The sequence below is a fragment of the Macaca fascicularis genome, chromosome 19 (assembly GCF_037993035.2).
Source record: "Macaca fascicularis isolate 582-1 chromosome 19, T2T-MFA8v1.1".
Lineage (NCBI taxonomy): Eukaryota > Metazoa > Chordata > Mammalia > Primates > Cercopithecidae > Macaca > Macaca fascicularis.
Genome location: NC_088393.1, coordinates 50864162 through 51008340, shown reverse-complemented (window position 1 = coordinate 51008340; position 144179 = coordinate 50864162). Strand labels below are relative to the sequence as shown.

General features: G+C 42.0%; 3 protein-coding genes and 2 long non-coding RNA genes across 7 annotated transcripts; 4 read left to right on the top strand and 1 right to left on the bottom strand.

The window, feature by feature from the left end:
- Positions 1–6217: 6217 nt before the first annotated feature.
- LOC102131216 (pregnancy-specific beta-1-glycoprotein 2) lies at positions 6218–19619 on the top strand. Its single transcript, XM_074023774.1, is given in 4 exon segments — positions 6218–6383; positions 7613–7972; positions 13600–13878; positions 18442–19619. Coding segments are annotated over 4 exon segments (1203 nt in total). The 5' UTR covers positions 6218–6319; the 3' UTR covers positions 18942–19619.
- A 38660-nt stretch (positions 19620–58279) lies between these two features.
- Positions 58280–76820, top strand: LOC135968349 (pregnancy-specific beta-1-glycoprotein 2-like). 2 transcript variants are annotated; one of them, XM_065534462.1, is made up of 5 exons: positions 58280–58475; positions 59698–60057; positions 66596–66874; positions 70122–70376; positions 75659–76820. In XM_065534462.1, exons 1-5 carry the CDS (start codon positions 58412–58414, stop codon positions 75691–75693), a joined length of 993 nt encoding a protein of 330 aa, XP_065390534.1. In that variant the 5' UTR covers positions 58280–58411; the 3' UTR covers positions 75694–76820. The 2 variants fall into 2 exon arrangements, with proteins under 2 accessions (XP_065390534.1, XP_065390533.1); XM_065534461.2 differs by lacking the exon at positions 75659–76820 and having other exon boundaries at positions 70122–72041.
- Positions 72710–112250, bottom strand: LOC135968350 (uncharacterized). 2 transcript variants are annotated; one of them, XR_010583011.2, is made up of 2 exons: positions 111704–112250; positions 72710–75792 (listed from the first exon to the last, which is right to left on the bottom strand). It is a non-coding gene; the product is annotated as an uncharacterized lncRNA (long non-coding RNA). The 2 variants fall into 2 exon arrangements; XR_012427643.1 differs by lacking the exon at positions 72710–75792 and adding an exon at positions 100517–100766.
- Positions 112251–116549: 4299 nt separating this feature from the next.
- On the top strand, positions 116550–118481 carry LOC135968348 (pregnancy-specific beta-1-glycoprotein 2-like). Its single transcript, XM_074023773.1, has 2 exons — positions 116550–116745; positions 118005–118481. Exons 1-2 carry the CDS (start codon positions 116682–116684, stop codon positions 118370–118372), a joined length of 432 nt encoding a protein of 143 aa, XP_073879874.1. The 5' UTR covers positions 116550–116681; the 3' UTR covers positions 118373–118481.
- Positions 118482–127572: 9091 nt separating this feature from the next.
- On the top strand, positions 127573–134756 carry LOC141406914 (uncharacterized). Its single transcript, XR_012427642.1, has 2 exons — positions 127573–127909; positions 132913–134756. It is a non-coding gene; the product is annotated as an uncharacterized lncRNA (long non-coding RNA).
- The last annotated feature ends 9423 nt before the right edge of the window (positions 134757–144179 follow it).

Here is a 144179-nt window from a genome sequence, read left to right as displayed (position 1 = left end):
ACCACATAAAACATTAATTATGTAGATGATTCTCACCATTCCTTTAAGAGATACATTGTAAAAGATGACGTTAATAATTATTCTAGAAGAATAAAGCATGCATACTGTTTACTTAAATTAATTTTAATAAGGTGGTTTCTCCCATGTGCCCAGGCTGGGCCTCTGAACAAAATTCTCCATCTTCAGGGGCAATGCCTGAGAGGATGACATGGACTTAGGCCTGATATGCAGCCATTTCTGTCCACCCTGCCCCTGCTGCAGGACAGTACCATCCCAGGTCCCAAATCTCCTGCTGAAGAGCTGAGAGAAAATGGAATATCCAAAGCCCCTTACCTTCCTCCAGTCCACTGGAAGGGGTACCAGTGCAGTCCATTTGCCCCTGAGGACACCCACCTGCTGTTCTTTTGCTTCTAAGAGTCAGCCCTCACTGGCTTCTCTGGGTCCCAGCTGCTTTCACTCTGCTGAGCCCTGCTCTTTCCCATGGGGGTCACTCCCCTTCCAGGCATGTCCTCCAGCTCCAGCTGACAGATCAGCCAACCCAGAACCAAGAGAATGAACAAAGATTTCAATATCTAGTATGTCCAGCAGAGATCTAAACTGTACAAGAAAATAAAGAAGTAGAGATGCACACAGCTCCCCTGACAACATTGTGTCCCAAAGCAATGTCTTCTGTGCCCCTCATTAAGGAGCTCACTGTCCCTCACCACATGGGCAAGTGATTCCAGGGTCTCTCAATTCCTCAACTGGAGGCAACACACATTTTAACACAGTACCTCAGCAAAGGATGTGGTGATAATTTACCTACTTGTGATAAAGTTCCTGAAAAGATCCCTAGACTGCAAAATTCCCCTCTGAAAGATGACAGAAAGGGCTTTCCAATTGCAAAACATTGGTCTCCTTGCTTTTAAAAAAGTACCCTTGAAAGAGTCAAAACAATTTTGTGAAAATAAATTGCAGAACCTGAACTTTCTTATTTGAAATTTCACAAAACATTACAAGTACTAAAAACAGAAGCTGCTGGCATAAAAATACAAATAGTGACCAAAGGGATGGAATTGAGAGTCCAGAAATAAACCCTCACCCTTATAGTTCATTGCTCTTGCATAAGGGTGTCAAGATAATTTAATGGAAGAATAATCATCCTCTCAAATAACGGTGCAGAAACAACTAGATAACCACATGCAAAACAATAAACTTAGAGAACTATACTTCCAACCATATCAAACAATTATCTAAAAATGGATGAGTGAGTTAATTATAAGATCTATAACCATAAAAACATCTTAGAAAAAGACATAGGGGTGAAACTTAATGACCTCAAATGTGCAATGGATTCTCAGTTACGACCCAAATGCATGAGAAACAAAAACAAAAAATAGATAAATTGGGCTAAAGATGCAAGCCTTTTGTGCATCAAAGATATTATCAGGAAAATAAAAAGACCAAACACAGAATGAGACATAATAGTTGCAAATCACAAATACAATGGTTTCACGCCCAGAATATATAAAGAACTGCTACAACTCGATAATGAAAAGGCAAACCACCAATTTATGTAAATGGGCAAAGGACGCAAATAGATATTTCTTCAAAGAAGATATGCAAATCATCAAGAGGGACATGAAAAGAAACTCAACATCATTAGTCATTAGGAAAATACAAAGTTAACGCCACAATGGGATCCCACACTAAACCTACAAATATGGCTACCATTCTTTTAAAAGGTTAAATAACAAGTGAAAGCCTTTTGTAGAATTTGGAATCCTCATACATTGCTGGTGAGATTATAAAAATGTGCAGCCACTAGGAGAAATAGTTGTGCTGTTCCTCAAGAAGCTAATCATAAAATTCTCATATGAAACAGCATCCAGTCCTAGGTTTATACCCAAAGTATTGAATCCAGGGACTGAAACAGGTACTCGCATGGGAATGTTGATTGTAGCATTACTCACAAAAGATAAAATATGAAAACAATCCAAGTGTTCATCAGCACATGAATAAACAAATGTGGTCACACACACAAGAGAATGTGAATCTGCCATAAAGAGGAATGAAGCTCTGACATCCGCTGGAAGATGCATGGACTTTGGAAACATTATGCTAAGTGAAATATGTCAGAAACTAAAGAACATATATATATAATTCCATTTATATGAAACATCAAGAATAGGCAAATTCACAGAGATAGAGTAGAGATGATCAAGATCTAAGGTGGAAAATACAGGGAGTTATTATAGTTTCAAAGATACAAAGTTTCAGTTTAAAATGATAAAAATTTTCTAGGAAAAATAGTGGTGATGGTAACTTAACACTGTGTATGTGGTTAATTGCATTTGATTGCACATTTTAAAGTGGTTAAAATAGCACATTATTCACAGAACTGTGCAAAATCGATTTCTATTATTTAATTGACCCAGGCTAAGGTGTTTGTTATGGCAGCTGAAATCCATGAATACATCATCTGACCCAGTGTTTTCCATGAAACATATCACTTTTTCAATCAAGTTAGCTGGAAGCTCCAGTCCCCAGAAGAACTGCAGGTGTCAAAACAAGAGCTCCAGGAGGAAAATACAAAGTCAAAGCCACAATGAGATACCACACTACACGTACAAATATGGCTACCATTCTTTTAAAATGTTAAATAACAAGTGAAAGCATTATGTAGAATTTGGAATCCTCATACATTGCTGGTGAGATTATAATAATGTATAGCCACTAGGAGAAATAGTTGTGCTGTTCCTCATGAAGCCAATCACAGAATTCTCATATGAAACAGCATCCAGTCCTAGGTATGTACCGAAAGAATTGAATCCAGGGACTCAAACAGGTACTCACATGGGAATGTTGATTGCAGCATTACTCACAAAAGATAAAATATGAAAACAATCCAAGTGTTCATCAACACATGAATAAACAAATGTGGTGACACATGCAACAGAATGTTAATCTGCCATAAAGAGGAATGAAGCTCTGACATATGCTGGAACATGCATCAACTTTGGAAACATTATGCTAAATGTAATATGTCAGAAACTACATAACATATATATATATATAAATAAAATTCCATTTATATGAAACATCAAGAATAGGCAGAGTCATAGAGACAGAGTAGAGATGATCAAAATGTAGGGTGCAAAATGCAGGGAGTTATTATTGTATCAAAGATACAAAGTTTCAGTTCAAAAAGATAAAAGTTTTCTAGGAAAAATAGTGGTGATGGTAACTTAACACTGTGTATGTGGTTAATTCCACTTGAGTGCACATTTTAAAGTGGTTAAAATAGCACATTATTCACAGAACTGGGAAAAATCAATTTCTATTATTTAATTCACCCAGGCTAAAGTCTTTGTTATGGCAGTTGAAGCCCATGAATACATCATCTGACCCAGTGATTTCCATGAAACGTATCACTTTTTCAATCGAGTTAGCTGGAAGCTCCTGTCCTCAGACCAGAGGCCCCAAAACAAGAGCTCCAGCAGGGGCTCAACGAGCAAAGGTCCCATAGGGCAGCCTTGATGTCAGGCCCTGGATGGCATGTGAGGCTATAGTGATACAACTACAACGTGAAAGTGTAAGTGATTTTACTACTTACAGACACTGGGGAGCACTCGGCACACTTGGAGACCACAGATACAGAGATCAGCAAGCCCAGGCAGGGAGGAGAGAAGAGACTGGTAAGCCAATGACTTTAGTAAGTCCGGGTGTTATCTGACAGGTTTCCAGCAGGGAGTATTAATGGATGTTTTTAAAACAAGCAGCAAACACTGGGACCAGGAGATCCTGTTGTGACTGACAAGCGGTCACTTTAAATTTTAGGTCAAATGTTAGAATTATCAGTTTAAAGAAAGCAGATGGAGAGAGGGGAGCCCAGGACACCAAGCAGGAGAGATGCCTCTAAGATTTTATCTCTGGCCACCAACTGAAGAAACTTGAACGAGATACAGTACTGAAAACTGCCATGGTGAGCAAGGCCTGCCTCTGATGTGAGGTAAATAAATTTACACCTTAAAAAAGGAATGCCAAGGCAACATGACACTATGAGCACTCATGACATCCAGGGACACCAGCAAGGTGTGGTACTTCGCCCTGGAGTCAGAATCCTGGGTTCTGGTCCCTGGGAGTGAGAAAATGAAAATGACTTGTCCCTGCTCCCCTGGCATTGATCCTCCCGCCCTGCTGCTCCCTCTTGTGCTCCCAAGCCCAGTGCAGTGCTCAGCCCCAGACATCACTGCCCCCAGAGAATACACAGTGCCGCCTACTGCACACAATACAAACTCACAGAGGGTGATAAAAATCTGTATTCGGGACACCCGATTGTGAAAGGGGGAGAACAGTGAACGTAGAGCCACAGAGAATGGGACTCACGGGGCTGGAAGGTGATGGAGCTGTAACATAACATATGTGTGACCTCGAGTGAAATGTGCAGATCCTTGTGGAATAAAACATGCAGCCTGGCCTGGGACTTCGGCCACCCACACTTCCCTTCCAGTCCACCCGAGGGCGCCAGAGTCCCTCCAGCCTGAAGCCTTCCCAGGGGATGCAGACCTCCCTCAGCAGAACCCGTAGCCAAGCAGGGTCCACCCTCACCAGGGTCACCTCGGCCCAAGTCCTCAACATCCTCCATGCTCCCCACACGGACGGTGTCAGCTCCTTCCTGACCTGGCGGCCGCCAACCTAACACCACTCCCTCTGCAGGCAGCTCCTGCCCCACACACCTGCTCCTTCCCTGGGCTCAGGTAAAAAGACATTTCCCAGGGCAGCGCTGGTGCAGGTGACGACACACTGTGCGCTTTCACCTGGTGACCTCCCTCTATCCTTATCAACTCTTTCTGTCACTGCTCCCTAAATGTCTGCCCCTGCTCCATCTGTCCTGTTCTCCGGGGCATCCCAGGCCAAGCCTAGCGCTGACACAGAACAGCGGCTGCCTGAGGGCCCACAGCCTCCCCGGGAATCAGTCAGGCATCCTGTGACCTGCCTGCCCGCTGCACCCCGTGGGGCTCAGAGCGCGTGTGATGGTCACACACAGGCACCACCTAGGATGGGGCCGCCTACCCCCGTCTGTCCCTTGGGAAGACAGACCTCTCCTGTGTCCCTGCCGGGAGAAGGGGGTATAATTGCTCTTTGTTCCAGAACACAACTCACCCCATCCACCCTCTCCTCGGTGAGAAACGTCCCTCCAAACAGAATCTCTGGCGACTGCCTGCTCCTCCTCTACAGTGAGCATCTTGGCCGGGTGAAAACCCTCAGGACAGACCCCTGGGTATGTCAGCACATGGAGGGCTGAGCCCATCACGACCATGGAGTAAGTCGGGATGAAATCTCTCCAGCTCTGGACCCCTGCTCTGTCCCAGGCTCTCTTTCCTGTGTCTCAAGGAGCCATGTTCCACGGGGTTATTGGGTAACTCCCCACTTCCTCCTGCACCACTACGGGGAAGGTATGGTGACCACAGTACAATCAGCTGGGCAGAGAAGACAGGACACCAAAGATGGTCAGGAAGAAATGAGAAACCTTGAGCCCCAGCTCAGCCACCAGACCCCAGAGAGCAACAGAGTGACTGAGAACTGTCCATTTGACCATGGGACTCACAGCCCCCACTGAGCAACCAGCACAGGCCTCTCCTCCCAAGAGGCATGAGAGATTCACCCTGCACACCTCCAGGAAGGACAGTCTCCTCTGGGACACCCAGGTCCTGAATGTCCATCCTTGGAAGCTGCAGCCAAGCTAGACACAACTAGAGAAAGGAAGGGTCCCTGTCACCAGGCAACACACAACTCACCCACAGCACAATGGGGTGTCCCTGTGACAGGGACCTGGTGCAGCTCCAGCCTCCTGCACTGAAGGGGAGAGCCAGATGGGGATGAAAGAGGGCAAAGGACGCCAATGTGCACCCTGACCCAGAGCCATGGGAACATCAGGAGACTGGGGCCCAGGACTGTGCTTGCCCAACCTACAGGGTATGTGTGTGACTGTGTGTGTCTCTTTTGTGTTTGTGTGTTTGTGTTTCTGCACATATGTCTGCCGAGGTTTGGTGACAGAATCACTGCTGAAAAAGGCAGAGGCCTCCACAATTCCCAGGGACCTGACACACAGACAAAAGGAAAAAGAGAAGGAGGGACAAGGAGGCAGGACTGAGAGGGGAGGGGACAGAGAGGTGTCCTGGGCACAGACCCCGCCCATCAGCCTGAGAAGTGCTCCTGCCCCGGGAAGAGGCTCAGCACAGAAAGAGGAAGGACAGCACAGCTGACAGCCGTGCTCAGAAAGTTTCTGGATCCCAGGATCATCTCCACAGAGGAGAATACGCAGGCAGCACAGGCCATGGGGCCCCTCTCAGCCCCTCCCTGCACACTGCACATCACCTGGAAGGAGCTCCTGCTCACAGGTGAGGAGAGAACTTCCTGGGAGAGGACAGGAGGAGGAAGCAGAATGATTGGATGGGATTTCCTGGAGAGGATGGGGTTCTAAAATATAAAAGTCAGCACTTTGGGAGTCTGAGGTGGGTGGATCATGAGTTCAGGAGTTCAACACCAGTCTGGTCAACACAGTGAATCCCCATCTCTACTAAAAATACAAAAAACTAACCAGGTGTGGTGGTGTGCTCCTGTAATCCCAGATACTTGGGAGGCTGAGGCAGGAGAATTGCATGAACCTGGGAGGCAGAAGTTGCAGTGAGCAGAGATTGCACCACGGCATGCCAGCCTGGGTGACAGTATGAGACTCCGTCTCAAAAAAAAAAAAAAAAAAAAAACAAAATAGAGGAAAGAAGGCTCTGTTGGAGCCTGAATAGGGGAAAATATAACACAGAGGGACAGGGGTCAAAACAGGAAAATCACATTGAACAGGAATTGGTAAGAGGTAGGAAAATCTCAAGTGTTCCCTTTTCCTGGTTAATCATCACTGGCCATCACATTTTGGAAAATGATAATAATAACTATTATGAGATGACACTTCAAATGAAAATATAAGCAGGGCATGAAACAGTATCCTCAGCAAAAAACCTCAACCATTGGGTAAAGAAAAAAAAAAACACCCTGGGCATGGAGGGCCCTGGGAACTCTCACATCCACAGGAGTATCCAGCCTGTCCCAGGCACTGGGGTGCAACCCAGATCACAAACGTCCCTGTCCTCACAGAACTCATGCTGTCATGGGCAGGAAGACAGACATGCAAAGACATACATCTGGAATGTGAGGTCAGGTGTTGACAAGAGGTCTGGAGGGAGCAGAGCAGGGAAAAGTCAGAAAGGGAAGACCCAGGGTCTCTGAAGGAGGTGTCAGGAAAGAAGTCCAACAATGCCCTGATGTGAGCAGGACCTGAGGGCAGTGTGGAGGGAGCCATGCAGACCCCTGGGGAAGAGGATTCCAAAGAGAAAAATGCCAAGGTCAGAAGGGTTGAAGGAATGGGGTTCGTGCCGCTGACCTTGACCTAGTACGACAGTAGGACACAAACACACAATCACATACACACAAAAAAAGGGGTGTGTGTGTGTGTTTGTGTCTGTGTGTATCTTCAAGGCTGATGATTGAAGAGATCATCTCAGGACCCAGGGCCCCATCTTTTCACCCCAATACATAGGTCTCAATATTGACTGATGCTCTCTCCACCTCCTAGCATCACTTTTAATCTTCTGGAACCCGCCCACCACTGCGCAAGTCACGATTGAAGCTCAGCCAACCAAAGTTTCTGAGGGGAAGGATATTCTTCTACTTGTCCACAATGTGCCCCAGAATGTTGCTGGCTACATCTGGTACAAAGGGCAAATAATGGACCTCCAGCATTACATTACAGCATATGCAATAGACACTGAAACAATTATATTTGGGCCTGTATACAGTGGACGAGAAACAATATATTCCAATGCATCCCTGCTGATCCAGAGTGTCAACCAGAAGGATGCAGGATCCTACACCGTAGAAATCGTAAAGCGAGGTGAAGGGACTGAAGGAGTAACTGGACATTTCACCTTATACCGTGAGTGATTCCACATGATCCCTGGGTGTTGGGGGGGGGTCACTTCTACTTTGCACACACAGGAAGGTCAGGCCTGGACTGTGCCTGTGTCCCTCTCTGCATTATGTCCCATGTTGGGGCTTCAGCATTTAGTGCAGGACACACACAGAGGAGACAAACCACAACAGATCAGAATTCCTTTCCTGCCTCCAGACCCTGCAGACACTTGCTGCACAGGAAGGACAGTCTGATTGGGGGGGGGGGGGTGCTCAGCAGGAGGAGATCAGCCTCAGCCAAGCACCTCATGTCCTCTTCATAAACTTGACCCTGAGAAACACCCTGGAGAACTGAGCAGGGCTTTGCCTAAGAGGCCCCCAGAGATACTCTCAGAGAAGCTCAGTCCAAGAAGCCTCAACCCCAGACCTCTGTCCCTAAAACCCTACTCCAGATAAAGCTGAGGAGCCTGTGCCAGGGCTGGGTTGTGGCAGGGCTTACTGGGACCGGGGATTCACCAGCGATCTGAGGACTGTGTCTCCTGGAGCTGCTCACCAGCCAGGGCTCAGCCCTTAGAGCCTCATCTGGGCAAGGACAGAGCTTTCTTCACCTGACACTCAGAGTTGGGAGGACAGAAAGACAAGCTTTGTAGGTCATCAGCCAACTGCCTTGCAAGGCTTACGACACTCCATAGAAAGTCTAATGTCCCCGAAGCAGAAGCAGAAGAGAGAAAATGTACCTGGCAGCAGCTTGTCCACAGGGATCTGACCTAAAGGTGCTCTCTCATGGAGGTGAATAATAATAAATGCTGTTTGTGTGAACACCTCCACTGTGCCAAGCATTAGGTCAGGGGACTGTGAAAAATCTATAATTTATTCACAGGTAGCATGAAAAGCCACAGTCCATTTGCCATTTAGCTTATTTGACTGAGAGAAAACTGAGGCACAGGAAGGCACAGTCACTGAACCAGAGTCACACAAACACAAAAGGCAGATCAGGGTCACATGAGGTCTGTCTGCAGCCACAGGCCCATCCTCTCCTCCACCAGAAGTGAGGGCTTACTGGGATCCAAGGGCCCCATAGTCATTTATTGGCTCAAATCCTCTCTTCTTAGGCATCCAAACCTCAGATGAGTGAGAGCAAATGGTCAGCTGATTAGTCAGTTCTCCAAACTAAATCACCTGCCTTAACTGTCAGAGTCAGTGCAAAAAATGTCCAGGCCTCCCCCTGAGATCTTAACCCCTATCACTGAACCTGAAATCCTGTGTTGCTCAAAGTGTCCATGTCACTGGCATAACAGGATAAAAGAGTGGACCTTGTTTTCATTCCCCACTCACACCCCGCACCAGTACAGGCCCAGTGACAGACACACCCTCAGGTGCTCTCACATAACAAATGAAGGAATTGAATGAAGAAGTGAATGATCCATAACCTCTTTAGAGACTGGATCTTGGGTGAGAATCCTAGGAAGTTCTAGCCACACCTGTCCCTTGTCCTTCAGAGGCTGACACCCATGTTTCATCCCTCCACTACCTCTTGTCCCTAAAGCCATCCCACCTGATGTGTTACTCTGAAGCTCTTTGGCCACAGGACGGTTTTCAGGGCTACCTGGTCCTGGACTGTGGAAATGGGGGCACCTGGTCCCTGGGGTCTCTGAAGTCACTGTAGGCCCCACTGTTCACTGTCATGCTGTCTCTGCCTCTCTCTGCTTCTCTGTGTCCCTCATCTTCCTCCCACTTCATTCTACCTGGCAAGCCCTGTCCTGCACAGCTTCTTCCTCCACCCCTAGGCCTTCCCCAGACACTCCCTCTAGCTAGGCTGACTGTTCTGTTCCCTTCCTGCTAACACTGTGACCTGGCCCACCTCCCAGGAAATGGGAAAGGCACAGAAGTCACCTGGAGTTTCCACTACTGCCAGGCTTCATCTCGAGCCAATGTCCCCAGGTCACTAAGAGAATGAGCTTCCACTGTATCCCCACCCACGGCTCTGTCCCTTTGTGAGGCTGTTCTGTGGACAAGACCGTGGGACAGGGATAGGCAGTTCCTCCATCCACTCTTATAATTCCCAGACAAGTTCCTCTGGCCTCCTGCACAAACAAAACCAATTTATCCCGATGGTGATTTGCAGTAAAGAAAGATTTTAATGACTCCAAGTCTGCCAAACAGGAGGATGGAGGTTTATTATTACTCAAATCAGCCTCCCTAGTGGATCGGGATTAGAGATTTTCAAGGATAGTTGCAGGGGCACAGGACTAAAAAATGGGTACTGCTGATTGTTTGAGGATGGAATCATGCTGGCAGAGGGAAATGATCTGTTTGTGCTTGAATCCATCTCTAGGTGCGGACCACGTGACTGGCTGAGTCATTAGTCAAGGGTATGGATGAGGTCATCTGGTTGCCAGAATGCAAAGAATGAGAAACATCTCAAAAGACCAATCTCAGGTTCTACAATAGTGATGTTATCTATAGCAGCAATTAGTTACAAATTTTGTAAACTCTGGCCAAATGACATTTGAGCAGTAAGGGATTATAGATACCGTGCCTACATTTTAGCAGAATTCAGCCCCTCCTATAATCTTACTCTCATGGTCTTTCTCCAGTTTTACAAAGGCAATCCCTGGGCAAAATAAGGATATTAGTGTTATGGAGGAACTACTATCATTGTTTCTTCAAAGTTAAACCATAAACTAAATTCCTCCCATGGTTAGCCTGGCCTATGTCCAGGAATGAGTGAGGACAGCCAGCCTGAGACTAGATGCCAGATGGAGTCAGCCATGCTAGTTTGCTGTCACTGTTGTAATCTTTGCACTGACTCACCAGGGTGTCAGAGGCTGGACAGGTCTGCAGTCTCCAAAGCCCATGGGCTGATTTCACCAATTTCACTCGTGACTCCATCCTCAACCTACTGTGGAGCTCACATTCTCCAGTCACTTCCTAGAGACTTCTGGTTTCCTGTCAGGCGTATAACAAGCTTGAAATTTGTCACTCGGTTCTAACAGAAAGTAAACAGCTGAACAAACTCAAAAGTCAACAACTCGTTAAAATTCCTCAGAGATGGCCGGGCACAGTGACTCACACCTGTAATCCTGGCACTTTGGGAGTCTGAGGTGGGCGGATCACGAGGTCAGGAGATCGAGACCATCCTGGCAAACACGGTGAAACCCCGTCTCTAGTAAAAATACAACAAATTAGCCGGGCGTGGTGGCGGGCGCCTGTAGTCCCAGCTACACGGGAGGCTGAGGCGGGATAATGGCATGAACCCAGGAGGTGTAGCTTGCAGTGAGCCAAGATAGTGCCACTGCACTCCAGCCTGGGCAACATAGTGAGACTCTGTCTCAGAAAGAAAGAAAAAAAAAATAGCTGTTAGAGAAATGAAGAATGCTTTTGATGCTTACTGGTAGACTCCACACAGCTGAGGAAGGAATCCCTAGCTTGAGGATGTGTCAATAGAAACTTCCAAAACTGAAACAGGAAAGTTCAAAAAAAGTAGGGGGAAGAAAAGTGGAACAACATATTCTACTTCATATTTAATATTTTGTATTGACAATAGCAATTTTTTAAATTTTGTAGTTGTGGGATGATTACCAAGGCTGTAACATACACGTAATGGGAATACTAGCGGTTTTGGGGACCTGTTCGAGGTGGCCAGGGGGTGCTGTCTGGTGGTTTTACTGCTTGTGCCACATACAGTTGTTTTCTTCGTGTGGGGGACACATGAGCCACTGGCGTATCACTTAGACTCTTCCTAATTCCCACAAACTTAAACTCGAGTTGTATTTCCTGAGGTTAAGAGAAAATGAAGAAAGCATTTCACATACCTGTTTTGGGCTCTTCCCCATTTTTCCTAACTCTGCAGAGAGATTAGAAACGGAGTTCTTTCTATATTTACTTTCATAACACACAACATTTCTTTTAATTCGGCATCATTCCTCCCTTTATGTAATTGACACACTGACCAGTTCTGTCCTTTTAACAGGACTCTCTCTACTTAAGGACTTGCTAATTTCAAGTCACCTTTGGCATCTTTCTTTGAGCATAATGTGATCCTGCTGGAATTCACCCCGCACCTAAACCTTAATTGGGTATCAAGAGAAATACTACTACCAGCAATTGATCTTAGATGTTTGGACCATCAGTAAACATTTCCACTTATGACAACATTTTAATGTCTCCTCCAAATTTTGTTTTGTTTTGTTACTAGAGTCAGAACATAACATGACGTCTAAACTTCTGACAACTTTTTATGGGAAAATTACAGTATTACAAATTGAGCATCCCAAATCCAGAAATCCAAAATCTGAAATGCTCCCAAATCCAACACTTCTGACCACTGATGTGATGCTAAAAAGAAGTGCTCTCTGGAGCATTTTGGATTTTAAATTTTTCAGATTTGGGATGCTAACCCAGTATATCTACTGCAAATATTCCAAAATAAAAAAAAAAGTTAGAAATCTAAAACACCTGGTTTTAAGCTTTCTGCATAAGGAACACTTTGTCTGCATGAACTATAGGCATGAAGCTGTACAGGAGATTTCTAGATCCTCCTTATCCTGCATAACTGAAAGCGCACACCCCTGGAACAATGCCCTATTCTCCCAAACCCAGCTCCTGGAAACCGCTATTCTACTCTGGATTCTACTCTGATTCACTCTGGAATCCACTGAGATGAGATGCATAGAGTAGTCAAATTCATAGAATAAGAGGGTATAATGTCTAATGAGAGAAAGTATCTGCAAGACTTCTTCCCAAATATTGGTCTAATAGCCATCAAACACAAGTGGTCCGTGAGGGCTTGACTTCCATCATCAGTTCATGTTTGCCCTTTCCATCAGTCAGTTCTGCATTTGCAAACATCCACATGTATTTCTAGAAAGATCCACATGGTCCTCACCCATCCTCTACAGGGGGAAGGGAACATCATGGACACAGAACAGGGAACATAGTCTTGATCCAAAGCTATCAGCCCTTGCTTGTCCCTTTCACTATTTGTAGGTAATTCCTTGGACTCTGCTCTATCTTTAGAGGTTACTGGCTCAAGTCAGTCACTATGAGACAGCTGGGAAAATTGCCCCACCTTGTGGCTCCACTGCCTGATGACCGAACTGACCTCCAGGTTTGACTGTGGTCTCCTCTGTGTTATTTCTGCTGATGTGCCCAGTCCCAGGCCAGGCTTCCCAGTACCCAAAGGGTTTAAGGACAATGGGAAGTTCCATCATCCATCTCTAGGATGTCCTTGAAAGGGAAGCTACAGAGAAAACATACCTTGGGGGGCAAAGTAAGACTGAAACTAAGAAGATTCCAGCACTGCATGCTCCAGGTGAGGACCACAGGGTGGGCCAGGCAGGCAGTTAGAGAGGGAAGGACTCAGAGAGGCACCAGGGGCTGTGACTGCTGGTCCCGTGTCTTTCCATGACCCAATGCTGCTGCTCAATTCACACTTGAGAAAGTCTGTGCTTCTCCCACATAAAGCAGGCAGCCTCACAATCTCTGAGCCCTCAGATTGCCATGCATCTGTCTTGTAACACACACACCTGCCATGGGATTTTAAGGACTTGGGTGGGCTGAGAAGTGGGAAATGCCATCTTTGATTGAAAAATGTCTTTGGAGGAATCAAAGGTGCCACACAAGGCAATCTTCTCTCTGTTATCTGCACAGTGGAGACTCCCAAGCCCTACATCTCCAGCAGCAACTTAAACCCCAGGGAGGGCACGGAGACTGTGATCTTATCCTGTGATCCTGACACTCAGGACGTAAGCTACTTGTGGTGGATAAATGGACAGAGTCTCCCTATCAGTCGCAAGTTGCAGCTGTCTGAAAACAACAGGACCCTCGTTCTATCTGTTGTCAGAAAGGATACTGCAGGACCCTATGAATGTGAAATGAAGAACCCAGTGAGTTCCAGCCGCAGTGACCCAGTCACCTTGAATCTCCTCTGTGAGTATCTTCTGTTCCTCTGTGAGCCAGGCTGCCATCCCAAATACACATAGCCAGTGGCCAGGACTCTCAGTCCCTCTCAGGTGCAAGTACAGAGACCTTTACCCCTGGACATCAAAGCTGGCCATGACTAGTAAGAATGGGCTTAGCTTTGATCAACAATGGGGGAGAAGAGGCTGCTCCTGTTATGGGAGACTCAGGGTCCACAGCTTATGATGGGAGAAACAGGTGAATATCTCAAGCTCCAAATCAGTGAACACAGCAGGGATTTGACTGGGACTTCAGTGTTGTGACTTAGCTCAGAGGGTCACTGTGGCCCTTCCACAGACCAGGATTTTCCCTTCCCTCTGACAACATCACCTGTGACTTTATTCTCTTTGCTCCAGATGACCTGGATGCCCCCATCATTTCTTCTTCATACACCTATTAGCACACAGGGGAAGTCCCCAAGCTCTCCTGCCTCACAGACTCTCACCCACTGGCAGAGCATTCTTGGCTGATCGATGAGAAGTTCCAGCAATCAGCATAAGTTTTCTTTATCCCCCAAATCACTAAAACATATATAGGGGTCTATGTCTGTTTCATCCATAACTCAGCCACTTGTGGAACAAATCTCATAATCAAGAAGATCATAGTCCCTGGTAAGTGGATCCCTGGAGCTTTGGCAACATGTTTTCCAGTGAAGTCTAGCTGGCTATCAGGGAAGAGCCACTTGCCCTCTGCAAAGAGAGAAGGAAAATAAAAAACCCAGGACAGGGAATATGTTTCTGCTTCAAAACCACCAGCTTTTTCCTGTCCCCTTCACTCTTTCTAGTTCATTCTTTAGACTATACAGTAACAGTGAACAATCTGAAAGGAAATTAAGAAAAGAATTTCCATTCACACTAACATCAAAAGGAACAAAATATTTTAGAATAAGTTTAACCAAAAAGGTTATAGGGTTATACCCTGAAAACTCCAAAACATTACTGAAAGAAACTAAAGACATCAATATATGGAAAGACATTTCATTCTCACGGATTGGAAGAATCAATATTGTTAGGAAGACAGTGCTACCCAAAGTGGGCTGCAGATTCAATGCAACCCCTACCAGAACATGCAACCCCTACCAGTAACATTTTTTTTGCAGAATTACAAAAATCTGTCTTAACTCTGACCTGACAGGCTCTTATTAATGACTGCCACAACAGAGACACTGAGAGAAAGATGCAACCATGAAAAGGTGGAAAATTTTGATGACATAAAAAATAGCAATCAGCCTCTCTCACATCCCAAAACCTTCAAAAATATACAAGCGCAGCATGGCCAGTATGGAATTGACCAAAAACTAATCATCAAGCTAGAAACGTGGTGAGAGAGAGAGAAAAAAGGGCAAGAATGTATTTGGCCTATCACCTCTCACTTTGGCGTACTAATCTGATGCTGAAAAGAAATGCTCACTGGAGCATTTTAGATTTTGAATCTTTCAGATTTGGGATGCTAAACCAGTAAGTATATGACAAATAGTTCAAAATAAAAAAATGTCAGAAATCCAAAACACTTTTTGTCGTAAGTCTCATGCATAAGAAAGACTCAGACTGTGTGAACTATAGGCACTGAGCTGTACAGCAGATCTCTAGAACCTCCCTGTCTTGCATAACTGAAACTGCACACACATGAACAACTTCTGATTCTCCCCACTCCCAGCTCCTGGCAACCAGCAGTCTCTTCTCAAATTCACTCTGGAATCCACTTACATGAGGTCCCTAGAGTAGTCAAATCCATGGAATCGGAGAGTAGAGTGTCCAATGAAAGAAAATATTTGCAAGAATTCTCCCCAAATTTGTCTCATATCCATCAAACACACATGGTCCATGAGGACAAGATTTCCAGCAGTTCATTCCCACCCTTTCCACCAGTCAGTTCTGCATTTGCAAATATCCACATGTATTTCTGGAAAGATCCACATAGTCCTCACCTGCCCTCTGCAGAAGGAGAGGAAACTTAAAGAACCCAGAACAGGGAACATGGTTCTGTTCCAAAGTCACCAACTCTTGCCTGTCCCCCTCACTCTTTCTAGATCATTCCTTGCATTCTGCTCTATCTTTGGAGGTCACTGGTCAAGCAAGTCATCATGAAACACCTGCAAAAAACTACCCCACCTTGTGCCTCCACTGCCTGATGACTGAACTGACCTCCAGGCTTGACTCTGGTCTCCCCTGTCTTATTTCTGCTGAAACATCCAGTCCCAGGCCAGGCTATTCAGTATCTTCAGGGTTTCAAGACAATGGGAAGTCACATTATTACTCATCTCTAAAATGTCCTTGGAAATGGAAGCTGCAGAGAAATCACATCTAGGGGGGCAAAGTAGGATGGAATTTGGAAGGGGCCCAGTAGTTGCACATTCCAGGTAAGGAACCCAAGGTGAACCAGCCAGTCAGTTGATTAGAGAGAGACTGGGAGGGGTACCAGGGGCTGTGACTCCCACTCACGTGTCTGTCCATGACCCAACACTGCTGCTCAATTCACACTTGAGAAAGTCTGTGCTTCCCTAAGACAGAGGGAGCGGCCTCACAGTCTTTGAGCCCTTAGATCATCATGCATCTGTCTTGTGACACACGCACCAGCTATTGACTTTCAAGGACTCGGGTGGGCTGACAGGTGGGAGATGCCAACTCTGATTGAAGGGTGCCTGTGGAGGAATCAAAGGTGCCACACAGGACAAACTTCTCTCTGTTATCCACACAGCAGAGCTGCCTAAGCCTTACATCACCAGCAACAACTTCAACCCCATGGAGAAGAAGAATTTTATTGCTGGGTCATATGGTACATCTAGTTCTAGATCCTTGAGGAATCGCCATACTGTTTTCCAGAATGGTTGAACTAGTTTACAATCCCACCAACAGTGTAAAAGTGTTCCTATTTCTCCACATCCTCTCTAGCACCTGTTGTTTCCTGACTTTTTAATGATCGCCATTCTAACTGGTGTGAGATGGTATCTCATTGTGGTTTTGATTTGCATTTCTCTGATGGCCAGTGATGATGAGCATTTTTTCATGTGTCTGTTGGCTGTATGAATGTCTTCTTTTGAGAAATGTCTGTTCATATCGTTTGCCCACTTTTTGATGGGGTTGTTTGTTTTTTTCTTGTAAATTTGTTTGAGTTCTTTGTAGGTTCTGGATATTAGCCCTTTGTCAGATGAGTAGATTGCAAAAATTTTCTCCCATTCTGTAGGTTGCCTGTTCACTCTGATGGTAGTTTCTTTTGCTGTGCAGAAGCTCTTTAGTTTAATTAGATCCCATTTGTCAATTTTGGTTTTTGCTGCCATTGCTTTTGGTGTTTTAGACATGAAGTCTTTGCCCATGCCTATGTCCTGAATGGTACTACCTAGGTTTTCCTCTAGGGTTTTTATGGTATTAGGTCTAACATTTGTCTCGGTATATACCCAAAGGATTATAAATTATGCTGCTATAAAGACACATGCACACGTATGTTTATTGCAGCACTATTCACAATAGCAAAGACTTGGAATCAACCCAAATGTCCATCAGTGACAGATTGGATTAAGAAAATGTGGCACATATACACCACGGAATACTATGCAGCCATCAAAAAGGATGAGTTTGCGTCCTTTGTAGGGACATGGATGCAGCTGGAAACCATCATTCTTAGCAAACTATCACAAGAACAGAAAACCAAACACTGCATGTTCTCACTCATAGGTGGGAACTGAACAATGAGATCACTTGGACTCAGGAAGGGGAACATCACACACAGGGGCCTATCATGGGGAGGGGGGAGGGGGGAGGGATTGCACTGGGAGTTATACCTGATGTAAATGATGAGTTGATGGGTGCAGCACACCAACATGGCACAAGTATACATATGTAACAAACCTGCACGTTATGCACAGGTACCCTACAACTTAAAGTATAATAATAATAAATAAATTAAAAAAAAAAAAGAATGTTATAGCCTTGACTTGTGAACCTAAGACTCAGGGCTACACCTACTTGTGGAGGGTAAATGGTCACAGCCTCCCGGTCAGTCCCAGGCTAAAGCAACCCGGTAAAACCAGGATCCACATTCTAGCCAATGTCACAAGAAATGACACAGGACCCTATGAATGTGAAATATGGGACCGAGTTGGTAGCATGTGCAGTGACCCAGTCACCCTGAATGTCCTTTGTATCTTTGGTTCCTCTGTGGGCCAGGCCATCAGCTAAAATTCAAATGACCAGAGGCCAGGCATCCTAGTCTGTCTCAGGCCCAAGTACAGACACTTTTATTTCTGGACACCCGAGTTGGCCATGACTCCCTGTCTTGAGAAAACCTGCGTAGGCACAGCCTTAACCAAGAATAGAAGGGGAGAGGCTGCTCTTGTCATGGGAGACTTGGGGTCTACATCCTGCAATGGGAGGAACAGGTGAATACCTCAGGTCTTGGCTCAGTGAACACAGAAGGGGTTTGGCTGGGTCTTGAGTGTGTGTCTTGACTCAGGGGGACACTGTGTCCCTTTAAGAGACCAGGAGCATCCCCTTCCCTCGGATGACATCACCTGTGGCTTTATTCTCTTTACTCCAGATGGTCCACAAGTCCCCAGGATTTTCTCTCCATTAACCTATTACCGTTCAGGAAAAACCCTCCAGTTGTCCTGCTTCGCGGACTCTAACCCACCGGCAGAGTATTCTTGGACGATTGATGGGAAGTTTCTGCAATCAGGACAAGAGCTCTCTATCCCCCAAATTACTACAGAGCATAGCGGGCTCTATGGTTGCTCTGCTCGTAACTCAGCCACTGGCAGGGAACGTTCCACATTCAAGAGGATCAAAGTCTTTGGTAAGTGGATCCCTGCATCATTGTCAACAGGGTTTTAGGTGGACTCTATCTGGCTTTCAGAGAAGAGTCAGGAAAACATTTTTATTCCCAGCCTGTGTCCCATGGGCAGAAGCAAATCCTAAATTCTCCTCCTGAACCCTCCCAATTTGTCTCTACAGACTCTCTTCTCCTTGTTTTTCTGTTTTCTCATGGTTGACCTTGTGTCCAGCCTGAGAAAGGTTGGGAGGGGGCTTTGTCAGCCCTGAGCCCTATGTGGTGGAAGAGGCTTCACAGAGGGACAAGAAGGAGAGTCCTCAAGATCAAGTTGCTTCTCGCTGTCAGCAACACATCCCTGTCCACCACGTCTTTGTTTTCTTTTACCTACTCCATGAGCTACAGGGAACATCTGAGGTTTTGAAACAAGCTCACATTTTCCCTCCAAGTGAGAGGAGGAAGCCCCTTGGATGAGGGAGGAGCAGCTCAGACTGCTCCCTTCTTTGCTCCGGGCTTCTCTGGTGACTGGCTCTGCCTGACTCCACCAGGGGTGAGACCAGCATGTGTGGAGAAAGAGCCCTGGTGGCCTGTTCTGAATTCCGCTAAATCGAGCTGCCAGTTGAAGTGAAGCCTAGGCTGCAGGGAAATAAGAAGAGAGGAAGCCTCGGGGCAGACTCTTGAGCTGTGTCCTGGCTCTGAAGTCACCGGCTGTATGAGGCTGTGGGCACTGCATGTGGGACACAGCACAGAGGACAGTGAGTGATGCACACTTGAATAAATAGGGAGATTCACCTCTGGGGCTCTGCATGGCAGGAAAGGGGCAATGAAAAAAGTGTGTATTTATAGAGTGTAAGACTACCAGGACACTTTATATGTATCTAATATTAAGACTTATCATTAACTATTTCTACGTGTGTAATTTAGTGTTGTGTAACCATCACACTATCCAGAAGTAATCATCACACTATCCATTTCCAGAACTTTTTCCTTTTGCCATATTAAACCTCTGTACCCTATAAACAGTAACTCTCACTTCTTCTCCCCCTGTCTCTTAGCACATACCATTCTACTTTCTGTCTCTATGTAACTGGCTATTCTATCTTTTATAAATGGAATTATAGAATAATTATCCTTCAATGTCCAGCTTATTTCAGTTAGCATAATGTCTTCAAGGTTCATCCACTTTGCACGATGTATTGGAATTGTATTCCTTGTTAAGGTTGAATAACATTTCGATGTAGAGATATACCTCATTTGCCTACCCACTTATCTTTCAGAGGACTTTTCCGTTGTTTCCATTTTTTGGCTATTGTGAGTAATGCTTCTCTGAACATCAGTGTGCAAATATTTGTTCAAATTTCCTTCCATTCTATAGGCAGTATGTCCAGAAGTGGAATTGCTGGATCGAATGGTAATTTATTGTTTAATTTTTTGAGAAACAGCCACACCACTTTTTACAGTGGCTATAACATTTCCCATTCCCATCAGTAATGCACGAGAGCTCCAATTTTTCCGTCTATTTGAAAACACTTGTTTTGTGTTGCTGTCATTGTTGTTTATCAAAGCCATCCTAAAGTGTGAGAGGTGGTGTCACATTGTGGTTTTGATTTGCATAATTCTACGTATTCATGACGCTGAGGAACTCTGCATGGGCTTATTGGATATTTGCATATCTTCCTTGGAGAAAACTCTATTTTAATCCTTTGTTCGTTTTATTTATTTATTTATTTATTTAAATTTATTTATTATTATTATTATACTTTAAGTTGTAGGGTACATGTGCATAACGTGCAGGTTTGTTACATATGTATACTTGTGCCATGTTGGTGTGCTGCACCCATCAACTCATCATTTACATCAGGTATAACTCCCAATGCAATCCCTCCCCCCTCCCCCCTCCCCCCTCCCCAGGATAGGCCCCTGTGTGTGATGTTCCCCTTCCTGAGTCCAAGTGATCTCATTGTTCAGTTCTCACCTATGAGTGAGAACATGCGGTGTTTGGTTTTCTGTTCTTGTGATAGTTTGCTAAGAATGATGGTTTCCAGCTGCATCCATGTCCCTACAAAGGACACAAACTCATCCTTTTTGATGGCTGCATAGTATTCCATGGTGTATATGTGCCACATTTTCTTAATCCAATCTGTCACTGATGGACATTTGGGTTGATTCCAAGTCTTTGCTATTGTGAATAGTGCTGCAATAAACATACGTGTGCATGTGTCTTTATAGCAGCATAATTTATAATCCTTTGGGCATATACCCAGTAATGCGATGGCTGGGTCATATGGTACATCTAGTTCTAGATCCTTGAGGAATCGCCATACTGTTTTCCAGAATGGTTGAACTAGTTTACAATCCCACCAACAGTGTAAAAGTGTTCCTATTTCTCCACACCCTCTCCAGCACCTGTTGTTTCCTGACTTTTTAATGATCACCATTCTAACTGGTGTGAGATGGTATCTCATTTGGTTTTGATTTGCCTTTCTCTGATGGCCAGTGATGATGAGCATTTTTTCATGTGTCTGTTGGCTGTATGAATGTCTTCTTTTGAGAAATGTCTGTTCATATCCTTTGCCCACTTTTTGATGGGGTTGTTTGTTTTTTTCTTGTAAATTTGTTTGAGTTCTTTGTAGGTTCTGGATATTAGCCCTTTGTCAGATGAGTAGATTGCAAAAATTTTCTCCCATTCTGTAGGTTGCCTGTTCACTCTGATGGTAGTTTCTTTTGCTGTGCAGAAGCTCTTTAGTTTAATTAGATCCCATTTGTCAATTTTGGCTTTTGCTGCTGTTGCTTTTGGTGTTTTAGACATGAAGTCTTTGCCCATGCCTATGTCCTGAATGGTACTACCTAGGTTTTCCTCTAGGATTTTTATGGTATTAGGTCTAACATTTAAGTCTCTAATCCATCTTGAATTAATTTTCGTATAAGGAGTAAGGAAAGGATCCAGTTTCAGCTTTCTACTTATGACTATCCAATTTTCCCAGCACCATTTATTAAATAGGGAATCCTTTCCCCATTTCTTGTTTCTCTCAGGTTTGTCAAAGATCAGATGGCTGTAGATGTGTGGTATTATTTCTGAGGACTCTGTTCTGTTCCATTGGTCTATATCTCTGTTTTGGTACCCGTACCATGCTGTTTTGGTTACTGTAGCCTTGTAGTATAGTTTGAAGTCAGGTAGCGTGATGCCTCCAGCTTTGTTCTTTTGACTTAGGATTGTCTTGGAGATGCGGGCTCTTTTTTGGTTCCATATGAACTTTAAAGCAGTTTTTTCCAATTCTGTGAAGAAACTCATTGGTAGCTTGATGGGGATGGCATTGAATCTATAAATTACCTTGGGCAGTATGGCCATTTTCACGATATTGATTCTTCCTATCCATGAGCATGGTATGTTCTTCCATTTGTTTGTGTCCTCTTTTATTTCACTGAGCAGTAGTTTGTAGTTCTCCTTGAAGAGGTCCTTTACATCCCTTGTAAGTTGGATTCCTAGGTATTTTATTCTCTTTGAAGCAATTGTGAATGGAAGTTCATTCCTGATTTGGCTCTCTGTTTGTCTGTTACTGGTGTATACGAATGCTTGTGATTTTTGCACATTAATTTTGTATCCTGAGACTTTGCTGAAGTTGCTTATCAGCTTAAGGAGAATTTGGGCTGAGACAATGGGGTTTTCTAAATATACAATCATGTCATCTGCAAACAGGGACAATTTGATTTCTTCTTTTCCTAACTGAATACCCTTGATTTCTTTCTCTTGCCTAATTGCCCTAGCCAGAACTTCCAACACTATGTTGAATAGGAGTGGGGAGAGAGGGCATCCCTGTCTTGTGCCAGTTTTCAAAGGGAATTTTTTCAGTTTTTGCCCATTCAGTATGATATTGGCTGTGGGTTTGTCATAAATAGCTCTTATAATTTTGAGGTACGTTCCATCAATACCGAATTTATTGAGCGTTTTTAGCATGAAGGGCTGTTGAATTTTGTCAAAAGCCTTTTCTGCATCTATTGAGATAATCATGTGGTTCTTATCTTTGGTTCTGTTTATATGCTGGATTATGTTTATTGATTTGCGAATGTTGAACCAGCCTTGCATCCCAGGGATGAAGCCCACTTGATCATGGTGGATAACCTTTTTGATGTGTTGCTGAATCCGGTTTGCCAGTATTTTATTGAGGATTTTTGTATCGATGTTCATCAGGGATATTGGTCTAAAATTCTCTTTCTTTGTTGTGTCTCTGCCAGGCTTTGGTATCAGGATGATGTTGGCCTCATAAAATGAGTTAGGGAGGATTCCCTCTTTTTCTATTGATTGGAATAGTTTTAGAAGGAATGGTACCAACTCCTCCTTGTACCTCTGGTAGAATTCAGCTGTGAATCCATCTGGTCCTGGACTTTTTTTGGTTGTTAGGCTATTAATTATTGCCTCAATTTCAGAGCCTGCTATTGGTCTATTCAGGGATTCAACTTCTTCCTGGTTTAGTCTTGGAAGAGTGTAAGTGTCCAGGAAATTATCCATTTCTTCTAGATTTTCTAGTTTATTTGCGTAGTGGTGTTTATAGTATTCTCTGATGGTAGTTTGTATTTCTGTGGGGTCGGTGGTGATATCCCCTTTATCATTTTTAATTGCGTCAATTTGATTCTTCTGTCTTTTCTTCTTTATTAGTCTTGCTAGCGGTCTATCAATTTTGTTGATCTTTTCAAAAAACCAACTCCTGGATTCATTGATTTTTTGGAGGGTTTTTTGTGTCTCTATGTCCTTCAGTTCTGCTCTGATCTTAGTTATTTCTTGCCTTCTGCTAGCTTTCGAATGTGTTTGCTCTTGCTTCTCTAGTTCTTTTAATTGCGATGTTAGAGTGTCAATTTTAGATCTTTCCTGCTTTCTCTTGTGGGCATTTAGTGCTATAAATTTCCCTCTACACACTGCTTTAAATGTGTCCCAGAGATTCTGGTATGTTGTATCTTTGTTCTCATTGGTTTCAAAGAACATCTTTACTTCTGCCTTCATTTCGTTATGTACCCAGTAGTCATTCAGGAGCAGGTTGTTCAGTTTCCATGTAGTTGAGCAGTTTTGATTGAGTTTCTTAGTCCTGAGTTCTAGTTTGATTGCACTGTGGTCTGAGAGACAGTTTGTTATAATTTCTGTTCTTGTACATTTGCTAAGGAGTGCTTTACTTCCAACTATGTGGTCAATATTCGAATGAGTATGATGTGGTGCTGAGAAGAATGTATATTCCATTGATTTGTGGTGGAGAGTTCTGTAGATGTGTATTAGGTTCGCTTGGTGCAGAGTTTTATCTTGTCTTTGATGATGGTGATGTACTGATGGGGTTTTGGTGTAGGTGTCCTTCCTGTTTGATAGTTTTCCTTCTAACAGTCAGGACCCTCAGCTGTAGGTCTGTTGGAGATTGCTTGAGGTCCACTCCAGACCCCGTTTGCCTGGGTATCAGCAGCAGAGGCTGCAGAAGATAGAATGTTTCAGAACAGCGAGTGTACCTGTCTGATTCTTGCTTTGGAAGCCTCCTCTCAGGGGTGTACTCCACCCTGTGAGGTGTGGGGTGTCAGACTGCCCCTAGTGGGAGATGTCTCCCAGTTAGGCTACTCAGGGGTCAGGGACCCACTTGAGCAGGCAGTCTGTCCCTTCTCAGATCTCAACCTCCGTGTTGGGAGATCCACTGCTCTCTTCTAAGCTGTCAGACAGAGTCGTTTGCATCTGCAGAGGTTTCTGCTGCGTTTGTTATTGTTTACTGTGCCCTGTCCCCAGAGGTGGAGTCTACAGAGACAGGCAGGTTTCCTTGAGCTGCTGTGAGCTCCACCCAGTTCGAGCTTCCCAGCAGCTTTGTTTACCTACTTAAGCCTCAGCAATGGTGGGCGCCCCTCCCCCAGCCTCGCTGCTGCCTTGCCGGTAGATCACACATTGCTGTGCTAGCAATGAGGGAGGCTCCGTGGGTGTGGGACCCTCCCGGCCAGGTGTGGGATATACTCTCCTGGTGTGCCTGTTTGCTTAAAGCGCAGTATTGGGGTGGGAGTTACCCGATTTTCCAGGTGTTGTGTGTCTCATTTCGCCTGGCTGGGAAAAGGAATTCCCTTCCCCCTTGTGCTTCCCAGGTGAGGCAATGCCTCGCCCTGGTTTAGCTCTTGCTGGTCGGGCTGCAGCAGCTGACCAGCACCCATTGTCTGGCACTCCCCAGTGAGATGAACCCAGTACCTCAGTTGAAAATGCAGAAATCACCAGTGTTCTGTGTCACTCGCGCTGGGAGTTGGAGACTGGAGCTGTTCCTATTTGGCCATCTTGTTCCCTGTTCGTTTTATAAATGGGTTTTTGTATGTTTGCTGTTGTTGACTTGTAGTTTTTCATGTATTCTGCAAATTAATTTCTTATCACACTTATAATTTGCAATTATTTTTCTCATTTCATGGGTTGCCTTTTTACTTTCTTGATAGTGTTCTTCAATGTATAAAATGTTTTGATTTTTATGAAGTCCAATTTATCCATTTTATTTGTTGCCTATGCTTTTGTTGTTACAACCAAGAAATCGTTGTGAAATGCAATATCATGAAGTTTTTCTCCTGTTTTCTTCTAAGAGTTGTGTAGATTTTGCTCTTACATTTAGATCTTTGATTTATTGTGCATTAATTTTTGTATATGATGTTAGGTAAAGGTTCCACTCATTCTTGCCCTGGGATATCCAGCTTTTCCAATATCATTTGGTGAGAACACTGTCCTTTCCCCATTGAACGATCTTGGTACACTGGATGAAAATCATTTGGCCATATATGCAAGTATTTCTTTCTTGGGCTCTCTGTTCTATCTCATTAAATTCTATTTCCTCCTTTATGTTAGTACCACACTGTATTCGTTACTGGGGCTTTGTAGGAAATGCTGACATCAGGAAGTGTGAGTCCTCCAGCCTCATTCTTCCTCTTCAATGTTATTTGTCTCTTAGAGTCATAAGATTCAATATATATTTTAGGATGGATTTTTCTTTAACTGCAAAAATGTCACTGAGATTCTGATAGGAATTGTATTGAATCTGCAGCTCATTTTGGGTGGCATTGTCCTCCTGACAATAGTGAGTCTTCTAATTCATGAAAACAAAATATCTTTCATTTTATTGATGTCAACATTAAGCAATATTTTATGGATTTCAGATATAATCATTTCACCTCTTTGGTTATACTTATTCCTAAATATTTTAATCTTTTTGATGTTAATACAAATTGAATTTTTTTTCCTAATTTCCCTTCAGATTGTTCATGGTTAATGTGTTGAAATACAACTGATGTTTGAATGTTGATTTTGTATTGTGCAACATTACTGAATTCATTTATTAATTCTAATAGATTTGTTCCATCTTTAGGATTTTCTACATATAAGTTCAAGTTATCTGTGAACAGAAATAATTTTACTCCTTTCTTCCAATTTGAATGTCTTTTTAAAAATTCTTGCCTAATTTTCCTGACTAGACAATTCAATACTACATTGAATAGAAGTGTCAAAAGCAGCATCCTTGTCTTGTTCCTGCTCATACAGGGAAAGCTTTCAGTCTTTCTCCATTGAGTATGATGTTAGCATTGGGTTTTTCACATATTACCTTTATGTTGAGGTGGTTTCCTTCCATTCTTAGTTAGAATGCTTTTATTATGAAAAAATACTGAATTTCATCAAATGGTTTTATTGATTCAATCTTATTACTGATTATAGTTCTATTCATATTTTTGTGTTTTTCTAGGTATTAATCTATTTCATCTAGGTTATCCAATATATTGGAATACAATTATTAACAGTACTTTCATGATCATTGTTTCATTAGAATTGGTAGTAATCACTTCATTTTCTTTTTTGTTTTTGTTTTTCTTTACCTTACTTTTTTTTTTTTTTTTTTTTTTTTTTAAGAGAGAGAGACAGGCTCTCACTTTGTAGGCCAGCCCAGGCTGAAATACAGTGGCGTGATTGTGGCTTACTGCAGCCTCAACCGCCTGGTTTCAAGCAATTCTCCTTCTGCAGCCTCCCAAAATACTAGGGCTACAGATGTATGTCACCATGCCCAGCTAATTGGTTTTTAAATTTTTTTTTAGAGGGAGGGTCTCCCCAGGTTACCTACGCTGGTCCAAACACCTGGCCTCAAGAAATCCTCCCATTGTGACCTTCCAAAGTGCTAGGATTAAAAGATGACCCAATTGCTCTCAAATTAATCAGTCTAGTTAATGGTCATCAATTTTGTTGATTTTACTTTGAAGAATCATCTTTGGTTTCATTAATTTCCTCTATTCTTCTTCCATTCTCCATTTTCTTTTTATCCACTCTAATCCGTATTGTGTCCTTCAATCACTGTGCTTGGGTTTAGTTTGTTCTTCTTTCATATCCTGAAGTATGAGAGAGCTTGCTTCATACCATTCTTTTAAAGATTTCATGCAGTTAATGAAACAAGATGCCACACACAGACGAACCAATGTCAGCTGCTATATTACTACCATCATCATTAGCCTTGAGGTCAAATAGTCCTAGAATCAAATCTCAGATCCACCTATTACTAGACATATGACACCAGGAGAGATTTTACACTACTCTAAGCTTGTGTCTTTTCACTGGCAAAATGGCAATAATGTCTACCTGACAGGATTACTGTGTGAATTAAATGAGGTACAGGTAAAGTATTTAGCACAGGACCTGGCATATAGGACGTGCCCCTCAACAGTACCTATTTCCATATATATATAGAAAAAGAGGTACCACATAAAAAACACTAGGACATGGCTACTGACTACTTGTGGGAGAAAAAGGAAAAAAGCTAAGTGCAAAGAATCAAGCCTGGTATGTTACTTTTTACCAACTGAGATGCATCCAGGTTGGGATTGGACATATGAGATAATTTATCATGGAAGACACCTGTGAGGGAATGTGGGACAGGCATGAAGGTAGTATGGGAGAACCCACAGACCACTATGCAGAGCTGACTCCTGTGTAAAAGAAAGAGAAAGAAGTTTTAAGTATCAATGCAGTTCTAAGAGAGTTTTGCAAGGCTGATGGGGAGTCCTCCAACTAGTCACCCATTAAAGTTAAAGAGAGCCTCAGAGAACTAGGCTTGCTTTCACGCCCTTGTTGGGAGCCTGTGGGAAGGAAGATTTCTGTGCAAAGGAGGTGGTGAATTTGAAATGCACTGACCTGGGCCTTCTGTCAATCAGGTCCCTGCCATGGAGACCTGGCAGGGTCTCCTTGATGGCTGCCACAGTAGACACACTCAGAAAAAGATGCAACCATGAAAAGGTGGAAAGGTCTAAAGTTCTAATGACATAGAAAATAGTAATCAGCCTTTCTCACATCTGAAAGTTTTCTGAAATATCTGAGTGCAGTAGAAAATTGACAGAGGACTGATCACCAACCTAGAAATATTGCGAGAGGGGGAAAAAACTGCAAGAATATAATCATCTCCCATCAACTTTCCAACAGAAGCAATGTATTCCTTGAAGAAACAATTATAGAATACCTCATGTTATATCCTTGTTCCTGAGGCTCCCCCCGTAAAATAACATCAACTCCCTTCCTTTTTTTTTTTTCTTCTTTTCTTTCCATTACAGCTCGTTCAGGAATAGGACGTCCATCCTGGCATTAATCCGATATAGCAGCCGTGATGTCATTTCTGTATTTTGGGAAGACTGGCAGGTATGATGGTCTTTTCTCTTGTCCCATTTCCTGAAGGATTGACTGCCATGTTTGGGAGAGGGAGAAGACTTATTTGCCTGTATCTGGGACTGGATCTTCTCCTTCCTCCACCAAACTCCTGCTTCTCAACACTAATTCCTGCAGTTCCCTTTCTCCCTGGCCTTTGTGTTCCCTGTACCCCACTGTCTTTTAGACATAATTATCTCCAGCCTCCGCTTGTTCAAATGAGAAACACAATTTCACATTGTGAAGCCCTCTTCATTATTTTTCACATCTCTCAATAGTGTAATTCTCTCCATTCCCATAAAGACCAACCACTTCTCAAAGTGCTGCTTGACTTTTTGCCTCCGGACTTTGAAACCTTCCTTGCGCAGGACTGCCTCATTACCTTTCTAAAATCTAGTTAATTCACTTAATCAGGAATCTCCAGGCATGTACTCTAGCCTATTTGGTAAGTTCACATTTCTTCTGTTTACTAATCCTTCTCACTTCCTTTACCTCTACTTCCTAGTATAATTCCTCCATCCTAATTAGAACTGTCTTCCTACACATCTCTGCCCCTTCACCCACATAGACATAAAATTCTTAGTTCCAATGCTATGCCTAAAAACAGGATGGACTCGCCTCCACCATCTGCACTACAGACTTAACCACTTCCTTCATCACAAGTAATCTCTGACCTCGTGGAGAACAAAGACTTTAGGATTAGCCTGTGAACCTGAGACTCAGAACAAAACCTATGTGTGCTTGAGACCTTTTCCTGATGACCAATTCACGTGTTCCAAAAAGATACAGAAATGAATTAGGCAAGGTCTCTACCCCAGGAGACATAAGGCCTAAGACAGGAAATGAGACCTGAAAATAATCATGATACCAAATAGAAAAAAAGTGAAGGCCATAAGAAACCAGGGAAATCTGATGGGAAATATAGGTACACATTGGAATCACTGGAAAACATTTTTAAAAGTGGATGCTCAAGCCCCGTGTATTAGTTCCAGTTTAAAGGTCTGGCGAGGGACCCAGGCACTGGTAATTTTTAAGTCTTCCCTGACACTAGAAACATGTGAAGAGGATGGAGAACTCTTGTTGTAATAGGTAGAACTTAAAACTAAATCAATGATTTTCAGGTAGAAGTACCGGCATTACCTAAAGACCTTTTTGAATGTACATAAGACTATACTTTTTGGCCCTAATTATTAATGGGCTACATGAAGAACTCAGTAATCCAGTTGGGAAACAGAAGCTGAATGGAAAAGTCACCTTATGTGATATGTTAAAATATATATAAAGCATTTTCAAATGAGTAATCAGTGATGCTAAACGTTCTCTAATTAATATTTATGGGAATGTTAATAATATGAGTATTCCAGTCTGGGCGCGGTGGCTCACGCCTGTAGTCCCAGCACTTTGGGAGGCTGAGACGGCAGATCATGAGGTCAGGAGATCGAGACCATCCTGGCTAACATGGTGAAACCCCGTCTCTACTAAAAATACAAAAACAAAATTAGCCGTGCGTTGTGGCAGGCGCTTGTAGTTCCAACTACTCCGGAGGCTGAGGCTGGAAATGGCGTGAACCTGGGAGTCGGAGCTTGTAGTGAGCAGACATCGTGCCTATGCACTCCAGCCTGGGCGACAGGGCGAGACTCCATCTCAAAAAAATAAAAATAAAAATGAAAAAATTAAAAAAAATTAGTATTCTAAAAACCATATGAAATTTCTGGAAATCGAATATGTTATCAGTCATAGTGTTATATGCCACAGAGGTAAGTAGATTTCTATGTGAGCTGTGTCTTTACCATAATCAACCTAATAAAAACCTCCTTAGATTTTTAACCATAGTCATTTTAAATCTTTGTCATTCCCAGACAGTTGCTTTGATTCTTCCTTGAAGTATTTATAATCAGCTACAGTCCAAAATTGCTTTTTCTTTGAGGAGATATATGGAAAAGACTCTGACAACAACTCTTGAATATAAGTTTCTGATAACTTCAAGATCATATCCCTGGACTCTCTGAGAACTTTCAAACTTTTAATGAACAGTCTGATACCTTCATGAAATTCAAGACAAAGAAGAAAAAAACCGTAACTTTTATTGGACTAAATAATCAAAATAATAACGTTTTCATAACTTTTTATTTGAGAATGTGCTGATTCTTTGAATGTTTTATTCTCCAGATTCGTGAACTTTCTCTTTTAAGCTATTTATACTTTACAGCAACTTGGTAAAATATACTTTTGTAAACAAAAATGGAAACATTTGCTTCTGCTCCGAATCTGAGTGCCCCAGAATTGGGAAACTATTCATGAGTATTCACATGCTTATGGTAATAAAGTTATTTGCACAAGTTCGGTAAGAATCTACTCTCTTTATAACAGGACACATTTGAAAACATTGGTTATATTACTAAGGCTTTGACTGGGATGTTCTATTTGAGAATACACATAGGATAAACCCATAGGGAATGCAGGGAAAGTCTGAAGCTGGCCTTGGTTTGTCTTCCTAGTCTCAAGAGGTTTTTGAAAGTTTAATCTGAGAGTCTTATAAAACTTCTAGCAAAGCAAAGTTTAAAAAGAGCCTCTTGGTCCCTTGCTACTCTTGCTGCATTTAGGTAAAAAAATCTAGGCAAGTTCGGTGAGATTCAACCTATTTTGAAAACAAATTCATCCTACTGGGATTATCCTTGGTTAAAATAGAGACCCCTATATAGAGACAAATTATTTTGAAAAGAAAAACTGTAGTACACCTGTTACCATATTGAGCCACTGTTCATTATCTTTGAGTATTTATAATCCATTGGTACACTGGACTGGACCCTGAATTCTTTTAGTTCTTTCAATTCTTTTTTCTCCAATGAAATCATTAAGAACAGGAACAGCTCTGTTCCTGAAGCCATATAAGCTAGAGGTGGGCAACCAATGTAAATTTCATGGGAAAACCCTCGTGTTTGAGGCGTGGGCCCTTCAGAGCTCACCAAATGTTCAACACCATAACTTAGAGATACTTAAACTGTAAACCACGACAGCAAGTTGATGACTTTACACTGTGGACAGCTTTTTTCTCTGTGGCAATACAGAGAATGCCACAAAGATACTCATCGAGAAGAGCAACTCCAAGACACATAATTGTAGATTCACCAAAGTTGAAATGAAAAGTAGAAGCGTAAAAAAAAAACTCCATACATCTGAGGAAAAAGTTGAGTTGAAGATGCAGCTAAGGGCTGTCTTCTGGTGGACTAAAGGGTCTCTTGTTATGTAAAAATGTGTGGACCAGGTGTGGTGGCTCACGCCTGTAATCCCAGCACTTTGGGAAGCCAAGGCATGTGGATCACCCGAGGTCGGGAGTTCGAGACCAGCCTTACCAACATGTAGAAACCTCCTCTCTACTAAAAATACACAATTAGCCTGGTGTCATGGCGCATGCCTATAATCCCAGCTACTAGGGAGGCTGAAGCAGGAGAATCACTTGAACCCAGGAGGCGCAAGTTATGGTGAGCCAAGATTGTGCCATTGCACTCCAGCGTGGGCAACAAGAGAGGAACTCCATCTTAAAAAAAAGTGTTTTTGACTTGATATATCTGATACTGTTAACTTACTCTCAGAAGCTACTTCTTGTGAAATCCTAAGTACAGCATTATTCTGGAAAGCAAAGGAGACAGGCATAAGCAAGGACAAATTAAGAGAGGTAAGAGTCTCATCATGATTGATAGTCTTGTATTTCTGCATACCGATGTTATGTTAAAAAATTACTTCATCCCCATGTGACCATCTCAACTCATAATCAAACAACCCTGAATCCCTCACTAACCTACCCCTGCCCTCACTAAAGTTAATAATAAATGTTGGTATATCCATTGTATTGGTAGCATCACAGGACCAGAAGGTAATGACCCCCCTGGATCCAGCTTTCACTATCATGTGTGTGTGTTTTATTTCTTGACCTGCCAATCCGCCTGGGAACAAAGAAAGAGGTCTGTTGCATTGTGGGCTGCTGGCCAGATCCCGCAATATAATCCCAGCTACTTTGGATGCTGAGGTGGGAGAATCACTTGAACCCAGAAGACAGAGGCTGTAGTGAGCCGAGACTGTGCCACTGCAATGCAGCCTTTGCCACAGCGCAAGACTCCATTTAAGAAAAAGAAAAGGGGGTATAGCGCCTACATGGCCAAATAGGAACAGCACCAGCCTCCAGATCCCAGCGTGAGCAACACAGAAGACGGGTGATTTCTGCATTTCCAGCACAGGTACCAGGTTCGTCTCACTGGGGCATCTTGGACAGTGGGTGCAGGACAGTAGGTGCAGCCCAACAAATGAGAGTGGAAGCAGGGTGAGGCATCGCCTCACTTGGGAAGTGCCATGGAGAAGAGAATTCCCTTTCCTAGCCAAGGGAAACCGTGACACATAACACCCGGAAAATCAGGTCACTCCCATCCTAGTACTGTACTTTAACAAGGGTCTTAGCAAACGACACACCAGCAGATCATATCCTGCACCTGGCTTGGAGAGTCCCATGCCCATGGAGGCTCCCTCATTGCTAGCACAGCAGTCTGAGATCTAACTGTAAGGCAGCAGGAAGGCTGGGGGAGGGGCACCTGCCATTGCTGAGGTTCAAGTAGGTAAACAAAGTGGCCAGGAGGCTTGAACTGGGTGGAGCCCACTGCAGCTCAAGGAGGCCTGTCTGCCTCTGTAGACTCCATCTCTGGGGACAGGGCATAGCCAAACAAAAGGCTGCAGAAACCTCTGCAGATGTAAATGTCCCTGTCTGACAGCTTTCAAGAGAGTAGTGATTCTCCCAGCATGGAGTTTGGGATCTGAGAACGGACAGAATGCCTGCTCAAGTGGGTCCCTGACTCCTGAGTAGCCTAATTGAGAGACATCCCCACTAGGGGCACAGTGATACTCCACATCTCCATGGCTGGTACACCTCTGAGATGAAGCTTCCAGAGGAATGATGAGACAGCAACATTGGCTGTTCAGCAATATACACTCTTCTGTAGCTTCCGCTGCTGATACCCAGGGAAAAAGGGTCTGGAGTGGACCTCATGCAAATTCCAACGGACCTGTAGCTGAGGATCCTGACTGTTAGAAGGGAAACTAACAAAAATAGAAAGGACATCCACAGCAAAACCCTATCTGTACATCACCATCATCAAAGACCAATGGTAGATAAAACCACAAAGATGGGGAAAAAGCAGTGCAGAAATGCTGAAAATTCTGAAACTCGGAGTGCCTCTCCCCCTTGAAAGGAACGCAGCTGCTTGACAGCAATGGAACAAAGCTGGACAGAGAATGACTTTGACGAGTTGAGAGAAGAAGGCTTCAGACAATCAAACTTCTCCGAGCTAAAGGAGGAAGTACAAACCCAGCGCAAAGAAACTAAAAACCTTGAAAAAAGATTTGACGAATGGCTAACTAGAATAACCAATGTAGAGAAGTCCTTAAACAACCTGATACAAATGAAAACCATGAAACGAGAACTACGTGACAAATGCACAAGCTTCAGTAACCAACTCGATCAACTGGTAGAAAGGGTATCAGTTATTGAAGGTCAAATGAATGAAATGAAGCGAGAAGAGAAGTTTAGAGAAAAAAGAGTAAAAAGAAATGAACAAAGCCTCCAGAAAATTTGGGACTATGTGAAAAGACCAAATCTACATCAGATTCCTGTACCTGAAAGTGACTAGTAGAATAGAACAAGTTGGAAAACACTCTGCAGGATATTATCCAGGAGAACTTCCCAAACCTAGCAAGGCAGACCAACATTCATATTCAGGAAATACAGAGAATGCCACAAAGATACTCCTTGAGAAGAGCAACTCCAAGACACATAATTGTAGATTCACCAAAGTTGAAATGAAGTAAAAAATGTTAAGGGCAGCCAGAGAGAAAGTTCGGGTTACCCACAAAAGGAAGCCATCAGACTAACAGCGGATCTCTGGGCAGAAACTCTACAAGCCAGAAGAGAGCGGGGTCCAATATTCGACATTCTTAAAGAAAAGAATTTTCATCCCAGAATTTCTTATCCAGCCCAACTAAGCTTATAAGTGAAGGAGAAATAAAATCCTTTACAGAGGAACAAATGCTGATCTCTTGCCTGCCCTACAAGAGCTCCTGAAGGAAGCACCAAACATGGAAAGGAACAACCAGTACCAGTCGCTGCAAAAATATGCCAAAATGTAAAGACCATCGACACTAGGAGGAAACTGCATCAACTAACGAGCAAAATAACCAGGTAACATTACAATGAAAGGATCAAGTTCACACATAACAATATTAATCTTAAACGTAGGTGGGCTAAAAGGTCCAATTAAAAGACACAGACTGGAAAACTGGATAAAGAGTCAAGAGCCATCAGCGTGCTGTATTCAGAAGACCTAGCTCACGCGCAGAGACACACATATTTATAATCCCAAAGGATTATAAATCATGCTGCTATAAAGACACATGCACACATGTATTTACTGCGGCACTATTTAAAACAGCAAAGACTTGGGACCAACCCAAATGTCAATCAATGACAGACTGGATTAAGAAAATGTGGCACATATACACCATGGAATACTATGCAGCCATAAAACAGCGTGAGTTGGTGTCCTTTGTAGGGACATTTGGAAACCATCGTTCTCAGGAAACTATCGTAAGAATAGAAAACCAAATACTGCATGTTCTTACTCATAGGTGGGAATTGAACAATGAAGGGGATCATCACACACCGAGTTCTATTGTGGGGAGGTGGTAGGGGGTAGGGATAGCATTAGGAGATATACCTAATGTAAATGACGAGTTAATGGGTGCAGCACACCAATACGGCACATGTATACATATGTAACAAATCTGCACGTTGTGCACATGTACCTAGAACTTAAAATATTTAAAAAAAAAAAGAAAAAGGATGAGTTCGTGTCCTTTGTAGGGACATGGTTGCAGCTGGAAACCATCATTCTCAGCAAACTATCGCAAGAACAGAAAACCAAACACGGCATGTTCTCATTCATAGGTGGGAATTCAATAATGAGAACACTTGGACACACGACGGGGAACCTCACTCTGGGGTCTGTTTTGGGGTGGGTGGAGGGGAAGGGACAGCATTAGGAGATATACCTAATGTAAATGACGAGTTAACGGGTGCAGCACACCAACATGGCACATGTATACATATGTAACAAATCTGCACATTGTGCACATGTACCCTAGAACATAAAGTATAAAAAAAAATTTTAAAAGACAAAGGAAATTAAAAAGAAAGGAAAAGACATGATGGAAGCCCAAAAATACTTTTATTGATACTAATGATAATTCTTTAAGTTTTGGTCATATTCTCACCTAAGTGAGAGTACAGACACTCCAAAATAGAACCACACGTGCTAGATGTTATACACTGCCACTGAAAATTTAAGGAAGCAGGTCGCTCTCAAAACAGATCATATTTTTCAGTAAAAAACAGATTCCAGTCTACCTGAGTGAGCATAATCAGGAAGTCCCCTCTGCTTTAACTTTTACCAAAAAAAGTGACCTGAAGTACTCTGATGTTAACCAATCAATTTATTTCTATGGCTTTGTTTACTGATCCGTATTTGACAAAACCCACTGTTATGTTACTGTATTGCCCAGGGGGAGTCATCACTGTATCTGTAGATGGAGAGCTGACCCAAATCATAAATGACAAATAAAAGCCAATTCCACATATAACTAAATTAGTTGTAATTCTGTCTTGTCACACATGTTCACAGCAAGCAATGGCCAGTGGAGTCTCTCAGGCGGTATCATTCTCACTCTGACCTTCCTGCCTCTGTCTCTCACTTACGAGGACCTTTATGATGACACTGAGCTCTACCCAGATAATCGAGAATAAGCTTTCCATCTGAAGATAATCAACTGCATCACCGTTGAACAGTGCTTTTTCCAAGAAAATAAATGCATGTGTTCCAAGTGTTAGGATGTGGATTTTTTTTTTGAAACAGAGTTTCACTCATGTTGCCCCAGCTGGAGTGCAGTGGGGTGATCTCAGCTCACTGTAACCTCCACCTCCCAGGTTCAAATGATTCTCCTGCCTCAGCCTCCTAAGTAGCTGGGATTACATGTGCCGGCCACCACACCAATCTAATTTTTGCATTTTTAGTGGAAACAGGGTTTCACCATGTTGGCAAGGTTGGTCTCGAATTCCTAACCTCGTGATTTGCCCATCTCATCTTCCCAAAGTACTGGGATTACAAGCGTGAGCCACTGCACCCGGCCCGGTTGTGAACATTTTTAAGAGGCCATTATTCTGTCTTATACAGGTCACTTTCATAAACATTACCCACAACAAAAATACGTTTTGCATTCCTTCCATGTCTCACTTTTCTGTCTGCACAAACCACAGTGAAACATACTAGCTCTGCTATGAAGTGGCTGGAGGACCCTAGGCCCCTCATTTGACCTCCCTCAGCCTCTTTCCTCATCTGCAGTGTAAGGCTGACTCTTACTACATCAGAAAATGACAGTGGAAGAGTAAATTAACATGTGTAAGACATTAGTCACAGAGCCTGGTACCTGATAAGCCCTCCGTAAACATTCCTTTCAGTCCTTTCCTTTCACCATCCCATTTTTCTTGCCGTCACCTATCTTCTCCTTCAACTCCTTTCTCTTCAGTAACTTTCTCAGTCTAACCTGCCAATTAAAGAAGCCACACTACCCATTCTCTCATGACTCTGACGATGTGTTCTTGTGATAGAGTCTGCTATGCACTAAAGGCAATGAGTATTATTTATATGGAGAGGTCTGCTTGCAACAAGAAATCCTTTTTATGTTCGCACAAAATGTATACACGATTTCTCTTAACTTATGCATACCAGTCTCAATTCAACCTGTTATTTCATACATGCACTTCATTATTTTATTCTTCAGTCTTTCTCCTTACACCTTAAAAATTAGGATAGTACAAAAACAAAAATAATGGTCTGGGCTGGAAGAGGGTACTCTTTTAGCAAGATAACTGTTTTCGTTTTCAAGATGAATGCTATCTGCAAGGCAGCCCTGATGCCCATTTCTGGGTTTGGCTTACATCAAAGTCATTCAACTCTAGGACACATTCTTAGATTCCCAGGAGATAATGATTGTCACGGAAGCCACACCCACTCTGAGCATTCCTACTGTTGGGTAAAGGAATGTTTACAGAATGTTGTGCACGAATTACTCCTCCTAAATTCTTCTACTCCTGGAAGTTGAGCTTCCCCACTAACGAGCTTTATCTCCAGCTGGCCTGCCTGGACCCTGACTGGAAAGTACCTCCACACTCTGGATGGCCAGGGTGGCACCTTTGCCTATTCCCATAATTATAATAGCTCATACACTGATGCAGCACTCACTATGCACCAGGCACTATCCTAAGAGCTTTGCATGTACCTACAGTCCTGACAAAAAAATCCTAAGTGCCATCATCCCCATTTTTACAGATTTAAAAAAAAAAAACTGTGGCAGGGAAGTATGTGCCCACTGTCTCCTCACTCTATAATTTAACCTCATCCTCCACTTCATCTGGTAAGAGGGCACTCTAAGATTTACAAGGCCTCCTGAATGACATCCACCTTCAGAAATGATTTTTGGCCCATTTACATTCAGGATTTGACAGCCAGCATTTTGTTTTCTGTCTCATCCTTCACGTATGCACTTGTTCCCTAACACTACACTCACAACTGCACAGCCCTCCATAAAAGCTAGCTTTGAGAAACTTCTATCTTTTTTGAAAAAAAAAAAAAAGGCCAGGTTCTAAGTCTCACGAAAGGTCATTTTTTATTCTATTGTCAACTATTTTCATTACCATCCTCTGGAGATAAAAAAGTGCATTAGAAACAGAAAATGTAAAGAGAAGAAAGCAGGAGGAGGTTGAGTTGCTAGATAGACACACAGGGAAAAGATTCCAAATCCAGAAGAATTCATAAAATGCACCCAGGGAGTGTGGCTTTGAGCGATGACAGCCCCACCTGCCACGTTCCATGGCTGTTGACCTCTTACTTCCTTCTCAACCTGCCCTTCCTGGTCTTGCTTTCTTAGACCAATACAAACAACCTGGGAGCTGGGGTCAGATGAGAGCACACAGCATTGAGTGGTAGGGTTGGGAAAGGCAGAAATGGAAGAAGAGTGTTTGACTCATGAAGACCTGGCTCACCTAGGTACACATCAAGTAGGCAGGCAACAGATTACTGAAGGGCTTTCCAGGACTCTTGGTGGTTATCCAGAATGACTGACTGAGACAAGGGTCTTGGACAATCGAGTTTTATTGAGCCAGAGCTTGATGCTGCACCCTGGGAAAACATAAGTTTCAAAAAACCTCGGTGGCTTGTGTTCTCTCTGAAGAGGTTTCTGGAGGCTTAGTATTTATACATTTGATTAAAGGGGAGAAGGCAGGTAGGAAGAGATGGAGTGGGCAGGAAAACAATTGATCTAATCTTGTCTTTCTTCTGTGCCTCAGAAAATAAATATTATCAGAATGAGAGTTAAAATACTTGAGTTTTAGGAGCTAGATTTTGATTGTTTACCTAAAGTTACAATCAGCATGTCTTTCTTTTACAAAGAAATACACGTCTTGAAAGGTTTGAAGCCAAGAAAAAACAATGTGTTCAGGCCATCATCCGGAGATGCCTGAGATCTTTGGCTTTCATGTTTACCTTCTTCTTCTTCTTTCTCCTTCCTTCCTTCCTTCCTTCCTTCCTTCCTTCCTTCCTTCCTTCCTTCCTTCCTTCCTTCCTTCCTTCCTTCCTTCCTTCTTCTTCTTCTTCTTCTTCTTCTTCTTCTTCTTCTTCTTCTTCTTCTTCTTCTTCTTCTTTCTTCTTCTTCTTTTCTTCTTCTTCTTTCTTCTTCTTCTTTTTCTTTTTTTTTAAGAGACACAATCTTGCTCTGTCGCCTAGAGTGTACTCACTGCAGCCTAGAACTCCTGGACTGAAGAGGTCCTCCCATCTTAGCCTTCAAAGTGTCTGAGACTATAGGCATGCACCACTGCACCTGGCTAATTGGACTTATTTTGTTTTGTAAAGATGTGATCTCCCTTTGTTGCTTAGGATGGTTTTAAACTGGTTTTAAGTGTTCCTCCAGCCTTGGACTCTCAGGCTGGGATTACAGGCCTGTGCAAGCACACCTGGCCCCACAGTTCTTAAAAAGCTCTCAGAGAAAGCATTGAAGAAGACCCCTGTGGCTGTATGTTTCATCTGATCCTACATGACTAGGAAGGCTCATTCTTAAGAATTCATGTCCCATGGAAAAGAGGATGAAGACAAATCAGAAAAGGGCAAAGGGAAGTCATAGTAACAAACGGACAGTACAGTCCTGGAATCGTATTCAAGTCACACAACTGCTGCTTCAATTAGAGTAATTTGTTTGGCAAACATCGCTGTAACCCTTTCAGTTGTATGTTGGCTCCCTGTAATGTCTGGAGCAGTCTATAGACTAGATTTCCTAGAGTTTCTGAAGCATCTTCCAATTGCAATGGCAATCTGACACAATTCTCTGAATTACAGTCTGAACCCAGTGTTCATGTGTACCTTTTGTGTAGTCTACTCATCAACAGGCATAAAGATTTATGTATAAGTTGCTGTGGTTTCTCCAGAAGTTTACAAAAGTCATCCAGTTTCAGCTTGCAACGTTTAATCTACACATCTGACAAAAGGCTAATATCCAGAATCTACAAGAAACTTAAACACATTTACAAGAAGAAAGCAACCCCATCAAAAAGTGGGCAAAGCACATGAACAGACACTTCTCAAAATAAGATATTTATGGACCAACAAACATATAAATAAAAGCTCACCATCACTGGTCATTAGAGACATGCAAATCGAAACCACAATGAGACACCATCTCACACCAGTTGGAGTGGTGATCATTAAAAGGTCAGGAAACAACAGATGCTGGAGAGGATGTGGAGAAACAGGAATGCTTTTACACTGTTGGTGGGAGTGTAAATAAGTTCAACCATTGTGGAAGACAGTGTGGCGATTCCTCAGGGATGTAGAAGAAGAAATATCATTTGACCCAGTAATCCCATTACTGATTGTATACCCAAAGGGTTATAGATCATTCTACTATAAAGACACATGCATGCATATGTTTACTGCAGCACCATTCACAATAGCAAAAACTTGGAACCAACCCAAATGCCTATCAATGAGAGACTGAATAAAGAAAATGTGGTCCATATACACCTTGGAATTCGATGCAGCCATAATAAAGGATGAGTTCATGCCCTTTGCAGGGACATGGATGCAGCTGGAAACCATCATTCTCAGCAAACTAACACAGGAACAGAAAACCGAACACTGCATGTTCTCACTCATAAGTGGGAGTTGAACAATGAGAAGACATGGACACAGGGAGGGGAACATCATCCACTGGGGCCTGTTGAGGGGTGGGGGGCTAGGGGAGGGATAGCATTAGGAGAAATACCTAATGTAGCTGATGGGTTAGTGGGTGCAGCAAAACACCATGGCACGTGTATACCTATGTAACAAACCTGCAGGTTCTGCATATGTATCCCAGAACTTAAAAGTGTAATTTAAAAAAAGATACAAATTTTAAAAGCAGAGTTTTAATTTATAATATACCAAAATGGAAGAAAAATGGAAGAAAATTCTGAAACCATTAGTTTTGAAACTTGTAGCCTGGAAAAAATTTAGGATTCAGTCCAAATTTTAGGTAAATAACCAAATTCAAAAAATAAATGAACACATCTAAAATTTAATAACTGTTGTTCTGTTGTTTTCTTCTGAAAAATAATCTTCCCCCTCCTGTTTCCCATTTTTATGCAATAGAAATAATATGGGACCAAAGTATTTCCAAAGTAAGTTTTAGTCTTATACCTGGATTGTTTACATAAAGTACAGCAAGAATGTAGATTCAAGGCCTCTATGAATACATATATGTTATATATATATTATATGTATAAATATAGGAATATATATATATTCTTTCCGTAAAATGGCACTAAAATATATTAGCAAATCTGTACAAGTCTGCAGTAGCCTGAATTCTTGTTTCTTCAGAAGAAAGAATTCAACTAAGGGTCATAAGGCAGAAGAAGAGACTGAGGCAAGTTTTACAGCATAAGTGAAAGTTTATTTAAAGCCTTAGAGCAAAAATTAAGGAAAGTAAAGTACACTTAAAACAGGGCCAAACCGGTGATGAGATTTCATGTGTGTGGTTTGACCTTTGACTTAGGCTTTTCTATGTTGGCATAATTCTGGGGTCTACATCTCTTCTCCCCTGATTCTTCCCTTCAAGTGGGCTGTCTGCATGTGCAGTGGCCCACCAGCACTTTAGAAGGGAGCCTGTGTAGTATGTTTCCTGGAGTACAATTGGAAAACACAGACCAAAATAAAAGCCATGTATGTCAATAAAATCGATCTCCTTATAAAATTCTGTTACAAATTTCTATCATTATTGTGTTACCTTGGCATCTATTTTTAATCTTCTTTCAATACACCCAAATTCCTTCTCTCTCTCTCTCTCTCTCTCTGCTTTAAGATATAAATTTACTACCTACTTTCTCTAAAACTCAGCAAGGGCTTCCTCAGATAAATATTACCTTTTTCTATTTACAAAAGCACAATTTAAATGCAACTTTATTTTTTTAAATAATGAGTTTTATGGGTTCCATGCATAAAGTTTTAAAATTAAAAATCTAAAGTATTTCTATCTCCCTTTATCTTTATGTGTACTTGCATATGTTCTATATGGTATCGCATATGTGTATATGTCTGTACCTATGTTTATATATTGTTTGCACATGGTATCAAATTAATGTAAAAATAAATGGGTACTCATCAATTAAGTGAATAATCTCATATGCTTTTCAACCCATGTGATATTAGTAATCTTCAATAACGGAAGAACACCTCAAATGAGCATGCATGCCTATCTGCAGCCTCCTTAAAAGAAATTATCAGCCAAGAATTTTATATCCAGCAAAACTGAAGTTCATAAATAAAGGAAAGATAACAGTCTTTTTCAGACAAACAAATGCTGAGACAATTTGCCTCTACCAAGCCAAGACTACAATAACTGCTCAAATGAGCTCCAAATCTGGAAACAAATCCTGGAAACACATCAACACAGAACCTTTTTAAGCATGAATCTCAAAGGACCTATAAAACAAAAATACAATAAATAAATGAATAAAACCAAGGTATTCAGGCAACAAATAGCAGGATGAATGGAACAGTACCTGACATCTCAATACTAACATTGAATGTAAGTGGTCTAAATGCTCCACTTAAAAGATACAGAATTGCAGAATAGATAATAATGCACGAAGCAAGTATCTGCTGCCCTCAAGAGACTCCCCTAACCATAAAGGGTCATATAAACTTAAGGTAAAAGGGTAGAGAAATATACCCCATGCAAATGGCCATGAAAGTGAGCAGGAGTAACTATTCCGATATCAGAAAAAAACTAACTTTAAAGCAATAGCAGTTAAAAAAGACAAAGAGGGACATTATATAACAATAAAAGGACTTGTCCAACAGAAAAATATCACAATTCTAAATACATATGCACCTAACACTGGATCTCCCAAATTTATATAACTATTACTACTAGAACTAGGAAATGAGATAGAGAGTAACACAATAATAGTGAGGGACTTCAGTACTCCACTGACAGCACTAGACAGGTCATCAAGACAGAAAGTCAAGAAAGAAACAAGGGATTTAAACTATGCCCTAGAGTAAAGAGACTTAAAACATATTTACAGAATATTCTACCCAACAACCCAGAATATACATTCTATTCATCAACACATGGAACTTTCTTCAAGACAGGCCATATGATAAGCCACAAAACAAGTCTCAAAAAATATAAGAAAATTGAAATTATATGAGTAATCTCTCAGACAACAGTAGAATTAAACTGGAAATCAACTCCAAAAGGAATCTTCAAAACCATGCAAACAAATGGAAATTAAATAACTTGCTCCTGAATGGTCACTGGGTCAAATAAGAAATCAAGATGGAAATTTAAAAACTCTTTGAACTGAACAATAGTGACACATTCTATCAAAACCTCTGGAATTCTGCAAAGAGCGTGCTAAAAGTTCATAGCTTTAAATGCCTACATCAAAATGACTGAAAGAGCACAGAGACTGTCTAAGGTTTCATTTCTAGAAATTTAAGAAACAAGAACACACCAAAGCCAAACCTAGCAGAAGAAAGAAAATAACCAAGATCAGAGCAGAACTAAATGAAGTGGAAACAAAGTAATACAAACAAGAAATAAAATGTAAAGCTGGCTTTTTGGAAAAGTAAATAAAATTGATAGACCATTGGCAAGATTAACCAAGAAAAGAAGAGAGAAGAACCAAATTAGCTCACTTAGAAATGAAATGGGAGCTATTGCCACCAATGCCACAGAAATACAAAAGATCATTCAAAAGTAGTATGAACACATTTATGTGCATAAACTAGAAAACCTAGAGGGGATGAATAAATTCCTGGAAATGTAAAACCCTCCTAGATTAAATCAGGAAAAATTCAAAACCCTGAACAGGCCAATAAAAAGCAGCAAGATGGAGAAGGTAATTTAAAAATTAACAACAAAACAAATTCCAGGAACAGATGGATTCACAACTGAATTCTACCAGACATTCAAAGAAGAGTTGGTAGCAATTCATTTGACACTATTCCACATGCTAGAAAAAGATGGAATTCTCCCTAAATCATTCTATGAAGCCAGTATCACCCTAATACCAAACCCAGATAAGGACATAACAAAGAAAACTACAGACCAAAATCCCTGATACACACAGATGCAGAAATTCTTAACAAAAGACTAGCTAACTGAATCAGAAATATAACCCACCATAATCAAGTAGGTTTCACATTAGGGATGCGGGAATGGTTCCACATACATGAGTCAATAAATGTGGTACACCACATAAACAGAATTTAAAAATCTCATGATCCTCTCAGAAGACACTGAAAAAGTACGCGACAACATCCAACATCGTTTTATGATTAAAACGCTCAGCATAATTGGCACACAAACCCACAGCCAACATAATACTGAATGAGAGAACGTTGAAAGCATCCACTCTCAGCAGGGGATCAAAACAAGGATGGCCACTCTCACCACTTTTATTCAACAGAGTACTGAAAGTCCTAGCCAACACAATCAAACAAGGGAAATAAATAAAGGGCATCCAAATTGGTAAAGAGGAAATAAAACTGTCGCTGTGTTCTGATGATATAATCATATAACTAGAAGACCCTAAGGACTTCTCCAAAAAGCTGCTAGAACTGATAAATGAATTCAGCAAAGTTTCAGTATACAAAATTAATGTGCACAAATCAGAAGCTCTGCTACACACCAAGGGTGACCAAGCAGAGAATCAAATCAAGAACTGAACCCCTTTCCTGACAGCAGTCATAAAGAAATAATAACTCAGAATATATCTAAACAAGGAGGTGAAAGACCTCAAGAAAAGCTACGAAACACTGCTGAAAGAAATCATAGATGATGCAAAAAATGAAAATGCACCCCATGCTCATGGATGAATAGAATCATTATTGTGAAAATGACCACACTGACAGAAGCAATCTACAAATTCAATGCAATTCCCATTAAAATGCCACCATCATTCTTCACAGAACTAGAAAAAACAATTCTAAAATTCATATGGAACCAAACAAGAACCAACATACCGAAAGTGAGACTAAGCAAAAATAACAAATCTAGTGGTGTCACATCACCTGACTTCAAATAATTCTCTAAGTCCATAGTCACCAAATAGCGTGGTACTGGTATAAAAATAGGTGCATAGACCAATGGAAGAGAACACAGATCCCAGAAATAAACCTAAATACTTACAGCCAACTTATCTTTCACAAAGCAAACCAAAACATAAAACGGGTAAAGGACACCTCATTCAACAAATGGTGCTGAAATAATTGGCAGACCGAAAGTAGGAGAATAAAACTAGATCTAGATCCCCATCTCTCAACTTGTAAAAAAATCAACTCAAGATGAATCAAGGACTTAAATCTAAGACCTGAAACTATAAAAATTCTAGAAGATGATATTGGAAATATCCTTCTGGACATTGACTTAGACAAAAAGTTTATGGCCAAGAACCCAAAAGCAAATGCAACAAAAGCAAAAATAAATAGGTGAGAATTAAACTAAAGAGCTTCTGCACAGCAAAGCAACAGTCAGCGGACTAAACATATAATCAACAGAGTGAAAGAAAATCTTCAGAATCTGTACATCTGAAAGATAACCAATATCCAGAATCTACAAGAAACTCAAACAAATTAGCAAACAAACAATCCCATGAAAAAGTGGGCTAAGTACGTGAATAAACAATTCTCAAAAGAAGATATACAAATGGCTGACAAACATATGAAAAAATGCTCAATATCACTAATGATCAGGGAAATGCAAATGAAAACCACAATGTAATGCCACCTTACTCCAGCAAGAATGTTCATAATCAAAAAATGAAAAAATAATAGTTGTTGGACAGGCACAGTGGCTTACACCTGTAATCCAAGGTGGCCAAGATGGGCGGATCACTTAAGGTCAGGAGCTTGACACCAGCATGTACAACATGCTGAAACATGGTGAAACCCTGTCTCTACTAAAAATACAAAAAATTTACCTGGGTGAGGTGGCACATGCCTGTAATCTCAGCTACTCCAGAGGCTGAGGCAGAAAAACGGCTTGAACCTGGGAGGCAGAAGTTACAGTGAACCAAGTTCATGCCACTGCACTCCAACCTAGGTGAAAGAGCAAGACTCCATCCATCTCAAAAATAAATAAATAAAAATAATAGATGTTGATGTAGAAGCGGTGAAAAGGGAACACATCTATACCGCTGGTGGGAATATAAACTATAAATGAGTGGATAAAGAAATTTTGGTGTGTGTATATATATATATGTACACACATGATTGGATACTACTCAGCCATAAAAGGAATGAATTAATGGCATTCGTAGCAACCTGGAAGAAACTGGAGACTATTATTCTAAGTGAAGTAACCCAGGAATTGAAAACCAAACACTGAATATTCTCACTCATAAGTGGGAGCTAAGCTACGAGGATGCAAAGGCATAAGAATGATAAATTAGACTTGGGGAAAAGGGTGAGAAGGGGGTGAGGGATAAAAGACTACAAATTGAGTTCAGTGTCTACTGCTCTGGTGATGGGTGCACCAAAATCTCACAAATCACCACTAGAGAATTAATGTAATGAAATACCAATTCCCCAAAATCCTATGGAAAGAAAAGATTTAAAAATAAAATAAAACATCAAAAAATTTAAAAACATAGTTACTAAGAAATTCTTCTAAAATGTAAAAAAAATAAAAAAAATTAAAAAAAGTTCCTGAAGGTCATATACCAGAAACTCTATTATGTTGCCTCTTAATGCATATATTTGATCCCACTTCCCCAACTTCTGAGAACTTATCAGGAAGCTGCTGATCACCTGTTTCAGGTGTTTTCTATCTATAGTGAGCCTGTATCTCCCTGTACGTAACTGCAACCAATATTACTTTAGAATTTACAACCACTTGACTTGACCATCACCTGGTGATGAACACTTGACATTTCTAGTGTGTGGATGTGGAAGGATCTCTCCTGCCCTGCTCATGTCTGACCAGCTACCTACTGCAACACTTTCAGATTTTTTTTTTTTTTTGAAGATGGAGTCTTGCTCTCTCTACCAGGCTGGAATGTAGTGGTGCAATCTCAACTCACCGCAACCTCTTCCTCCCAGATTCACACCATTCTCCTCTCTCAGCCTCCCCTGTAGCTGGGCCTACAGGTGCGCACCACCAGGTCTGGCGAACTTTATGCATTTTTAACAGAGACAGGGTTTCACTGTGTTAACCAGGATGGTCTCAATCTCCAAACCTAGTGATCCGCCTGCCTCGGCCTCCCAAAGTGCTGGGATTACAGGCATGAGCCACTGCGCCCGGCCTCAGATTTCTTATTATCAGATTTTAGGTAGGACAAACAGCTGATATTTCTGGCTTTTCATTTTTCTTTTTTTTTAACCAAAAGTGTTAGTTCCTAAATGAAACTAATAAGCCTTAACCAAGATTACGGCTTAGCCAAGCATCTGTGAGGCATCTCCAAAGATGTGAAGGAGCACCTCAAAAACTCAAAAATCACACAAATATCAAAACAAATAAGGCTGATTCCTTCATCTGAAATTAAATACAGGATACAACAGTAAAAGCATAAAATTTTTAACTGTTCGATGATAAGGTAAAGTGGATTTTATTCTTATTTTCTCATAGGTTCTAAGGCAAGCAGTTGGAGTTTACAAAAAAAACTTACTTTGTTTTAGGTCAGATTTTTGCTCTGTAATTTAGTTAAAAGAAAATTTTAGGCTAGCTATAACACTCTTAGGTAGGTATCTCTCTTTGAATTTGAATCCTCTGATCAACCGTTTGGAGTAAGAGAGCTCTCAAATATTTTTTAACTTAGAAGTCCCAAAGTAAAGAATCCATCTTCTGGCCATGGACAAATAGAATTTCCAGTGATGTATTGATTCTAAGTGACTCAATCAAAGAGCCTCTTTGGTGAAAAACCAACCCCAATGATCTTTTCCCCCAACCCAACAAAATAAAATATGTATTCTCAGGAACAGGCTTAGGAAAGCAAAAGACTCATATTGCCACTGCCTTATCCAAGCAAAAAGACTTGGGATGACCAAAGTCCAAGATGGATGGGATTTCTTATGACAAGCCCTCCTGGGAGCTTAACACATTTGGAAAACAAAAGAAAAAATAAAAAACCTCAGGTTCTCAGCCATGTTAAGGCTGGTCAACTAATGTGACTCAAAAATGATTCCTCCCCCTGATGGTGGAGACCAAGAGTGAGTGCTCCGACTTGGTCACAAATCAAGTCCTCAAGGTCATAGGACCACTAGAGTATAATTGACATTACCGACCTTCCGAGTAGACAGCAATCATACACCTGTAGATAATCAAAGCTTGTTCTTAAGGCCACCTGAGTAAACTCCTCTACAATCCTTTGTATCTACACTTTTTAAGAGAATTCAGCTGCCTTCAGCCAAATCTTTTACTGAAGCTATGCAACTTCCCCAGCCTTCCAAGAAGTTTTGTGACTATCTCCTATAACCATCTTTATAATTTTTCCTCTAAAATCGTTTCCACCACCCTGACTGAACTCCCACAACTCCCCCTTTTCTGTTTCTTGTGTCTATCTCAAAAGAAAAGAAAAGAAAAGAGAACAAAACAAAAAGATTTCTCCCCACTTGTTCCCAAAGGTCTATGTCTAGCTTATCTTCTTTCGGGAACCACGGGTTAAGTGATACAATTTGCATTAGATCCCTTAATTGATCCTGCAAAACCCAGGCTCCAGTGGCTTTAAGCAGCTGTTTGAATACTTTTATATACTGCTCCTGTTGTGCTGATAACTGTTGTCCCATGATAAAAGCCTACCCTGAACAATTCCCTCGAAATTGGAGATCCCAAGCAGGCACTGATGACCTACTGACTTAATGACTTATCGACTTACTGGCTTACCAACCACACAGTCTTCTCCTTAGTTTTCAAAGGTTCTGTCATGATTATTTGCCGGTATACCTCAGACCTGGGCACCAAGTGTCTGGGTCCAACCGGCAGACCCTGACCCAGCAATGGATGAACAAATACACTCAGACACTAATATCCAGTGAAAGAGCAGGCTAGGTGGCCAAGTAACTCAGGGATACCTAGAAGGGCCCAGTAAAGAGTTAACAGCAGTGGCCCTGATCTGCCAGTGAAATTCGCATTTATTTAGTACAGATTAAATAACAAAGGTCTTGAGTAAACACCACTAGAAGATAATTGACATTGCAGATCTCCCCAAGAGTAGTTCCCTCAGCATAAGATTAAATGTTGGCTTTAGGACCTCCTGAGTAAACAAGCTATTTAGATAAACTCCTCTACATTCTTGTGTATCTAGGCCCTAAGCTTTTAAGATAATTCAGCTGCCTTCAGCCAAACCTTTTACTGCAGCTGTGCAAACTCTCAGCTTCCAAGAAGATTTGTGACTATTTCCTCTAACTATCTTTATAATTTTTCTTCTAAAATATTTCCCACCACCTTGACTGAAGTCCCAAAGTTGAGAAGACAGGGAAGGGCAGCAGAGAAGCATGAAAAAATTAGAACAAGTTTGGCCATTATAAAGTAAAATGTTGGTCAGGTCTTTCAACACGGATTAAAAAAAAAGGGAGATTAGGGCCATGCTATGAGGACACTGAATGGCAGCCTACGTAATGGGAACTTCATCCCACAGATAAGAGAAGTCACTGGAAAGCTTTGAAAAGGTCACAAACATGACAAACAGCATTTCCAGGAAGATTACTGTGACCAATATTAGGCAAGAGAAGTTGGGAAATGATCTTCAACTTTGGACACTTAATAGAAATATCTAAAAGATCTATATTTCTTTTCTTTCCTTTTCATGTTTAATTTTGAAATAGTTTCAGACTTTCTAAAATGTTCCAAAAATAGGCCAAGTCCTCATATGCTTTTCATTCAACTTCCCCAAATATTAACATTATAGATATGCACCTAATAATCAAAATCAATAAATGATTATTAACACTGTAAAATGAATGCCTGTACAGACCTTATCCAAATCCCCTCTATGTTCTGACTAATGTCCTTTTTGTGGACCAGGATCCAATGTAGTATCACACATTGCTCTTCATTGTACTGTTCTTTCAGTCTTCTTTAATCTGGGGAAGTTAGGATTTACCTTTAAGAGCTTCACAATTTTGAAGAGTATTGGTTACTTATTTTGTAGCAGACCTTCATTTTGGACTTTTCTAATATTTTCTCACGATTAAACTCAGGTTATACAGTTTGTAGAAGAATACCACAGGGATGATGCTGCACCTTCTCCATCCATTGTATTAGAATGTCCTAATATGTCGTTATCTTTGACTACTGGAGACATTAACTTTGATCACTGGGTTAAAGTTCCTCCACTGCAAAATGACCCTTTTCCTTGAAAGCATTTTTAAACAACCAATTCCTGGGCTACACCACACATCAGGCAAATCAGATAGGCTTGAGGGATGGTACAGTCATTGGTAGGGCTTAAATGCTCTTCAAGTGACTGTAATCAATATCTGGAAATGCAAACATATGGCTTAGATAGTGAAGATTAGAATCCTGAAAATCAGCCTGGATACCATTCCCAAGGCTTCTCTTAAAAAAAAAAAAATCTAATTCTAAACAAAAGCAAATCCATCTGGATTTTGGCATGGACAAATGGTTGAGACATTGAGAAGAAATAGAAATCACCTGATGGGGAAAGAGATGCGTGAGTAGACTGCAGTCCAATTAAAAAAAGAAAAGACAGAATCAGGTGTGGTGACACTCGCTTGTAATTCCCGCATTTTGGGAGTGAAAGTGGGCAGATCACTTGGGCCCAGAAGTTTGAGAAAAGCCTGGGATTTCACCAGCCTGGGTGAAACCACATCTCTACAGTAACAATCACAAAAGTTAGCTAAGCATGGGGGCATGTGCCTGTTATTCCAGCTACTCAGGAGACTGAGGCAGGAGGATTGCTTGGGCTCACAAGGATGAGGCTGCAGTCAATTATGATCTCACCACTGCACTTCAGCCTGGGTGTGAGAGTGAGACACTCAGTCTTTAAAAACAAAAACAAAAACAGAAAAACAAACAAAAAAAAAACAGTAAAAATAATGTTCTAAGGTCAGATCTAGTACAAAAACTGAATCTTATTCTGTGACGTTGAGATGCTATAATTAAAATAGAACATGGAGGTGTTTCCATATGAATAGCTGACAGATTCTATACTTTTTATGCAGCTGCATCATATTCTATTGTGCAGATATAAGGTAGTCTGTTTAACTAGCATCGTGCTGGTGAAAGTCTAGGTTGTTCCCAACATTTTGCTGTTAAACAAACAATACAGTGAATAACCCTGATTAGGTGTCATTTTTCAAGACTGGTAGTGTGACAAATTTTTCCCAGTAAAGTTTGGGAGGGAAAAATATGTATTTTTTAAAATTTTGACATGCATTAAGACATTTTACTCTCCAAGGTTTGTACATATTTTTATGTTCCAAGAAAAGTAGGGGAGGGTAATATCACCTCAGCTGCTCTCACACAAAAGTCCTGAGTGACAGGACCTTTAGAGACACAGGCACACGGTCATATCTCTGGTGCCCACACAGGGCAGGGGCATCTGGATCCTGGGAAGCTCCAGGAAAGGTGAGGATCCCCTCCAGAAGACACCCTACTAAGGATCAGAAAGGGGCCAGGGAGTCAAGAGATTACGGCACGTCTTAAACTATGGGAAAGTTCAAGTGGAGGGCATCAAGGTTCAAGGAGCAAGCTGAGGTGAGACAGGGGTAGAGACTGATGGAAAGAGAAGGTAAAAAGCTCCAGGGAAGCTAGGGAAGGCACATGAGGGCTCTCCACTCCTCCTCAGCATTGAACTTTGTAGTGGTCATGCTGGTGGGGCTCTGTGAGCTCTAGCATGTTCAACACAATCTGGGGACTCTACCCACTCAAGGCCAGCAGGACTCCCTCCCCCAGCTCTGACAACCAGCAATGTCTCCAGACTTTGCCAAATGCTTTTCCCAATGAAAAATTTTCCCCTGGCAGAAGCATTAAACTCCACTAATCTATAAAAGCAAATCACCACTAAAATCCATCACCTCTTGGTAGAAGATTTACAAGTGTGAGAGGGGTAAAATGGAGGTCTTCAATATCTACTGAAATGACTTTTACTTAATCCGCAATTTGATGTCCCAGAAGGCATGTTTAGAGGTGATGCCACATGGCTGCCTGTACCTCACAGCAGAAGGGGTGTGGGTTTTCCAAGGGTTTTAACCGTAAACTGTATATGTCTGTAACTGTGAAAGGGAATGACACCGACTGAGTTACATTAAAAAATTGAGGTAGGGAATTCTGTAGATATTGGGAGGAAAAAATTCATAATGTAAACACAAACCCCATTCTGATTCTCTCACCATGTTAGGGCCATCTTGTCTATCTGTGAATGGTAGCATAGAGATTTTTGTATATTTTCAAAATGGTATACTGTTGGATCATTTTAAAAATAGGAATAAATCCCAAAATGGATGAGGTAGCTGGACACTGCTGGAGTCTCACTTTTGCCCAGGAGAGCTGACAACATCCTGCTCCCCCTGGCCTGGACACTGTCTGACTCAGGGGCATAAATGGTCTCTTATTATGGAGAAAGGAGATGTTTTGAACATTCTCATCATTCACCCATTCACCTCTCACACCCGTTGACCTCTGAAACCTCTTCCCCACTCCTGAATTTCATTCTCAATTTACTGAGCTCCATTTCTGTCTCTCATCCATTCCAACATGAGGTGGGTCCAGATGGTGGCTTCTGCCCATGGTTTTGTAAAAAACAAGAACACAAAACAACAAACAAACAAAGAAACAAAAACAACAAAAAAGACTTTCAAAATTGCTTTGCCTGAATCCTCCTTAAACTGACCTCTACCTGCAGCACCATCATCATACCAGCAGAATTTGGACACTTTTTCTGGTAATCAGATGCTTTCCATCTCTCATTAGGAAATGTGACTCTCTCCACCCTGCATAAAGATTTCCCCGTAGAAATCAACACAGAGATACTGCCTGTGTGTTCCCAAAGGAAATGGATTCTATAAGAACATGTGAAAGCTGCAATTATAGAAAAGACCACGTAAAACATGCATTATGTAGATGATTCTCACTATTCCATTAAGAGATACATTGTAAAACATGACATTAATAATTATTCTAGAGGAATAAAGCATGCATGCTGTTTTCTTAAATTAATTTTAATAAGGTGGTTCCTCCCATGTGCCCAGGCTGGGATTCTGAACAAAATTCTCCGTCTTCTGGGGCAATGCCTGAGAGGATGACATGGACTTAGGCCTGATATGCAGCCATTGCTGTCCATCCTGCCCCTGCTGCAGGACAGTACCAGCCCGGGGCCTAAATCTCCTGCTGAAGAGTTGAGAGAGAAAGTGGAGTATCCAAAGCCTCTTACCTTTTTCCAGTCCACTTGAATGGGTACCAGTGCAGTCCACTTGCCCCTGAGGACACCACCTGCTGGTCTTTGGCTTTTAAGAGTCAGACCTCACTGGCTTCTCTGGGTCCCAGCTGCTTTAGTCTGCGGAACCCTGGTCTTTGCCATGGGGGTCACTCCCCTTCCAGGCATGTCCTCCAGCTCCAGCTGACAGGTCAGCCAAACCAGAACCAAGAGAATCAACAAAGATTTCAATATCTAGTATATCCAGCAGAGATCTCAACTGCACAAAAAAATAGAGAAGTAGAGAGGCACACAGCTCCCCTGACAACATTGTGTCCCAAAGCAATATCTTCTGTGCCCCTCATTAAGGAGCTCACTGTCTCTCACCACATACGCAAGTGCTTCCAGGGTCTCTCAATTCCTCAACGGGAGGCAACACACATTTCAACCCAGTACTTCAGCAAAGGAAGTGGAGATAATTTATCTATTTGTGATAAAGTTCCTGAAAAGATCCCCAGACTGCAAAATTCTTCCCTGAAATATGACAGAAAAAGCTTTTCAATTGCAAAACGTTGACCTCCTTGCTTTTAAAAAAGTACCCCTGAAAGAGCCAAAACAATTTTGCCAAAATAAATTGCAGAACTTGAACTTTGTTATTTGAAATCTCACAAAACATTCCAAGTACTAAAAACAGAAGCTGCTGGCATGAGAATACAAATAGGGACCAAAGGGATAGAATTGAGAGTCCACAAGTAAACCCTCACCCTTATAGTTCATTTCTCTTGAATAAGGGTGTCAAGATAATTTAATGAAGGAACAATCATCCTCTCAAATAATGGTGCAGAAACAACTAGATAACCACATGCAAAGCAATAAACTTAGAGAACTATACTTCCAACCATATCAAACAATTATCTTAAAGTGGATGAGTGAGTTAATTATAAGATCTATAACCACAAAAACAACTTAGAAAAAGACATAGGGGTAAAACTTAATGACCTCAAATGTGCAGTGGATTCTCAGGTATGACCCAAATGCATGAGAAAGAAAAAGCAAAAATAGATAAATTGGGCTAAAGATGCAAGCCTTTTGTGCATCAAAGGATATTATCAAGAAAATAAAAAGACCAAACACAGAATGAGATATAATAGTTGCAAATCACAGAGACAATGGTTTCATGCCCAGAATATATAAAAAACTGCTACAACTCAATAACAAAGAGACAAACCTCCCAATTTATATAAATGGGCAAAGGACGCAAATAGACATTTCTTCAAAGAAGATATGCAAATCATCAGGAGGGACATGAAAAGAAATTCAACATCATTAGTCATTAGGAAAATACAAAGTCAAAGCCACAATGGAATCCCACACTAAACCTACAAATATGGCTACCATTCATTTCAAATGTTAAATAACAAGTGAAAGCCTTATGTAGAATTTGGAATCCTCATACATTGCTGGTGAGATTATAAAACTGTGCAGCCACTAGGAGAAATAGTTGTGCTGTTCCTCAAGAAGCTAATCTTGAATTCTCATGTGAAACAGCATCCATTCCTAGGTATATACCCAAAGAATTGAATCCAGGGACTGAAACAGGTACTCACATGGGAATGTTGATTGTAGCATTACTCACAAAAGATAAAATATGAAAACAATCCAAGTGTTCATCAGCACATGAATAAACAAATGTGGTCACACACACAACAGAATGTTAATCTGCCACAAAGAGGAATGAAGCTCTGACATCCGCTGGAAGATGCATGGACTTTGGAAACATTATGCTAAGTGAAATATGTCAGAAACTAAATAACATATATATATAATTCCATTTATATGAAACATCAAGAATAGGCAAATTCACACAGACAGAGTAGAGATGATCAAGGTCTAAGGTGGACAATACAGGGAGTTATTATAGTTTCAAAGATACAAAGTTCCAGTTTAAAATGATAAAAATTTTCTAGGAAAAATAGTGGTGATGGTAACTTAACACTGTGTATGTGGTTAACTCCATTTGACTGCACATTTTAAAGTGATTAAAATAGCACATTATTCACCGAAGTGTGAAAAATTGATTTCTATTATTTAGTTCACCCAGGCTAAGGTGTTTGTTATGGCAGCTGAAGCCCATGAATACATCATCTGACCCAGTGTTTTCAATGAAAGGTATCACTTTTTCAATCAAGTTAGCTGGAAGCTCCTGTCCCCAGAAGAACTGCAGGTACCAAAACAAGAGCTCCAGCAGGGGTTCAACGAGCACAGGTCCCATAGGGCAGCCTCGATGTCAGGCCCTGGATGGTATGTGAGGCTATAATGATACAACCACAACATGAAAGTATAAGTATTTTTACTACTTACACACACTGGGGAGCACTCGGCACACCTGGAGACCACAGATACAGAGGTCAGCGAGCCCAGGCAGGGAGGACAGAAGAGACCGGTAAGCCGATGGCTTTAGTAAATCCAGGTGTTATCTGACAGGTTTCCAGCAGGGAGTTTTAATGGATGTGATTAAAGAAAGTAGCAAACACTGGGACCAGGAGATCACACTGTGATTGAGAAGTGGTCACTTTAAATGTAAGGGCAAATGTCAGAATATCAGTTTAAAGAAAGTAGATGGAGAGAGAGGAGCCCAGCACACCAAGCAGGAGAGATGCCTCTTAGATTTTATCGCTGGCCACCAACTGCAGTCACTTGAACCAGATACAGTATTGAAAACTGCCATGGTGAGCAAGGCCTGCCTCTGATGTGAGGCAAATAAATTTACACCTTAAGAAAGGAATGCCAAGGCAGCATGACACTATGAGCACTCATGACATCCAGGGACACCAGCAGGGTGTGCTACTGCGCCCTGGAGTCAGAATCCTGGGTTCTGGTCCCTGGGAGTGAGAAAATGAAAATGACTTGTCCCTGTTCCCCTTTCATTGATCCTCCAACCCTGCTGCTCCGTCTTCTGCTCCCAAGACCGTGTGCAGTGCTCAGCCCCAGACATCACTGTCGCCAGGGTATACACAGTGCCGCCTACTGCACACACACACAAACTCATAGAGGGTGACAAAAATCTGCGTTCGGGACATCCGATCGTGAAAGAGGGAGAACAGTGAACGTAGAGACACAGAGACTGGCACTCACAGGGCTGAAAGGTGATGGAACTGTAACATAGCATATGTGTGACCTCGTTTGAAACGTGCAGATCGTTGTGGATTAAAACAGGCAGCCTGGCCTTGGACTCGGCCCCCCACACTTCCCTTCCAGTCCACCAGAGGGCGGCAGAGTCCCTCCAGCCTGAGGCCTTCCCAGGGGATGCAGACCTCCCTCAGTAGAACCCGTAGCCAAGCAGGGTCCACCCTCATCAGGGTCACCTTGGCCCAAGTCCTCAACGTCCTCCATGCTCCCCACACGGACTCTGTCAGCTCCTTCCTGACCTGGCGGCCGCCAACGTAACACCACACCCTCTGCAGGCAGCTCCTGCCCCACACACCTGCTTCTTCCCTGGGCTCAGTTAAAAAGACATCTCCCAGGGCAGCGCTGGTGCACGCGACACCGCATTAAGCCCTTTCCCCTCGAGACTTCCCTCCATCCTCATCAACTCTTTCTGTCACTGCTCCCTAAATGCCCGCCTCTGCTCCATGTGTCCTGTTCTGTGGGACACCCTAGGCCAAGCCTAACGCTGACACAGAACAGCGGCTGCCTGAGGGCTCACAGCCTCCCCGGGAATCAGTCAGGCACCCTGTGACCTGCCTGCCCGCTGCACCCCGTGGGGCTCAGAGCGCGCGTGATGCTCACACACAGGCACCACATAGGATGTGACCACCTACCCCCGGCTGTCCCTTGGGAAACAGACCTCTCTTGTGTCCCTGCCGGGAGAAGGGGGTATTATTGCTCTTTGCTCTGAGAACACAACTCACCCCCACCCGCCTTCTCAGGTGTGAGCTATGTCCCTCCAGAGAGGCTCTCTGGTGAGTGCCTGTTCCTCCTCTACAGAGAGCATCTTGGCCGGGTGAAAACCCTCAGGACAGAACCCTGGGTATGTCAGCACATGGAGGGCTGAGCCCATCACGGCCACGGAGTAAGTCTGGATGAATCTCTCCAGCTCTGAATCCCTGCTGTGTCCCAGGTTCCCTTTCCTGTATCTCAACGAGTCATGTTCCACGGGGTTCCTGGGTAGCTCCCCACTTCCTCCTGCACCACCACGGGGAAGATGTGGTGTCCACAGGACAATCAGACGGCCAGGGAAGAGAGGACACCAAAGATGGTCAGGAAGAGATGAGAGACCCACCACCAGTCCCAAGGGAGCAATAGAGTGACAGAACTGTCCCTTTCACCGTGGGAGTCACAGCCCCCACTGAGCAACCGGCACAGGCCTCTCCTCCCAAGAGGCATGAGAGATTCACCCTGCACACCTCCAGGAAGGACAGTTTCCTCTGGGACACCCAGGTCCTGAATGTCCATCCTTGGAAGTTGCAGCCAAGCTAGACACAATTAGAGAAAGGAAGGGTCCCTGTCACCAGGCAACACACAGCTCACCCACAGCACAATGTGGTGTCCCTATAACAGGGACCTGATGCAGCTCCAGCCTCCTGCACTGAAGGGGAGAGCCAGATGGGGATGAAAGAGGGTGAGGGGTGTGAATGTGCACCCCGACCCAGAGCCACTGGTACAGCAGAAGGTTGAGGCCCAAAACTGTGCTTGCCCAACCTACAGGGTATGTGTGTGACACTCTGTGTCTGTGCATGTCTCTTTTGTGTGTATGTTTGTGTTTCTGCACATAGTGTGTACCGAGGTTTGGTGACAAAATCACTGCTGAAAAAGGCAGAGGCCTCCACAATTCCCAGGGATCTGACACACAGACAAAAGGAAAAAGAGAAGGAGGGACAAAGAGGCAGGATTGAGAGGGGAGGGGATAGAGAGGTGACCTGGGCACAGACCCCGCCCATAAGCCTGAGAAGTGCTCCTGCCCCGGGAAGAGGCTCAGCACAGAAGGAGGAAGGACAGCACAGCTGACAGCTGTGCTCGGAAAGATTCTGGATCCCAGACTCATCTCCACAGAGGAGAACACACAGGCAGAAGAGGCCATGGGGCCCCTCTCAGTGCCTCCCCACACACTGCACATCACCTGGAAGGAGCTTCTACTCACAGGTGAGGAGAGAACTTCCTGGGAGAGGACAGGAGGAGGAAGCAGAATGATTGGATGGGGTCTCCTGGAGGGGATGGGGTTCTAAAAAATAAAATAAGCCAGCACTTTGGGAGGCTGAGATGGATGGATCATGAGGTCAGGAGTTCAAGACCAGTCTGATCAACACAGTGAAGCCCCGTCTCTACTAAAAACAGAAAAAATTAACCAGGTGTGGTGGTGAGCTCCTGTAATCCTAGCTACTCAGGAGGCTGAGGCAGGAGAATTGCATGAATCTGGGAGGCAGAGGTTGCAGTGAGCTGAGATGGCGCCACTGCAAGCCAGCCTGGGAGACAGTACGAGACTCCATCTCAAAAAGAAAAAAAAAAATAAATAAAGGAAAGAAGACTCTGTTGGAGTCTGGACTGGGGATAATATGCCAGAGAGAGACAGGGTCACAACAGGAAAATCACATTGAACTGGAATTGGTAATAGGCAGGAAAATCTCAAGTGTTCTGTTCTCCTGGTTAAGCATCACTGGCCACAATATTTTGAAAAATGATAATAATAACTATTATCGGATGACACTTCAGATGAAAATATAAGCAGGACATGAAACACTGTCCTCAACAAAAAACCTCAACAATTGGGGAAAGACAAAAAAAAATAGCCCTGGCTTGGAGATCCCTGGGAACCTTCACATCTGCAGGAGTCTGCAGCCTGTCCCAGGCACTGGGGTGCAATCAAGAAAACAAATGTCCCTGTCTTCACGGAGCTCATGCTGTCATGGGCAGGAAGACAGACATGCAAAGAGATCTAGAATGTGAGGTCAGGTGTTGGCAAGAGCTCCGGAGGGAGCAGAGCATGAAAAGGTCAGAAATGGAAGACCCAGGGGCTCTGAAGGAGGTGTCAGGAAAGAAGTCTAAGTACGCCCTGATGTGAACAGGACCTGAGGGCAGTGTGGAGGGAGCCATGCAGACCCCTGGGAAGAGGATTTCAAAGAGAAAAATGCCGAGGTCAGAAGGATTGAAGGAATGGGGGTCGTGCTGCTGACCTTGACCCAGTAGGACAGTAGGACAAACACACACACACACACACACACACACACACACACAAAGGGGTGTGTGTGTTTGTGTGTGTGTGTCTACAAGGCTGATGATTGAAGAAATATTCTCAGGACCCAAGCCTCCATCTTTTCATCCCAATACATAGGTCTCAATATTGACTGATGCTCTCTCCACCTCCTAGCATCACTTTTAATCTTCTGGAACCCGACCACCACTGCCCAAGTCACGATTGAAGCTCAGCCAACCAAAGTTTCTGAGGGGAAGGATGTTCTTCTACTTGTCCACAATTTGCCCACGAACGTTGTTGGCTACATCTGGTACAAAGGGCAAATAATGGACCTCCAGCATTACATTACAGCATATACAATAGACACTGAAATGATTATATTTGGGCCTGCATACAGTGGACGGGAAACAGTATATTCCAATGCATCCCTGCTGATCCAGAGTGTCACCAAGAATAACACAGGATCCTACACCATACAAATCATAAAGCGAGGTCATAGGACTGAAGGAGTAACTGGACATTACACCTTATACCGTGAGTGATTCCACATGATCCCTGGGTGTTGGGGGGTGGGGGTCACTTCTACTTTGCACACACAGGATGGTCAGGCCTGGACTGTGCCTGTGTCCCTCTCTGCATTATGTCCCACGTTGGGGTTTTGGCATTTAGTGCAGGACACACACAGAGGAGACAAACCTCAACAGATCAGAATTCCTTTCCTGCCTCCAGACCCTGCAGACACTTGCTGCACAGGAAGGACAGTCTGATGGGGGGGGGGGGGGTGTTCAGCAGGAGGAGATCAGCCTCAGCCAAGCACCTCATGCCCTCTTCATAAACTTGACCCTGAGAAACACCCTGGAGAACTGAGTAGGGCTTTGCCTAAGAGGCCCCTTGAGATACTCTCAGAAAAGCTCAGCCCTAGAAACCTGAACCCCAGACCATTGTCCCTAAATCCTTACTCCAGATAAAGCTGAGGAGCCTGTGCTAGGGCTGGGTTGTGGCAGGGCTTACTGGGACCAAGGATTCACCAGCTGTCTGAGGACTGTGTCTCCTGGAGCTGCTCACTGCCAGGGCTCAGCCCTCAGAGCCTCATCTAGGCAAGGACAGAGCTTTCTTCACCTGAGACTCAGAGTGGAGAGGACAGAAAGACAAGCTTTGTAGACCATCAGTCAACTGCCTTGTGTGGCTTAGGACACTCCATAGAAAGTCTAAAGTCCCCAGAAGCAGAAACAGAAGACAGAAAATGTACTTGGCAACAGCTTATCCACTGGGATCTGACCTAAAGTTGCTCTCTCATGGAAGTGAATAATAATAAATGCTTTTTGTGTGAACACCTCCACTGTGCCAAGCATTAGGTCACGTGACTGTGAAGAATTTACAATTTATTCACAGAAAGCATGAAAAGCCACAGTCCATTCGCCATTTAGCTTATTTGACTGAGAGAAAACTGAGGCACAGGAAGGCACAGTCACTGAACCAGAGTCACACAAACACAAAAGTCAGATCAGGGTCACATGAGGTCTGTCTGCAGCCACAGGCCCATCCTCTCCTCCACCAGAAGTGAGGGATTACTGGGATCCAAGGGCCCCGTAGTCGTTTCTTGGCTCAAATCCTCTCACCTTCGGCATCCAAACCTCAGATGAGTGAGAGCAAATGGTCAGCTGATTAGTGTGTACTCCAGAACTAAATCACCTGTCTCAACTGTCAGAGTCAGTGCAAAAAATGTCCAGGCGTCCCCCTCAGATCTTAACCCCTATCACTGAACCTGAAATCCTGTGTTTCCCAAAGTGTCCATGTCACTGGCATGACAGGATAAAGGAGAGGAGCTTGTTTTCTTTCCCCACTCACACCCTGCACCAGCACAGGCCCAGTGAGAGACACACACTCAGGAGCTCTTGCATAACAAATGAAGGAATTGAATGAAGAAATGAATGATCCATAACCTCTTTAGAGACTGGATCTCAGATTCAGAATCCTAGGAGGTCTAGGCCACACCTTTCCCTTGTCCTTCAGAGGCTGACACCCATGTTTCATCCCCCCACTACCTCTTGCCCCTAAAGACACCCCACCTCATGTAAGTTGAAACCCTTTGGCAACTGGAGGGTTTTCAGGGCTCCCTGGTCCTGGACTGTTGAACTGGGACACCTGGTCCCTGGGGTCTCTGAAGTCACTGTAGTCCCCACTGTTCACTGCCATGCTGTCTCTGCCTCTCTCTGCTTCTCTGTGTCCCTCATCTTCCTCCCACTTCATTCTACCTGGCAAGCCCTGTCCTGCACAGCTTCTTCCTCCACCCCTAGGCCTTCCCCAGACACTCGCTCTAACTAGGTTGCCTTCTAATCCCTTCCTGCTAACACTGTGGAATGGTCCACCTCCCAGGTAATAGGAACGGCATAGAAATGACCTGGAGTTTCCACTCCTGCCAGGCTTCATCTCGAGCCAATGTCCCCAAGTCACTAAGAGAATAAGCTTCCACTGTATACCCATCCAGGGCTCTTTCCTGTTGTGAGACTGATCTGTGCACAAGACTGTGGGACAGGGATAGGCAGCTCCTCCATCCATTCTTATAATTCCCAGACATGTTCTTCTGGCCTCCTGCACAAACAAAACCAATTTATCCAGATGGTGTTTTGCAGTAAAGAAATATTTTAATGACTCCAAGTCTGCCAAATAGGAGGACGGAGGTATATTATTACTCAAATCAGCCTCCCTAGTGGATCAGGGGTTAGAGTTTTTCTTTTTTTAATTTTAAAATCTTTTTTTAAAAATATACTTTAAGTTCTAGGGTACATGTGCACAACGTGCAGGTTTGTTACATATGTATATATTTGCCATGTTAGTGTGCTGCACTCATCAACTCGTCAACACCCATCAACCCGTCATTTACATCAGGTATAACTGTCATTACAACCCCACCCCGAACCCCTCCCCATAATAGGCCCCCGTGTGTGATGTTCCCCTTCTCGTGTCCAAGTGATCTTATTGTTCAATTCCCACCTATGAGTGAGAACACACGGTGTTTGGTTTTCTGTTCTTGCGATAGTTTGCTGAGAATGATGGTTTCCAGCTGCATCCATGTCCCTACAAAGGACACGAACTCATCCTTTTTTTTTTTTTTTTTTTTGTTGAGACAGAGTCTCGCTTTGTCGCCCAGACTGGAGTGCAGTGGCCGGATCTCAGCTCACTGCAAGCTCCGCCTCCTGGGTTCACGCCATTCTCCTGCCTCAGCCTCCCGAGTAGCTGGGACTACAGACGCCCGCCACCTCGCCCGGCTAGGTTTTTGTATTTTTTAGTAGAGACGGGGTTTCACCGTGTTAGCCAGGATGGTCTCGATCTCCTGACCTTGTGATCCGCCCGTCTCGGCCTCCCAAAGTGCTGGGATTACAGGCTTGAGCCACCGCGCCCGGCCGAACTCATCCTTTTTTATGGCTACATAGTATTCCATGGTGTATATATGCGAAATTTTCTTAATGTGGTCTGTCACTGATGGACATTTGGGTTGATTCCAAGTCTTTGCTATTGTGAAGAGTGCCACAATAAGCATACGTGTGCATGTGTCTTTATAGCAGCATGATTTAGAATCCTTTGGGTATATACCCAGTAATGGGATGGTTGAGTCATATGGTATTTCTAGTTCTAGATCCTTGAGGAATCACCATACTGTTTTCCACAATGGTTAAACTAGTTTACAATCCCACTAACAGTGTAAAAATATTGCTATTTCTCCACATCCTCTCCAGCACCTGTTGTTTCCTGACTTTTTAATGATTGCCATTCTAACTGGTATGAGACGGTATCTCATTGTGGTTTTGATATGCATTTCTCTGATGGCCAGTGATGACGAGTATTTTTTCATGTGTCTGTTGGCTGTATGAATGTCTTCTTTTGCGAACTGTCTGTTCATATCCTTTGCCCACTTTTTGATGGTGTTGTTTGTCTTTTTCTTGTAAATTTGTTTCAATTCTTTGTAGGTTCTGGATATTAGCTCTTTGTCAGATGAGTAGATTGCAAAATTTTTTCCCATTCTGTAGGTTGCCTGTTCACTCTGATGATAGTTTCTCTTGCTGTGCAGAAGCTCTTTAGTGTAATTAGATCCCATTTGTCAATTGTGGCTTTTGTTGCCTTTGCTTTTGGTGTTTTAGACATGAAGTCTTAGCCCATGCCTATGTCCTGAATGGTAGTACCTAGGTTTTCTTCTAGGCTTTTTATGGTATTAGGTCTAACATTTAAGTCTCTAATCCATCTTGAATTAATTTTCGTATAAGGAATAAGGAAAGGATCCAGCTTCAGCTTTCTTCTTATGGCAAGCCAATTTTCCCAGCACCATTTATTAAATAGGGAATCCTTTCCCCGTTTCTTGTTTTTGACAAATTTCTTGAAATTTGTCACTCGGTTCTAACAGTAAGTAAACAGCTGAACAAACTCAAAAGTCGACAACTCGTTAAAATCCCTCAGAGATGGCCTGGCACAGTGGCTCACATCTGTAATCCCAACACTTTGGGAGGCTGAGGCGGGCGGATCACGAGGTCAAGAGATCGAGACCATCTTGGCGAACACGGTGAAACCCCATCTCTACTAAAAATACAAACAAATGAGCTGGGCGTGCTGGCGGGTGCCCATAGTCCCAGCTACATGCGAGGCTGAGGCAGGAGAATGGCGTGAACCCGGGAGGCAGAGCTTGCTGTGAGCCAAGATCGTACCACTGCACTCCAGCCTGGGCAATGGAGCAAGACTCCGTCTCAGAAAAAGAAAAAAAATGCTGTTAGAGAAATGAAGAATGCTTTTGATGCTTACTGGTAGAATGCACACAGCTGAAGAAAGAATCCCTAGCTTGAGGATGTTTCAATAGAAACTTCCAAAAATGAAACACGAAAGTTCAAAAGGAGTAGGGGAAAAAAGTGGAGCAATATATTTAACTTCATATTTACCATTTTGTATTGACAATCGCAATTTTAAAATTTTGTAGTTATGGAACAACTACCAAGGCTGGAACATTCATGGAATGGGAATACTGGTGGGTTCGGGGACCTGTTGGAGGTGACCAGGGGGTGCTACCTGATGGTTTTCCTGCCTGGGGCACATTCGATTGTTGCTTCATGATGATGCCATCTTCATAAGTTGGGATTCTTCTTGTGGGGGACACATGACCCAATGGCATCTCACTTAGACTCTTCTTAATTCACACAAACTTAAACTCTAGTTGTATTTCCTTAGGTTGAGAGAAAATGAAGACAGCACTTCACATACCTGTTTTGGGCTCCTCCCCATTTTTCCTAACTCTGCACAGAAATTAGAAACAGGGAGTTCTTTCTATATTTACTAACATAACACACATCACTTCTTTTAATTCGGCATCATTCCTCCCTTTATGTAATTGACACACTAACCAGTTCTGTCTCTTTAACGGGTCTCTTTCTACTCAAGGACTTGCTAATTTCAAATCACCTTTGGCATCTTTCTTTCAGCATAATGTGATCCTGCTGAATTCACCCCACACCTAAACCTTAATTGGGTATCAAGAGAAATACTACTACCAGCAATTCATCTTAGATACTTGGACCATCAGTAAAAATTTCCAATGATGACAACATTTTAATGTTTCCTTCAAATTTTGTTTTGTTTTGTTACTAGAGTCACATCATAACATGAGGTCTAAACTCCTGACAACTTTTTATGGGAAAATTACAATATTACAAATTGAGCATCCCAAATCCAGAAATCCAAAATCTGAAATGCACCAAAATCCAACGCTTCTGACCACTGATGTGGTGCTAAAAAGAAGTGCTAACTGGAGCATTTTGGATTTAAAATTTTTCAGATGTGGGATGCTGACCCATTACCTCTACTGCAAATATTCCAAAATTAAAAAAGTTAGAAATCCAAAACACCTGGTTTTAAGCTTTCTGCATAAGGAACACTTTATCTGTATGAACTATAGGTATGAAGATCTACAGGAGATCTCTGGAACCTCCTCATCCTGCATAACTGAAAGCTCACACCCACGGAACAATGCCCTATTCCCCTCACCCCAGCTCCTGGAAACTACTATTCTACTCTCTGATTTACTCTGGAATCCACTGAGATGAGGTACATAGAGTAGTCAAATTCACAGAATCAGAGAGTAGAATGTCTAACGACAGAAAGTATCTGCAAGACTTCTTCCCAAATATTAGTCTAATAGCCACCAAACACAAACGGTCCATGAGGGCCAGACTTCCATCATCAGTTCATGCTCGCCCTTTCCACCAGTCAGTTCTGCATTTGCAAAAATCCACATGTATTTCTAGAAAGATCCACACGGTCCTCACCTGCCCTTTAAAGGGGGAAGGGCAGGTGAGGGCATGGACACAGGACAGGGAACATGGTCTTGGTCCAAAGCTATCAGCTCTTGCCTGTCCCCTTCACTCTTTGTAGCTCATTCCTTGGACTCTGCTGTATCTTTAGAGGTCGCTGGCTCAAGTCAGTCACTAAGAGACAGCTGGGAAAACTGCCCCAACTTGTAGCTCCACTCCCTGATGACTAAATTGACCTCCAGGCTTGACTCTGGTCTCCCCTGTGTTATTTCTGCTGAAGTACCCAGTCCCAGGCCAGTTTTCCCACTACCCAAAGGGTTTAAGAACAATGGGAAGTTCCATCATCCATCTCTAGGATGCCCTTGGAAAGGGAAGCTGCAGGGAAAACATACCTTGGGAGCAAAGTAAGATTGAAACTAAGAAGATTCTAGCACTGCATGCTCCAGGTGAGGATCACAAGGTGGGCCAGGCAGGCAGTTGGAGAGGGAGGGACTCAGAGAGGCACCAGGGGCTCTGACTGCTGGACCCATGTTTTTCCATGATGCAGTGATGCTGCTCAATTCACACTTGAGAAAGTCTGTGCTTCTCCCACATACAGAAGGCAGCCTCACAATCTCTGAGCCCTCAGATTGCTATGCATCTGTCTTGTAACACACACATCTGCCATGGATTTTTAAGGACTTGGGTGGGCTGAAGTGGGAAATGCCATCTCTGATTGAAAAATGTGTTTGGAGGAATCAAAGGTGCCACACAGGACAATCTTCTCTCTGTTATCTGCACAGTGGAGACTCCCAAGCCCTCCATCAACAGCAGCAACTTAAACCCCAGGGAGGGTACGGAGATTGTGATCTTATCCTGTGATCCTGACACTCAGGATGTAAGCTACCTGTGGCGGATAAATGGTCAGAGCCTCCCTATCAGTCACAAGTTGCAGCTGTCCAAAAACAACAGGACCCTCGTTCTATTTGGTGTCACAAAGGATACTGCAGGACCTTATGAATGTGAAATGAAGAACCCAGTGAGTTCCAGCCACAGTGATCCAGTCACCTTGAATCTCCTCTGTGAGTATCTTCTGTTCCTCTGTGAGCCAGGCTGCCATCCCAAATACACATGGCCAGAGGCCAGGCCTCCCGGTCCTTCTCAGGTGCAAGTACAGAGACCCTTCTCCCCGGATATCAAAGCTGGCCATGAGTCCAAAGAGTAGGCTCAGGCTTGATCACCAATGGGAGAGAAGAGGCTGCTCCTGTCATGGGAGACTCAGGGACCAAAGCTTATGATGGGAGAAGTAGGTGAATGTCTCAGGCTCCTGATCAGTGAACACAGCAGGGATTTGGCTGGGACTTCAGTGTTGTGTCTTAGCTCACAGGGTCACCGTGGCCCTTCCATAGACCAGGATTTTCCCTTCCCTCTGACAACATCAGCTGTGATTTTATTCTCTTTGCTCCAGTTGGCCTGGACGCCCCCACCATTTCTTCTTCATACACCTATTACCATCCAGGGGAACTCCCCAAGCTCTCCTGCCTCACAGACTCTCACCCACTGACAGAGCATTCTTGGCTGATTGATGGGAAGTTCCAGCAATCAGCACAAGTGTTCTTTATCCTCCAAACCACTACAACATAGAGAGGGGTCTATGTCTGTTTCATGCATAACTCAGTCACTGGTGGAACAAATCTCATAATCAAGAGGATCATAGTCCCTAGTAAGTGGATCCCTGGAACACTGGCAATATGTTTTTCAGTGAAGTCTATCTGGCTATCAGGGAAGAGCCATCTGCCCTTTGCTAAGGGAGAGCGAAAATCAAAAACCCAGGACAGGGAATATGTTTCTGCTCGAAAACCACGAGCTTTTGCCTGTGGCCTTCACTCTTTCTAGATCATTCTTTAGACTATACAGTAACAATGAACAATGTGAAAGGAAATTCAGAAAAGAATTTCCATTCTCACTAACATCAAAAGGTATAAAATGTTTTGGAATAAGTTTAATCAAAAAGGTCTAAGGGTTATACCGTGAAAACTACAAAACGTTACTGAATGAAATTAAAGACGGCATCAATATGTGGGAAGACATTTCATTTTCATGGATTGGAAAAATCAACATTGTTAGGATGACAATACTACCCAAAGTGAGCTGCAGATTCAACGCAACCCCTACCAGAATCTCAGTAACATTTTTTTGCAGAATTACAAAAATCTGTCCTAAATCTGACCTGATAGGCTCTTACTGATAACTGCCACAACAGAGACACTGAGAAAAAGATGCAAACAAGGAAAGGTGGAAAGTGTTGACGACATAGAAAATAGCAATCATTATTTCTCACATCCCAAAGCCTTCAAAAACATACAAGTGCAGCATGGCCAGTATGGAATTGACCAAAAACTAATCACCAAGCTAGAAAAGTGGTTAGGAGAAAAAAGGGCAAGAATGTATTTAGCCTATCACCACCCACTTTTGCTGACTAATGTGATGCTGAAAAGAAATGCTCACTGGAGCATTTTAGATTTTGAATCTTTCAGATTTGGGATGCTAAACCAGTAAGTATGTGACAAATATTTCGAATCAAAAAATGTCAGAAATCCAAAACACTTTCTGTCCTGAGTCTGATGCGTAAGAAACACTCAATCTGTGTGAACTATAGGCATCAAGCTGTACAGCAGATCTCTAGAACCTCCCCATCTGGCATAACTGAAACTGCACACACATGAACTACTTCTGATTCTCCCCACTCCCAGCTCCCGGCTACCAGCAGTCTCTTCTCAGATTCACTCTGGAATCCACTTACATGATGTCCCTAGAGTAGTCAAACCCATGGAATCGGAGAGTAGAGTGTCCAATGAAAGAAAATATTTGCAAAATTTCTCCCCAACTTTGTCTCATATCCATCAAACACGTATGGTCCACAAGGACCAGATTTCCAGCAGTTCATTCCCACCCTTTCCACCAGTCCGTTCTGCATTTGCAAATGTCCACATGTATTTCTGGAAAGATCCATTTAGTCCTCACCTGCCCTCTGCAGAAGGAGAGGAAACTTAAAGAACCCAGAACAGGGAACATGGTTCTGCTCCAAAGCCACCAGCTCTTGTCTGTCCCCTTCAGTCTTTCTAGATCATTCCTTGCACTCTGCTCTATCTTTGGAGGTCACTGGCTCAAGTAAGTCATCATGGAACACCTGCAGAAAACTGCCCCAGCTTGTGTCTCCATGGCCTGATGACTGAACTGACCTCCAGGCTTGACTCTGGTCTCCCCTGTCTTATTTCTGGTGAAACATCCAGTCCCAGGCCAGGCTGCTCAGTATCTTCAGGGTTTCAAGACAATGGGAAGTCCCATTATTACTCATCTCTAGAATGTCCTTGGAAATGGAAGCTGCAGAGAAATCACATCTAGGGGGGCAAAGTAGGATGGAATTTGTAAGGAGCCCGGCAGTTGCACATTGCAGGTAAGGAACCCAAGGTGAGCCAGCCAGTCAGCTGATTAGAGAGGGACTGGGAGGTGTATCAGGGCCTGTGACTCCCACTGATGTATCTGTCCATGACCCAACACTGCTGCTCAATTCACACTTGAGAATGTCTGTGCTTCCCTAAGACAGAGCAGGTGGCCTCACAGTCTTTGAGCTCTTAGATCATCATGCATCTGTCTTGTGACACACACACGAGCTATTGGTTTTCAAGGACTCGGGTGGGCTGAGGGGAGGGAGATCCCAACTCTGATTGAAGGATGCCTGTGGAGGAATCAAAGGTGCCACAGGACAATCTTCTCTCTGTTATCCACACAGTCCCAGGCTAAAGCAACCCGGTGAAAACAGGATCCTCATTCTAGCCAATGTCACAAGAAATGACACAGGCCCCTATGAATGTGAAATATGGGACCAAGTTGGTAGCACCCCCAGTGACCCAGTCACGCTGGATGTCCTTTGTATCTTAGGTTCCTGTGTGGACCAGGCCACCCGCTAAAATCCAAAGGAACACAGGCCACGCATCTCAGTCTCTCTCAGGTCCAAGTACAGACACTTTTATTTCTGGACACCAGGGATGGCCATGGCTCCCTGCCCTGGGAAATTCTGGGTATGCATAGCCTTAAACAAAAATATAAGGGGAAGAGATGCTCTTGTCATGGGAGACTTGGAGTCTACAGCCTGTGATGGGAGAAACAGGAGAATATCCCAGGCTTTGGCCCAGTGAACACAGGAGCGGTTTGGCTAGGCCTTGAGGGTGTGTCTTGGCTCAGAGGGACACTATGTCCCTTTAAGAGACCAGGAACATCCCCTTCCTTCAGATGACATCACCTGTGACTTTATTCTCTTTACTCCAGATGGTCCACGCATCCCCAGCATTTTCTCTTCATCCCCCTATTACCGTTCAGGAGACAAACTCTACTTGTACTGCTTCGCGGACTCTAACCCACCGGCAGAGTATTCTTGGACGATTGATGGGAAGTTTCTGCAATCAGGACAAGAGCTCTCTATCCGCGAAATTACTAGAAAGCATGGCGGAATGTATGGTTGCTCGGCTCGTAACCCAGCCACTGGCAGCTCAAGTTCCGCATTCAAGATGATCAAAGTCTCTGGTAAGTGGATCCCTGCATCACTGGCAATAGGGTTTTAGATGATGTCTATCTGCCTTTCAGAGGAGACCCAGGAAAACATTTTAATTCCCAGCCTGTGTCCCATTGGCAGAAGCAAATCCTAAATTCTCCTCGTGAACCCTCCCAATTTGTCTCTACAGACTCTCTTCTCCTTGTTTTTCTGTTTTCTCATGGTTGACTTTGTGTCCAGCCTGAGAAAGGTAGGGAGGGGGCTTTGTCAGCCCTGAGCCCTATGTGATGGAAGAGGCTTCACAGAGGGACAAGAAGGAGAGTCCTCAAGGTCAAGTTGCTTCTCGCTGTCACCAACACATCCCTTTCTGCCACGTCTTTATTTTTTTTCCCTACTGCATGAGCTACAAGGAGCATCGGAGGCTTTGAAACAAGCTCACATTTTTCCCCCAAATGAGAGTAGGAAAGCCCTTGGATGAGAAAGGGGCAGCTCAGACCACTCCCTAATCTGCTCCGGGCTTCTCCGGTGACTGGCCCTGCCTGACTCCACCTGGTGTGGGACCAGCATGTGTGGAGAAAGAGCCCTGGTGGCCTGTCCTGATTTCGGCTAAATCGAACTGCCAGTTGATGTGAAGGCTAGGCTGCAGGGAAATTAAAAGAGAGGGAGCCTCGGGGCAGACTCTTGAGCTGTGTCCTGGCTCTGAAGTCACCGGCGCTATGAGGCTGTTGGCACAGCACGTGGGACACAGCACAGAGGACAGTGAGTGATGCACACTTGGAGACATAGGGAGATTCACCTCTGGGGTTCTGCATGGCAGGAAAGGGGCTATGCCAAAAAGTGTGTATTTATAGAGTGTAAGACTACCAGGACACTTTATATATATCCAATATAAGGCTTATCATTAACTATTTCTAAGTGTGCCATTTAGTGTTGTGTAACCATCACACTATCCATTTCCAGAACTTTTTCCTTTTACCATATTAAACCTCTGTACCCAATAAACAGTAACTCTCACTCCTTCTCCCCCTAACCCTTAGCACATACCATTCTACTTTCTGTCTCTATATAACTGGCTATTCTATTTTATAAATGGAATTATAGAATAATTATCCTTTCGTGTCTGGCTTATTTCAGTTAGCATGTCTTCAACGTTCATCCACTTTGCACGATGTATTGGAATTTTATTCCTTTTTAAGGTTGAATAACATTTCGATGTATAGATATATCTCATTTCCCTACCCACTTATCTTTCAATGGACTTTTCCATTGTTTCCATTTTTGGCTATTGTGTGTAATGCTTCTCGGAACATCAATGTGCAAATATTTGTTCACATTTCTTTCAATTCTATAGGGAGTATGTCCAGAAGTGGAATTGCTGTATCAAATGGTAATTTATTGCTTAATTTTTGAGAAACAGCCACACCACTTTTTACAGTGGCTATAACATTTCCCATTCCCATCAGCAATGCACTCGAGCTCCAACTTTTCTGTCTATTTGAAAATACTTGTCGTTTTGTGTTGCTGTCATTGTTGTTGTTTATCAAAGCATCCTAAAGTGTATGAGGTGGTGTCACATTGTGGTTTTGATTTGCATGTCTCTAAGTATTCGTGATGCTGAGGAGCTTTCTTGGGCTTATCGGATATTTGTATATCTTCCTTGGAGAAAACTCTATTTTAATCCTTGGTTCATTTTGTAATTGTGTTTTTGGATGTTTGCTGTTGTTAACTCGTAGTTTTTTGTATATTCTGGAAATTAATTTCTTATCACACTTATAATTTGCAAATATTTTTCTCATTTCATGGGTTGCCTTCTTACTCTCTTGATAATGTTCTTTGATATATAAAACGTTTTGATTTTTATGAAGTCCAATTTATCCATTTTATTTGTTGCCTATGCTTTTGTTGTTACAACCAAGAAATCATTGTGAAATGCAATATCATGAAGTTTTTATCCTATGTTTTCTTCTAAGAGTTGTATGGATTTTGCTCTTACATTTAGATATCTGATCTATTGTGGGTTAATTTTTGTATATGATGCTAGGTAAATGTTCCACTCATTCTTGCCCTTGGATATCCAGCTTTTCCAATATCTTTTTGTGAGAACACTATCCTTTCCCCATTGAATGATCTTGGCACACTCGATGAAAATCATTTGGCCATATATGCAAGTATTTCTTTCTGGGCTCTCTGTTCTATCTTATTAATTTCTATGTCCTCTTTTATGCCAGTACCACACTGTATTGGTTACGGGGGCTTTGTAGTAAATGCTGAGATCAGAAAGTGTGAGTCCTCCAGCTTCATTCTTCCTTTTCAAAGTTGTTTGTCTATTTAGGGTCATGAGTTTCAATATAAATTTTAGGACGGATTTTTCTTTTACTGCAAAAATGTCACTGAGATTCTGAGAAGAATTATATTGAATCTGCAGTTCACTTTGGGTTTCATTGTCCTCTTGACATTAGTGAGTCTTCTAATTCATGGAAACAAAATGTCTTTCATTTTATTGATGTCATCATTAAGCAACATTTTATGGATTTCAGGTATAATCATTTCACCTCTTTAGTTAAACTTATTCCTAAGTATTTTATTCTTTTTGATATTAATTCAAATTAAAATTTTTTTCTTAATTTCGCTTCAGATGGTCCATGGTTAGTGTATTGAAATACGACTGATGTTTGAATGTTGATTTTGTATTGTGGAACATTACTGAATTCATTTATCAATTCTAATAGGTTTGTCCATCTTTAGGATTTTCTAGATATAAGTTCAAGTTATCTGCGAACAGAAATAATTTTACTCCTTTCTTCCAATTTGAATGTCTTTTTAAAAATACTTGCCTAATTTTTCTGACTAGACCTTTCAATACTACATTGAATAGAAGTGTCCAAAGCAGCAACCTTGTCTTGTTCCTGCTCAAACAGGAAAGCTTTCAGTCTTTCTCCGTTGAGTATGATGTTAGCATTGGGTTTTTCATATATTGCCTTTATGTTGAGGTGGTTTCCTTACATTCTTAGTTAGAATGTTTTTATTATGAAAAAATATTGAATTTCATCAAATGCTTTTATTGATTCAATGTTATTACTGATTATAGTTCTAGTCATTTTTTTTGTGTTTTTCTAGGAATTTGTCTATTCCATCTAGTTTATACAATTTATTGGAATACAAATACAGTAATTTCAAAATCATTATTTTATTAGAATTGGTAGTAATCATTTCATTTTCTGTTTTTTCATTTTTACTTTTCTTTTCTTATATTTTTTTTGAGAGAAAGAGAGAGAGCCACTCACTCTGTAGGCCAGCCCAGGCTGAAATACAGTGGTGTGAATATGCCTCACTGCAGCCTCAAACTCCTGGGCTGAAGAAATTCTCCTTCTTCAGCCCCCCAAGATACTAGGACTACAGATGCATGCCACCATGCCCAGCTAATTGGTTTTAAATTTTTTTTGTAGACACCGGGTCTCCTGAGGTTATCTATGCTCGTCCAAACACCTGGTCTCAAGAAATTCTCCCATTGTGACCTTCCAAAGTGCTAGGATTAAAATATGACCCACCATGCTTGGACTCCATTTCCATTTCTGATTTTAGTAATTTTAATCTTCTCTCTTTTTTTCTTAGTCCAGTTAATGGTCGTCAATTTTGTTGATTTATTTTGAAGGATCAACTTTGGTTTCATTAATTTACTGCATTCTTTTTTCATTCTCCATTTTATTTTTATCCGCTCTAAGCCATATTGTTTACTTCATTCACTGTGCTTGGGTTTAGTTTGTTCTTCTTTCATATCCTGAAGCATGAGAGAGCTTGCTTCATACGATTCTTTTAAAGGTTTATTGCAGTCAATGAAACAAGATGCCACACAGATGAACCAATGTCAGCTGCTCTATTACTATTGTCATCCTTAGCCTTGAGGTCAAATAGTCCCAGAATGAAATCTCACATCCTCCTATTAGTAGCCATATGACACCAGGAAAGTTTTTACACTACTCTAAGCTTCTGTCCTTTCATCGGTAATATGAAAATAATATGTAGGCCGGGCGTGGTGGCTCAAGCCTGTAATCCCAGCACTTTGGGAGGCCGAGACGGGTGGATCACGAGGTCAGGAGATCGAGACCATCCTGGCTATCACGATGAAACCCCCTCTCTACTAAAATACAAAAAACTAGCTGGGCGAGGTGGCAGGCGCCTGTACTCCCAGCTAGTTGGAAGGCTGAGGCAGGAGAATGGCATAAACCCAGGAGGCGGAGCTTGCAGTGAGCTGAGATCCGGCCACTGCACCCCAGCCTGGGCGACAGAGCAAGACTCCGTCTCAAATAAAATAAAATAAAATAAAATAATATGTAACAGACAGGGTTATTGTGTGAATTAAATGAGGTACAGGTAAAGTATTTAGCACAGGGCCTGACACATAAGATGTGCCCCTCAACAGCACCTATTTCCATATATATATATAGAAAAAAAGGTAACACATAAAACAGTAGGACATGGTTACTGACTACTTGTGGGAGAGAAAGGAAAAAATCTAAGTGTAAAGAATCAATCCTGGTATGCTTTTTTGTTTTGCTTTTTTTACCAACTGAGATGCATCCAGGATAGGACTAGACAAATAAGATAAATTATCAGAGAAGACACCTGTGAGGGAATGTGGGGCAGGCATGAAGGTAGTATGGGAGAACCCACAGACCACTATGCAAAGCTGACTCCTGTGAAAAGGAAAGGGAAAGAAATTTTAGGTATCAATGCAGTTCTTAAGACAGTTTTCGCAAGGCTGATGGGGAGTCCTCCAACCAGTCACACATTAGAGTTAAAGAGAGCCTCAGAGAACTAGGCTTGCTTACACGCCCTTGCTGTGAGCCTGTGGGAAGAAAGCTTTCTGTGCAAAGGAGGTTGTGAATTTGAAATGCACTGACCTGGGCCTTCTGTCAATCAGGTCCCTGCCATGGAGTCCTGGCAGGGTCTCATTCATGGCTGCCACCACAGAGACACTGAGACAAAGGTGCAACCATGAAAAGTTGTAAAGGTGGATAGTTCTACTGACATAGAAAATAACGATCAGCCTTTCACAAATCCGAAATATTTCTGAAATATCTGAGTGCAGTAGAGAATTGACAGAGGACTGATAAAAAACCTAGAAACAAGGTGAGAGAGGAAAAAACAACTGCAGGAATATAATCATCTCCCATCAACTTTCCAACAGAAATAATGCTTTCCTTGAAGAAACAATTATAGACTACCTCATGTTACATGCTGGTTCCTGAGGTTCCCCCCTGTAAAGTAACATCATCTCCATTCCTTCTTTTCTTTTCTTTTCTTTCCATGACAGGTTCTTCAGGAAGAGGACATCTATCCTGGCATTGATCCGACATAGCAGCCATGATGTCATTTCTGTATTCCAGGAAGTCTGGCAGGTATGATGGCCTTTTCTCTTGTACCGCTTCCTGCAGGCTGACTGCCATGCTTGGGAGAGGGAAAAGACTTATTGGCCTGTATCTGGGACTGGATCTCCTCCGTCCACTAAACTCCTGCTTCTCAGCACTAATTCCTGCAGTTCCCTTTCTCCCTGGCCTTTATGCTCCCTCTACCCCAATGTCTTTTAGCCATAATTGTCTCGTTTATTTCTCAGATTCAAATGAGAAACACAATTTCACATTGTGAAACCCTCTTCATTATTTTTCACATCTCTCAATAGTGTAATTCTCTCCATTCCCATAAAGCTCAACCTCTTCTCAAAGTGTTGCTTGACTTCTTGTGTCCAGACTTTGAAACCTTCCTTGCATATGACTGCCTCATTACCTTTCTAAAATCTAGTTAATTCACTTAATCAAGAATCTCCAGGGGTCTGCACTAGCCTATTTGGTAAGTTCACATTTCTTCTATTTACTAATCCTTCTCACTTCCTTTACCTCTACTTCCTAGTATAATTCCTCCATCCTAATTAGAACTGTCTTCCTACACATCCCTGCCCCTTCACCCACATAGACATAAAATTCTTAGTTCCAATGCTATGTCTAAAAACAGGGTGAACTCCCCTCCACCATCTGCACTACAGACTTAACCACTCCCTTCATCACAAGCAACCTCTGACCTCGTGGAGGAAAAAGACTTTAGGATTAGCCTGTGAACTTGAGACTCAGAACACAATGTATGTGTGGTGGAGACCTTTTCCTGATGACTAATTCACTTGTTCAAAAAAGATACAGAAATGAAGAAGGCAAGGTCCCTACCCCAGGGGACATAAAGCATAAGACAGGAAATGAGATCTGAAATTCTTCAAGATACCAAAATAGAAAAAAAGTGAAGGCCACAAGAAATCAGAGAAATCTGATGGGAAATATAGCTACACTTTGGAATCACTGGAAAACATTTTTAAAAGTGGATGCTCTAGCCCCACCCATGAGTTCCAGTTTAAAGGTCTGGAGAGGGACCAGGCATTGATAATTTTTAAGTCTTCCCTGACACTACTAACATGTAATGAGGGTGGAGAACTCTTATTATAAAAGGTAGAACTTACAACTAAGTCAATGATTTTGAAGTAGAAGTACTGGAATTACCTAAGGACGTTTTTGAACATATGTAAGACTGTGCGTTTTTGGCCCTAATTATTAATGGGCTACACCAAGAACTCAGGAATCCAGCTAAGCAGAAGCTGAATGGAAAAGCCACCTTATTTTATATGTTAAAATATATATAAAGCATTGTCAAATAAGTGATAAGTGTTGCTAAACCTTCTCTAAATAACGTTTATGGGAATGTTAATAATATGAGTATTCTAGGCTGGGCGCAGTGGTTTATGTCTGTAATCCCAGCACTTTGGGAGGCAAGGCTGGCAGATCATGAGGTCAGGAGATCGGGACCACCCTGTCTAACACGGTGAGACCCCGTCTCTACTGAAAACACAAAAACAAAATTCGCCGGGTGTGGTGGCAGGCACCTGTAGTCCCAACTACTCCGGAGTCTGAGGCAGGAGAATGGCGTGCACCCGGAGGTGGAGTTTGCAGTGAGCGGAGATCCTGGGCAACAGAGTGAGATTCCATCTCAAGGAAAAAAAAATTAAAAAAAAAAAAGAGTTCTAAAAACCGTATGAAATTTCTGGAAATCGAACATGTTATCAGTCATAGTGTCGTATGCCACAGAAGTAACTAGGTTTCTATGTGAGTTGTGTCTTTTCCATAATCAACCTAATAAAAATCTCATTAGATTTTTAACCATGATCATTTTAAATCTTTGTCATTCCCAGACCGTTGCTTTGATTCTTCCTCGAAGTATTTACAGTCAGCTACAGTCCAAAATTGCTTTTTCTTCAAGGAGATATATGGAAAAGACTCTGACAACGACTCTTGAATACAAGTTTCTGATAACTTCAGGATCATACCACTGGACTCTCTGAGAACTTTCAAAATTTTAATGAACAGGCTGATACCTTCATGAAATTCAAGACAAAGAGGAAAAAAAACTCAGTTATATTGGACTTAATAATCAAAAGGATAATATTCTCATAATTTTTTCTTTGAAAACGTGCTGATTCGTTGAATGTTTTATTCTCCAGATTTATGGACTTTCTCTTTTAAGCTCTTTATACTTTACAGAAATTTGATAAAGTATGCTTTTGTAAACAAAAGTCAAAACATTTGCTTTTGTTTCCAATCTGAGTACCTCAGAATTGGGAAACTATTTGTGAGTATTCATATGCTTATGGTAATAAAGTTATTTGCACAAGTTCAGTAAGAATCTACTCTCTTTATAACATGACACATTTGAAAACTTTGGTTATATTACTAAGGCTTTGACTGGGATGTTCTATTTGAGAATATACATAGAATAAACCCATATGGAATGCAGGGAAAGTCTGAAGTTGGCCTTGATTTGGCTTCCGAGTCTCAAGAAGTTTTTGGAAACTTAATCTGAGAGTCTTATAAAACTTCTAAGAACGCAAAGTTTAAAAAGATCTTCTATGGTCCATTGCCACTCTTGCTGAACTTAGGTAAAAAATCTAGGCAAGTTTGGTGAGAGTCAACCTATTTTGCAAACAATTCATCCTACTGGAATTATCTTTGGTAAAAATACAGACTCCTATTTAGAGAAAAATTATGTTGAAAAGAAAAACTGTAGTATACCTGTTACCAGATTGAACCACTGTTCATTATCTTTGAGCATTTACAATCTACTGGTAGACTGGACTGGACCCTGAATTCTTTTAGTTCTTCCAATTAAATTTTCTCTAATGAAATCACTAAGAACAAGAACAGCTCTGTTCCTGAAGCCATATAAGCTAGAAGTGGACAACTCAACGTAAATTTCATGGGAAAACCCTCGTGTCTGAGGTGTGGGCCACTCAGAGTTCACGAAATGCTCAACACCATCACTTAGAGACACTTATACTGCAAAGCACGACAACAAGTTGATGACTGTATACTGTGGACAGCTTTTCTCAAGATGTCAGAAAAAGACTGTCAATCATGATGAGACTGTTACCTCTCTTAATTTGTTCTTGCTTACGCCTGTCTCCTTTGCTTCCCAGAATAATGCTGTACTTAGGATTTCACAAGAAGTAGCTTCTGAGAGTAAGTTAACAGTGTCAGATATATCATGTCAACCACATTTTTTTTTAAGATGGAGTTTCTCTGTTGTTGCCCAAGCTGGGGTGCCATGGCAAAATCCTGGCTCACCACAACCTCTGCCTCCTGGGTTCAAGTGAATCTCCTGCTCCAGCCTCCCTAGTAGCTGGGATTATAGGCATGCACCACGACACCAGGCTAATTTTGTATTTTTAGTAGAGTCCGGGTTTCTACATATTGGTCAGGCTGGTCTTGAACTCCCGACCTCAGGTGATCCGGAAGCCTTGGATTCCCAAAGTGCTGGGATTACAGGCACGAGCCACTGCACCTGGCCAACACATTTTTACATAACAGGAGATCCTTTAGTCCACCCAAAGGCTGCCCTTAGCTGCATCTTTAACACAACTTTTTCCCCAAGTATATGGAGAGTTTTTTTAGGCTTCTGCTTGTATACTTGCCTATTCTTCTCACTCCCTGTTTTAATTTAACATAGACATGCAATGCTAGAAAATAGAATTGCTCTCTACCAGCTAAGCAGGGGGGAGACTGTGCAGTTTCTGACACTTCTCGTTGCATATGGACAAATACATCGGGCATTATAGAGACTCAGTTGTAAAAATCAACAAATGTGTTGCCTGGTTAAAATGACTAGACTCTTCTGGCTTCTTCTTTGATCTATTCTATTGTAGTTGGTTTGCATCTTGCCTAAGGCGCATATTCCAAACTCTTGATATTTTCATCCTGATAGTCATACTGGTAGTCTCCCTCGTGTGGTGCAACCTACAAACATTTTTATTTGTGTGCAAATATTTGTGTGCAGCCATTCCTCAAATATCAAATTGTTTCTCTTGGGCTGAAATTCGAAAACCCAAAGAAATGTGTGGTTTATGTGCCGGGTGCAGTGGCTCACGTCTGTAATCCCAGTTCTTTCAGAGGCCACGGCAGGTGGATCACAAGGTCAAGAATTTGAGGCCAGGTTCGTCAATATGGCGAAACCCTGTCTCTACTAAAAATACAAAAATTATCCGGGTGTAGTGGTGCACACCTGTAGTCCTGTAGGGAGACCCCCCTGAAACCATTGCTATGGAACAAAAGATGAAACGCTCCTGATTGTTGTAAATTCAAAATTGCATGCAGGATTGTGTAAAGACAATGCCAGGATGGGCTGCCAGTATGAGCCAACAGCGAGTGATGTACATCCCCCTGCAGAGAGCCTATAAATGGACGTGTAGTCAGGGAGGTTTCACATCACCAAGATTCCTATCTCAGAAAAGTAGATGTTCATACCTCTGGGAATGAGATGCAACCCTTGTGGAGAGTCTACAAATTGACACATGAGGGGCGTATGTTCATATGGATAAGATAGGGTTATAAATACCCTTATCTTGCCACAGCTCTTCTAGGTCTCTTCAGGGTTTAGGCATACTCCCTTCTGAGAATTTTTTGGTTTAACTGGTTGTCTAGCTTCACGTCCTGTTTCTATTGATTGTTTGCAACCAGCTTTTCCTGCAACTGTTACTGCTGATTAATATCTTGCTAATCATAGGATATGAATTTACTGTGTTTTAAGGCTCTGTTAGAAATTACTGATGCACACACTATGATGTAAATTCTTATCTCTGTATACTGTACTTCTGCATACCGATGTTATGTTAAATAATTATTTCAACCCCATGTGACCATCTCACCTCATAATCAAACGACCCTAAATCCCTCACTAACCTACCCCAGCCCTCACTAAGCTTAATAATAATTGCTGGTTTATCCAGTGCATTGGTGGCATCACAGGACCAGATGGCAATGCCCCACCTGAACCCACTTTCACTATCATGGGTTTGTCTTTTATTTCTTGACCAGCCAATCCACCTGGAAACAAAGAAAGAGGCCTGTTACACTATGGGCTCCTGGCCAGATCCCACAATATAATCCCAGCAACTTGGGATGCTGAGGTGGGAGAATCACTTGAATCCAGAAGATGGAGGCTGCAGTGAGCCGAGTTCATGCCACTGCAATCCAGCCTGGGCCACAGAGTGAGACTCCATTTAAAAAAAAGAAAAGGGGGGATGGCGCCAAGATGACCGAAAAGGCACAGCACCAGCCTGCAGCTCCCAGCACCAGCAACACAGAAGTCGAGTGATTTCTGCTTTTCCAAGAGAGTTACCAGGTTCATCTCACTGGGGCGTCTTGGATAGTGGGTGCAGGACAGTGGATGCAGCCCAACGAATGAGAGCAGAAGCAGGGTGAGGCATCACAAGGGGGAAGGGAATTCCCTTTCCTAGCCAAGGGAAACTGTGACACACAACACTTGGAAAATCAGGTCACTCCCACCCTAGTAATGTGCTTTACCAAGGGTCTTAGGAAACGGCACATCAGGAGATCATATCCCGCACCTGGCTCGGAGGATCCCTTGCCCATGGAGGCCCCCTCATTGCTAGCACAGCAGTCTGAGATCTAACTGCAAGGCAGCAGTAAGGCTGGGGAAGGGGCACCTGCCATTGCTGAGGTTTAAGTAGGTAAACAAAGTTGCCAGGAAGCTTAAACTGGGTGGAGCCCACCGGAGCTCAGGGAGGCCTGCATGCCTCTGTAGACTCTACCTCTGGGGACAGGGCATAGCCAAACAAAAGGCAGCAGAAACCTCTGCCAATGTAAATGTCCCTGTCTAACAGTTTTGAAAAGAGTAGTGGTTCTCCCAGCATGGAGTTTGGGATCTGAGAACGGACAGACTGTCTACTCAAGTGGGTCCCTGACTCCTGAGTAGCCTAACTGGGAGACATCCCCACTAGGGGCAGACTGACACCCCACACCTCACATGGCCAGGTACACCTCTCAGATGAAGCTTCCAGAGGAAGCTTCCAGAAGAATGATCAGACTCGCTGTTCAGCAATATTCACTCTTCTGCAGCTTCCGCTGCTGATACCCAGGCAAAAAGGGTCTGGAGTGGACCTCAAGGAAACTCCAACAGACCTGCAGCTGAGGGTCCTCACTGTTAGAAGGAAAACTAACAAAGAGAAAGGACATCCACACCAAAACCCCATGTGTACGTCACCATCATCAAGGACCAAAGGTAGATAAAACAACAAAGATGGCAAAAAAGCAGTGCAGAAAAGCTGAAAATTCTAAAACTCGGAGAGCTTCTCCCCCTCCAAAGGAACACAGCTCCTCGCTAGCAACGGAATAAAGCTGGACAGAGAATGACTTTGACGAGTTGAGAGGAGAAGACTTCAATCAAACGTCTCCGAGCTAAAGGAGGAAGTACGAACCCAGTGCAAAGAAACTAAAAACCTTGAAAAAAGATTTGACAAACGGCTAACTAGAATAACCAATGTAGAGAAGTCCTTAAACAACCTGATAGAAATGAAAACCATGAAAAAAGAACTACGTGACAAATGCAAAAGTTTCCGTAACCAACTCGATCAACTGGTAGAAAGGGTATCAGCGACTGAAGCTCAAATGAATGAAAATAAGTGAGAAGAGAAGTTCAGAAAAAAAGGAGTATAAATAAATGAGCAAAGCCTCCAGGAAATTTGGGACTATGTGAAAACCCCAAATCTATATCTGATTGGTGTACCTGAAAGTGACGGGGAGAATGGAACCAAGTTGGAACACACTCTGCAGGATATTATCCAGGACAACTTCCTCAACCTAGCAAGGCAGGTCAACATTCAAATTCAGGAAATACAGAGAATGCCACAAAGATACTCCTCGAGAAGAGCAACTCCAAGACACATAATTGTCAGATTCTCCAAATTTGAAATGAAGGAAACAATGTTAAGGGCAGCCAGAGAGAAAGGTCGGTTTCCCAACAAACGGAAGCCATCAGACTAAGAGCTGATCTCTCAGCAGAAACTCTACAAGCCAGAAGAGAGTGGCGGCCAATAGTCAACATTCTTAAAGAAAAGAATTTTCTTAATCCAATCTGTCACTGATGGACATTTGGGTTGATTCCAAGTCTTTGCTATTGTGAATAGTGCTGCAATAAACATACGTGTGCATGTGTCTTTATAGCAGCATAATTTATAATCCTTTGGGTATATACCCAGTAATGGGATGGCTGGGTCATATGGTACATCTAGTTCTAGATCCTTGAGGAATCGCCATACTGTTTTCCAGAATGGTTGAAGTAGTTTACAATCCCACCAACAGTGTAAAAGCGTTCCTATTTCTCCACATCCTCTCCAGCACTTGTTGTTTCCTGACTTTTTAATGATCGCCATTCTAACTGGTGTGAGATGGTATCTCATTGTGGTTTTGATTTGCATTTCTCTGATGGCATGGGGAGGGGGGAGGGGGGAGGGATTGCATTGGGAGTTATACCTGATGTAAATGACGAGTTGATGGGTGCAGCACACCAACATGGCACAAGTATACATATGTAACAAACCTGCATGTTATGCACATGTACCCTACAACTTAAAGTATAATAATAATAAATAAATTAAAAAAAAGAAATAAATTAAAAAAAAAAAAGAAAAGAATTTTCATCCAGAATTTCATATTCAGCCAAACTCTGCTTTATAAGTGAAGGATAAATAAAATCCTTTACAGATGAGCAAATGCTGAGAGATTTTTTCACCACCAGGCCTGCCCTACGAGAGCTCCTAAAGGAAGCGCTAAACATGGAAAGGAACAACTGGTACCAGTCACTGCAAAAACATGCCAAAATGTAAAGCCGTCGATGCTAGGAAGAAACTGCATCAACTAATGAGCAAAATAACCATACAACATCATAATGACAGGATCAAGTTCACAGATAACAATATCAACCTTAAATGTAAGTGGGCTAAATGGTCCAATTAAAAGACACAGACTGGCAAATTGGATACAGAGTCAAGAGCCATCAGCCTGCTGTATTCAGGAGACCCATCTCACGTGCAGAGACACACATAGGATTAAAATAAAGGGATGGAGGAAGATCTACCAAGCAAATGGAAAACAAAAAAGGCAGAGGTTGCAATCCTAGTCTCTGACAAAACAGACTTTAAACCAACAAAGATCAAAAGAGATAAAGAAGGCCATTACACAATGGTAAAGGGATCAATCCAACAACAAGAGCTAACTATCCTAAATATATATGCACCCAATACAGGAGCACCCAGATGCATACAGCAAGCCTTAGAGACTTACAAAGAGACTTGGACTCTCACACAATAATAATGGGAGATTTTAAAACCCAACAGTCAACATTAGACAGATCAACGAGACAGAAAATTAACAAGGATATCCAGGAATTGAACTCAACTCTGCACCAAGCGGACCTAATAGACATATACAGAACTCTCCACCACAAATCAACAGAATATACATTCTTCTCAGCACCACATCATACTCATTCCAATATTGACCATATAGTTGGAAGTAAAGCACTCCTCAGCAAATGTACAAGAACAGAAGTTATAACAAACTGTCTCTCAGACCACAGTGCAATCAAACTAGAACTCAGGACTAAGAAACTCACTGAAAACCACAAAACTACATGGAAACTGAATAATCTGCTACTGAATGACTACTGGATACATAACGTAATGAAGACAGAAATAAAGATATTGTTTGAAACCAATGAAAACAAAGATACAACATTCCAGAATCTCTGACATATTTAAAGTAGTGTGTAGAGGGAAATTTCTAGCACTAAATGTCCATAAGTAAAGCAGGAAAGATCTAAAATTGACACCCAGAGATAGACCAATGGAGCAGAACAGAGCCCTCAGAAATAATACCACACATCTGCAATCATCTGACCTTTGACAATCCTGACAAAAACAAGACATGGGGAAAGAATTCCCTATTTAATAAATGGTGCTGGGAAAACTGGCTAGCCATAAGTAGAAAGCTGAAACTGAATCCCTTCCTTACAACTTATACAAAAATTAATTGAAGATGGATTAATGATTTAAATGTTAGACATAAAAAACCAAAAACCCTAGAAGAAAACCTGGGCAATACCATTCAGGACATAGGCATGGGCAAGGACTACATGTCTGAAACACGAAAAGCAATGACAACAAAAGCCAAAATTGACAAATGGGATCTAATTAAACTAAAGAGCTTCTGCATAGCAAAAGAAACTACCATCAGAGTGAACAGGCAACCTACAGAATGGGAGAACATATTTGCAATCTACTCATCTGACAAAGGGCTAATATCCAGAACCTACAAAGAACTCAAACAAATTTACAGGAAAAAGCAAACAACCCCATCAAAAAGTGGGCAAAAGATATGAATAGACAGTCTCAAAAGAAGACATTCGTTTAGCCAACAGACACAGGAAGAAATGCTCATCATCACTGGCCATTAGAGAAATGCAAATCAAAACCACAATGATATACCAACTCACACCAGTTAAAGTGGCGAACATGAAAAAGTTGGGAAACAATAGGTGCTGGAGAGGATGTGGAGAAATAGGAACACTTTTACACTGTTGGTGGGACTGTATACTAGTTCAACCATTGTGGAAGACAGTGTGGCGATTCCTCAAGGATCTAGAACTAGAAATATCATTTGACCCAGCCATCCCATTACTGGGTATATACCCAAGGGATTATAAGTCATGCTACTATAATGACACATGCACATGTATGTTTATGGTGGCACTATTCACAATAGTAAAGACTTGGTACCAACCCAAATGTCCATTAACGACAGACTGGATTAAGAAAATGTGGCACATATACACCATGGAATACTATGCAGCCATGAAAAAGGATGAGTTCACGTCCTTTGCAATGACAAGGATGAAGTTGCAAGCCATCATTTGGAGCAAACTATCAGAAAGACAGAAAACCAAACACCACATGTTCTCACTCATAGGTGGGAATTGAACAATGAGAACACTTGGACACCGGATGGGGAACATCATGCAGCAGAGTCTGTTATGGGGTGGGGGAAGTGGAGAGAGAAAGCATAAGTAGATATACCTAATGTAAATGACGATTTAAGGTGTGCAGCACACCAACATGACACATGTATACATACGCAACAAACCTGCATGTTGTCCATATGTACCCTAGAACATAAAAAATAAAATTTTTTTTAAAAGACAAAGGAAATTAAAAAAAGAAAAGAAGAGAAATTATGAAAGCCCAAAACTACAGTTACTGAGACTGTTGTTAATTCTTTAAGTTTTGATCATATTTTCACCTAAGTGAGAGTACAGACACTTCAAAATAGAGCCACACAGGCTGGATGTTATATACTCCCACTGAAATTTTAAGGATTCAGATAGCTCTCAAAACAGATCATATTTTCCTGTAAATAGAAGATTCCAGTCTACATGAGTGAGCATAGTAAGGAAGTCCCCTCTGCTTTAACTTTTACCAAAATAAGTGACCTGAAGTACTCTGATGTTAACCAATCAATTTATTTCTATGGCTTTGTTTACTGATTCGCATTTGACAAAACCCACTGTTTTGTTATTGTATTGCCCAGGGGGAGTTATCACTGTATCTGTAGAGGGGAGCTGCCCCAAATCATAAATGACAAATTAAACCCAATTCCATGTATAACTAAATTTGTTGAAATTTTGTCTTGTCACACATGTTCACAGAAAGCAATGGCCAGTGGAGTCTCTCAGCCTGCATCGTTCTCACTCTGACTCTCCTACCTTTCTCTTTCACTTACAAGGACCTTTATGATGACACTGGGAAAAACCCAGATAACCCAGAATAAGCTTTCCATCTCAACATACTCAGCTGTATCACCGTTGAACAGTGTTTTTTCCAAGAAAAGTAAATGCATGTGTTCCAAGGGTTAGGATGGGAATTTTTTTTTTTTTTTTTTTTGAGACAGAGTTTCACTCATGTTGCCCCAGCTGGAATGCAGTGGGGTGATCTCAGCTCACTGCAACCTCCACCTCCCAGGTTCAAGTTATTCTCCTGCCTCAGCCTCCCAAGTAGCTGGGATTACAGATGCCCGACACCATGCCCAGCTAATTTTTGCATTTTTAGTAGAAACAGGTTTCACCATGTTGGCAAGGCTGGTCTCGAACTCCTGATCTCGTGATTTGCCCATCTCGTCCTCCCAAAGTGTTGGGATTACAGGTGTGAGCCACCGCACCCAGCCCGGATGTGGACATTTTTAAGAGGCCATTGTTCTGTCTCATACAGGTCACTTTCATAAACATTACCCACAACAAAAGCACGTTTTGCCTTCCTTCCATGTCTCACTTTTCTGTCTGCACAAACCACAGTGAAACATACTTGCTCTGCTATGAAGTGGCTGAATGAACCTAAGTTGCTCATTTGACCTCCCTCAGCCTCTTTCCTCATCTGCGGTGTACGGTTGACTCTTACTGCATCAGAAAATGACAGTGGAAGAGTAAATTAACAAGTGTAATACATTAGTCACAGAGACTGGTACCCGATGAGCCCTCGGTAAACATTCCTTTCAGTCCTTTCCTTTCACCATCCCATTTTTCTTGCCCTCACTCATCTTTTCCTTCAACTCCTTTCTCTTCAATAACTTTCTCAGTCTATCCTGCCAATTAAAGACACCACACTACCCATTCTCTCATGACTCTGATGGTGTGTTCTCGTGACAGAGTCTGTTTCCCATTCAAGGCAATGGTATTATGTATATGGAGAGGTCTGTTTGCAACAAGAAATCCTTTTTATGTTCACACAAAATTTATACACGATTTGTCTTAACTTACACATACCAGTCTCAATTCTACCCTGTTATTTCATACATGCACTTCATTATTTTATTCTTCAGTCTTTCTCCTTATGCCCTGAAAATTAGGATAGTACAAAAACAAAAATAATGGCCTGGGCCAGAAGAGGGTATTCCTTTAGCAAGATGAATGCTGTCTGCAAGGCAGCCCTGAAGCCCATTTCTGGGTTTGGCTTACATTACAGCCATTCCACTCTAGGACACATCGTTAGATTCCCAGAAGAGAATAATTGTCACTGAAGCCACATCCACTCTGAGCATTCCTACTGTTAGGTAAATGAATGTTTTCGGAATGTTGTGCATGAGTTACTCCTCCTAAATTCTTCTACTCCTGCAAGTTAAGCTTCCCTACTAACCATCTTCGTCTCCAACTGGCCTGCCTGGACCCTGACTGGAAAGTACCTCCCCACTCTGCATGGTCAGGGTGGTACTTTTGCCTATTCCCATCATTATAATATCTCACAAAGTGATACAGCACTCACTATGCTCCAGGCACTATCCTAAGGGCTTTTCATGTAGCTACAGTCCTAACAAAAATATCCTAAGTGCCACCACCCCGTTTTTGGAGATTAAAAAAAAAGAAAAAAAAAAAAAAACCTGTGGCAGAGAAGTATGTGCCCATTGTCACCTAACTCCATAATTTAACCTCATCCTTCACTTCATCTGCTAAGATGACACTCTAAAATTAACAAGGTCTCCCGAATGACATGCAACTTCAAAAATGATTTCTGTCCCATTTGCTTTCATTATTTGACAGCCAGCATTTTGTTTTCTGTCTCATCCTTCACTTATGCACCTGTTCCCTAACACTATACTCACAACTGCACAGTCCTGCATAAAAGCTAGCTTTTAGAGACCTCAATCTGTTTTGGAAAAAAGAAAGGCCAGGTTCCAAGTCTCACAAAAAGTCATTTTTTATTCTATTGTCAACTATTTGCATGGCCATTCTCTGGCCATAAACAACTGCACTAGAAACAGAAAGTGTAATGAGAAGAAAGTAGGAGGAGGGTGAGTTTCTGTATAGACACACAGGGAAAAGATTCCAAATCCAGAAAAATTCATAAAATGCACCCAGGGTGTGTGTCTTTGACCAATGACAGCCTCACCTGTCACGTTCCACGGTGTTGGCCTCTTACTTCCTTCTCAACCTGCCCTTCCTGGTCTTGCTTTCTTAGACCAATACAAACAACCTGGGAGCTGGGGCCAGATCAGAACACACAGCACCGAGTGGTAGGGTTGGTAAAGGCAGAAAAGGAAGAAGAGTGTTTGACTCATGAAGACCTGACTCACCTAGGTACATATCACCTAGGCAGGTAATAGATTACTGAAAGGCTTTACAGGACTCATGGTTGTTATCCAGAATGACTGACTGAGGCAAGGTTCTTGAACAATTGAGTTTTATTGAGCCATAGCTCGAAGGTGCACCCTGGGAAAACGTGAATTGCAAAAAACCTCAGTGGCTTGTGTTCTCTCTGAAGAGGTTTCAGGAGGCTTAGTATTTATACATTTGATTAAGGGAGAGAAGGCACGTAGGAAGAGAAGGAGTGGGCAGAGAAACAATTGATCTAATCTTCTCTTCCTTCTCTGCCTCAGAAAATGATAAAGTTATAATCAGCATGTCTTTCTTTCACAAAGAAATACACATCGTGAAAGGTTTTGAGGTCAAGAAAAAACAATTTGTTCAGGCAATCATCCAGAGATGCCTCAGATCTTTGGCTTTCCTGTTTACTCCATTCTTTATCTTTTCTTTCTTTTTTTTTTTAAGAGATGCAATCTTGCTCTGTCACCTAGACTAGAGTGTACTCACTGCAGCCTTGAACCCCTGTGCTGAAGCGTCCTCCCACCTTAGCCTCCCAAGTATCTGAGACTATAGGCATGCACCACTGAACCTGGGTAACTTGATTTATTTTGTTTAGTAAAGATGTGTCTCTCTTTGTTGCTTAGGCTGGTCTTAAACTCCTGGTTTCAAGTGATCCTCCTGCCTTGGACTCTCAAAGTGCTGAGATGACAGGCCTGTGACAGCACACCTGCCATCCCAATTCTTCAAAAGCTCTCAGAGAAAGCATTGTAGAAGATGTTTGTGGCTGTATGTTAAATCTGATCCTACATGACTAGGAAAGCTCATTCTTAAGAAGTCACGTCCCATGGTAAAGGGGATGAAGTCAAATCAGAAAGGGCAAAGGGAAGCTAAAAGGCGACAGTATAATCCCGGAACCTCATTACAGTCACACAACTGTTGCTTCAATTATAGCAATTTGTTTGGCAAACATGGCTCTAACCCTTTCTGTTGTATGTTGGCTCACCTGTAATATCTGGAGAAGTCTATAGACTAGATTTTCTAGAGTTTCTGAAGCATCTTCCAATTGCAATTACAATCTGACACAATTCTCTGAATTGCAGTCTGAACCCAGTGTTCATGTGTACCTTTTGTGTAGTCTACACATCAGCAGGCTAAACGTTGTTTATATATAAGTTGCTATGATTTCTCCAGAATTTTATGTAAGTCATCTAGTTTCAGCTTGTAAGGTTTAATCTATCAATCAGACAAAAGGCTAATATCCAGAATCTACAAGAAACTTAAACGAATTTACAAGAGAAAAAAATGAACAACCCCATCAAAAAGTGGGTGAAGCATATGAACAGACACTTTTCAAAAAGAGACATTTATGTGACCAACAAATATAATGATAGAAATACAAAGATAATGATAAAAAACTCATTATCACTGGTGATTAGAGACATGCAAATCAAAATCACAAGGAGATACCATCTCATGCCAGTTAGAATGGTGATCATTAAAAGGCCAGGAAACAACAGATGCTGGAGAGAATTGTGGAGAAATATGAATGCTTTTACACTGTGGGTGGGAGTGTAAAAAGACACATGCGCACATATGTTTATTGCGGCACTATTCACAATAGCAAAGACTTGGAACCAATCCAAATGCCTATCAATGAGAGACTGAATAAAGAAAATGTGGTACATATACACCATGGAATTTGATGCAGCCATAATAAAGGATGAATTCATTTCCTTTGCAGGGACATGGATGCAGCTGGAAACCATCATTCTCAGCAAACTAACACAGGAACAGAAAACCAAACACCACATTTTCTCACTTATAAGTGGTAGTTGAACAATGAGAACTCGTGGACACAGGGAGGGGAACATCATACACTGGGGCCTGTTGAGGGGTGGGAGGCTAAGGGAGGGATAGCATTAGGAAAAATTCCTAATGTAGATGATGGATCAGTGGGTGCAGCAAAACACCATGGCACGTGTATACCTATGTAACAAACCTGCAGGTTCTGCACATGTATCGTAGAACTTAAAAGTGCAATTTGAAAAAATGATACAAATTTTAAAAGCACAGTTTTAAGGTATAATATACCAAAATGGAAGAAAAATGGAAGAAAATTCTGAAACCATTAGTTTTGAAACTTGTAGCCAGAAAAAAATTTAGGTTTCAATTCATATTGTAGGTAAATAACAAAATTCAAAAAAAAAAAAAAAAAAAAAAAAAAAAGAGCACGTCTAAAATTCAATAATTGTTGTTCTGTTGTTTTCTTCTGGAAAATAATCTTCCCCTCCTGTTTCCCATTTTTATGAAACAGAAATAACATGGGACCAATGTATTTCCAAAATAAGCTTTAGTCTTATACTTGGATTGTTTACATAAAGTGCAGGAAGTATGTAGATTCAAGGCCTGTATTAGTACCTATATGTTATATATATATTTATATATGTATAAATATAAGAATATATATATATTCTATGATGTAGAATGGCACTAATGTATATTAACAAATCTGTACAGGTTTTCAGCAGCCTGAATTCTTCTTTCTTCAGAAGAAAGGATTCAACTAAGGGTCATAAAGCAGAAGAAGAGACTGAGGCAAGTTTTACAGCAAGAGTGAAAGTTTATTTAAAAGCTTTAGAGCAGAAATTAAAGAAAGTAAAGTACACTTAAAAGAGGACCAAACAGGCAATGAGATTTCACACGTGTGGTTTGACTTTGGACTTAGGCTTTTGTATGTTGGAATAATTCTGAAGTCTGCATCTCTTCTTCCCTGATTTTTCCCTTAAAGTGGGCTGTCTGCATGTGCAGTGGCCCACCAGCACTTAAGAATGGAGCCTGTGTAGTGTGTTTCCTGGAGTACAGTTGGAAAACAGATCTCGAAATAAAAGCTATGTATGTCAACAAAATTGGTCTCCTTATAAAATCCTGTTATAAATTTCTATCATTTATGTGTTACCTTGGCATCTATCTTTAATCTTCTTTGAACACACTCACATTCCTTCTCTCTCTCTCTCTCTCTCTCTCTCTCTCTCTGCTTTGAGATGTAAATTTATTACCTACTATCTCTAAAACTCAGCAAGGGCTTCCTCAGATAAATGTTAACTTTTTCTATTTACAAAAGCACAGTTTAAATACAACTTTTTAAAAAAATAGTGAGTTTTTTGCGTTCCATGCATAAAGTTTTAAAATAAAAAATCTGGAGGGGTGGAGCAAGATGGCCGAACAGGAACAGCTCCAGTTTCCAGCTCCCAGCGCCAGTGACACAGAAGACAGGTGATTTCTGCATTTTCAACTGAGGTACTGTGTTCATCTCACTAGGGAGTGCCAGACAATCGGTGCTGGTCAGTTGCTGCAGCAAGACCAGTGGGAGCTGAAGCAGGGTGAGGCATTACCTCACCTGGGAAGTGCAAGGGGGAAGGGAATCCCTTTTCCTAGCGAGGGGAACTGAGATATACAACACCTGGAAAATTGGGTAACTCCCACCCCAATACTGCACTTTACGAAGGGTCTGAGCAAACGGGCACACCAGGAGATTATATCCCACAACTGGCCGGGAGGGTCCCATGCCCACGGAGCCTCCTTCATTACTAGCACAACAGTCTGTGATCTAAGGGCACCGCAGCAGCCAGGCTGGGGGAGGGGTGTCCACCATTGCTGAGGCTCAAGTAGGTAAACAAAGCTGCTGGGAAGCTCGAACTGGGTAGAGCCCACAGCAGCTCAAGTAGGCCTGCCTGTCTCTGTAGACTCCACCTCTGGGGACAGGGTACAGCTAAACAACAACAACAACAACCACAACAAAAAAGGCAGCAGAAATCTCTGCAGATGCAGACGACTCTGTCTGACAGTTTTGAAGAGAGCAGTGGATCTCCAAACACGGAGGTTGAGATCTGATAACGGACAGACTGCCTGCTCAAGTGGGTCCCTGAATCCTGAGTAGCCTAACTGGGAGACATCCCCCACTAAGGGCAGACCGACACCCCACACCTCACATGGTAGAGTACACCCCTGAGAGGAAGCTTCCAAAGCAAGAATCAGACAGGTACACGTGCTGTTCAGCAATATTCTATCTTCTGCAGCCTCTGCTGCTGATACCCAGGCAAACAGAGTCTGGAGTGGACCTCAAGCAATCTCTAACAGACCTACAGCTGAGGGTCCTGACTGTTAGAAGGAAAACTAACAAACAGGAAAGACACCCACACAAAAACCCCATCAGTACATCACCATCATCAAAGACCAGAGGCAGATAAAACCACAAAGATGGGGAAAAAGCAGGGCAGAAAAGCTGGAAATTCAAAAAATAAGAGCACATCTCCCCCTGCAAAGGAACCCAGCTCATCACCAGCAACAGATCAAAGCTGGACGGAGAATGACTTTGACGAGATGAGAGAAGGTTTTAGTCCATCAAGCTTCTCAGAGCTAAAGGAGGAATTATGTACCCAGTGCAAAGAAACTAAAAATCTTGGAAAAAGAGTGGAAGAATTGATAACTAGAATAATTAGTGCAGAGAAGACCATAAATGAACTGACAGAGATGAAAACCATGACACAAGAAATACGTGACAAATGCACAAGCTTCAGTAACTGACTCGATCAACTGGAAGAAAGAGTATCCGTGATTAAAGATCAAATGAATGAAATGAAGTGAGAAGAGAAATCTAAAGAAAAAAGAAGAAAAAGAAATGAACAAAGCCTGCAAGAAGTATGGGATTATGTGAAAAGACCAAATCTACGTCTGATTGTGGTGCCTGAAAGTGAGGGGGAAAATGGAACCAACTTGGAAAACACTCTTCAGGATATCATCCAGGAGAACTTCCCCAACCTAGTAGGGCAGGCCAACATTCAAATTCAGGAAATACAGAGAACGCCACAGGGATACTCCTCGAGAAGAACAACTTCAAGACACATAATTGCCATATTCAGCAAAGTTGAAATGAAGGAAAAAATCTTAAGGGCATCCAGAGAGAAAGGTCGGATTACCCGCAGGGGAAAGCCCATCAGACTAACAGCAGATCTTTCGGCAGAAACTCTACAAGCCGGAAGAGAGTGGGGGCCAATAGTCAACATTCTTAAAGAAAAGAATTTTCAACCCGGAATTTCATATCCAGCCCAAATAAGTTTCATAAGTGAAGGGGAAATAAAATTCTTTACAGATAAGCAAATGCTTAGAGATTTTGTCACCACCAGGCCTGCCTTACAAGAGACCCTGAAGGAAGCACTAAACATGGAAAGGAAAAACCGGTACCAGCCATTGCAAAAACATGTAAAAATGTAAAGACCATCGAGGCTAGGAAGAAACTGCATCAACTAACGAGCATAATAACCCGTTAATATCATAATGGCAGGATCAAGTTCACACATAACAATATTAACCTTAAATGTAAATGGACTAAATGCTCCAATTAAAAGACACAGACTGGCAAACAGGATAAAGAGTCAAGACCCATCAGTTTGCTGTATTCAGGAGACCCGTCTCACATGCAGAGACATACATAGGCTCAAAATAAAGGGATGGAGGAAGATCTACCAAGCAAATAGAGAACAAAAAAAAGCAGGGGTTGCAATCCCAGTCTCTGATAAAACAGACTTTAAACCATCAAAGATCAAAAGAGACAAAGAAGGCCATTACATAATGGTAAAGGGATCAATTCAACAGGAAGAGCTAACTATCCTAAATACATATGCACCCAATACAGGAGCACCCAGATTCATATAGCAAGTCCTTAGAGACTTACAAAGAGACTTTGACTCCCTTACAATAATAATGGGAGACTTCAACACCCCACTGTCAACATTAGACAGATCAATGAGACAGAAAGTTAACAAGGATATCCAGGATTTGAACTCATCTCTGCAGCAAGCAGACCTAATAGACATCTACAGAACTCTCCACCCTAAATGAACAGAATATACATTCTTCTCAGCACCACATCACACTTATTCCAAAATTGACCATATATTTGGAAGTAAAGCACTCCTCAGCAAATATACAAGAACAGAAATTATAACAAACTGTCTCTCAGACCACAGTGCAAACAAACTAGAACTCAGAACTAAGAAACTCAATCAAAACCGCTCAACTACATGGAAACTGAATAACCTGCTCCTGAATAACTACTGGGTTCATAAGGAAATGAAGGCAGAAATAAAGATGTTCTTTGAAACCAATGAGAACAAAGAGACAACATACCAGAATCTCTGGAACACATTTAAAGCAGTGTGTAGAGGGAAATTTATAGAACTAAATACCCACAAGAGAAAGCTGGAAAGATCTAAAATTGACCCTCTAACATCACAATTAAAAGAACTAGAGAAGCAAGAGCAAACACATTCAAAAGCTAGCAGAAGGCAAGAAATAACGAAGATCGGAGCAGAACTAAAGGAGATAGAGACCCAAAAAACCCTCCAAAAAATCAATGAATCCAGGAGTTGGTTTTTTTAAAAGATCAACAAAATTGATAGACTGCTAGCAAGACTAAAAAAGAAGAAAAGAGAGAAGAATCAAAGAGATGCAATAAAAAAATGATAAAGGGAATATCACCACTGACCCCACAGAAATACAAACTACCATCAGAGAATACTATAAACACCTCTACGCCAATAAACTAGAAAATCTAGAAGAAATGGATAATTTCCTGGACACTTACACTCTCCCAAGACCAAACCAGGAAGAAGCTGAATCCCTGAATAGACCAACAGCAGGCTATGAAATTGAGGCAATAATTAATTGCCTATCAACGAAAAAAAGTCCAGGACCAGATGGATTCACAGCTGAATTCTACCAGAGGTACAAGGAGTAGCTGGTACCATTCCTTCTGAAACTATTCCAATCAATAGAAAAAGAGGGAATCCTCCCTAACTCATTTTATGAGGCCAATATCATCCTGATACCAAAGCCTGGCAGAGACACAATAAAAAAAGAGAATTTTAGACCAATATTCCTGATGAATATCGATGCAAGAATCCTCAATAAAATACTGGCAAACTGGATCCAGCAGCCCATCAAAAAGCTTATCCACCATGATCAAGTGGGCTTCATCCCTGGGATGCAAGGCTGGTTCAACATACGCAAATCAATAAACGTAATCCAGCATATAAACAGAACCAAACGCAAAAACCACATGATTATCTCAATAGATGCAGAAAAGGCCTTTGACAAAATTCAAGAGCCCTTCATGCTAAAAATGCTCAATAAATTCGGTATTGATGGAATGTATCTCAAAATAATAAGAACGATTTATGACAAACCCACAGCCAATATCATACTGAATGGGCAAAAACTGGAAAAATTCCCTTTGAAAACTGGCACAAGACAGGGATGCCCTCTCTCACCACTCCTATTCAACATAGTGTTGGAAGTTCTGGCTAGGGCAATCAGGCAAGAGAAAGAAATAAATCGTATTCAGTTAGGAAAAGAAGTCAAATTGTCCCTGTTTGCAGATGACATGATTGTATATTTAGAAAACCCCATTGTCTCAGACCAAAATCTCCTTAAGCTGATAAGAAACTTCAGCAAAGTCTCAGGATGCAAAATTAATGTGCAAAAATCACAAGCATTCTTATATGCCAGTAACAGAGAAAAAGAAAGCTAAATCATGAATGAACTTCCATTCACAATTGCTTCAAAGAGAATAAAATACCTAGGAATCCAACTTACAAGGGATGTAAAGGACCTCTTCAAGGAGAACTACAAACCACTGTTCAGTGAAATAAAAGAGGACACAAACAAACGGAAGAACATATCATGCTCATGGATAGGAAGAATCAATATCGTGAAAATGGCCATACTGCCCAAGGTCATTTATAGATTCAAGGCCATCCCCATCAAGCTACCAATGAGTTTCTTCACAGAATTGGAAAAAACTACTTTAAAGTTCATATGGAACAAAAAAAGAGCCTGCATTGCCAAGACAATCCTAAGCAAAAAGAACAAAGCTGGAGGCATCACGGAACCTGACTTCAAACTATACTACATGGCTACAGTAACCAAAACATCGTAGTACTGGTACCAAAACAGAGATATAGACCAATGGAACAGAACAGATCCCTCAGAAATACTACCACAGTTCTACAGCCATCTGATCTTTGACAAACTTGAGAAAAACAAGAAATGGGGGAAAGGATTCCCTATTTAACAAATGGTGCTGGGAAAATTGGCTAGCCGTAAGTAGAAAGTTGAAACTGGATCCTTTCCTTACTCCCTATATGAAAATTAATTCAAGATGGATTAGAGACTTAAATGTTAGACCTAATACCATAAAAACCCTAGAAGAAAACCTAGGTAATACCATTCAGGACATAGGCATGGGCAAGGACTTCATGTCTAAAACACCAAAAGCAATGACAATAAAAGCCAAAATTGAGAAATGGGATCTAATTAAACTAAAAAGCTTCTGCACAACAAGAGACTACTATCAGAGTGAACAGGCAACCTACAGAATGGGAGAACATTTTTGCAATCTACTCATCTGACAAAGGGCTAATATCCAGAACCTACCAAGAACTCAAACAAATTTACAAGAAAAAGACAAACAACCCCATCAAAAAGTAGGCAAAGGATATGAACAGACATTTCTCAAAAGAAGACATTCATACAGCCAACAGACACATGAAAAAATGCTCATCATCACTGGCCATCAGAGAAATGCAAATCAAAACCACAATGAGATACCATCTCACACCAGTTAGAATGGCGATCATTAAAAAGTCAGGAAACAACAGGTGCTGGAGAGGATGTGGAGAAATAGGAACATTTTTACACTGTTGGTGGGATTGTAAACTAGTTCAACCATTGTGGAAAACAGTAAGGCGATTCCTCAAGGATCTAGAACTAGAAATACCATATGACTCAGCCATCCCATTACTGGGTATATACCCAAAGGATTATAAATCGTGCTGCTATAAAGACACATGCACACGTATGCTTATTGTGGCACTCTTCACAATAGCAAAGACTTGGAATCAACCCAAATGTCCATCAGTGACAGACTGCATTAAGAAAATTTGGCACATATACACCACGGAATACTATGTAGCCATAAAAAAGGATGAGTTCATGTCCTTTGTAGGAACATGGATACAGCTGGAAACCATGATTCTCAGCAAACTATCGCAAGAACAGAAAACCAAACACCGTGTGTTCTCACTCATAGGTGGAAAAAGAACAATGAGATCACTTTGCCTCGGGAAGGGGAATATCACACACCGGGGCCTATCATGGGGAGGGGGGAGGAGGGAGGGATTGCATTGGGAGTTATACCTGATGTAAATGATGAGTTGATGGGTGCTGACGAGTTGATGATTGTAGCACACCAATATGGCACAAGTATACACATGTAAAAAACCTGCACATTATGCACATGTAACCTAGAACTTAAAGTATAATAAAATAATAATAATAATAATAATAATAATAATGAAAAGAGAGACACACTCTTGCTCTGTCACGTAGACTAGAGAGTACTCACTGCAGTCTTGAACTCCTGGGCTGAAGCAGTCCTCCCACTTTAGCCTCCCAAGTATCTGAGACTATGGGCATGCACCACTGCACCTGGCTAATTTGATTTATTTTGTTTAGTAAAGACGTGGTCTCCCTTTGTTGCTTAGGCTGGTCTTAAACTCCTGGTTTCAAGTGATCCTCCTGCCTTGGACTCTCAAAGTGCTGGGATTACAGGCCTGTGACAGCACAGCTGGCACCCCAATTCTTCAAAAGCTCTCAGAGAATGCATTGTAGAAGACTTTTGTGGCTGTATGTTTCATCTGATCCTACCTGATTAGGAAGGCTCATTCTGGAGAAGTCACATCTCATGGAAAAGGAGATGAAGTCAAATCAGAAAAGGGCGAAGGGAAATCAGAGCAAAATGGGGGCAGTATAATCCTGGAATCTTATTAAAGTCACAAAATTGCTGCTTCAGTTAGAGCAATTTGTTTGGCAAACATTGTTCTAAACCTTTCAGTTGTATATTGGCTCACCTGTAATGTCTGGAGCAGTCTATAGACTAGTTTTTCTAGAGTTTCTGAAGCATCTCCCAATTGCAATGGCAATCTGACACAATTCTCTGAATTGCAGTCTGAGTCCAGCGTTCATGTGTACCTTTTGTGCAGTCTACACATCAGCAGGCATAAAGGTTGTTTATATATAAGTTGCTATGATTTCTCCAGAAGTTTACATAAGCCATCCAGTTTCAGCTTGTAAGGTTTAATGTATCCATCTGATAAAAGGCTAATATCCAGAATCTACAAGAAACTTAAACAAATTTACAAGAAAAAAAAATGAACAACCCCATCGAAAAGTGGGCGAAGCACACGAACAGACACTTCTCAAAATAAGACATTTGTGTGACAAAGAAACATATCAAAAAATGCTCGTCATCACTGGTCATTAGAGATATGCCAATCAAAACCACAATGAGATACCATCTCATGCCAGTTAGAATGGTGATCATTAAAAGGTCAGGAAAACACAGATGCTGGAGAGAATGTGGAGAAATACGAACGATTTTACACTGTTGGTGGGAGTGTAAATTAGTTCAACCATTGTGGAAGACAGTGTGGCGATTCCTCAAGGATCTGGAACAAAAAATATCATTTGACCCAGGAATCCCATTACTGGATATATACCCAAAGGATTATAGAACATTCTACTATAAAGACACATGTGCACATATGTTTATTGTGGCACTATTCACAATAGCAAAGACTTGGAACCAACCCAAATGCCTATCAATGACAGACTAGATAAAGGAAATGTGATACATATATATCATGGAATTCAATGGAGCCATAATAAAGGTTGAGTTCACGTCTTTTGCAGGGACATGGATGAAGCTGGAAACCACCATTCTCAGCAAACTAACACAGGAACAGAAAAGCAAACACTGCATGTTCTCACTCATAATTGGGAGTTGAACAACGAGAACACAGGGACAGAGGGAGGGGAACATCATACACTGGGGCCTGTTAGGGGGTGGGGACTAGGGGTGGGATAGCTTTAGGAGAAATACCTAATGTAGTTGATGGGTTAGTGGGTGCAGCAAAACACCATGGCACGTGTATACCTATGTAACAAACCTGTAGGTTCTGCACATGTATCCCAGAACTTAAAAGTATAATTTTAAAAAATGATAAAAATTATAAAAGCACAGTTTTAATTTACAATATACCAAAATGGAAGAGAAATGGAAGAAAATTTTGAAACGATTAGTTTTGAAACTTGTACCCAGGATAAAATTTGGGATTCAGTCCAAATTATAGGTAAATAACAAAATTCAAAAGAAAAATGAACACATCTAAAATTTAATAACTGTTGTTCTGTTGTTTTCTTCTGCAAAACAATTTTCCCCCTTCTGTTTCCCATTTTTATGAAATGGAAATCATATGGGACAACCTTATTTCCAAAATACGTTTTATTCTCATACCTGGATTGTTTACACAAAGTGCAGCAAGAGTGTAGATTCAAAGCCTCTATGAATACATACATGTTGTGTGTGTATATATATATATGTATAAATATAAGAATATACACATATTCTATCATGTAGAATGGCACTAAAGTATATTAATGGCAGCAAATCTGTACAAGTCTGCAGCAGCCACAATTCTTGTTTCTTCAGAAGAAAGGATTCAACTAACGCTCGTAAGGCAAAAGAAGAGACTGAGGCAAGTTTTACAGCAAGAGTGAAAGTTTATTTAAAAGCTTTAGAGCAGAAATTAAAGAAAGTAAAGTACACTGAAAGCAGGGCCAAACAGGTGATGAGATTTCAGGTGTGTGGTTTGACCTTTGACTAAGTTTTTGTATGATGGAATAATTCTGAGGTCTGCATCTCTTCTCCCCTGATTCTTTCCTTAAAGTGGGCTGTCTGCATGTGCAGTGGCCCACCAGCACTTGAGAAGGCAGCCTGTGTAATGTGTTTCCTGGAGTACAGATGGAAAACAGAGACCAAAATAAAAGCTATGTATGTAAATAAAATTGGTCTCCTAATAAAATCCTCTTATAAATTTCTATCATTTTTGTGTTACCTTGGCATCTATTTTTAATCTCCTTGAACACACCCAAATTCCTTCTTTCTCTTTCTCTCTCTGCTTGGAGATGTAAATTTACTACCTACTTTCTCTAAAACTCAGGAACGGCTACCTCGGATAAATTTTAACTTTTTCTATTTACAAAAGCACAATTTAAATCCAACAGTTTTTTTTTAAAGTGAGTTTTATGGGTTCCATGCATAAAGTTTTAAAATAAAAAATCTAAAGTATTTCTATTTACCTCTATCTTTATGTATACATGCATGTGTTCTATGTGGTATCACATATATGAATCTGTCTGTACCTATGTTTATATATTGTTTGTACATGTTATCAAATTAATGTAAAAATAAATGAGTACTCATCAATTAAGTGAATAATCCCATATGCTTTTCAACACATGTGATTTTAGTAATCTTCAATAACAGAAGAACACCTCAAATGAGCATGCATACCTATCTGCACCCTCCTTAAAAAAATTATCAGCCATGAATTTTATATACAACAAAACTAAAGTTCATAAATAAAGGAAAGATAACAGACTTTTTCAGACAAACAAATGCTGAGAGAATTTGCCACTACCAAGCCAGCACTACAATAACTGCTCAAAGGAGCTCCAAATCTTGAAACAAATCCTGGAAACACATCAACCCAGAACCTCTATAAGCATGAATCTCACAGAACCTATAAAACAAAAATACAATAAAAAAATGAATAAAACCAAAGTATCCAGGCAACAAATAGCAGGATGAAAGGAACAGTGCCTCACATCTCAATACTAACATTAAATGTAAGTGGTCTAAATGCTCCACTTAAAAGATACGGAATTTCAGAATTGATAATAATTCACCAAGCAAGTGTCTACTGCCCTCAAGAGATTTCCCTAACCATAAAGGGTCATATAAACTTAAGGTAAAAGGATAGAAGAAGATGCCCCATGGAAATGTGACCAACGTGAGCAGGAGTAGCTATTCCTATATCAGGAAAAACTAACTTTAAAGCAAAAGCAGTTAAAAAAGACAAAGAGGGACATTATATAATAATAAAAGGATTTGTCCCACATGAAAATATCACAATCCTAAGTATATATACACCTAACACTGGAATTCCCAAATTTATATAACTATTACTACTAGAACTAAGAAATGAGATAGACAGTAACACAATAATAGCGAGGCACTTCAGAACTCCACTGACAGCACTAGACAGGTCATCAAGACAGAAAGTCAAGAAACAAACAGTGGATTTAAACTATGCCCTAGAGCAAAGAGACTTAAGACATATTTACAGAATATTCTATCCAACATCCCAGAATATACATTCTATTCATCAGCACATGGAACTTTCTTCAAGATAGGCCATATGATAGTCCACAAAACAAGTCTCAAAAAATCTAAGAAAACTGAAATTCTATGAAGTACTCTCTCAGACAACAGTAGAATAAAACTGGAAATCAACTCCAAAAGGAACCTTCAAAACCATGAAAACACATGGAAATTAAATAACTTGCTCCTGAATGATCATTGGGCCAAATATGAAACCAATATGGAAATTTGAAAATTCTTTGAACTGAACAATAGTGATGCATCCTATCAAAACATCTGGAATTCTGCAGAGTGTGCTAAAAGTTCATAGCTTTAAATGCCTACATCAAAAAGACTGAAAGAGCCCAAATAGATAATCTAAGGTTACATTTCTAGAAATTCAAGAAACAAGACCACACCAAAGCCAAACCCAGCAGAAGAAAGAAAATAACCAAGATCAGAGCAGAACTAAATGAAGTTGAAACAAAATAATAAAAACTATAAATAAAATGTAAAGCTGGCTTTTTGGAAAAATAAATAAAATTGATAGACCATTGGCAAGGTTAACCAAGAAAAGAAGAGAGAAGAGCCAAATAAGCTCATTTAGAAATGAAATGGGAGCTATTACCACCAAAGCCACATAAATACAAAAAATCATTGAAAGGTAGTATGAACACATTTATGTGCATAAACTAGAAAACCTAGAGGGGATGAATAAATTCCTGGAAATATAAAACCCTCCTAGATTAAATCAGAAAGAATTCGAAACCCTGAACAGACCGACAAAAAGCAGCAAGATTGAAAAGATAATTTAAAAATTAACAACAAAACAAATTCCAGGACCAGACTGTTTCACAGCTGAATTCTACTAGATATTCAAAGAAGAGTTGTTACCAATTCATTTGACACTACTCCACATTCTAGAAAAAGATGGAATTCTTCCTAAATCACTCTATGAAGCCAGTATCACCCTAATATCAAAACCAGAAAAAAACATAACAAAGGAAACTACAGACCAGTATCCCTGATGCACACATCTTAACAAAATACTAGCTAACTGAATCCAACAGCAAATCAAAAACATAATCCACCCTGATCAAATAGGTTTCATAATAGGGATGCAGGAATGGTTCTATATACACAAGTGAATAAATGTGGTACAGCACATAAACAGGATTTATAAATCACATGATCCTCTCAATAGACACTGAAAACGTACTTGACAACATCCAACATCGTTTTATGATTAAAACGCTCAGCAAAATTGGCACACAAACCCACAGCCAACATAATACTGAATGAGAAAAAGTTGAAAGCATTCACTCTCAGCAGGGGAACAACACAAGGATGGCCGCTCGCTCTCACTTTTATTCAACAGTGTACTGAGAGCCCTAACCAAATCAATCAAACAAGGGAGATAATAAAGGACATCCAAATTGATAAAGAGGAAGTAAAACTGATTCTGTTTACTGATGATATAATTGTATACCTAGAAGACCCTAAAGACTCCTCCAGAAAGCTGCTAAAACTGATAACTGAATTCAGCAAAGTTTCAGTATACAAAATTAATGTGCACAAATCAGAAGCTCTGCTACACACCAACAGTGACCAAGCAGAGAATCAAATCAAGAACTGAACCCCTTTTAGGATAGTAGTTATAAAGAAATAATAACTAGGAATATATCTAAACAAGGCGGTGAAAGACCTCAAGAAAAACTACAAAACACTGCTGAAAGAAATCATAGATGATGCAAAAAATGAAAATGGACCCCTTCCTCATGGATGAATAGAATCATTATTGTGAAAATGACCACACTGACAGAAGCAATCTACAAATTCAGTGCAATTCCCATTAAAATGCTACCATCATTTTTCACAGAACTAGAAAAAACAATTCTAAAATTCGTATGGAACCAAACAAGAGCCAACATACCCAAAGGGAGACTAAACAAAAAGAACAAATCTGGTGGTGTCACATCACCTGACTTCAAACAATACTCTATGTCCAAAGTCACCAAAACAGCTTGGTGCTGCTATAAAAATAGGCACATAGACCAATGGAACAGAATACCGATCCCAGAAATAAACCTAAATACTTACAGCCAACTTACCGTTGACAAAGAAAACCAAAACATAAAATAGGTAAAGGACCCCTTATTCAACAAATGGTGCTGAAATAATTGGCAAGCCAAAGTAGAAGAATAAAACTGGATCCTCATCTCTCACCTTATACAAAAATCAACTCAAAATGAATCAAGGACTTAAAAACTAAGACCTGAAACTATAAAAATTCTAGAAGATGACATTGGAAAAATCCTTCTGGACATTGGCTTAGGTGAAAAGTTAATGACCAAGAACCCAAAAGCAAATGCAACAAAAGCAAAAATAAATAGGTGAGAATTAAACTAAAGAGCTTCTGCACAGCAAAGCAACAGTCAGCGGACTAAACATATAACCCACAGAGTGAAAGAAAATCTTCACAATCTATACGTCTGAAAGATAACCAATATCCAGAATGTACAAGAAACTCAAACAAATTAGTAAACAAACAATCCCATGAGAAAGTGGGCTAAGTACGTGAATAAAGAATTCTCAAAAGAAGATACACAAATGGTTAACAAACATAAGAAAAAATTCTCAATATCACTAATGATCAGGGAAATGCAAATGAAAACCACAATGTGATACCACCTTACTCCTGCAAGAATGTTCATAATCAAAAAAAGAAAAAATAACAGTTGTTGGGCAGGCACAGTGGCTGACCCCTGTAATACCAACACTTTGGGAGTCCAAGATGGGCGGATCACTTAAGGTCAGGGGTTTGACCCCAGTGTGCACGGCATGGTGAAACCCTGTCTCTACTAAAAATACAAGAAAATTACCCGGATGAGGTGGCACTTGCCTGTAATCCCAGCTACTCCAGAGACTGAGGCAGAAGAATGGCTTGAACCTGGGAGGCAGAAGTTACAGTGAGACAAAGTCATGCCACTGCCCTGCAACCTGGGTGAAAGAGCAAGACTCCATCCATCTCAAAAATAAATAAATGAAAGTAATAGATGTCGATGTGGAAGCGGTGAAAGGGGAACACGTCTACATTGCTGGTGGGAACGTAAACTATAAATGAGTGGGTAAAGAAATTGTCATATATACATGATGGAATACTACTCAGCCATAAAAGGAATGAATTAATGGCATTCCCAGCAACCTGGAAGAAACTGGAGACTCTTATTCTAAGTGAAGTAACTCAGGAATGGAAAACCAAACACTGTATGTTCTCACTCATAAGTGGGTGCTAAGTTATGAGGATGCAAAGGCATAAGAATGGTACAATAGACTTATGGAAAAGGGTGGGAAGCGGGTGAACGACAAAAGACTACAAACTGATTTGAGTGTATACTGCTCTGGTGATGGGTGCACCAAAATCTCACAAATCACCACTAGAGAACTTATGTAATTAAATACCAAATCCCCAAAAACATATGGAAAAATAGATTTAAAAATAAAAATGACAAAAAATTTAAAAACAGGGTTCCTAAAAAATTCTAAAATTTAAAAAGAAAAATAAAATAAAATAAAAAAAAAAGACCCTGAAGGTCACATACCAGAAAACTCTATTATGTTGCCTCTTAGTGCATATGTTTGAGCCCACTGGCTCAACTTCTGAGAACTTATCGGGAAGCTACTGATCACCTGTTTCCGCTCTTTTCTATCTATTGCGAGACTGTATCTCCCTGGCACTACCTGCAGCCAATTATTACTTTATAGACACAGTTAACAAGCAACTGACCTGACCATCACCTGGTGATGATCACTTGCCATTTCTAATATGGTGGTGGTGGAAGGATCTCTCCTGCCCTGCTCATGTCTGACCAGCTACCTACTGTAACACTTTCAGATGTTTTTTTGTTGTTGTTGTTGTTGAAGACAGAGTCTCACTCTATCACCTAGGCTGGAGTGCAGTGGCACGGTCTCAGCTCACTGCAACCTCTGCCTCCCGGGTTCACACCATTCTCCTGCCTCAGCCTCCCGAGTAACTGAGACTACAGGCGCACGCCACCATGCGCGGCTAATTTTTTGTATTTTTAGTAGAGTCGGGGTTTCACCATGTTAGCTAGGATGGTCTCGATCTCCTGACCTCGCGATCCACCCGCCTCGGCCTCCCAAAGTGCTGGGATTACAGGCGTGAGCCACAGCATCCGGCCAACTGTGTATTCTTTATGACACAGGCATATAAACTTAAATGTGCTGGCTCTCTTGGGGTTGCCAGTAATATATCATCCATAAAATGAATGATCTTGCTATTACAAAATTCTTTTCCACTGGGGAGCAAGGCTGATCTACATGTTACTGATACATGGTAGGACTATTCAGCAATCCCTGAGGTAGCACTTTCCAATAAAATCGGCAAGCTGGCCTTTCATTATTAATAGCTGGTAATGTAAATGCAAATTTTTCTCTGTTTTGTTCTGCAAGAAGAATAGTATAAAAACAATCTTTTAAGTCAATCACAATTATAGGCCAGTCTTGACGAATTGCCATGAGGGAAGGGGTGCCATAGGCTGTAGATTAGCATTAATAGCACATAAGTTATGCAAAAGTTTCCATTTGCCAGACTTTTGGGAATGAGGAAATGGGTGAATTCCAAGGACTGTTAGATGGTTCTATATGGCCGGCTTTTAATTGTTCCTCAACTAATTCATGGGGTCTTTGTAATTTCTCTTCCTTCAGAGTTCCCTGTTCTACCCAATTAAAATTTTGAAAGAGCCACATCAGGGGTAGCAGAGGAAAAACAGTGGCCATAATTATAATTTAAATTTAGCTTAAATTTTATCAGAGAATTATAATTTGAGATGTTCCTTATATACAATGAACACATGAAATTTTACCGTGGGCCGCCCGTGGAGCTGGAGGGCAGTGAAACAGGTCCTGGGCAGTGGTCGCACTGTGCTTGCATAGGCGCCACTTTTTGTCTGTGCTGCTTTTTGTCTGCCCCGCACAGTCTTGGCTTACCAACCACACAGTCTTCACCTTCATTTTCGAGGGTTCTGTCGCAATTATTTGCAGCCCTACCTCAGACCTGGGAACCAATATGCAAGGTCCTCACACTGGGCACCAACTATCTGGGTCCCACCGGCAGACCCTGACCCAGCAACGGATAAACAAATACACTCAGACACAAATATCCAGTGAAAGAGCAGGCTAGGTGACCAAGTCACTCACCAATACCAAGAGGGGTCTGGTAAAGAGTTAACAGCCTTGGCCCTGATCAGTCAGGGAAGTACACATTTATTTAGTACAGATTAAATGACAAAGGTCTTGAGTAAACACCACTACAAGGTAATTGACACTGCCGACCTCCCTGAGAGTAGTTTCCCCAGCCTAAGATTAAATGTTGGTTTTAGGACTGCCTGAGTAAACAAACTATTTAGATAAACTCCTCTACATTCCTATGTACCCAAGCCCTAAGCTTTTAAGATAATTCAGCTACCTTCCGTCAGACCTTTTACTGAAGCTATGCAAACCCCTAGACTTCCAAGAAGGTTTGTGACTATTTCCTATAACTATCTTTACAATTTTTCTTCTAAAATATTTCCCACCACCTTGACTGAAGTCCCACAGTTGAGAAGACAGGGAAGGGCATTATACAAGCAAGAAAGAACTAGAACAAGTTAGGCCATAAGAAAGTAAAATGTTGGTCAGGTCTTTCAACACAGATTAAAAAAAAAAAAAAAAAAAAGGGAGATTGGGGCCATGTTATGAGGACATTGCATGGCAGCCTACATAATGGGAACTTCATCCTACAGATAAGAGAAGTCACTGGAAAGCTTTGAGAAGGTCACAAACGTGACAAACAGCATTTCCTGGAGGATTACTCTGACCAGTATTAGGCAAGATAAGTTGGGAAATGATCTTCAACTTTGGAAACTTAATAGAAATATCTAAAAGATCTATATTTCTTTTCTTTTCTTCTCATGTTTAATTTTGAAATAATTTCAGACTTTCTAAAATGTTCCAAAGATAGGCAAAGTCCTCACATGCTTTTCATTCAACTTCCCCAAATATTAACATTGTAGATATGCACCAATCAAAATCAATAAATGTTTATTAACAGTGTAAAATGAATGTCTGTGCAGACCTTATCCAAATCCCCTCTATCTTCTGACTAATGTCCTTTTTCTGGACCAGGATCCAATCTAGTGTCACATATTGCTCTTCATTGTACTGTTCTCTCAGTCTCCTTTAATCTGGGAAAGTTAGGATTTACCTTTAAGAGCTTCACATTTTTGAAGCGTATTGGTTAATTATTTTGTAGCATGACCCTCAGTTTGGACTTTTATAATATTTTTTCATGATTAAGCTCAGGTTATACACTTTGTACAAGAATACCACAGGGATGATTCTGCACCTTCTCCATCAATTATATTAGAATGCCCTAAGGTGTCGTTATCTCTTATTACTGGGGATGTTAACTTTGATCACTGGGTTAAAGTTCCTCCACTCCAAAATGAACCTTTTCCTTGAAAACATTTTTAAGCAACCAATCCTTGGGCTACACCACACATCAGACAAATCAGATATGCTTGAGGGATGGCGCAGGCATTGGTAGGCTTTAAATGACCTACAAGTGACTCTAATCAGTATCCGGATTTGAAAACCTATGGCTTAGACAGTGAAGATTAGAATCCTGAAAATCAGCTATGAGACAATTCCTAAGGCTTCTCTTTAAAAAAAAAAAATCTAATTTTAAACAAAAGCAAATACATCTGGCTTTGGCATGGACATATGGTAGAGAAATAGAGGAAAAATAGAAATCACCAGATGGGGAAAGAGATGAGTGAGTAGACTGCTGTCCAATTTCAAAAAAAAAAAAAAAAAAAAAAAGGCAGAATCAGCTGTGGTGACACTTGTAATTTCAGCATTTTGGGAGTGAAAGTGGGCAGATAACTTGAGCCCAGAAGTTTGAGACCAGCCTGGGGTTTCAGCAGCCTGGGTGAAACCCCATCTCTACAGCAACAAACACAAAAAATTAGCTAGGCATGGTGGCACGTGCCTGTGATTCCAGCTGATCAGGAGGCTGAGACAGGAGGATCTTTTGAGCTCAGAAGCTTGAGGCTGCAGTCAATTATGATCTTGCCACTGCACTTCAGCCTGCCTATGAGAGTGAGACACTCTCTCTTTAAATTAAAAAAAACACACACACACATACATTAAAAATAGTGTTGTAAGGTCAGACCTAGTACAAAAACTGCATCTTATTCTGTGATGTTTAGATGCTATAATTAAAACAGAACTAGGAGCTGTTTCCATAGGAATAGCTGAAAGAGTCTTTACTGTTTATGCAGCTGCATCATATTCTATTGTGTAGATATAAGGTAATCTGTTGAATTATCTTCGTGCTGGTGAAAGTCTAGGTTGTTCCCAATATTTTGCTGTTAAACAAATAATACAGTGAATAACCCAGATTAGGTGTCATTTTTTATGACTGGGACTGTGATAAATTTTTCCCAGTATAGTTTGAGAGGCAAAAATATATATATTTTAAATTTTGACAAGCATTAAGAAATTTTACTCTACAAGGTTTCCACAAATTTTTATGTTCCAAGAAAAGTAGGGGAGGGTAGTATCACCTCAGTTGCTCTCACACAAAGGTCCTTAATGACAGCACCTTTAGGGACACAAGTACACCGCCATACCCTTTGTGCCCACACAGAGCAGGGGCATCTGAATCCTGGGAAACTCCAGGAAAGGTGAGGGGGTCCTCTAGAGGACACCCTGCTAAGGATCAGAAAGGGGCCAAGGAAGTCCAGAGATTACAGCAGGTCTTAAACTAAGGGCAAGTTCAAGTGGAGGGCATTAAAGTTCAAAGAGCAAGCTGAGGTGAGAAAGCGGTAGAGACTGATGGAAGGAGAAGGTAAAAAGCTCCAGGGAAGCTAGGGGAGGCACATCAGGGCTCTCCACTCCTCCTCAGCATTGAACTTTGTAGTGGTCATACTGGTGGGGCTCTGTGAGCTCTAGAATGTTCAGCACTCTCTGGGGACTCTACCCATTGAAGGCCAGCAGGACTTTCCCCCCCAGCTCTGTCAACCAGCAATGTCTCCAGACTTTGCCAAATGCTTTTCCCAATGAAAAAATTGCCACTGGCAGAAGCGTTAATCTACACTAATCTATAAAAACAAATCACCACTAAAATCCAACACCTCTTGGTAGAAGAATTACAAGTGTGAGAGGGGTAAAACGGAGGTCTTCAATATCTACTGAAATGACTTTTACTTATTCAGCAATTTGATGTCCCAGAAGGCATGTTTAGACGTGATGCCACATGACGGCCTGTACCTCACAGCAGAAAGGGTATGGGTTTTCCAAGGGTCTGTAACCGTGAACCAGAAAGGTCTGGAACTACGAAAAGGAATGACACCCACTGGGTTACATTAAAAAGTAGGATGTAGGGAATTCTGTAGATATTGGGAGAAAAAAATACACAACATAAACCCAAACCCCATTCTGATTCTCTCACCATCTTAGGGCCATCTTGGCTATCTAAGAATGGTAGCATAGGGATTTTTGTAAATTTTCCAAATTGTATACTGTTGGATCATTTTAAAAATAGGAATAAATCCCAAACTGGACCAACTAATTAGACACTCTGGAGTTTCACTTTTGGCCAGGAGAGCTGATAACATCCTGCTCCCCCTGGCCTAGACACTGTGTGGCTTAGGGACCTAAATGCTCTCTTTTTATGGAGAAAGGAGATGTTTTGAACATTCTCACCATTCACTCATTCACCTCTCACACCTGTCGACCTCTCAAACCTCTTCCCCACTGCTGAATTTCATTCTCAATTTACTGAGCTCCATTTCTGTCCCTCATCCATTTCAACAGGTGGTGGGTCCAGGTGGTGGCTTCTGCCATTGATTGTGTAAAAAAAAAAGAAGAAAAAAAAAAGACTTTTAAAATTACTTTCCCTGACACCTCCTTAAACTGACCTCTACCTGCAGCACCATGATTATTACCAGCAGCGTTTGGACACTTTATCTGGTATTCAGATGCTTTCCATCTTTCATTAGGAAATGTGACTCTCTCCACCCTGCATAAAGATTTCCCAGTAGAAATCAACACAGAGATACTGCCTGTGTGTTCCCAATGGAAATGGTTTCTATCAGAACATGTGAAAGCTGCAATTATAGAAAAGACCACGTAAAACATGCATTATGTAGATGATTCTCACCATTCCTTTAAGAGATATATTGTAAAACATGACATTAATAATTATTCTAGAAGAATAAAGCATGCATACTGTTTTCTTAACTTAATTTTAATAAGGTGGTTCCTCCCATGTGCCCAGGCTGGGACTCTGAACAAAATTCTCCATCTTCAGGGGCAATGCCTGAGAGGATGACATGGACTTAGGCCTGATATGCAGCCATTGCTGTCTATCCTGCCTTTGATGCAGGACAGTACCAGCCCAGGGCCCAAATCTACTGCTGAAGAGCTGAGAGAGAAAATGGAATATCCAAAGCCTCTTACCTTTTTCCAATCCACTGCAATGGGTACCAGTGTAGTCCATTTGCCCCCGAGGACACTCACTTGCTGGTCTTTGGCTTTTAAGAGTCAGACCTCCCTGGCTTCTCTGGATCCCAGCTGCTTTCACTCTGCTGAGTCCTGCTTTTTCCCATGGGGGTCACTCCCCTGCCAGGCATGTCCTCCAGCTCCAAATGACATGTCAGCCAACCCAGAACCAAGAGAATGAACAAAGATTTCAATATCTAGTGTGTCCAGCAGAGATGTAACCTGTACAAAAAATAAAGAAGCAGAGATGCACACAGCTCCCCTGACAACATTGTGTCCCAAAGCAATGTCTTCTGTGCCCCTCATTAAGGAGCTCACTGTCCCTCACCACATGGTCAAGTGCTTCCAGCGTCTCTCAATTCCTCAACGGGAGACAACACACATTTTAACCCAGTACCTCAGCAAAGGAAGTGGTGATAATTTACCTACTTGTGATAAAGTTCCTGAAAAGATCCCTAGACTGCAAAATTCCCCTCCGAAATACGACAGAAAAAGCTTTCCAATTGCAAAACATTGGCCTCCTTGCTTTTTAAAGAAGTGCCCTTGAAAGAGCCAAAACTATTTTGCCAAAAAAATTTGCAGAACCTGAACTTTCTTATTTGAAATCTCACAAGACATTACAACCATTAAAAACAGAAGCTTCTGGCGTAAGAATACAAATAGGGACCAAAGGGATAGAATTGAGAGTCCAGAAATCAATCCTCACCATTATAGTTCATTGCTGTTGCATAAGGGTTTCAAGATAATTTAATGGAGGAACAATCATCCTCTCAAATAACGGTGCAGAAACAACTAGATAACCACATGCAAAACAATAAACTTAGACAACTAAAGTTCCAACCATATCAAACAATTATCTAAAAATAGATCAGTAAGCTAATTATAAGATCCATAACCATAAAAACATCTTAGAAAAAGACATAGGGGTAAAACTTAATGACCTCAAATGTGCCACGGATTCTCCGGTATGACCCAAATGCATGAGAAACAAAAAGGAAAAATAGATAAATTCAGCTAAAGATGCAAGCCTTTTGTGCATCAAAGGATATTATCAAGAAAATAAAAAGACCAAACACAGAATGACACATAATAGTTGCGAATCACATAGACAATGGTTTCATGCCCAGAATATATAAAGAAGGGCTACAACTCAACAACAAAAAGATCAACCACCCAATTTATATAAATGGGCAAAGGACTCAAATAGACATTTCTTCAAAGAAGATATGCAAATCATCAAGAGGCACCTGAAAAGAAACTCAACATCATTAGTCATTAGGAAAATACAAAGTCAAAGCCACAATAGGATCTCACACTAAACCTACAAATATGGCTACCATTCTTTTAAAATGTTAAATAACAAGTGAAAGCCTTATGTAGAATTTGGAATCCTCACACATTGCTGGTGAGATTATAAAAAGGTACAACCACTAGGAGAAACAGTTGTGCTGTTCCTCAAGAAGCTAATCATAGAATTCTCATATGAAACAGCATCCATACACATACAACAGAATGTCAATCTGCCATAAAGAGGAAGGAAGCTCTGACATCCGCTGTTACATTCAAGGACTTTGGAAACATTATGCTAAGTGAAATATGTCAAAACAAAATAACATATTTGTATAATTCATATATGTATAATTCAAAATAACATATATGTATAATAATTTATATGAAACATCAAAAATAGGCAAATTCATAGAGACAGAGTAGAGATGATCAAAGTCAAGGGTAGAAAACACAGGGAGTTATTATTGTTTCAAAGATACAAAGTTTCAGTTTAAAATGAAAAAAAATTTTCTAGGAAAAATAGTGGTGATGGCAAGTAAACACTGTGTATGTGGTTAATTCCACTTGATTGCATAATTTAAAGTGGTTAAAATAGCGCATTTTTCACAGAACTGTGAAAAATCGTTTTCTATTATTTACTTCACCCAGGCTAAGATGTCTGTTATGGCAGCTGAAGCCCATGAATACATCATCTGACCCAGTGTTTTCAATGAAATGTATCAGTTTTTCAATCAAGCTAGCTGGAAACTCCTGTCCCCAGAAGATCCAGAGATCGCAAAACAAGAGCTAAAGCAGGAGTTCAATCAGCACAGGTCCCATAGGGTAGCCTCGATGTCAGGCCCTGGATGGCATGTGAGGTTATACTGATACAACCACAACATGAAAGTGTAAGTGTTTTTACTACTTACAGACACTGGGGAGCACCCGGCACACCTGGAAACCACAGATACAGAGGTCAGTGAGCCTGGGCAGGGAGGAGAGAAGACACTGGTAAGCCAGTGGCTTTAGTAAGTCCAGGTCTTATCTGACAGGTTTCCAGCAGGGAGCTTTAATGGATGTGTGTAAAGCAAGCAGCAAACACTGGGACCAGGAGATCATGCTGTGACTGAGAAGTGGTCACTTTAAATGTAAGGGCAAATGTCAGAATTATCAGTTTAAAGAAAGCAGCTGGAGAGAGGGGAGCCCAGCACACCAAGTGGGAGAGATGCCTTTAAGATTTTATCTCTGGCCACCAACTGGAGAAACTTGAACCAGATACAGTATTGAAAACTGCCATGGTGAGCAAGGCCTGCCTCTGATGTGAGGCAAATAAACTTACACCTTAAAAAATGAATGCCAAGGCAGCATGACACTATAAGCACTTATGACACCCAGGGACAGCAGCAGGGTGTGGTACTGCACCCTGGAGTCAGAATCCTGGGTTCTGGTCCCTTGGCTTGAGAAAATGAAAATGACTTGTCCCCGCTCCCCTGGAATTGATTCTCCCGCGCTGCTGCTCCGTCTTCTGCTCCCAAACCCATGTGCAGTGCACAGCCCTGGACACCAGTGTCCCCAGGGTATACACAGTGACCTCTACTACACACAAACACAAACTCACAGAAGGTGACAAAAATCTGCATTTGGGACAATCTGCCATTGTGAAAGAGGGAGAACAGTGAACGTAGAGCCACAGAGACTGGGACTCACGGGGCTGTAAGGTGATGGACCAGTAACATAACATATGTGTGACCTCGTGTGAAATGTGCAGATCCTTGTGGAATAAAACACGCAGCCTAGCCTGGGACTTCGGCCACCCACACTTCCCCTCCAGTCCACCACAGGGCAGCAGAGTCCCTCCCAGCCTGGAGCCTTCCCAGGGGATGCAGACCACCCTCAGCAGAACCCATAGCCAAGCAGGGTCCACCCTCACCGGGATAACCTCGGCCCACGTCCTAGCGCCCTCCGTGCTCCCACATGGACTCTGTCAGCTCCTCTCTGACCTGGCGGCCGCCAACCTAACACCACTCCCTCTGCAGGCAGCTCCTGCCCCACACACTTGCTCCTTCCCTGGGATCAGCCAAAAACACATCTCCCAGGGCAGCGCTGCTGCAGGTGACACCACACTGGGCGCTTTCCCCTGGTGACCTCTCTCCATCCTCATCAACTCTTTCTGTCACTGCTCCCTAAATGTCCGCCCCTGCTCCATGTGTCCTGTTCTCTGTGGCATCCTAGGCCAAGCCTAGCGCTGACACAGAACAGCAGTTGCCTAAGGGCCCATAGACTCCCTGGGAATCAGTCCGGCACCCTGTGACCTGTCTGTCCACTGCACCCCATGGGGCGAAGAGCACGTGTGATCGTCACACACAGGCACCATCCAGGATGTGGTCACCTACCCACGGTTATCTCTTGGGAAGACAGACCTCTCTTGTGTCCCTGCCGGGAGAAGAGGGTATAATTGTTCTTTGCTTCCAGAACACAACTCACCTCCACCCGCTCTCTCAGGAGTGAGTAACGTCCCTCCAGAAAGGCTCTCTGGCGACTGCTTGTTCCTCCTCTACAGAGAGCAACTTGGCTAGGTCAAAACCCTCAGGACAAAACCCCTGCGTATGTCAGCACATGGAGGGCTGAGCCCATCATGACCACAGAGTAAGTCAGGATGAATTTTTCCAGCTCTGAACCCCTGCTCTGTCCCAGGCTCCCCTTCCAGCATCTCAACGAGCCATGTTCCATGGAATTCTTGGGTAACCCCCCACTTCCTCCTACACCACCATGGGGAAGGTGTGGTAATCATAGGACAATCAGCTGGACAGAAAAAGAGGACACCAAAGATGGTCAGGAAGAAATGAGAATCCCTGAGCTCCAGCTCAGCCACCAGACCCCAGAGAGCAATAAAGTGACTGAGAACTGTCCCTTTGACCATGGGACTCACAGCTCCCACTGAGCAACCACCACAGGCCTCTCCTCCCAAGAGGCATGAGAGATTCACTCTGAACAGCTCCAGGAAGCATAGTTTCCTCTGAGACACCCAGGTCCTGAATGTCCAACCTTGGAAGCTGCAACCAAGCTAGACACAATTAGAGAAAGGAAGGGTCCCTGTCACCAGGCAACACACAAATCACCCACAGTACAATGGGGTGTCCCTGTGAAAGGGACCTGGTGCAGCTCCAGCCTCCTGCACTGAAGGGGAGAGCCAGATGGGGATGAAAGAGGGCAAAGGACGTGAATGTGCACCCAAACCCAGAGCCATGGGGACAGCAGGAGGCTGAGGCCCAGGACTGTGTTTGCCCAACCTACAGGGTATGTGTGTGATTGTGTGTGTCTGTGTGTGTCTCTTTTGTGTGTGTGTTTGTGTTTCTGCACATAGTGTGCGTCGAGGTGTGGTGACAGACTCACCGCTGAAAAAGACAGAGGCCTCCACAATTCCCAGGGACCTGACACACAGACAAAAGGAAAAAGACAAGGAGGGACAAGGAGGCAAGACTGAGAGGGGAGGGGACAGAGACGTGTCCTGGGCACATACCCCGCCCATGAGCCTGAGAAGTGCTCCTGCCCCGGGAAGAGGCTCAGCACAGAAGGAGGAAGGACAGCACAGCTGACAGTTGTGCTCAGAAAGTTTCTGGATCCCAGGCTCATCTCTACAGAGGAGAACACGCAGGCAGCAAAGGCCATGGGGCCCCTCTCAGCCCCTCCCTGCACACTGCACATCACCTGGAAGGATCTCCTGCTCACAGGTGAGGAGAGAACTTCCTGGGAGAGGACAGGAGGAGGAAGCAGAATGATTGGATGGGGTTTCCTGGATAGGATGACGTTCTAAGAAATAAAAGAAGGCAGCACTTTGGGAGGGTGAGGTGGGTGCATTGTGAATTCAGGAGTTCAAGACCAGTCCGGTCAACACAGTGAAGCCCAGTCTCTACTAAAAATACCAAAAATTAACCATGTGTGGTGGTGTGCTCCTGTAATCCTAGCTACTTGGGAGGCTGAGGCAGGAAATTTGCATGAACCTAGGAGGCAGAGATTGTAGTGAGCCGAGATCACGCCACTGCACGCCAGCCTGGGCGACAGTACGAGATTCCGTCTCAAAAAAAAAAAAAAAAAAAAAAAAAAAAGAAAGAAAGAAGAAACAGAAAACAGGAAAGAAGACTCTGTTGTAGCCTGGATAGAGGAAAATACACCAGAGAGGGACAGGGGTTAAAACAGGAAAATCACATTGAACCGGAATTGGTAAGAGGTAGGAAAATTTCAAGTGTTCTGTTTTCCTGGTTAATCAGCACTGGACACCACATTTTGTAAAGTGATAATAATAACTATTATCAGATGACACTTCAAATGAAAATATAAGCAGGGCATGAAACACTGTCCCCAGCAAAAAACCTCAACAATTGGGGAAAGAAAAAAGAAACAACCTAGGCATGGAGTGCCCTGGGAACTCTCACATCTCCAGAAGTCTGCAGCCTGTCCCAGGCACTGCGGTGCAACCAAGATCACAAAAGTCACTGTCCTCATGGAGCTCACACTGTCGTGGGGAGGAAGACAGACATGCAAAGAGATCTAGAATGTGAGGTCAGGTGTTGATAAGAGCTCCGGAGGGAGCAGAGCAGGGAAAGGTCAGAAAAGGAAGACCCAGGGTCTCTGACGGAAGTATCAGGAAAGAAGTCTAAGGATGCCCTGATGTGAGCAGGACCTGAGGGTGTTGTGGAGGGAGTCATGAAGATCCCTGGGGAAGAGGATTCCAAACAAAAATGACAAGGTCAGAAGGGTTGAAGGAATGGGGGTCATGCTGCTGACCTTCACCCAGTAGGACAGTAGGACACACACACACACACAAACACACACACACACAAAGGGGTGTGTGTGTGTCCTACTGTCCTACTGGGGTATGTGTGTATCTTCAAGGCTGATGATTGAAGAAATCTTCTCAGGACCCAGGGCCCAATGCTTTCACCTCCATACATAGGTCTCAATATTGACTGATGCTCTCTCCACCTCCTAGCATCACTTTTAATCTTCTGGAACCCGCCCACCACTGCTCAAGTCACGATTGAAGCCCAGCCAGCCAAAGTTTCCGAGGGGAAGGATGTTCTTCTACTTGTCCACAATTTGCCCCAGAATCTTACTGGCTACATCTGGTACAAAGGGCAAATAATGGACCACCACCATTACATTACATCATATGTGATAGACACTGAAACAATTATATTTGGGCCTGCATACAATGAACGAGAAACAGTATATTCCAATGCATCCCTGCTGATCCAGAATGTCACCAAGAATGACACAGGATCCTACACCATACAAATCATAAAGCGAGGTGATAGGACTGAAGGAGTAACTGGACATTTCACCTTATACCGTGAGTGATTCCACATGATCCCTGGGTGTTGGGGGTTGGGAGTCACTTCTACTTTGCACACACAGGATTGTCAGGCCTAGACTGTGCCTGTGTCCCTCTCTGTGTTATGTCCCATGCTGAGGTTTGGCATTTAGTGCAGGACACACACAGAGGAGACAAACTTCAGCAGATCAGAATTCCTTTCCTGCCTCCAGACCCTGCAGACACTTGCTGCACAGGACGGACAGTCTGATGGGGGGGGGGGTGCTCAGCAGGAGGAGATCAGCCTCAGCCAAGCACCTCATGCCCTCTTCATAAACTTGACCCTGAGAAAGACCCTGGAGAACTGAGTAGGGCTTTGCCTAAGAGGCCCCTTGAGATACTCTCAGAGAAGCTTAGTCCTAGAAACCTCAACCCCAGAACCCTGTCCCTAAATCCTTACTCCAGATAAAGCTGAGGAACCTGTGCCAGGGGTGGGTTGTGGCAGGGCTTACTGGGACCAAGGATTTACCAGCTGTCTGAGGACTGTGTCTCCTGGAGCTGCTCACCAGCCAGGGCTCAGCCCTCAGAGCCTCATCTAGGCAAGGACAGAGCTTTCTTCACCGGAGACACAGAGTGGAGAGGACAGAAAGACAAGCTTTGTAGGCCATCAGTCAACTGCCTTGTGAGGCTTAGGACACTGCATAGAAAGTCTAATGTCCCCAGAAGCAGAAACAGAAGAGAGAAAATGTACCTGGCAGCAGCTTGTCCAGAGTTCTGACCTAAAGTTGCTCTCTCATGGAAGTGAATAATAATAAATGCTGTTTGTGTGAACACCTCCACTGTGCCAAGCATTAGGTCAGGTGACTGTGAAGAATTTACAATTTATTCACAGATAGCACGAAAAACCACAGTCCATTTGCCATTTCGCTTTTATGACTGAGAGAAAACTGAGGCACAGGAAGGCACAGTCACTGAACCAGAGTCACACAAACACAAAAGGCAGATCAGGGTCACACGAGGTCTCTCTGCAGCCACAGGCCCATCCTCTCCTCCACCAGAAGTGATGAATTACTGGGATCCATGGGTCCCATAGTCATTCATTGGCTCAAATCCTCTCTTCTTAGGCATCCAAACCTCAGAGGAGTGAGAGCAAATGGTCAGCTGATTAGTCTGTTCTCCAGAACTAAATCACCTGTCTCAACTGTCAGAGTCAGTGCAAAAAATGTCCAGGCGTCCCCCTCAGATCTTAACCCCTATCAGTGAACCTGAAATCCTGTTTCCCAAAGTGTCCATGTCACTGGCATGACAAGATAAAGGAGAGGACCTTGTGTTCTTTCCCCACTCACACCCTGCACTAGCATAGGCCCAGTGAGAGACACACACTCAGGTGCTCTCACATAACAAATGAAGGAATTGAATGAAGAAATGAGTGATCCATAACCTCTTTAGAGACTGGATCTCAGATATAGAATACTAGGAGGTTCTAGCCACACCTGTCCCTTCTCCTTCAGAGGCTGACGCCCTTGTTTCATCCCCTGACAACCTCTTGCCATTAAAGACACCCCACCTCATGTAACTCTGAAGCTCCTTGGGCACTGGAGGGTTTTCAGGGTTGCTTGGTCCTGGACTGTGGAAATGGGGACACCTAGTCCCGGGGGTCTCTGAAGTCACTGTAGCCCCCACTGTTCACTGCCATGCTGTCTCTGCCTCGCTCTGCTTCTCTGTGTCCCTCATCTTTCTCCCACTTCATTCTAACTGGCAAGCCCTGTCCTGCACAGCTTCTTCCTCCACTCCTAGCCCTTCCCCAGACACTCCCTCTAACTAGGCTGACTGTTCTGCTCCCTTCCTGCTAACACTGTGGAATGGCCCACCTCCCAGGAAATGGGAAAGGCACAGAAATCACCTGGAATTGCCACTACTGCCAGGCTTCATCTTGAGCCAGTGTCCCCAGGTCACTAAGAGAATAAGCTTCTACTGTATCCCCACCCAGGGCTCTTTCCCTTTGTGAGGCTGTTCTGTGGACAAGACCATGGAACATGGATAGATATCTCCTCCATCCACTCTTACAATTCCCGGACAAGTTCTTCTGGCCTCCTGCACAAACAAAACCAATTTATCCAGATGGTGATTTGCAGTAAAGAAAGATTTTAATGACTCCAAGTCTGCCAAACAGGAGGATGGAGGTTTATTATTACACAAATCAGCTTCCGTAGTGGATCAGGGGTTAGAGATTTTAAAGGATAGTTTCAGGGGCACAGGATAAAAAATGGGTACTGCTGATTGTTTGAGGATGGAATCATGCGGGCGGCGGGAAATGATCTGTTTGTGCTTGAATCTGACTCTAGATGGGGACCACGTGACTGGGTGAGTCATTAGTCATGGGTATGGATGAGATCAGCGGGTTGCCAGAATGCAAAGAATGAGAAACATCTCACTTTCTATAATAGTGATGTTATCTATAGCAGCAATTAGTTACAAATTTTGTAAACTCTGACCAAATGACATTTAAGCAGTAAGAGATTATAGAAACTGTGCCTACATTTTAGCAGAATTCAGTTCTCTCCTATAATCTTAGTCTCATGGTCTTTCACCAGTTTTACAAAGGCAATCCCTGGGCAAAGTAAGGGTATTAGTTTTATGGAGGAAATACCTTTCTTCCTTCAAAATTAAACCATAAACTAAATTCCTCCCATGGTTAGCCTGGCCTATGTCCAGGAATGAGTGAGGACAGCCAGCCTTAGACTAGATGCCAGATGGAGTCAGCCATGTCAGTTTGCTGTCACTGTTGTAATCTTTGCACTGACTCGCCAGGGTGTCATAGGCTGGACAGGCCTGCTGTTTCCCAAGCCCATGGGCTGATTTCACCCATTTCATTCGTGACTCCATCCTCAACCTTCTATGGAGCTCACATTCTCCAGCCACTTCCTAGAGACTTCTGGTTTCTTGTCAGGCATATAACAAGCTTCAAATTTGTCACTCTCTTTTAAGAGTAAGTAAAAAGCTGAACAAACTCAAAAGTCAACAACTCTTTAAAATCCCTCAGAGATGGCCAGAGTGGCTCACGCCTGTAATCCCAGCACTTTGGGAGGCTGAGGTGGGTGGATCAATATGTCCGAAGATCACGACCATCCTGGCTAACATGGTGAAACCCCGTCTGCATTAAAAATACAAAAAAATTAGCCTAGTGTGTTTCCGGGCACCTGTAGTTCCAGCTCCTCTGGAGGCTGAGGCAAGAGAATGGCATGAACCTGGGAGGCGAAGCTTGCAGTGAGCTAAGATCGTGCCACTGCACTCCAGCCTGGGCAACAGAGCGAGACTCCACCTCAGATATAAAAAAAAGAAAAGTTCTGTTAGAGAAATGAAGAATGCTTTTGATGCTTTCTGGTAGAATGCACACAGCTGAGGAAAGAATCCCTAACTTGAGGATGTTTCAATAGAAACTTCCAAAACTGAAACAGGAAAGTTCAAAAAGAATGATGAAAAAAAAGTGGAACAACATATTCAACTTCATATGTAACATTTTGTATTGACAATTGCAATTTTTAAATGTTGTAGTTGTGGGACAACTACCAAGGCTGTAACACACACGTAATGGGAATACTGGTGGTTTTGGGGACCTGTTGGTGGTGGCCAGGTGGGTGCTATCTGGTGGTTTTACTGTCTGTGGCACATATGATTGTTTCCTCATGATGATGCCATTTTCATAAGTTGGGGTTCTTCGTGTGGGAGGCACATGAGCCATTGGCGTCTCACTTGGACTCTTCCTAATTCACACAAACTGAAACTCGAGTTGTATTTCCTGAGGTTGAGAGAAAATGAAGAAAGCATTTCACATACCTGTTTTGGGCTCTTCCCCATTTTTCCTAACTCTGCACAGAAATTAGAAACAGGAAGCTCTTTCTATATTTACTAACATAACACTCATCACTTCTTTTAATTCAGCATTATTCCTCCCTTTAAGTAATTGACACACTGACCAGTTCTGTCCTTTTAACGGGACTCTCTCTACTAAAGGACTTGCTAATTTCAAATCATCTTTGGCATCTTTCTTTGAGCATGTAATCCTGCTGGAATTCATGGCACACCTAAAATTTAATTGGTTATCAAGACAAATACTACTATCAGCAATTGATCTTAGATGTTTGGACTATCAGTAAAACTTTCCACTTATGACAACATTTTAATGTTTCCCCCAAATCTTTTCTTGTTTTGTTACTAGAGTCAGAACATAACATGAGTTCTAAACTCCTGACAACATTTTATGCAAAAATTACAGTATTACAAATTGAGCATCCCAAATCCAGAAATCCAAAATCTGAAATGCTCCAAATTCCAACACTTCCGACCACTGATGTGATGCTAGAAAGAAGTGCTCACTGGAGCATTTTGGATTTTAAATTTTTCAGAGGTAGGTTGCTAAACCAGTATATCTACTGCAAATATTACAAAATAAAAAAAAGTTAGAAATCCGAAACACTTGGTTTTAAGCTTTCTGCATATGGAACACTTTATCTGTATGAACTATAGGCATGAAGCTGTACTGGAGATCTCCTGAACCTCTTCATCCTGCGTAACTGAAACCGCACACCCACGGAACAATGTCCTATTCCCCCGACCCCAGCTCCTGGAAACTATTATTCTACTCTCCGATTCATTCTGGAATCCACTGAGATGAGGTACATAGAGTAGTCAAACTCACAGAATCAGAGAGTAGAATGTCTAATGAGAGAAAGTATCTGCAAAACTTCTTCCCAAACATTGGTCTAATAGCCACCAAACCCGTGTGGTCCATGAGGGCCAGATTTCCGTCATCACTTCAAGTTCGGCCTTTCCACCAATCAGTTCTGCATTTGCAAACATCCACATGTATTTCTAGAAAGATACACATGGTAATCACCTGCCCTCTACAGGGGGAAGGGAACATCATGGACACAGGACAGGGAACGTGGTCTTGGTCCAAAGCTATCAGCTCTTGCCTGTCGCCTTCACTTTTTGTAGGTCATCCCATGGACTCTGCTCTATCTTTAGAGATCACTGGCTCAAGTCAGTTCACTATGAGACAGCTGGGAATACTGCCCCAACTTGTGGCTCCACTGCCTGATGACTGAACTGACCTCCAGGCTTGACTCTAGTCTTCCCTGTGTTATTTCTGCTGAAGTACACAATCACAGGCCAGGCTTCCCAGTACCCAAAGGGTTTAAGGACAATGGGAAGTTCCATCATCTATCTCTAGGATGTCCTTGGAAAGGGAAAGTGCAGAGAAAGCATACCTTGGGGGACAAAGTAAGACTGAAACTAAGAAGATTCCAGTACTACATGCTCCAGGTGAGGACCCCAAGGTGGGCTAGGCAGGCAGTTGGAGAGGGAGGGACTCAGAGAGGCACCAGGGGCTGTGACTGCTAGTCCCATATCTTTCCATGACCCAATGCTGCTGTTCAATTCACACTTGAGAAAGTCTGTGCTTCTCCCACATAAAGCAGGCAGCCTCACAATCTCTGAGCCCTCAGATTGCCTTGCATCTGTCTTGTAACACATAGTCCTGCCATGGGCTTTTAAGGACTGGGGTAGGCTGAGAGGTGGGAAAGGCTATCTCTGATTGAAAAATGTCTTTGGGGGAATCAAAGGTGCCACACAGTGCAATCTTCTCTCTGTTATCTGCACAGTGGAGACTCCCAAGCCCTACATCTCCAGCAGCAACTTAAACCCCAGGGAGGCCGCGGAGACTGTGATCTTATCCTGTGATCCTGACACTCAGGACGTAAGCTACTTGTGGTGGATAAATGGACACAGCCTCCGTAACAGTCGCACATTGCAGCTGTCCAAAAACAACAGGATCCTCATTCTATTTGTTGTCACAAAGGATATTACAGGACCCTATGAATGTGAAATGAAGAACCCAGTGAGTTCCAGCCGCAGTGACCCAGTCACCCTGAATCTCCTCTGTGAGTAACTTCTGTTCCTCTGTGAGCCAGGCTGCCATCCCAAATACACATGGGCAAAGGCCAGGCCTCTCAGTCCCTCTCAGGTGCAAGTACAGAGACTTTTACCCCTGGACATCAAAGCTGGCCATGACTACTAAGAGTAGGCTTATACTTGATCAACAGTGGGAGAGAAAAGGCTGCTCCTGTCATGGGAGAATCAGGTTCCACAGCTTATGATAGGAAAAACAGGTGAGTGCCTCAGGCTCCAGACCAGTGAACACAGCAGGGATTTGGCTGGGACTTTAATGTTGTGACTTAGCTCACAGGGTCACTGTGGCCCTTCCACAGACCAGGATTTTCCCTTCCCTTTGACAACATCAGCTGTGACTTTATTCTCTTTGCTCCAGATGGCCTGGATGCCCCCACCATTTCTTCTTCATACACCTATTACCATATAGGGGAAGTCCTCAAGCTATCCTGTCTCACAGACTCTCACCCACTGGCAAAGCATTCTTGGCTGATTGATGGGAAGTTCCAGCAATCAGCACAAGTCTTCTTTATGTCCCAAATCACTAAAACATATAGAAGGTGCTATATCTGGTTCATCCATAACTCAGCCACTGGTGGAACAAATCTCATAATCAAGAGGATCATAGTCTCTGGTAAGTGGATCCCTGGAGCATTGGCAATATGTTTTCCAGTGAAGCCTATCTGGCTATCAGGGAAGAGCCGTGTGTCCTCTGCAAAGGGAGAGGGAAAATCAAAATCCCAGGACAGGGAGTATGTTTCTGCTTCAAAACCACCAGCTTTTGCCTATAACCTTCACTCATTCTAGATCATTCTTTAGAGTATGCACTAACAATGAACAATGTGAATTCAGAAAGAATTTCCATTCACATTAACATCAAAAAGAATAAAATATTTTGGAATAAGTTTAACCAAAAAGGTCAAAGGGTTATACCCTGAAAACTACAAAATATTACTGAAAGAAATTAAAGACAACATCAAGATATGGAAAGACATTTCATTTTCACGGATTGGAAGAATCAATATTGTTAGGAAAGCAATACTACCCAAAGTGAGCTCCAGATTCAACACAACTCCTACCAGAATCCCAGTAACATTTTTTGCAGAAGTACAAAAATCTGTCCTAAATCTGACCTGACAGGCTCTTATTAATGATGGCCACAAGAGAGACACTGAGAAAAAGATGCAACCATGAAAAGTTGTAAACTTTTGATGACATAGAAAATAGCAATTAACCTCTCTCACATACCAAAGCCTTCAAAAATATATGAGTGCAGCATGGCCAGTATGGAATTGCCCAAAAACTAATCACAAAGCTAGAAATGTGGTGAGAGAAAAAAAAAAAAAAAGAGCAAGAATTTATTTGGCTTATCACCTCCCACTTTGGCGTACTAATCTGATGCTGAAAAGAAATGTTCACTGGAGCATTTCAGATTTTGAAACCTTCAGATTTGGAATGCTAAACCAGTAACTGCACGACAAATATTTCAGAATCAAGAAATGTCAGAAATTCAAAACACTTTTTATCCTAAGTCTTATGCATAAGAAATACTCATTCTGTGTGAACTATAGGCATCCAGCTCTACAGCAGATCTCTAGAACCTCCCCATCTGGCATAACTGAAACTGCACTCACATGAAAAACTTCTGATTCTCCCCACTCCCAGTTTCTGGCAACCAACAGTCTCTTCTCAGATTCACTCTGGAATCCACTTACATGATGTCCCTAGAGTAGTCAAACCCATGGAATCAGAGAGTAGAGGGTCCAGTGAAAGAAAATATTCAAAACTTCTCCCCAAATTTGTCTCATATCCATCCAACACACATGGTCCATGAGGACCAGATTTCCAGCAGTTCATTCCTACCCTTTCCACCAGTCCGTTCTGCATTAGCAAATGTCAACATGTGTTTCTGGAAAGATCCGCATAGTCTTCACCTGTCCTCTGCAGAAGGAGAGGAAACTTAAAGAACCCAAAACAGGGAACATGGTTCTGCTCCCAAGCCACCAGCTCCTGCCTGATGCCTTCACTCTTTCTAGATCACTCCTTGCACTCTGCTCTATCTTTGGAGGTCACTGGAACAAGTAAGTCATCATGAAACACCTGCAGAAAACTGCCCCACCTTGTGCCTCCACTGCCTGATGACTGAACTGACCTCCAGGCTTGACTCTGGTCTCCCCTGTCTTATTTCTGCTGAAACATCCAGTCCCAGGCCAGGCTGCTCAGTATCTTCAGGGTTTCAGGACAATGGGAAGTCCCATTATTACTCATCTCTAGAATATCCTTGGAAATGGAAACTGCAGAGAAATCACATCTAGGGGGGCAAAGTAGGATGGAATTTGGAAGGGGCCCAGCAGTTGCACATTGCAGGTAAGGAACCCAAGGTGAGCCAGCCAGTCAGCTGATTAGAGAGGGACTGGGAGGGGTACCTGGCCCTGTGACTCCCACTGATGTGTCTGTCTGTGACCCAACACTGCTGCTCAATTCACACTTGAGAAAGTCTGTGCTTCCCTAAGACAGAGCAGGCGGCCTCACAGTCTTTGAGCCCTTAGATCATCATGCATGTGTCTTGTGACACATGCCCCAGCTATTGACTTTCAAGGACTCAGGAGGGCTGAGAGGTGGGAGATGCCAACTCTGATTGAAGGATACCTGTGGAGGAATCAAAGGTGCCACACCGCACAATCTTCTCTCTGCTGTCCACACAGCAGAGCTGCCCAAGCCCTACATCACCAGCAACAGCATCAACCCCATTAAGAATAAGAATGCTGTAGCCTTAACTTGTGAACCTAAGACTCAGGACTACACCTACATGTGGTGGGTAAATGGTCAGAGACTTCCGGTCAGTCCCAGGCTAAAGTAACCCGGTAAAAACAGGATCCTCATTCTACCCAATGTCACAGGAAATGATACAGGACCCTATGAATGTGAAATATGGGACCGAGTTGGTAGCATCTGCAGTGACCCAGTCACCCTGGATGTCCTCTGTATCTTTGTTTCCTCTGTGGGCCAGGCCACCAGCTTAAATCCAAACGACCAAAGACCAGACATCTCAGTCTGTCTCAAGTCCACTTACAGACAATTTTGTTTCTGGACACCCGAGCGGAACATGACTCCCTGCCCTGGGAAAACCTGGGTAGGCACAGCCTTAGCCAAGAATATAAGGGGAAGGGATGCTCTTGTCATGGGAGACTTGGGGTCTACAACCTGTGATGGGAGAAACAGGTGAATACCTCAGGCCTTGGCTCAGTGAACACAGAAGGGGTTTGGCTGGGACTTGAGGGTGTGTCTTGGCTCAGGGGGACACTGTGTCAATTTTAGAGACCAGGAGCATCCCCTTCCCTTGGACGACATCACCTGTGGCTTTATTCCCTTTACTCCAGATGGTCCAGACATCCCCAGCATTTTCCCTTCATTGACCAACTACAGTTCAGGACAAAACCTCTACTTGTCATGCTTCGCGGACTCTAATCCACCGGCAGAGTATACTTGGACGATAAATGGGACGTTTCTGCAAACAGGACCAAGGATCTATATCCCCAAAATTACTACAAAGCATAGCGGGCTCTATCGTTGCTCTGTTCGTAACTCAGCCACTGGCAGCGAACGTTCCACATTCAAGAGGATCAGAGTCTCTGGTAAGTGGATTTCCGCCTCATTGGCAATAGGGTTTTAGGTGGACTCTATCTGGCTTTCAGAGAAGAGTCAGGAAAACATTTTTATTCCCAGTCTGTGTCCCATGGGCAGAAGCAAATCCTAAATTCTCCTTTTGAACCCTCCCAAATTGTCTCTACAGACTCTCTTCTCCTTGTTTTCCTGTTTTCTCATGGCTGACGTTGTGTCCAGTCTGACAAGGGTAGGGAGGGGGCTTTGTCAGCCCTGAGCCCTATGTGGTGGAAGAGGCTTCACAGAGGGACAAGAAGGAGAGTCCTCAAGATCAAGTTGCTTCTTGCTGTCAGCAACACATCCCTGTCCACCACGTCTTCGTTTTCTTTTACCTACTCCATGAGCTACAGGGAACATCTGAGGTTTTGAAACAAGCTCACATTTTTCCCCCAAGTGAGAGGTGGAAGCCCCTTGGATGAGGGAGGAGCAGCTCTGACTGCTCCCTTCTCTGCTCCGGGCTTTTCTGGTGACTGGCCCTGCCTGACTCCACCTGGGGTGAGACCAGAATGTATGGAGAAAGAGTCCTGGTGGCCTGTTCTGAATTCGGCTAAATCGAGCTGCCAGTTGAAGTGAAGCCTAGGCTGCAGGGAAATAAGAAGAGAGGGAGCCTCGGGGCAGACTCTTGAGCTGTGTCCTGGCTCTGAAGTCACCGGCTGTATGAGGCTGTGGGCACTGCATGTGGGACACAGCACAGAGGACAGTGAGTGATGCACACTTGAATAAATAGGGAGATTCACCTCTGGGGCTCTGCATGGCAGGAAAGGGGCAATGAAAAAATTGTGTATTTATAGAGTGTAAGACTACCAGAACACTTCATATGTATCTAATATTAAGACTTATCATTAAGTATTTCTACGTGTGCAATTTAGTGTTGTGTAACCATCACACTATCTGGAAGTAATCATCACACTATCCATTTCCAGAACTTTTTCCTTTTACCATATTAAACCTCTGTGCCCTATAAACAGTAACTCTCACTTCTTCTCCCCCTATCTCTTAGCACATACCATTCTACTTTCTGTCTCTATGTAACTGGCGATTCTATCTTTTATAAATGGAATTACAGAATAATTGTCCTTCAATGTCCAGCTTATTTCAGTTAGCATAATGTCTTCAAGGTTCATCTACTTTGCATGATGTATTGGAATTGTATTCCTTGTTAAGGTTGAATAATATTTCAATGAAGAGATATACCTCATTTGCCTACCCACTTATCTTTCAGTGGACTTTTCCATTGTTTCCATTTTTTGGCTATTGTGAGTAATGCTTCTCTGAACATCAATGTGCAAATATTTGTTCAAATTTCCTTCCATTCTATAGGCAGTATGTCCAGAAGTGGAATTGCTGGATCGAATGGTAATTTATTGTTTACTTTTTTGAGGAACAGCCACACCACTTTTTACAGTGGCTATAACATTTCCCATTCCCATCAGCAATGCACTAGAGCTCCAATTTTTCCATCTATTTGAAAACACTTGTTTTGTGTTGCTGTCATTGTTGTTTATCAAAGCCATCCTAAAATGTGTGAGGTGGTGTCACATTGTGGTTTTGATTTGGATATCTCTACGTATTCATGATGCTGAGGAACTCTGCATGGGCTTATTGGATATTTGCATATCTTCCTTGGAGAAAACTCTATTTTAATCTTTTGTTCGTTTTTTAATTGGGTTTTTGGATGTTTGCTGTTATTGACTTCTAGTTTTTCATGTATTCTGGAAATTAATTTCTTATCACACTTATAATTTGCAAATATTTTTCTCATTTCATGGGTTGCCTTTTTACTTTCTTGATAATGTTCTTCAATGTATAAAAGGTTTTGATTTTTATGAAGTCCAATTTATTCATTTTATTTGATGCCTATGCTTTTGTTGTTACAACCAAGAAATCGTTGTGAAATCCAATATCATGAAGTTTTTCTCCTGTTTTCTTCTAAGAGTTGTGTAGATTTTGCTCTTACATTTAGATCTTTGATCTATTGTGGGTTAATTTTTGTATATGATGTTATGTAAAGGTTCCACTCATTCTTGCCCTTGGATATCCAGCTTTTCCAATATCATTCAGTGAGAACACTGTCCTTTCCCCATTGAACGATCTTGGCACACTCTATGAAAATCATTTGGCCATATATGCAAGTATTTCTTTCTTGGGCTCTCTGTTCTATCTTATTAATTTCTATGTCCTCCTTTATGCCAGTACCACACTGTATTGGTTACTGGGGCTTTGTAGTAAATGCTGACATCAGGAAGTGTGAGTCCTCCAGCCTCATTCTTCCCCTTCAAAGTTGTTTGTCTCTTAGAGTCATAAGATTCAATATATATTTTAGGACGGATTTTTCTTTTACTGCAAAAATGTCACTGAGATTCTGATAGGAATTGTATTGAATCTGCAGCTCATTTTGGGTGGCATTGTCCTCCTGACAATAGTGAGTCTTCTAATTCATGAAAACAAAATGTCTCTCGTTTTATCGATGTCAACATTAAGCAATATTTTACGGATTTCAGGTATAATAATTTCACCTCTTTGGTTAAACTTATTGCTAAATATTTTAATCTTTTTGATGTTAATACAAATTGAAATTTTTTTCCTAATTTCCCTTCAGATTGTTCATGGTTAATGTGTTGAAATACAACTGATGTTTGAATGTTGATTTTGTATTGTGCAACATTACTGAATTCATTTATTAATTCTAATAGATTTGTTCCATCTTTAGGATTTTCTACATATAAGTTCACGTTATCTTCAAACAGAAATAATTTTACTCCTTTCTTCCAATTTGAATGTCTTTTTTAAAATTCTTGCCTATTTTCCTGACTAGACAATTCAATACTACATTGAATAGAAGTGTCAAAAGCAGCATCCTTGTCTTGTTCCTGCTCATACAGGGAAAGCTTTCAGTCTTTCTCCATTGAGTATGATGTTAGCATTGGGTTTTTCACATATTACGTTTATGTTGAGGTGGTTTCCTTCCATTCTTAGTTAGAATGCTTTTATTATGAAAAAATACTGAATTTCATCAAATGCTTTTATTGATTCAGTCTTATTACTGATTATAGTTCTATTCATATTTTTGTGTTTTTCTAGGTATTTATCTATTTCATCTAGGTTATCCAATGTATTGGAATACAAATATTTACAGTACTTTCATAATCATTATTTCATTAGAATTGGTAGTAATCACTTAATTTTCTTTTTTGTTTTTCTTTTTCTTTACCTTCCTTTTTTTTTTTTTTTTTTTTTTTTAGAGAGAGAGAGACCGCCTCTCACTTGGTAGGCCAGCCCAGGCTGATATATAGTGGCGTGATTGTGGCTTACTGCAGCCTCAACCTCCTGGTTTCAAGCAATTCTCCTTCTTCAGCCTCCCAAAATACTAGGACTACAGATGCATGCCTCCATGCCCAGCTAATTGGTTTTTAAATTTTTTTGTAGAGGGAGGGTCTCCCCAGGATACCTATGCTGGTCCAAACACCTGGCCTCAAGAAATCCTCCCATTGTGACCTTCCAAAGTGCTAGGATTAAAATATGACCCACCATGCTCGGACTCCATTTTCATTTCTGATTTTAGTAATTTTAATCTTCTCTCTTCTTTTCTTACTCAGTCTAGTTAATGGTCATCAATTTTGTTGATTTTACTTTGAAGAATCAACTTTGGTTTCATTTATTTCCTCTATTCTTCTTCCATTTTCCCTTTTATTTTTATCCACTCTAATCCGTATTGTGTCCTTCAATCACTGTGCTTGGGTTTAGTTTGTTCTTCTTTCATATCCTGAAGTATGAGAGAGCTTGTTTCATACCATTCTTTTAAAGGTTTATTGCAGTTAATGAAACAAGACGCCACACACAGACGAACCAATGTCAGCGCTATATTACTACCATCATCATTAGCCTTGAGGTCAAATAGTCCGAGAATCAAATCTCAGATCCACCTATTACTAGCCATATGACACCAGGAGAGATTTTACACTACTCTAAGCTTGTGTCTTTTCACTGGCAAAATGGAAATAATGTCTACCTGACAGGGTTACTGTGTGAATTAAATGAGGTACAGGTAAAGTATTTAGCACAGGACCTGGCACATAGCACGTGCCCCTCAACAGTACCCATTTCCATATATATAGAGAAAAAGAAGTACCACATAAAAAACACTAGGACATGGCTACTGACTACTTGTGGGAGAGAAAGGAAAAAAGCTAAGTGCAAAGAATCAAGCCTCGTATGTTACTTTTTACCAACTGAGATGTATCCATTTTGGGATTGGACATTTGAGATAATTTATCATGGAAGACACCTGTGAGGGAATGTGGGGCAGGCATGAAGGTAGTATGGGAGAACCCACAGACCACTATGCAGAGCTGACTCCTGTGTAAAAGAAAGAGAAAGAAGTTTTAGGTTTCAATGCAGTTCTAAGAGAGTTTTTGCAAGGCTGATGGGAAATCCTCCAATCAGTCACCCATTAAAGTTAAAGAGAGCCTCAGAGAACTAGGCTTGCTTTCACGCCCTTGCTGGGAGCCTGTGGGAAGGAAGCTTTCTGTGCAAAGGAGGTGGTGAATTTGAAATGCACTGACCTGGGCCTTCTGTCAATCAGGTCCCTGCCATGGACACCTGGTAGGGTCTCAACGATGGCTGCCACAGCAGACACACTCAGAAAAAGATGCAACCATGAAAAGGTGGAAAGGTCTAAAGTTGTAATGACATAGAAAATAGTAATCAGCCTTTCTCACATCTGAAAGTTTTCTGAAATATCTGAGTGCAGTAGAGAATTGACAGAGGACTGATCACCAACCTAGAAATATGGCGAGAGGGGAAAAAAACTGCAAGAATATAATCATCTCCCATCAACTTTCCAACAGAAGCAATGTATTCCTTGAAGAATCAATTATAGAATACCTCATGTTACATCCTTGTTCCTGAGGCTCCCCCCGTAAAATAACATCAAGTCCCTTCCTTTTTTTTTTTTTTTCTTTTCTTTCCATGACAGCTCGTTCAGGAATAGGACGTCCATCCTGGCCTTAATCCGATGTAGCAGCCGTGATGTCATTTCTGTATTTCGGGAAGACTGGCAGGTATGATGGCCTTTTCTCTTGTCCTATTTCCTGAAGGGCTGACTGCCATGCTTGGGAGAGGGAGAAGACTTATTTGCCTGTATCTGGAACTGGATCTTCTTCCTCCACCAAACTCCTGCTTCTCAACACTAATTCCTGCAGTTCCCTTTCTCCCTGGCCTTTATGCTCCCTGTACCCCACTGTCTTTTAGACATAATTATCTCCAGCCTCTGCTTGTTCAAATGAGAAACACAATTTCACATTGTGAAACCCTCTTCATTATTTTTCACGTCTGTCAATAGTGTAATTCTCTCCATTCCCATAAAGCTCAACCACTTCTCAAAGTGCAGCTTGACTTTTTGCCCCCAGACTTTGAAAACTTCCTTGCACAGGACTGCCTCATTACCTTTCTAAAATCTAGTTAACTCACTTAATCAGGAATCTCCAGGCATCTACTCTAGCCTATTTGATAAGTTCACATTTCTTCTGTTTACTAATCTTTCTCACTTCCTTTACCTCTACTTCCTAGTATAATTCCTCCATCCTAATTAGAACTGTCTTCCTACACATCTCTGCCCCTTCACCCACATAGACAAAACATTCTTAGTTCCAATGCTATGCCTAAAAACAGGATGGACTCGCCTCCACCATCTGCACTACAGACTTAACCACTCCCTTCATCACAAGTAATCTCTGACCTCGTGCAGAACAAAGACTTTAGGATTAGCCTGTGAACCTGAGACTCAGAACAAAACCTATGTTGCTTGAGACCTTTTCCTGATGAACAATTCACGTGTTCCAAAAAGATACAGAAATGAAGAAGGCAAGGTCCCTACCCCAGGAGACATAAAGCCTAAGATAGGAAATGAGACCTGGAAATAATCATGATACCAAATAGAAAAAAAGTGAAGGCCACAAGAAACCAGGGAAATCTGATGGGAAATATAGCTACACATTGGAATCACTGGAAAACATTTTTAAAAGTGGATGCTCAAGCCACGTGTATTAGTTCCAGTTTAAAGGTCTGACGAGGGACCCAGGCACTGGTAATTTTTAAGTCTTCCCTGACACTACAAACATGTAAAGAGGATGGAGAACTCTTGTTGTAATAGGTAGAACTTAAAACTAAATCAATGATTTTCAGGTAGAAGTACTGGCATTACCTAAGGACCTTTTTGAATGTACATAAGACTATACTTTTTGGCCGTAATTATTAATGGGCTACATGAAGAGCTCAGTAATCCAGTTGGGAAACAGAAGCTGAATGGAAAAGTCACCTTGTTTGATATAATAGATATAAAGCATTTTCAAATGAGTAATAAGTGATGCTAAACCTTTTCTAATTAATATTTATGGGAATGTTAATAATATGAGTATTCCAGTCTGGGCGTGGTGGCTCACGCCTGTAATCCCAGCACTTTCGGAGGCCGAGACGGCAGATCATGAGGTCAGGAGATCGAGACCATCCTGGCTAACATGGTGAAACCCCGTCTCTACTAAAAATACAAAAACAAAATTAGCCGTGCGTAGTGGCAGGCGCTTGTAGTTCCAACTACTCCGGAGGCTGAGGCAGGTAATGGCGTGAACCTGGGAGTTGGAGCTTGCAGTGAGCAGACATCGTGCCACTGCACTCCAGCCTGGGCGACAGGGCGAGACTCCATCTCAAAAAAATAAAAATGAAAAAATTTTAAAAAATTAGTATTCTAAACACTATATGAAATTTGGAAATCGAATATGTTATCAGTTATAGTGTTATATGCCACAGAGGTAAGTAGATTTCTATGTGAGCTGTGTCTTTACCATAATCAACCTAATAAAAACCTCATTAGATTTTTAACCATAGTCATTTTAAACCTTTGTCATTCCCAGACAGTTGCTTTGATTCTTCCTTGAAGTATTTATAATCAGCTACAGTCCAAAATTGCTTTTTCTTTGAGGAGATATATGGAAAAGACTCTGACAACAACTCTTGAATACAAGTTTCTGATAACTTCAAGATCATACCCCTGGACTCTCTGAGAACTTTCAAACTTTTAATGAACAGTCTGATACCTTCATGAAATTCAAGACAAAGAAGAAAAAAACCTCAGTTTTATTGCACTAAATAATCAAGATGATAATGTTTTCATAACTTTTTATTTGAGAATGTGCTGATTCTTTGAATGTTTTATTCTCCAGATTCATGAACTTTCTCTTTTAAGCTATTTATACTTTACAGCAACTTGGTAAAATGTACTTTTGTAAACAAAACTGGAAACATTTGCTTTTGCTCCGAATCTGAGTGCCCCAGAATTGGGAAACTATTCATGAGTATTCATATGCTTAGGGTAATAAAGTTATTTGCACAAGTTCAGTAAGAATCTACTCTCTTTAGAACAGGACACATTTGAAAACATTGGTTATATTACTAAGGCTTTGACTGGGATGTTCTATTTGAGAATACACATAGAATAAACCCATATTCTATGCAGGCAAAGTCTGAAGCTGGCCTTGGTTTGTCTTCCTAGTCTCAAGAGGTTTTTGAAAGTTTAATCTGAGAATCTTATAAAACTTCTAGCAAAGCAAAGTTTAAAAAGAGCCTCTTGGTCCCTTGCTACTCTTGCTGCATTTAGGTAAAAAAATCTAGGCAAGTTCGGTGAGACTCAACCTATTTTGAAAACAAATTCATCCTACTGGGATTATCCTTGGTTAAAATAGAGACCCCTATATAGAGACGCATTATTTTGAAAAGAAAAACTGTAGTACACCTGTTACCATATTGAACCACTGTTCATTATCTTTGAGTATTTATAATCCATTGGTAGACTGGACTGGACCCTGAATTCTTTTAGTTCTTTCAATTCTTTTTTCTCCAATGAAATCATTAAGAACAGCAACAGCTCTGTTCCTGAAGCCATATAAGCTAGAGGTGGGCAACCAATGTAAATTTCATGGGAAAACCCTCGTGTCTGAGGTGTGGGCCCTTCAGAGCTCACCAAATGTTCAACACCATAACTTAGAGACACTTAAACTGTAAACCACGACAGCAAGTTGATGACTTTACACTGTGGACAGCTTTTTTCTCTGTGGCAATACAGAGAATGCCACAAAGATACTCCTCGAGAAGAGCAACTCCAAGACACATAATTGTAGATTCACCAAAGTTGAAATGAAAAGTAGAAGCGTAAAAAAAAACTCCATACATCTGAGGAAAAGTTGAGTTAAAGATGCAGCTAAGGGCAGTCTTCGGGTGGACTAAAGGGTCTCTTGTTATGTAAAAATGTGTGGACCAGGTGTGGTGGCTCACGCCTGTAATCCCAGCACTTTGGGAAGCCAAGGCATGTGGATCACCCGAGGTCGGGAATTCAAGACCAGCCTTACCAACATGTAGAAACCCCGTCTCTACTAAAAATACACAATTAGCCTGGTGTCATGGCGCATGCCTATAATCCCAGCTACTAGGGAGGCTGAAGCAGGAGAATCACTTGAACCCAGGAGGCACAAGTTATGGTGAGCCAAGATTGTGCCATTGTACTCCAGCGTGGGCAACAAGAGAGGAACTCCATCTTTCACAAAAAGTGTTTTTGACTTGATATATCTGATACTGTTAACTTACTCTCAGAAGCTACTTATTGTGAAATCCTAAGTACAGCATTATTCTGGAAAACAAAGGAGAGAGGCATAAGCAAGGACAAATTAAGAGAGGTAAAAGTTTCATCATGATTGATAGTCTTGTACTTCTGCATACCGATGTTATGTTAAAAAATTACTTCATCTCCATGTGACCATCTCAACTCATAATCAAACAACCCTGAATCCCTCACTAACCTACCCCTGCCCTCACTAAAGTTAATAATAAATGCTGATATATCCAGTGTATTGGTAGGATCACAGGACCAGAAGGTAATGACCCCCCTGGATCCAGCTTTCACTATCGTGTGTGTGTTTTATTTCTTGACCTGCCAATCCGCCTGGGAACAAAGAAAGAGGTCTGTTGCATTGTGGGCTGCTGGCCAGATCCCGCAATATAATCCCAGCTACTTTGGATGCTGAGGTGGGAGAATCACTTGAACCCAGAAGACAGAGGCTGTAGTGAGCCGAGACTGTGCCACTGCAATGCAGCCTTTGCCACAGAGCAAGACTCCATTTAAGAAAAAGAAAAGGGGGTATAGCGCCAACATGGCCAAATAGGAAAAGCACCAGCCTCCAGATCCCAGCATGAGCAACACAGAAGACGGGTGATTTCTGCATTTCCAGCACAGGTACCAGGTTCATCTCACTGGGGCATCTTGGACAGTGGGTGCAGGACAGTAGGTGCAGCCCAACAAATGAGAGTGGAAGCAGGGTGAGGCATCGCCTCACTTGGGAAGTGCAAGGGAGAAGAGAATTCCCTTTCCTAGCCAAGGGAAACCATGACACATAACACCTGGAAAATCAGGTCACTCCCATCCTAGTACTGTACTTTACCAAGGGTCTTAGCAAATGACACACCAGCAGATCATATCCTGCACCTGGCTTGGAGAGTCCCATGCCCATGGAGGCTCCTTCATTGCTAGCACAGCAGTCTGAGATCTAACTGCAAGGCAGCAGGAAGGCTTGGGGAGGGGCACCTGCCATTGCTGAGGTTCAAGTAGGTAAACAAAGTGGCCAGGAGGCTTGAACTGGGTGGAGCCCACTGCAGCTCAAGGAGGCCTGTCTGCCTCTGTAGACTCCATCTCTGGGGACAGGGCATAGCCCAACAAAAGGCTGCAGAAACCTCTGCCAATGTAAATGTCCCTGTCTGACAGCTTTGAAGAGAGTAGTGATTCTCCCAGCATGGAGTTTGGGATCTGAGAACGGACAGACTGCCTGCTCAAGTGGGTCCCTGACTCCTGAGTAGCCTAAGTGAGAGACGTCCCCACTAGGGGCACACTGACACACCACACCTCCATGGCTGGTACACCTCTGAGATGAAGCTTCCAGAGGAATGATGAGACAGCAACTTTGGCTGTTCAGCAATATTCACTCTTCTGTAGCTTCCGCTGCCGATACCCAGGGAAAAAGGGTCTGGAGTGGACCTCATGCAAATTCCAACAGACCTGTAGCTGAGGGTCCTGACTGTCAGAAGGGAAACTAACAAAAAAGAAAGGACATCCACACCAAAACCCCATCTGTACATCACCATCATCAAAGACCAATGGTAGATAAAACCACAAAGATAGGGAAAAAGCAGTGCACAAATGCTGAAAATTCTAAAACTCGGAGTGCCTCTCCCCCTCGAAAGGAACGCAGCTCCTTGACAGCAACAGAACAAAGCTGGACAGAGAATGACTTTGACGAGTTGAGAGAAGAAGGCTTCAGACAATCAAACTTCTCCGAGCTAAAGGAGGAAGTACAAACCCAGCGCAAAGAAACTAAAAACCTTGAAAAAAGATTTGACGAATGGCTAACTAGAATAACCAATGTAGAGAAATCCTTAAACAACCTGATAGAAATGAAAACCATGAAACGAGAACTACGTGACAAATGCACAAGCTTTAGTAACCAACTCGATCAACTGGTAGAAAGGGTATCAGTTATTGAAGGTCAAATGAATGAAATGAAGTGAGAAGAGAAGTTTAGAGAAAAAAGAGTAAAAAGAAATGAACAAAGCCTCCAGAAAATTTGGGAGTATGTGAAAAGACCAAATCTACATCAGATTCCTGTACCTGAAAGTGACTAGTAGAATAGAACAAGTTGGAAAACACTCTGCAGGATATTATCCAGGAAAACTTTCCAAACCTAGCAAGGCAGACCAACATTCATATTCAGGAAATACAGAGAATGCCACAAAGATACTCCTCGAGAAGAGCAACTCCAAGACACATAATTGTAGATTCACCAAAGCTGAAATGAAGGAAAAAATGTTAAGGGCAGCCAGAGAGAAAGTTCGGGTTACCCACAAAAGGAAGCCATCAGACTAACAGCGGATCTCTCGGCAGAAACTCTACAAACCAGAAGAGAGTGGGGTCCAATATTCGACATTCTTAAAGAAAAGAATTTTCATCCCAGAATTTCTTATCCAGCCCAACTAAGCTTCATAAGTGAAGGAGAAATAAAATCCTTTACAGGCGAGCAAATGCTGATCTCTTGCCTGCCCTACAAGAGCTCCTGAAGGAAGCACTAAACAGGAAAGGAACAACCAGTACCAGTCGCTGCAAAAACATGCCAAAATGTAAAGACCATCGACACTAGGAGGAAACTGCATCAACTAACGAGCAAAATAACCAGCTAACATTACAATGAAAGGATCAAGTTCACACACAACAATATTAATCTTAAACGTAGATGGGCTAAATGGTCCAATTAAAAGACACAGACTGGAAAATTGGATAAAGAGTCAAGAGCCATCAGCGTGCTGTATTCAGAAGACCTAGCTCACGCACAGAGACACACATATTATAAATATGTGTGTTATTAAAAATCATGCTGCTATAAAGACACATGCACACATATATTTATTGCAGCACTATTCAAAACAGCAAAGACTCGGGACCAACCCAAATGTCAATCAATGACAGACTGGATTAAGAAAATGTGGCACATATACACCATGGAATACTATGCAGCCATAAAACAGCATGAGTTGGTGTCCTTTGTAGGGACATGGATGCAGTTGGAAACCATCATTCTCAGGAAACTATCGTAAGAATAGAAAACCAAATACCGCATGTTCTTACTCATAGGTGGGAATTGAACAATGAAGGGGATCATCACACACAGAGTTCTATTGTGGGGAGGGGGTAGGGGGTAATGGGTGCAGCACACCAATACGGCACATGTATACATATGTAACAAATCTGCACGTTGTGCACATGTACCCTAGAACTTAAAATATTAAAAAAAAAGAAAAAGGATGAGTTCGTGTCCTTTGTAGGGACATGGATGCAGCTGGAAACCATCATTCTCAGCAAACTATAGCAGGAACAGAAAACCAAACACCGCATGTTCTCATTCATAGGTGGGAATTGAATAATGAGAACACTTGGACACACGACAGGGAACCTCACTCTGGGGTCTGTTGTGGGGTGGGTGGAGGAGAAGGGATAGCATTAGGAGATATACCTAATGTAAATGACGAGTTAACGGGTGCAGCACACAAACATGGCACATGTATACATATGTAACAAATCTGCACATTGTGCACGTGTACCCTAGAACATAAAGTATAAAAAAAATTATTTAAAAGACAAAGGAAATTAAAAAGAAAGGAAAAGACGTGATGGAAGCCCAAAAATACTTTTATTGATACTAATGATAATTCTTTAAATTTTGGTCATATTCTCACCTAAGTGAGAGTACAGACACTCCAAAATAGAACCACATATGCTAGATGTTATACACTGCCACTGAAAATTTAAGGAAGTAGATAGCTCTCAAAACAGATCATATTTTTCTGTAAAACACAGATTCCAGTCTACCTGAGTGAGCATAATCAGGAAGTCCCCTCTGCTTTAACTTTTACCAAAAAAAGTGACCTGAAGTACTCTGATGTTAACCAAACAATTTATTTCTATGGCTTTGTTTACTGATCCGTATTTGACAAAACCCACTGTTATGTTACTGTATTGCCCAGGGGGAGTCATCACTGTATCTGTAGATGGAGAGCTGACCCAAATCATAAATGACAAACAAAAGCCAATTCCACATATAACTAAATTAGTTGTAATTTTGTCTTGTCACACATGTTCACAGCAAGCAATGGCCAGTGGAGTCTCTCAGGCGGTATCATTCTCACCCTGACCTTCCTGCCTCTGTCTTTCACTTATGAGGACCTTTATGATGACACTGGGCGCTACCCAGATAATCCAGAATAAGCTTTCCATCTGAAGATAATCAACTGCATCACCGTTGAACAGTGTTTTTTCCAATAAAATAAATGCATGTGTTCCAAGTGTTAGGATGTGGATTTTTTGTTTTTTTTTGAAACAGAGTTTCACTCATGTTTCCCCGGCTGGAGTGCAGTGGGGTGATCTCAGCTCACTGCAACCTCCACCTCCCAGGTTCAAATGATTCTCTGCCTCAGCCTCCCAAGTAGCTGTGATTACATGTGCCGGCCACCACACCAATCTAATTTTTGAATTTTTAGTAGAAACAGGGTTTCACCGTGTTGGCAAGGTTGGTCTCGAATTCCTGACCTCGTGATTTGCCCATCTCATCTTCCCAAAGTACTGGGATTACAAGCGTGAGCCACTGCACCCTGCCCGGTTGTGAACATTTTTAAGAGGCCATTATTCTGTCTCATACAGGTCACTTTCATAAACATTACCCACAACAAAAATACGTTTTGCCTTCCTTCAATATCACACTTTTCTGTCTGCACAAACCACAGTGAAACATACTAGCTCTGCTATGAAGTGGCTGCATGACCCTAGGCCCCTCATTTGACCTCCCTCAGCCTCTTTCCTCATCTGCAGTGTAAGGCTGACTCTTACTGCATCAGAAAATGACAGTGGAAGAGTAAATTAACATGTGTAAGACATTAGTCACAGAGCCTGGTACCTGATGAGCCCTCGGTAAACATTCCTTTCAGTCCTTTCCTTTCACCATCCCATTTTTCTTGCCCTCACCTATCTTCTCCTTCAACTCCTTTCTCTTCAGTAACTTTCTCAGTCTAACCTGCCAATTAAAGAAGTCACACTACCCATTCTCTCATGACTCTGATGGTGTATTCTTGTGATAGAGTCTGCTATGCAATAAAGGCAATGAGTATTATTTATATGGAGAGGTCTGCTTGCAACAAGAAATCCTTTTTATGTTCGCACAAAATGTATAAATGATTTCTCTTAACTTACCCATACCAGTCTCAATTCAACCCTGTGATTTCATACATGCACTTCATTATTTATTCTTCAGTCTTTCTCCTTACACCTTAAAAATTAAGATAGTACAAAAACAAAAATAATGGTCTGGGCCGGAAGAGGGTATTCTTTTAGCAAGATGAATGTTTTCTTTTTCAAGATGAATGCTATCTGCAAGGCAGCCCTGATGCCCATTTCTGGGTTTGGCTTACATCAAAGCCATTCAACTCTAGGACACATTCTTAGATTACCTGGAGATAATGATTGTCATGGAAGCCACACCCACTCTGAGCATTCCTACTGTTGGGTAAAGGAATGTTTACAGAATGTTGTGCGTGAATTATTCCTCCTAAATTCTTCTACTCCTGGAAGTTAAGCTTCCCCACTAAACAGCTTTATCTCCAGCTGGCCTGCCTGGACCCTGACTGGAAAGTACCTCCACACTCTGGATGGCCAGGGTGGCACTTTTGCCTATTCCCATAATTATAATAGCTCACACACTGATGCAGCACTCACTATGCACCAGGCACTATCCTAAGAGCTTTTCATGTACCTACAGTCCTGACAAAAAAATCCTAAGTGCCACCATCCCCATTTTTACAGATTAAAAAAAGAAAAACTGTGGCAGGGAAGTATGTGCCCACTGTCACCTAACTCTATAAGTTAACCTCATCCTCCACTTCATCTGGTGAGAGGGCACTCTAACATTTTCAAGGTCTCCTGAATGACGTCCACCTTCAGAAATGATTTTTGTCCCATTTACTTTCAGGATTTGACAGCCAGCATTTTGTGTTCTGTCTCATCCTTCACTTATGCACTTGTTCCCTAACACTACTCTCACAACTGCAGAGCCCTGCATAAAAGTTAGCTTTTAGAAACTTCAATCTTTTTTGGAAAAAAAAAAAAGGCCAGGTTAAAAGTCTCACAAAAGGTCATTTTTTATTCTATTGTCAACTATTTTCATTACCATCTTCTGGAGATAAACAAGTGCATTAGAAACAGAAAATGTAGAGAGAAGAAAGCAGGAGGAGAGTGAGTTTCTAGATAGACACACAGGGAAAAGATTCCAAATCCAGAAGAATTCATAAAATGCTCCCAGGGAGTGTAGCTTTGAGTGATGACAGCCCCACTTGCCATGTTCCATGGCTGTTGAACTCTTCCTTCTTAACCTGCCCTTCCTGGTCTTGCTTTCTTAGACCAATACAAACAACCTGGGAGCTGGGGTCAGATGAGAGCACACAGCATTGAGTGGTAGGGTTGGGAAAGGCAGAAATGGAAGAAGAGTGTTTGACTCATGAAAACCTGGCTCACCTAGGTACACATCAAGTAGGCAGGCAACAGATTACTGAAGGGCTTTCCAGGACTCTTGGTGGTTATCCAGACTGACTGACTGAGACAAGCGTCTTGGACAATCGAGTTTTATTGAGCCAGAGCTTGATGCTGCACCCTGGGAAAACATAAGTTTCAAAAAACCTCGGTGGCTTGTGTTCTCTCTGAAGAGGTTTTAGGAGGCTTAGTATTTATACATTTGATTAAAGGAGAGAAGGCAGGTAGGAAGAGATGGAGTGGGCAGGAAAACAATTGATCTAATATTGTCTTTCTTCTGTGCCTCAGAAAATAAATATTATCAGAATGAGAGTTAAAATACTTGAGTTTTAGGAGGTACATTTTGATTGTTTACCTAAAGTTACAATCAGCATGTCTTTCTTTTACAAAGAAATATACGTCTTGAAAGGTTTGAAGCCAAGAAAAAACAATGTGTTCAGGCCATCATCCGGAGATGCCTGAGATCTTTGGCTTTCGTGTTTACCTTCTTTCTTTCTTTCTTTCTTTCTTTCTTTCTTTCTTTCTTTCTTTCTTTCTTTCTTTCTTTTTTTCTTTTCTTTCCTTTTCTTTTCTTTTCTTTCTTTCTTCTTCTTCTTCTTCTTCGTCTTCGTCTTTCTTCTTCTTTCTTCTTCTTCTTCTTCCTTCTTCTTCTTGTTTCTTCTTCTTTCTTCTTCTTCTTCTTTCTTTCTTTCTTTCTTCTTCTTCTTCTTCTTCTTCTTCTTCTTCTTCTTCTTCTTCTTCTTCTTCTTCTTCTTCTTCTTCTTCTTCCTTCTTCCTTCTTCTTTTCTTCTTCTTTCTTCTTCTTCTTTTTTTTTCTTTTTCTTTAAGAGACAAAATCTTGCTCTGTCGCCTAGAGTGTACTCACTGCAGCCTTGAACTCCTGGACTGAAGCGGTCCTCCCACCTTAGCCTTCAAAGTGTCTGAGACTATAGGCATGCACCACTGCACCTGGCTAATTGGATTTATTTTGTTTTATAATGATGTGATCTCCCTTTGTTGCTTAGGATGGTCTTAAACTGCTGGTTTCAAGTGGTCCTCCTGCCTTGGACTCTCAGGCTGGGATTACAGGCCTGTGCAAG

Coding starts and splice junctions, on each gene's coding strand:
- LOC135968348 (XM_074023773.1), top strand. CDS start 116,682: ATGGGGCCCCTCTCAGCCCCTCCCTGCACACTGCACATCACCTGGAAG. Junction 116,746..118,004: donor GAAGGATCTCCTGCTCACAG/GTGAGGAGAGAA, acceptor TCCACCTCCTAG/CATCACTTTTAATCTTCTGG.
- LOC135968349 (XM_065534461.2), top strand. CDS start 58,412: ATGGGGCCCCTCTCAGTGCCTCCCCACACACTGCACATCACCTGGAAG. Junction 58,476..59,697: donor GAAGGAGCTTCTACTCACAG/GTGAGGAGAGAA, acceptor TCCACCTCCTAG/CATCACTTTTAATCTTCTGG. Junction 66,875..70,121: donor AGTCACCTTGAATCTCCTCT/GTGAGTATCTTC, acceptor TCTTTACTCCAG/ATGGTCCACGCATCCCCAGC.